This window comes from Rhinatrema bivittatum, chromosome 7 (assembly GCF_901001135.1).
Source record: "Rhinatrema bivittatum chromosome 7, aRhiBiv1.1, whole genome shotgun sequence".
NCBI classification, from domain to species: domain Eukaryota; kingdom Metazoa; phylum Chordata; class Amphibia; order Gymnophiona; family Rhinatrematidae; genus Rhinatrema; species Rhinatrema bivittatum.
Window position 1 is genome coordinate 214,931,017 of NC_042621.1, and position 118,209 is coordinate 215,049,225.

At 44.3% G+C, this 118,209-nt stretch overlaps 1 protein-coding gene across 3 annotated transcripts; it reads left to right on the plus strand.

The window, feature by feature from the left end:
- Nucleotides 1-1,270: 1,270 nt before the first annotated feature.
- PAPSS2 (3'-phosphoadenosine 5'-phosphosulfate synthase 2) lies at nucleotides 1,271-99,757 on the plus strand. Of its 3 annotated transcripts, XM_029609806.1 has the most exons (14): nucleotides 1,271-1,421; nucleotides 49,872-49,989; nucleotides 52,670-52,905; nucleotides 63,744-63,882; nucleotides 65,399-65,517; nucleotides 65,597-65,710; nucleotides 68,494-68,605; nucleotides 69,611-69,652; nucleotides 74,186-74,391; nucleotides 75,280-75,415; nucleotides 78,057-78,325; nucleotides 86,892-87,121; nucleotides 94,586-94,769; nucleotides 94,932-99,757. In XM_029609806.1, exons 1-13 carry the CDS (start codon nucleotides 1,389-1,391, stop codon nucleotides 94,725-94,727), a joined length of 1,896 nt encoding a protein of 631 aa, XP_029465666.1. In that variant the 5' UTR covers nucleotides 1,271-1,388; the 3' UTR covers nucleotides 94,728-94,769; nucleotides 94,932-99,757. The 3 variants fall into 3 exon arrangements, with proteins under 3 accessions (XP_029465666.1, XP_029465664.1, XP_029465667.1); XM_029609804.1 differs by having other exon boundaries at nucleotides 94,586-99,757; XM_029609807.1 differs by lacking the exon at nucleotides 69,611-69,652 and having other exon boundaries at nucleotides 94,586-99,757.
- The last annotated feature ends 18,452 nt before the right edge of the window (nucleotides 99,758-118,209 follow it).

The window sequence follows — 118,209 nt, forward strand, 5'->3', positions numbered from 1 at the left end:
AGTACAATGCGCTCCGGCTCCGGTGGAGCGCACTGTTAACCCGCGATTGGATGCGCGTTTTTGACGCGCTAGCTTTACCCCTTATTCAGTAAGGGGTAATAGCGCGTTGAAAACACGCATCTAACCCCCCCGAACCTATTAGCACCCGCAACATGCAAATGCATGTTGATGGCCCTATTAGGTATTCCCGCGCGATACAGTAAGTAGGCGGTAATTTCTGCCGGCGCCAGGGAAGTGCACAGAAAAGCAGTGCACTGTGCACCCTCCGACTTAATATCATGGCGATATTAAGTCGGAGGCCCCAAAAGTTAAAAAAAGTAAAAAATAATAAAAAAAAATTTTTAAATGGGCCCGCGGCTCGCAAACCGGATGCTCAATTTTGCCAGCGTCCGATTTCTGAACCCGTGGCTGTCAGCGGGCTCGAGAACCGACGCCAGCAAAATTGAGCGTCGGCTGTCAAATCCGCTGACAGCCGCTCCTCCTGTCCAAAAAGAGGCGCCCGGAGAAATTAATGCCTACCTTTGGGTTGGTGCTAATTTCTGAAAGTAAAGTGTGCGGCTTGGCTGCACATTTTGCTTTCTGAATCGCGCGGGAATACCTAATAGGGCCATCAACATGCATTTGCATGTTGCGGGCGCTATTAGGTTCGGGGGTTTGGACGCGCATTTTCAACACGCTATTACCCCTTACTGAATAAGGGGTAAAGCTAGCGGGTCGAAAATGCGTATGCGCACTGTACTGTATCGACCTGTTGGTTAGGTAATGTATTGGTAGCTGTGGCCTATATCTTCCATTGTTTTTTGGGTCTGTGGCAAAATCAGAGTAAAGGAGTTGGGTTATGTGTAATGAATACAATTTTGGAATTTGAACAGATGTCCCAGGGTTTACTGGGGAGGGAAAGAGGGTGGGGGTAGCTAAACGAATGGTGCGGAGTGCCTGGGTTATGTGCAGATCCTGAATCTGGTCCCTGTCCGGGCAGCCACTCTTGGCCTCACCTCACGGCAAGGCTTGGGCATCGCAACGTGCTATAAAGGTGAATCAAAGGGAAAGGGCTGAAGGTTTCACAGGCGGGGGGGGGGTGTGGAAGCTCCTCTGGCTGCTGTTGCACAATATTTATTTAGAAGGGGGGGGGGGAGCGCAGGGCCTGAGAGCGGGTGCTCCTGTCCCTCTGCTCGGCCTCTGGCGCCTCTCCCAGGCCTCTCCTCTCTCCGTATTCGCTGCTGGCCGTGGGGGGGAGGTGCCCCAGCTCCTTGCTACGTGTCGTGCCTAAGCCTTTAATATGTGCCTCATGGAGCGGAGCCGCCAGACGGGCTCCGAGCTCTCGCAGGTAGCTGCCCCTTCCCGAGCGCCTCCGCGACCAGGCAGAGCCCGGCCCAGCTCCCGGCAGCATGACTGACAAGCCCAGCGGGAACCACGGCACGGTAGCGACCTTTTCCTCCGCTCCTCAAGGGAGCCCTTCCTCTCTTCTTAAAACTAAAAGGAAAGGAGGCTCTCTTCAAAAATCGGCCAGTAGAATCAAGTGAAGAAAGCTTTTTCTTTTTCCTTTTTTTAAATCAGCATAAAATATATATATATATAAAAAAAAAAAGTAAGAGATACAAGGAACAGGATAGAAATGGAATCACAAGAGATGCACTCGGAAAAGTCCAGGCTGGCTGTCAGCCTGCCAGAGGATCTAATTCCGCAGATCGTGGCAGAGCAGCAAACCCCCCGAGCCTCGCGGTGCCGGAAGCCAGCTGTGCCCAGCTGCTCCTGGCTCCAGATGTGCGGACAGGAGGAGCCCGGAGCCGCGGAAGCCGTTTCTCCGGGCAGGGAAGCCTGCTGTGCCGAGGCTGCGGGATTAACGCCAGCCACCTTCTCTCTCCCTCTCCTGTCAGGAGCTGTGAAAGCTGCGAGGTCCCTTGGCCGAAACCTGCCCATCGCGGGGCTTAAGCTCTTTTTACTTTCCACTTGATTCTATTTTAATATTTTTGAGGAACGCCTCGTTTCGTTTTGCTTTTGTTTGTATTTTCTAAAGTCTGTAAGGACCGGTTTTGGGATTGCACTTCATCATATCAGCTGGTTGTTCATTCACTTCTCTCCTTCCCTTGGCTTCTCCTGTCTAATTGGTGTATAAAGTTTCCATTCATTCATTGCTGACTCTAAAGTTACAAGGAGAGTCACCCCCCACACGTGCCGTATAGCCATATTCTAACTTGTGGCTACTATGGAAGGGGACGCTAATAGAGTGGGGGGGGGGGGGGGCAGAAGGGTTATGGGCTTGGGTTTACCTAGAGAACCAGATATTTGGAGAAACCAGTGCACTATATTTGTTTAAGAAATGAATAATCTTTCCTTCAGGCTATAGTTTTCAAGTTATGATGTAAAAGGCAAAGTGCTTATAGTAATCAGGATTAATTTAATGTCAAAAGACAGCCCTGCATTCAGTTGATGTAAGGTCAAGCACATATAGATCAATATATTTGTGTAATGAACATAACATCTTCAGAAATGTAAGCATGTAGTGACTGAGCATGATGTGTGCCTGATTCATTAAGGACTTTGCTCACAGATACAGAATGAGAGCAAAGTGTTAGTGAATGAGGCCTGCATAATAGCTAAATATCTTAGAAACATGCATTGCCGTGATGGAATAGTTCAATAGTATTTTCACCCTGTTTATTGTTTAACCAAGTCAACAAAATAGCTATTTAACACAAAATATCTTGTTTTGCTTGTTGGCTGAGCCAGGAGTGGGGAGGGGTGGGGGTGGGAGTAAGACAAATAAAAAAAAAAAAAGTTAAATACTATTTTGCTTTCTACTTGAGGGAGAGAAAAATGTCCTTAGTATTACAGAAGTTTATTGAGATCCATGTACTTCCTCTTGGCTCACCCCATCCCTTTTTGTGACTGTAACTTGCCTCCACTTCTCCATACTCTCACCATTCCAGTGCATCCCCATTGACTGAGTGCTACAGAGTTTGCTGCTTTTATAGTTCCTCAGGCTGTGCACTGGTCTGCCTCAGTGAGAGCAACATTTACTTTTGCACAGAAAAAAAAGAAAGCGTTCTTCAAAGGGAATATCTGTGAGTGAATGGACGCTTTCAGCAAAAAGTTCCACCAGTAGCAATTTTGGAAGGCGAAACCTGTAACTGTACACTTAACCTTCTTTATTAGCTGAGATTTTTCCACAGTAGTTTCATTCATTGCTCTAGCTCATTGCTCTAGCTCATCGGGTGGGAGACGTTGCCGTGACAACTAGAAAAAGGCTGAGCCCGAAGGACGCAGGTCTCTTTCAGTCTGGAGCCCATCCAGACTCCGTTTCCTGGCTCATGTCTCCCTTCATAGATTTATTCACCGGAGACCGGCCAGACTGGCCAATGGCTGAGTCAGTGCAGGAAATGCAGTTTGTGGAAACAGCATTTGAACCTGCCACTCTGTGACTTTCTAACTTCCCAGCCTTGATTAAAAGTAGGAAGAACCATGAAGATACTTTTCCAGCCTTTCCTAAATGTGACAGTTTGCTTGACCTGGACATATCAGTTGAGTCGTAATCATGACTATAAATATTACGCAAGTAGTTTGCCCTTGCCGGTGAAGCAGTATACCTCTTGAAAGCTAGTCACAAATGCATTCAAATAGAGAGAAAGGTTCATTTATTTCATTTATCTCTAGCAGTTGGTTTCTTTGTGAACTCTAGTGCTCTCCAGCAGTAAGATCCACAACAAAATGCTCATGCCCGAGGGAGAAGACAACGTGAGAAACTTTCAGAAAAGACAAAGAATCGTCTTCTCATGTCCATCCACCAAAGTCAGATTTCTTTCCACTGATGAGCTCAGTTCAGTGCTTGTGAGCTGTACTCAACAAGACCCTGCATTACACAGGGGCCATCTTCAAGCACTGGGTGGCAGACAAAAAGATTGTGGATGGTCTACTTCTTGCCATAAATGCAGGTCTCAGGTTTTGTAGATTATCCCCATTTTGCCATAGCAGCTCTTGATCTGCCAATTTGGGTATGGAGATAGTTTAAGGGCCTTTCAGGTGGTCCAATCCTCCTGTACTCCTGGCAGGAAGCTGTTCAGTTGCTCTGATACCCATGCTAATCCCATGGCAAGTAAGCATGAGGTGATGGTATTTGAAGGTTGTAAGGTAGGAAAGTAGTGCAACAAGATAGAGGTCAGAACCAGAGAGAAGCTAGGATGCAGTGGAAAAGGTGTAACTGATAGAAACAATTAAGTGATGATGTTAGGTCATTGGTGAGAGCTATCTGGAGAATTGTGTCCAGCGCTCAAAACTATCTCTTGGGAAGCAGTATAGATAAGGTTTCTGATTCTAGAGTTTATAAAATGCAAATGTAGGGATTTGTCTTTCAGGTAATTAGATGTTTGATGGGTACCAAAAATGGGTGTTTAGCAGTGTTTTTGTGACAGGAATTAAAATTGTGGCACATTTTTAGATGGACTAAATTAAACAAGACATAAATCAGTTTATCTTAAAATGTTTACAGACTGTGTTGTGCAGTGTGCGTGTGCATGGTTGGGGTGGAGGTGGCAGGGTATGTGTGTGTTTGTGTGTGGCTAGGACAGGGTGGCAGGGTGTGAGTGCGTGTGTGTATGGCTGGAGGGGTTGGAATGGTGTGCGTGGCTGAGTGGATCCCTTCCCATTGTACTTTCCCACTCCTTTCATTCCCCCCCTCCCTTTTCCTCCCTCACACATTTCAGTCTCTCTTCCCCTCCCATTGTTCTTTCTCAGCCCCTTCCCCTTCTCTGCTCTTACCTCCTTCGACTGGCAGGGCTTGAACTCCCTACCACCCTATCCCTATTTATTTATTTATTTAATTATGTTCCGCCTTTTAGACACTTCAAAGCAGTTTACATTCAGGTACCCTATGTATTTCCTCATCTCCAGAGGACTCACAATCTAAAGTTGTACCTGAGTTAATGGAGGGTGAAGTGGCTTGCCCAAGATTATTTATTTATTTATTTAACATTTTTCTATACCGACCTTCATGGTTAAAATACCATATCAGGACGGTTTACATCGAACAGGGGTAAAATAACTAGATAAAGGAAAAAAACAAAGTTACATTAAAACGAGGACTGTGAACTTGGAAGCTTAGGAAGCTAGAAGAAAAATATAAAGTTAAGTTAAAGGGAGAGAAACAAATTCCACAACAGATTACAAAGAACGTCAGCTGCTTGCAGCAGCCAGATGATGTCTTTGGAGCACCTAAAGAAGGCTTATTTTGGGTTTCTTTGGTTTAAACTGAAAAACCCAATTTACCCATCAGGGGTGTTTTATGGGAGTTTTTCAGTTTTATCCAAAAATCAGAAACCCTAATTATAGACAGCATAAAGACACTGTGGAGAAGGGCTACTAAAATGGTGCAGCGTCTGCACCAAAACCTTTATGAGATAAAACTTATGGATTTAAATATGTGTATCTTAAGAAGGGAGGTATTCAAATACTTGAAAAGAATGAATGCACAAGAAATAAGCTTTTATCAATGGAAAGAGGATTCTAGAACAATGGATCATAGGTTCTAAGGGGCGGAGTCAGGAGCAAAGTAAGGAAATATTTTTTCCCACAAGGGGTGGTAGATTTGTGGAATGCCCTTCCAGAGCAGATGGTGGAGACTTAAATGGTAACAGACTTCAAGAATGTATAAGGTAATAGGGATGTGTATTCATTTGAAATGAAAATGGAATCCAAACCACAGAAACATAGAAACATGATGGCAGAAAAAGACCGTCTGGCTCATCCAGTCTGCCCACCCATCGAATTAATTTAGCATTATAATTCCCATCACTTTCTTAGAGATTCCCTGTATATTTCTAATGCTTTCTTGAATTCCGATACTGTTTTTGTCTCCCTACATCCACCACCCTCTCTGTAAAGAAATATTTCCTAAGATTACTCCTGAGTCTACTTACTTTCAACCTCGTCTCATGACCCCTCGTTCTAGAGCCTCCTCTATGCATGGAAACCTTTGATAAATTTGAATGTCTGTCTCATATCTCCACTATCTCGCCTTTCCTCTAGGGCATAGGCTCCCAAACCTGTCCTGGAGGACCCCCAGCCAGTCGGGTTTTCAAGATATCCACAATGAATATGCATGAGATAAAATTTGCATGCTATAGAGGCAAATATATCTCATGCATATTCATAGTAGATATCCTGGAAGACTGATTGGTTTGGGAACCACTGCTCTAGGGTATACATGTTACTGAAAAAGCCAATTTTTGGTTTGGTTCATTTTGTTTCAGAGTTTTGTGGTTAAACATGGGAAGGAAGGGGTTTTGGGCAGAGACTAAATGGGAAATCCTGCCTGCTGATCTGCACAAAATAGAGTACAATTGAGAAAGATGACAAAATCTATCTTAAATAGGGAGAGAGATCTTCCAAGTGGTCATACACTGTGGCTTAACAGGGTAGAAAGAAGTAACTGGACAGACTGATGGGTTAATTGGTCTTTTTCTGCCATCATCTACTATGCTACTGTTAATGTATTCTGAGGGAGAAAAGTGAAGAATCAAGACAGCTGAGATAAGCCATGCCCTTGTTTGCTTACTTGCTGAGCCCTGACAGACAGTTAAGAACTCCTTGTTCCCTCACACTGTGCCTCTCAAAAACAAGCAACATTTTCTCTGAAATTTGGTGGTGGAGGAGTCAGATTTCCAATGCCTCTTGTTCTTTCAAATTTTGGAAAAATCAGCTTAGCTGTTTTTTGAGATAGGTGAAGACCACAACTATAAAATACTATGACGTAGGGAGACATTGAAAAGATCTAGATACCTAACTTATGGCCGATACAGTACAGTGCGCTCCAACGGAGCGCACTGTTAACCCTTGATTGGACGCATGTTTTCGACATGCTAGCGTTACCCCTTATTCAGTAAGGGGTTGAAAACGTGTGTCCAACCCCCCCCTGAACCTAATAGCACCCGCAACATGAAAATGCACGTTGATGGCCCTATTAGGTATTCCCGCGCGATTCAGAAAGTAAAATGTGCGGCCAAGCCGCACATTTTACTTTAAGAAATTAGCGCCAACCCAAAGGTAGGCGCTAATTTCTGCCGGCGCCAGGGAAGTGCACAGAAAAGCAGTAAAAACTGCTTTTCTGTGCACCCTCCGACTTAATATCATGGCGATATTAAGTCGGAGGTCCCGAAGGGTAAAAAAAAAAGAAAAAAAAATTCTAAGTAGGCCCGCAGCTCGTGGGTTGAAAACCGGACGCTCAATTTTGCCAGCGTCCGGTTTCCGAACCCGTGGCTGTCAGCAGGCTCGAGAACCGATGCCGGCAAAATTGAGCGTCGGCTGTCAAACCCGCTGACAGCCGCCGCTCCACTAGCACGTCCCTAGCGCCGCTAAAGAGGCGCTAGGGACGTGCCATTGTCCCTAGCGCCTCTTTTTACCTGTTTCTACCGCCGGACCTAATTTGCATACTGTATCGCGCGCACAGGAGAGCGGGCGTTCGCCCACTCTCCCGCGGACTTTATTGTATCGGCCCGTTAAGGAGTTAAGCACCTAGATCTGTATAAATGGAAATCCCTCCCCTCCTCCCGCCCGCTGAGTTAAGTTTAGGTCCCTAAAAAAGTGGGCGGGGTCAGCTAGGGACAGGCCAGGTTGGGGGAAGTAAGTTACGTGCTTAGTGCTAATTTCATGTGCTGCCTACTTAATGTAGGCACCTAAAGATATGAACCTTTGTTGTAGGTGCTTTCAACTTATGTGCCAGCTGGGTTCTAAGTTTTCTTTGACTGTAGACCTCCACATTTTAAACTATAGCTAATTTTTTATTTTCCATCCTCATCTATCTCAGAAATGGCCAGCTGTTTTGAACCCGGATTTGGCATCCTGTCACAGGCTAAGGAATCTTTAGCATTTTTTAAATTAATAACACTAATGTACGGTATATTTATTTATGTAGACAGCTTATATACCGCCTATTCATGGCTCTAGGTGGTTTGCAAATAGGTTTACATTCATTAATATATAAAAAACTTTTAAAACATTGATAAAAATATAAAACACTCAGTAAAGAAGCAGTCAAACACGTTTTTGTAGTATTTTCACTGGTGTAATTAACAAGCACTTGGCTGACTCTGTTGTTTAAGAATCTTCATAACATCAATGCCAGGTTTCAAATAAATATAAATGAAGTTCTTGCAGGAGAAATCCATTAACTGCTATTAATCAAGTTGACTTAGCTAATAGCCACTGCTATTAATTGCATCAGTAGTATGGGATCTTCATGGTGTTTGGGTACTTGCCAGGATCTTGTGACCTGGTTTGGCCTCTGTTGAAATCAGGATGCTGGGCTTGATGGACCATTGGTCTGACCCAGCATGGCAATTTCTTATGTTCTTATGTTCTTAACCCTTGGACTTAGCAGATCATATTTAATCATTGGTCCAAAGTCCAATTATTAAATATGATCTGCTAAGTCTAAGAGCTTAGCTTTTCACACAAGACCGCAATAGGAATTTCCTAGTGTGTAGCAGATGGACTCAGGACCAATGGGTATAGTGAGCTCCTGATAGCAGTTGGAGACGGAGTCAGATTTCAATCTGACGTCAGCACTACATATACCCGTGCACGAGGCTCTGTTCTTCAGTTTTTTCCATCTCCATAGCAGTTCGGGACTTCACACACGCATGCACAGTGTTAGAAAACCAACTCCAAATTTAAAGAAGAAACAAAGAAAAACTTACCTCCAAATCGAGCCCCGTTCTCCTGCGGTGATACCTAAGGGTCCCTCCCCCAGTCGAGATTTCCTGAGGTGATTTCCGGGATCCCTCAGAGGTAAGCCTCGTTTCCGGTGGGAAAGGGAGCGGCTGAGAGGCAGCGGGTGCAGAACCAAGCGCAACGGTGAAGGTAATTCCCTCTCCCCCCACAGCCGGAGACCGCCCAGCAGAGGACCGGGAAGTGCCGAGACAAGGTAAGGTAGAAAACTTTTTATAAGTCTCCGAACTCTGAGGCTCGGACAGCCGCACAGATCGTCCCTCTGGGGTCTGTACATTCGGGTTGAGCAGCCCTGTCCGGGCTAGACCCTGATCCGGCAAGAGGGTCCTCCCACGTGGAGACCCCCTGGGCGGGCCACCATCTTACCGCGTGGTTGCCAGCACCTTCCCCCCCTGGTCGCCGCATCATCCGCACATCTGAGCCGTGTGCACAGCGGCCAGCCAGGCGCACAAAGTACTTGTGCACATAGTGGTGCGCGCATCTACGCCGGGCGCACAGCGGCATGCTCAGGGTTGCCAAGCGCACAACTAGGCCCGCGCGCACAGCCATGCACACATCTTCCGTTCCTACACGCACAACGTAGGTGCACCCAGAACGCATAACCAGGCCTCCCGGCACGCGCATCTGTACAGGATACATTTGGAGGAGGAATCAGAACTCCTGGAAGAGGGGGAACTCCCTCCAGGAATGGAACCGTATCGCACCATGATGTGCTTCTTCCCAAAAGACGAATAATCAGATCTCGTAGCCAGAAGTCTGAAGGCATTGGCCATCCCGGACACATGCAACACAGCAGAGTTCAAGGCGAGCCCCTTCCTGGCCAGGCTCTGCCAGACCTCATGCCATTTCCCTACGCTACAGGCCGTACAACAACTGATCAACCTGGAATGGGACGCTTCAGAGGCCACCTTTAAGGGAGGCTGAGCCCTAGAAGCTCTCTACCCCTTGGACCCTGCGACAAAGGAACTCCTGAGGTTTCCCAAGGTCGACGCCCTGGTCTGCGCCACCACAAAGCGCACTACCATACCTGTCGAGGGAGGAGCTTCACTCAAGGATGCCAATCAGAGACGGCAGGAATCCATCCTCAAGCAATCTTACGATGTATCAGCTATGATTCTACAGATCGCTGCTTGCTGCGCCATGGTATCACTGCCTGGCTATGGCCAGGGATGCAACTATGCCAATCGAAGCACTAGACCCGGCAATATCATTCCTTATGGATGCAACCTCAGACCTGGTACACACCTCAGCCAGGAGCCTCTTGTCCATAGTGGCAGCCAGAAGACAGCTCTGGCTCCAAAGCTGGTCAGCCGACGCGACCTCTAAGACGAGGTTCATGAGCATGCCCTTTAGTGGAACACTCCTTTTCGGAAGCGACCTGGATAAATTAGCCGACAAATGGGGTGAGTCCCCAGTACCCCGTCTATCAGAGGACAGGAGCAAGAGGAACCAACGCCCCTCTCCCCGGGCAGAGGATTCCAGCGTTATAAACCATACAAAAACACTTACCAAGCCCCCTGCCCCACCGGCAAGGGGCAGTCCTTTCAGAACAGACACAACAAAAGAGGAGCCGGCACGGGACCAGGCCCCAGCCCCAACATGCAATGAGAAGCAGCAGACCCATCTACAGGAAGAGATCATAGGGGGCAGGCTTGCCCTATTCTACCAAAGATGGGTCAAAATAATGTCGGACAATTGGGTCCTATCCATCATCCGAGAGGGATACTACCTGGACTTCCACAGCATCCCCCCCGGACAAGTTTGTGATTTCTCCGTGCCACGACCCCTCCAAGAGGAAGGCAGTGGAAATTACACTATCAAAACTACTCGCCCTAAAGGCAATAACACCGGTGCCTTTGAACCAACAAAATTCGGGGCACTATTCCATCTACTTCATCGTGCCCAAGAAAGAGGGAACATTCTGGTCCATACTGGACCACAAGACTGTCAATCACTACCTGAAGGTACCCTGCTTCTGCATGGAAACCCTGCGTTCGGTCATAAAGGCGGTACAACCGGGAGAATTCCTGACCTCCCTGGATCTGTCAGAAGCCTATCTCCACATACCGATCCATCGCATCCACCAGCATTTCCTACGCTTCGCGATATTGGGCCATCACTACCAGTTCCAGGCCCTACCGTTCGGGCTAGCTACGGCTCCCCGAACGTTCACCAAGATCATGGTGGTAGTAGCGGCGGGACTGAGGAAAGAAGGAATCCTCGTGCATCCATACCTGGATGATTGGCTGATCAGAGCGAAATTGCCAGAGGAACGCTATCAAGCAACCACCAGAATCAAGGAACTATTACAGAACCTCGGGTGGGTCTTCAGCACACCCAAGAGCCACCTGCAGCCCTCCCAATTCCTAGAATATCTGGGAGTCTGGTTCGACACCAAATGGAACAAAGTCACCCTTCCCCCTACAAGGAGCAGGAGATTGATGGAACAACTACGAGCATTGTTGAATTCCACTCTCCCCACGGCATGGGACTATCTCTAAGTCCTCAGACTCATGGCATCAACCATAGAAGTCGTCCTGTGGGCAAGGGCCCACATGTGGCCCCTACAGCATTCCCTACTATCATGATGGAACCCAATGTCTCAAAACTACTCCGCCCCCCCCCCCCCCCCCCTCTGGCTACTACAGGCGAAGGTTCAGAACCAACTACAATGGTGGCTATAAGAAGACCATCTGAGCGAGAGAACAAGCCTATCCCCACCGGAATGGACCTTGCTCACCATGGATGTGAGCCTGTAGGGGATGGGGAGCCCACTGCCAGGAGCTAATTGCTCAAGGGCAATGGGACAAAGAAGAGTCGGCATGGAACATAAACCGAATGGAAGCCTGAGCAGTCAGACTAGCCTGCCTACGGTTCAGACACAGACTCCAGGGCAAATCAGTCAGAGTCATGTCGGACAACACCACAATAGTGGCCTACATCAACCGCCAGGGGGGAACCAGAAGCCAGCAGGTGTCTCTGGAAATAGAGCCCCTAATGACATGGGCAGAATCAAACCTACAAGGGATATCAGCCGCCCACATCGCGGGAAAAGACAACGTCACTGCAGACTACCTCAGCAGAGAGAGTCTGGATCCAGGGGAATGGACACTGTCTACAGCGGATAGTAAACGACTGGGGAACCCCAGGGGAATGGACACTGTCTACAGCGGTTAGTAAACGACTGGGGAACCCTAGCCACGGATCTCCTGACAACCCGGTCCAACATCCGGGTTCCCAAGTTCTTCAGCCAAAAACGGGAACCGCTGGCCCAGGGAATCGATGCCCTCGTCCAGACCTGGCCTCAGGGGGACCTACTGTATGCCTTCCCTCCATCATCCGCAAGATAGAACACCACAGAGGGCTGGTACTTCTAGTGGCCCCAGACTGCCAAGAAGACCGTGGTACGCGGACATGTGAAGACTTCTGGTGGGAAACCCTCTACGCCTACCTCCACCCAGGGATCTACTCCAGCAAGGACCAATCCTCCACGAAGACCCAACGAGATTCTCGCTTACGGTCTGGCCATTGAGAGGTCTTGCCTGAAAAAGAGTGAATACTCAGGACCAGTGATTGACACACTGCTCCAAGCACGCAAGTTCTCCACTTCCTTAACATATATATGACTATGGAGAATATTCGAAGCCTGGTGTGAGGACCGCGACATCCTTCCATGGACAGTCAAAATCCCCATGATCCTGGAATTTCTGCAGGACGGCGTGAACAAAGGGTTGTCCCTCAACTCCATCAAGGTGCAACTGGCCACCCTGGCCAGTTCAGACCCAGGGTGGACGGCACCAGCCTAGCGGCCAACCCAGATGTCTCCCACTTCTTAAAAGGGGTCAAGCACATTCGGCCACCTCTAAAGTGGCTGATACCCTTATGGAATCTCAATCTAGTGTTAGACTTCCTAGCGGGAGCTTTGTTCAGACCAACTCGCGGTCTGTCCCTACAGCTCCCTACGGCGTTCCTCGTGGCAATCTGCTCAGCCCGTCGAATCTCCGAACTTCAAGCACTATCATGCCGGGAGCCGTTCCTCAGATTTACGGTGGGATCCATACAGCTGCGCACATACCCTCCTTCCTGCCAAAGGTGGTTTTTCACTTCCATCTAAACCAAACCATTTCGCTGCCATCTCCAGATGAGCATAAGGATTTGGAAAACTCATGCCTTCTTCGCCATCTGAATGTTGGCAGACTCCTAGTCCGATACCTGGAAAGATTGGAACCTGTACGAAAGACAGACCATCTGTTCGTTCTTCACAGCAGGAAGAAGCAAGGGAAAGCGGCCTTGCGGGCAACCATTGCCCGCTGGATCAAAGAAGTAATCAAGGCGGCCTACATAGAGGCAGGCAAGCCTCCACCTCTACAAGTCAAGGCCCATGCCACAAGGACCCAGGCAGAGTCCTGGGCAGAAACCAAGATGCTGTCACCTGCAGAGATCTGTCGGGCGGCAACGGGGTCCTCCATCCACACCTTCTCGAGATTCTATCGCCTGGATGTTCAGGCCAAGGAGGACACAACATTCACAAGGGCAGTACTAAATGGGCCATGGGCAGCCTCCCACCCGGTTCAGGAGTAGCTTTTGTACATCCCATTGGTCCTGAGTCCATCTGCTACACGCCAGGAAATGGAGAAATTACTTACCTGATAATTTAATTTTCCTTAGTGTAGACAGATGGACTCAGCATCCCACCCACGGCTGCCTCGCAATGTAGAATCCTCGGGGGAACCTCCTACCCCCCCCCCCCCCCCCGAGTGCAACACAAGCACGGGTAAGCCAACCCTTATCTCTAGTTCAGACATCCATATTACCAGGTGTCGGTGCTTCTCGGTTGAGTGCCCTGGTGGTCTCCAGCTAGAAACCATGTCAACCAGTCCGAGTACTCAATTATCAAGTTAACCAAATTAATCAAAATTATCCAAACACACATATATCCATAATTTCTTTTCGAGGAGAAAACTGAAGAACAGAGCCTCGTGCACAGGTATATGTAGTGCTGACATCAGATTGAAATCTGACTCCGTCTCCAACTGCTATCAGGAGCACACTATACCCATTGGTTCTGAGTCCATCTGTCTACACTAAGGAAAATGAAATTATCAGGTAAGTAATTTCTCCAGTACCCGATTCTGAAAGGTAAAAGAGGATGGTATTGTTAGCGTCCCACTTCTTTGAAACAACATGAGATCGGTTTTACTCAAATTTAACATTAACTTATTACAAGTCATCCATTGGTGGATGGCAGATAGGCAAATAGAGGCCAAAGCAAACGTCTCAGACCATGTTTTGGAAACTGATATAAAAAACTGAATATCATCTGCATACAGATATTTTGGTTTAAAAACTCAAGTTCTGAGCAGGCACAGTGCAAAACAGATGGCATCTTTGCACACCAACATATACAGGTAGAATTGTGCACGTGCAAAACAACTTCAGGGATAAAGCTGGTGCTTCACCCATGTGCCTGAAAATTAATTAGATAGAAAACAAGGTGGTGCTAATTTACAGTTGGTTTAGGCTCCTAACTTTAAGCACTTAGGCTCTTTAATTAGCCCTTTTGAAAATTTACCAGGGCTGAGTTCCTAAGTTTAGGCTCCTAGTTTCATTAAGATCCTAAAAAGTGGGTGAATTACAAGGCTGGAGTTAGGGCAGGGAAACAAAAAGGTCAATATTCAAAGCCATTTGGATGAATCACTCACAAGTTATCCATCTAATGTCAAGGTTTTAATTATAGAGCCACTTTTCCAGCTAGGGGGCATAAGATGGAGTTCTATAAAATCATGAGAGGACTAAAATGGGTTAAGGTAAATTGAATGTTTACTCTTTTAGATAATGCAAGGACTAGGGGGCACCCATGAAGTTAGCAAGTAGCATATTTAAAACAAATTGGAGAAATTTCTTTTTTCACTCAATGTATAATTAAGCTCTGGAATTCGTTTGCCAGAGGATGCAGTTAGCTTAAAAAGGTTTGGACAAATTCCTGGATAAGTCCATAAACTGCTATTAGTCAAGTTGACTTAGGAAATAGCCACAGCTTATTACCAGCATTAGTAGCATGGGATATATTTAATGCTTGGGTACTTGACAGATGCTTGTATCCTTGATTGGCCACTGCCGGACTTGATGCTGGACTTGATGGGCCCTCAGTCTGACCCAGTATGACAACTTCTTATGTTCTTAGAATTTAGCTGGATAAGTCATATGTCTCCTATGCAGTGAATCTCCTCTTCTTTTACCTTTGCTCTTACCTATATTTTTTTCCCTTTGTTATTCTGTGCTATTTATTGTATTCTCTCTCCTTTGTTTCTCATCCAGACTATTCTCTCTTGAAGCACCTGTCCTGTGTTTTTCTTTACCTCTGGTCTCTTGTGAGCTGTTCCCTTCTCTCCTTCTCTGGTAGGTCATTGTGCTTATGAAAAACATGTACATTTGTAAGATTAAATGAATGTGCTGCTGATTGTCACTTTATATTTGAAGCACGTCTCTTATCTAGTTAATAGCCACTCTTCAGAAATAATTGTGTAGTGCAAATAAGGTGCAGGCTAATATTGTTAATAATCACACTGTATTATGGGAATTATTTACTAAGGCGCAGGATGCAGATAACGCCTGCTGTTTACCATGGCTCCCATTTTTGTCAATGGGGCTTTTTCACTAATAACATGCATTAGTGTGTGCTGTAGTAAATAGATCTCTCTCTGTTATGAGAATAACTAATAAGTAGAAATTATATAAACAACCTTTATATATCTGTATGTAACATCATTACTTGAAACCTTTATTGTTGAAAATAGGGAGATCAATATGTAGAAGCATTTAGCCACATAGCTCAAAAGTTATCCGGCTAAATATCGACTTTTCAATATTTACGCCACTTATTTGGCTACATTTTAGATGATGACTCTATCCATCTACAATTTATCCAAATAACATAGGATTCTGGGTGCATTTTTGGGAAGAGTTAAGTTAGCTGGCCATTTTAGACAATTTTTATCTTTAACTGGCTAACAGCTAGATTCATCATTTTGGTATAAATATAGCAAAAATAGCGCCCACGATTAAAAAAAAAAAAAAAAAAAAAAAAAGGGGGGGGTGTGTTTAAGATAATGTGCTGCCAGAGGGAACAATTAGCTAAATAACGCTCATGGCGAAATTTCATCATACGCAGTGTTGCTTCAACACACGTGACGCTACAGCAATACATGCAGCGCTACGTCACCGCGTCGTGTGTTGCATCATCGTGCAGCATGTTATTTTTGCAGGTTATACATACAGCCTTCCTGCAACTGTCTCTTTGAGGGTGTCTGTAGGCGTGGTTTAGAGGAGAGGAGGTTAGTTGTTCTAGTGATAGGAAATAGTTGATAATTGTGATTGCTGAATGCGTTGTCCTGTGATTTTTCTGTGCTTCCTTTCGTTAACCTTTACTTTTGACTTTAGTCCCTCTGTGTGTGTGAAACTTTTGTGTTTGTTTGTGAAGTTTGTCCATTTGTCTTTTTCTGTAGTTCAGTGAGGAGGAGGTGTGTGAAGGAGTGGCGGAGGTGGTGTGTGGAAGCGTGAAAGAGGCGGAGAAGATGGAGCATGAGAGACGTTGGGAAAGAGATGAGGAGAGGCGTGAGGAGAAGAGGGGGAGAAGGGAGGATAGGAAGTGGAAGACGAGGGCAGGAGTGTTAGGGGAAGAAGGAGTAGGAAACGGAGTAGGGACAGGAGCAGAGAGAGACAGTATGGAAGGGATATATATTTGCAGCTTATACACTAAACCTAATATGATGTGTACTTGCTGAGTGTTGCTACACACAGCTGCCGGGTCACAAGTAGGGATGAAGAGTGAGTTAGTACCATATGCTCTACAATGTCCACGGCCAGCCACCAGAGGGCCTAGAGGGGTGCTGCTGGTGCTGGGGACCTGGATGACTTCTACACTATGGGGCGGATTTTAAATGCCCTGCGCACGTAAATCCGGCCGGATTTACGCGCGCAGGGCTCTCCCGTGCCGGCGCGCCTATTTTGCATAGGCCGCCGGCGCGCACAGAGCCCGGGACGCGCGAAAGTCCCAGGGCTTTCTAAAAGGGGCATGTCGTGGGCGCGTCTAAAATGATGCGGTGTTTCGGGGGCGTGACGCGGCATTGCGGGGGTGGGCCCGGGGGTGTGGCGCCGGCCCGGGGGCGTGGTCGAGGCCTCCGGACCAGCCCCTGGGTCGGGTAATGGCGCGCCAGCAGCCTGCTGGCGCGCGCAGATTTACATCTGCTTTTCGCAGGCGTAAATCGTGGAATAAAGGTAAAGGGGGGTTTAGATAGGGCCGGGGGGGTGGGTTAGGAAGGGGAACGGAGGGGAAGGTGGGGGGAGGGCGAAGGAAAGTTCCCTCCGAGCCGCTCCAAAATCGGAGCGGCCTTGGAGGATACAGGCAGCGCGCGCTGGGCTCGGCGTGTGCAGGTTGCACAAATGTGCACCCCCTTTCGTGCGCCGACCCCGGATTTTATAAGATACGCACGGCTACGCGCGTATCATATAAAATCCAGCGTACTTTTGTTTGCGCCTGGTGCGCGAACAAAAGTACGCGATCACGCAATTTTTTAAAATCTTCCCTTATGACTCCTATCCCTATACTGCCATGGCTTGGGGAGCTGTATAATACATGTAAGGTAAAGATGACCTTACACGTAGCATCCAGAACCCAAAGGCAGGCTACTACAGGAATGTCAGTCTGTGGAAGAAGAGCAGGTGCAAAGCACCAGCAGCACCACTGTACTTTGTGTACTCTGCTCCTGTGCAGATTGTTTACCACACACTACTCACTCATTCCGCCTTCCTACTTCTCACACAGCAGCTGACACTGTGTTCCAAGAGTCAGCAAGTACACAGCGTAGTGGAAGTGAACGTTTGGTTACTGTAGAAGTGAACCGCTTACAGTGTTTAGGAAACGATGGCCGTTCCCTTTGTAGGCAGATGTAGGTACATCCACATCTAGAATAGGTTAGTCCTACCATTCCACCGTGTACACAGCACAGAATGAGTGTAAAAAACTGGGGGCTGGGTTGGCAAACTCTATGTGAACTGTGCATATTATGAGCAACGTAGAGTTGTCAAATGAGAACCAGGAGACCAAAAAGGGACTAAGTAATAGGAGTTCTGCAACACCTTTGGCACATGGCTATCAAAGCACTACCAACTACACCCACACCCAAAACCATGCACCACGCTTCTCATTACATGTAGCATGTAAAGCAGCATGATGCTAATCACTCATCAGAATTGGCACTTATAGGCATATCATTACCTACTCCTTTACACTGCCTGTTCCATGCATCCCAGCATTCCCACATTCATTGGGCAGTCACTTAACCTTCACTTCCTCCCTCCATTATTTCCCAAGGCTCTGAGCCAGGCCTAGGTGTCGGTAGGTAGCTTACCCCATAATAACAGTACTGTTCAATATATTGCAAATAGCTGGTGCTAATACATCAGTGTGTGTGTGTGTGTGGGGGGGGGGGGGGAGGGTAGGGTAAGAGGCCAGGGTCATACAGTACAGTATACTGGATGTGTCACCATGCCCACCTGCACACCTCTGCGCCCCTCTGTGAACACTACATATTAACTGTGAGTGTACTTGTGGATAATGATCAGCACAAGGGACAGACCATTCTTATCGTTGTCCATATGTTGCCCTGTCAGAGACAAACCTTCCCCAGAGGGCAAACACTTGCCAAAGCTGTCTGTGCTCAATTTAGGTACACGCACTGCCTGCTAAGGGTTATTGGACTGCAGGGCCAAAGGAGCAACCTCCGAATGCAACAACACCCACTCACACCGACTGAACAAGCCACACCCAGCACGTCAATCACCGAGTCACACATTCAGTTATGTTAGCAGTAGGGACTTCATGCACCTACACGTGCAAGGCCTATGTTCCTGCAATGTTTGTCATAAAACAACATAGAGGTGTGTGGCAGCTTGCAGTTACTGCTAATGAGGTTGTATGAGTCCTTCCAATACAAACACTATCTATAGCTCCCCACAGGAAACACTTCTGACAGAGGCATATATCACCCCTACTTAGTGCAACGTTCTGACATGGGTCCTTGAAGGGCTTAGGTGGCACAAAATGCGTGTCTGTGAAGATAGCAACACATAAAAGGCTATCAACTATCATGGCAAGCACATGACATCTGTGTTAGCGGTAGGCCTATATATTCATGATTTTGTGGCGTTTACTATGGAGGTAGCTGGCAGGTTCATAACCCAGAATACAATACACAGAGGACTACATGGACTGTGCTGGACCATACCTCCCATGCTCACAACAAACAGTAGAAGTCTTTAACACCACTTACTGCTGAGCTATTCAGCAATCTACAGACATGGTCACATACATGCGCATCACCAATTGCATGCAACCATGAAAGCTTGGATATGTGTGCAGTGATGTTGGTAACAAAACTATATGAAAGTATTTTGGACAGGATTGCTCAGCCAGTGGGCTTTAATGGGGCTCACATATCACAGCTGCAGTGTAATACATAGTAGGTATAGGTTAAAGGTGAAGAATGTGCATATCTTTAGGGTACATACATATGTGCAGACTGCTGCACCACATGACTATGTGTGACACATAACACAGTATGACCTTGCAGTAACCTGACATCTCCAGATCAGAGTGAGTCTATGTGTGACAGGATGGTTGAAGGCAGGAGTTTCACACACTCGTAAACCCTTGGCCTGTATGATGTGAAAGCTTGACGAAGATCGATGTGGCTGTGGTAAGAGTGGTTAGAAACTATACTGTCACGGTAACGTGTCAGAGGTCAGAAGAAATTACAAGTGAAGGCAGGACAGTATCACATTCCCAATCCTGCCTTTACTGAGCTGGATGTGCATCCTCCTGTTGGGTCTGCGAGAAGGCAACACCACCTACATGACATCACAACGAGCAAGGCCCTCACCTTTTCCACATAAATATTTCTACATTGCCTAGCTTGGTGTAGTCGGGTGCAGGGCTGCATGCGACAACAAAGAGGAATGCTACCTTAGAAGGAACTGTGCACATACTCAAAACTGCACCAGGTAGCAAAGTTGCTTTCTGAAAGGCTGTAATGGAAGTTGTGATCAGCAGTCTTTTTGGCTCCAAAATGCAACATTTTCTTTCCAAGATATGTATTTCATTATGCAAATAATGAATCCATTGTGGTCAAACAGCTGCTAAAATATGTAGCATTTTGTTGTGTAACACCTACTATCCCCCAGGTCTAAAATAAAGCAGAAGAATTCAAAGCCAGATAGGATGAACTGCCTGGTAAAACTGATCAGGATAGTTTTATGCTACCTTTTGTTACTATTATTCCTCAGGCTAATACTAGCAGTAGTAGATTACTGGTAGGCCATGAGTGGTGACATAGTATTAATGGCTAATCTCCATTAGCTTTGTTTTATTTTAGTATTTATTGGGCACCGTAAAACAAATTATATAAAGCAACAATGAATCTTGCCCCAAAGAGTTTACTGTCTAAGCAGGCTAGCCAGTTTGGGTGACATGCCATGAACCGCTGAGTACATAAAGCTTCATTACCATGATGACAAATGAAGCTCAAGCTGTCAAGAATCCCTGCCCATCAACAGAGGATCAGTGAAGGCTGACAATGTCCGGTTTGACTGATTGAACCTGAGGAGTGCCTCATGTTCATCCTGAGGACTTGATGGCATAGGAAGCTTGGCTGGGGATCTGGACACTATTGCAAGTCCTGCCTGAGGAGAGAGAGCAGGTAAGACTTGTTAAAATCCCTGATAAGTGGAAACTATTTAAGATTCAAGATTCCCATCCTCTGAGCCAAAGGATCCTTTTCTTAACTCTTTTGGCCTTGACGGGATAGATTCTAATTAGTGCTGGAGCAGGTGCATAAGGAAGGGTGAGGGAAGATTGGCTGAACTGGGATGGGAGAATGGGTGTTGTAATGGGGGGGATGTTACAGAATAGTTTGGTGCAACCTCTACACCCTGAAGTTGGGAATACCTGTGGTGAGCATCCAAATAATCGTACCTGGGAATTTTTGAGTTGTGTCACCCTGAGATTGCTGTTGATTAGCGTGGAGGGGTGGAGAAAGAAGAATAATGGGCCAGATGTTAAAAACTACGTGCGCATGTTATAAAATCAGATGGCCGCATGCACATGCACACCAGGTGGTGTGCAGGGGGGGGCGGGGCACATTTTCGTAAAATACACACAGCGACACAATCGGGCCTTCCCCAGTTCCCTACCCCCTACCTACACTTCCTCCCTCTTCCCCTCTCCTCCCAACCCCCTAAACCTAACCTACCTTTCCCTAAATTTTCTATTTTATTACTTATTTTATTTATTTATCAGTTTTTCTATGCAGTTTTCAAAATTAAGTATCACATCGGTGTACAAATGAATCATGTCCTGTTATAGGCATTTAAAACATCAAATTAAAAGAAAATAGTATTCTGTCTTAAAAGTAGGCAAATAAAACAATAACATATCAGAAATACCACATTTTAACAAGATAACACACATTTCTAATAAAATTAAAGTCTAAAAGAAATTTAGCTAAGCAAAAAACTTCTGATCTCACCATCGAGCTGTTCTTAAGGAAAGGCCTGTAGAAAAAGCCAGGTTTTAATGCCTTTTCTAAAGGCTTGCATTTTTCACTCGAGTCGCAGCTCCTGTGGAAGAGAATTCCACAGCAGAGGGCCAGCAATAGATATTGCCTGTTCATGCACTGAATTTAAATGAGCCAGTTTAGGGGAAGGTACCGGTAAGAGGCCAGTATTAGCAGAAGCAAGTTAACACGCACTGGCCAGCTGCCGGCACACTTCCCCAGAATAGCAGCTAATGGCCGCTGTCCCAGTTGGCCTCCGTCCTACCCCGCCCAGACCATGCACCCCCCGGCCCGCCCTTTTTTCAGGGCCCGGCACTTGTACGCTTATCGGGACTTGCGTGTGTGGCCAGGCCCTTTTGAAAATGCACGCGTGTGCGCAGAGCCCAGCCACGTGCATAAGTCCCAATTTTTACGCGCGCGACCCTTTGAAAATTCACCCGATAGAATGTATGCAATTCTGCCCATCAGCCTCAATATCTCTTGTCAGTAAGTTGTTGTAAAGTTGATTTATGAACAATTCTCATTACTTAACAGATTGCAGTTCTTGAAAAATACTATAGGGTTTTGTTTTCAGCTGCAAAGAGTTCTGTTCCATTATGGCAGCTGGTCTCTTCCTGAATTTTGGAAGCTTTTTCTACATTACGGTGCTATAGTAGTTTACTAACCTACTACTGAAAGTGTTTATTGCTTACAAGAAATGAATAGTGATATAGTGAGTTTTTAAAATTACACATTCACTAATGAGCCTATAATAGAAATCTGTAATGTTAAGGTACAGGAAGACATCTACAATTCATAGCTAGAATAGTCCTAGTTACTTGTGCACTGGCTCCTATAGAAAAAGCAAAGTTTTGCATGGAACTGGAAATGATTATTCGCATCAAATTTGTGTATCCTGACAGCAATCAATAGGAAAATGATTTCTGTGAAATTTATATCCATTTTTATGTCTTCCTTCCTGTGCAGTTTTGTATTCCTTCTCTCAACTTTTTGTCAAGAATTTACCCCCACCCTCCTTTCCTCCTGCCACCAAAAAAACTCCAGAGGTTTTTGCTGCCCAGAACCTGGTCGTACCTATAGTATGGGCCAGTATACCACAGTATATGAGCCTTCACTATAAGCTGAGTCTGATCTTTCTTGACTTGCATCCTTACATTTTTTATTGAATTCACTTTCTCAGTTAATCAGAAGAAGCACGGTAGTGTACCTTAAATGATATGCTCCATTCAAAGATTTATGTAGCATTCAGGTTTTCAAGCTTCTATTAATGAGCCGTCTGGGTTCTTTTTTGCTACACAAACTATGCTGCGTGACAGTCTTTAGAAGCAACCCACTGTGCTGTGCTGTGCACATTGATAAATTTACCAGATATATGGACCATGTATCCCTTGTGAGAGTCCTACTGTAAAATTCTGTTTTGGCCCAAAGAGAAACCGTAAACAAAGAGAACCCATGCAAGGAAGGGCTGTAGCCTTCAGAGCTTGTGCACATGTGTAGCCCTAATTACATTTCAAATGCCACAACTATTGGCACAGTGATTGAGAGGAGGCTGAAAAGGCATACGTTATTTATTTATTTATTTTATTTAAAGACTTTTATATACCGGTATTAGTAGGGGACATCCTCTTAACATTTTTACCTTCATTCATTTACTCATTTCTCTGTCCATCGCTTCTGCTCTTCCTCCTCATTTAATAATTATCCAAGCATATGGATGCGCACAAGCTATTGAGGTCATAGAGGTCCATTCTTTGTATCTGAAAAGGAACTTGGATGGTCTCAAAATTCCTTGCACAGGGAGATTTTTGTGTAATTCTTAGGCTGGACCAGTGTGGCTACTAGAACTGTCTGCATTACAGAAATGTGCCTTCAAAGAAATATTGGCATTAAGAGCTTTGAACTAAGTCCAGGAAAAGGATCTGCCCCTCCTCCCCTTCCAAAACATTCCTGCAGTAGATTTACTGCTGATAGCCCCCTCCTCCAGGAAAAAAAAATGTTATCTATGGCTGCATCCTAGCCAGGGCCAGGCTGGGTGTTTGTTTTTATCTTCTCTAAACATGTCTGAAAGGCTGTGCTGGTGCCATTCTTAATTTATTCTGTTTCCATGTTATTTTATTGTATTTATACCAAAATAACCCTTTTAGTACTTTGGGCTAAAGAATGGAAATAAACATATAACTGAAAAGACAGATAGCTAATCTGGCAATTTATTCAACAACTGGCACAGAAAAATCCTTTTAGAATAAGGCCCCAGGAATCTTATAAACTGTGAAGTGGAAATAATAACTCAGAAATTCAGCTCTAGCTGATAAAAGAAAGAACTCTTCAGCGATAATCCATTCCTGACATGCACAGAGCCTGTAGAATGGGAGTCCTGGACAAGTGGATGGCACTGGTCAGTGACTGGGATTTCCTCTTCCAAGGGGTTACAAACATGGCCACTTTAGCATCTCCACTTTCTTCTATTTGACTCAAGAACAGGAACCAAATCTGGGGTTTTTTTGTATGGCTGCACACAGTGGTGCTGGTGGGCCATCCAGTCAACTTCCAAGTTGATATTTTCAAGAATCCAGCCACAATAGCCATATCTGAACTTGTAAAGAAGTTTTAAACCTTTGCAGGTTTAAAAATAAACCCTCAGGAACAGCTGATTAAGCTCAGAGTAAAACTGGAATGACCTAATCTGCTCTACAATGGGAGTCTCAAAATATTCCTTGGAGGTGGATACCCATTACAGTAGGGGCCCTTGAGGGCCACACACCGGTTTTCAGGCTACACTTAATAAATATGCATGAAAATATATTGGTAGACAATTGAGGAATATTCTGTTAATCCGACTGCTCTGTGGCTCTTGAGGACTGGACATTTCCCACACCTGCATTACAGAAAATGACCTCACCCTGTCCATGCAATGACCTCACCCTTGTCTATGCATAGCAAAAGTCATAAAGGGTTTTCCTTGCTCGAATCATCTCAGCTATAAGAAAGGCACATAGGGTTGTAAATGGTTTCTCAGACTAGACAAGCCCAAATTAGGTCTCAAGAATTGCATATAGAGGAAGTCTAACAGTAATATCCTTCAGTAAATTGGATGCAATATTATGTTATGTTATGTTATGTTTCTAGACCACCTTCCTTGTACCAAAGTACAACTCAAAATGGTTTACAAAGAAATAAATAGTACAATAAACATACATCAATACATGTTTAATTAAAAATACAACTGGATTCTCTGCAGACTCTTAGAGTATAATTTGTGATGTTAGGTATGTTCTTATTTTCATTCTTGCTCCAAATACATGTTCAAGCATGCCCAAGAGAGAGAGAGAGGTCATTTACAGTAACTGAACCTGGAAAAGATAAAGGACCATGGTGATTATATCCATATCACAATATGGGGCGGATTTTCAGAGCCCTGCTCGCCTAAATCCGCCTAAATCCGGGCGGATTTAGGCGAGCAGGGCCCTGCGCGCCGGTGCGCCTATGTTCAATAGGCCTACCGGCGCGCGCAGACCCCGGGACTCGCGTAAGTCCCGGGGTTTGGTGAGGGGGGGCGTGTCGGGGGCGGGCCCGGTTGGCGTGGTGTTTTGGTGGCATGTCGGCAGCGTTTTGGGGGCGGGCCCGGGGGCGTGGTTACGGCCCGGAGCGGTCCGGGGGCGTGGCCGTGCCCTCTGGACCCACCCCCAGGTCGCGTCCCGGCGCGCTAGCGGCCCGCTGGCGCGCGGGGATTTACGTCTCCCTCCGGGAGGCGTAAATCCCCCGACAAAGGTAAGGAGGGGGTTTAGACAGGGCCAGGTTGGTGGGTTAGGTAGAGGAAGGGAGGGGAAGGTGAGGGGAGGGCGTTAGAGAATTCCCTCCGAGGCCGCTTCGATTTCGGAGCGGCCTCGGAGGGAACGGGGGTAGGCTGCGCGGCTCGGCGCGCGCCGGCTATATGGAATCGATAGCCTTGCGCGCGCCGATCCAGGATTTTAGCGGATACGCGCGGCTACGCGCGTATATACTAAAATCCCGTGTACTTGTGCTTGCGCCTGATGCGCCAGCAAAAGTACGCCAATTCGTGCGGTTTGAAAATCTACCCCTATATGTTTTGGCAAAATAAAAACTTGAGGTTTCTCCCACATTGTGCTTTGGGAAAAATGTTTAGTACATTTGTCTCTTCACAATGCATGCTCCTCCAAAGCTATTGTCTGCTGATTTGTCACCCCTATTTGAATCTTTACTTCATTCTAAGGCTGATCTTAATAAGACGGTTATTCTTGGTTACTTCAACTTACAAGTTGATGCCATTCCCCGATCTAACCAATGTGCTTTATTCCTACACATCCTTCAGTTTATCAGCTGGGCACAAATTGTCCAATGCCCTACCCGCAGGCGTGGTCATACACTTGACCTCATCTTTGTTAATAACTCTATCTCTTCTCTCTGCATGCAATCTGTAAGCTCATTTCTTGTTCCTTGGTTGGACCATCATTGTATCAAATTTCTTTTACCAGTCAGGAATGATGGTATTTCCACTACATCTCCAGCTATTTCACAATTTCACCGTGGTCTTATAGATTACACTCAGCACACCGTCCAAATCGATTATTACACTGCCCCCTGTGTCCTCTTATGATATTGCTTAGCTTAGAGTCTTGCATATTGCAGACTTCTTTTTCCTGATTGATTATTGTTTAAATGTTTCTGAGCTTCCTATTGGATCTATTCCTGTTTTGCTCTGCCTCTCTGTCTGTGTTCTCTTGCCTCTTGACCAAAAGCAACCAAAAGCCTCACATTTCCTGTGGGGCTTTCTATTGGAAAAAGGCTCTTGGCAAACTAACAGTTCACCTGTGTCCTCTACAAGCCCCTAGAATCATCAATTTCTTACCTCTATTTCCCATCTGCTGCTAGTCTCTACTATTCACTAGAAGCCACAACTTCTACTTAAGCTGAAATTCATAACAGCTGACCCAGACTGCGGTCCATATGGCTATTCTTGATGCATTGCACAATGAGTGTTGAACAGTTTCTTCATTCTAATAAATATTGTTTGGCATTAAAGAACTGAGTTCTCTGATATTTGGACTTTGGGAGAAAGAAGCTAAAACTGATTGTTTAGTGATTCAAGCAATGGTAGATGAGTTGTGAGAACAGTATATTTGCTATTAATTTAATTTGTGATCCCCAAAGCAATTAAAGACCCAGTATACTTGCTGTTGATGTTCCTACAGGTTTTTGAGACGCTCAAAATATTATTAGGTAAATAATCTCAAACTGATTCTTCATGTTCCTGAAGATATTGACATAATTTTAGAATGTAGCAGGCACATTTTGAACTCCAAGGGCATCACCAGATATTCAAAATGACCAGATCGGTTCCAGAAGGGAGTTTTCAACCTGTCTCCTTCTCTTAATCGGAGCAGGCTATATGCTTCTCTCAAATCCAACTTTGTTAATGTATGGGCTTTTTGGAGTCATTCAGTTCATTGATCAGGGACAGCAAGTATTGGTTCTGTATTATGATGGCATTTAACACTTGATAATCCATACATGGATGTAAAGACTTTTTCTCCTTTGAAACAAAAATAATTGGAGCTCCTTCTAATGATGTAGATTGCCTGAAGTCCTTTTCTAAATTTTCTTTTGCCCAGAATGTTTTCAGTTCAGGCTCAGACAGAGAACAGATTCTACCAAATGGAATCTGGGCCTCTGGCTGTAGATCAATTGAGCAGTCACACATTCTGTGTGGAGGTAAAACATCTGTTGCTTTCTTAGCAAAGGCTTCTTAGAAATCCATTAATTTTTTTATGGAAGTTTCACATAATTGGTGTTGACTACTATGTATCCTTCCTCTATTTATGCCAAATTTTGAATTTATCTCTCCTCCTATTCAGGATTGATTAGATTTTTTGGCAAAACCTTAACAAAATCATGATTTGATATTCACTCCAGTGTATTTCTGGGTCACGATACTCTAACCATGATAATCCCAAGATAACCAGGAAATGAATTGCTTAGATTAGATCAAGCAGATAGTTTCTTGATGTTTCTTCATAATGGTCAATATCAGCAGAATCTGTCTGCATAGTTACAAGCCCTAAGGCCTAGTGGAGAATCATCACAATTTCAGTTGGAATTATGACCTTGATAATGTTTAACTGGGACCTGGTGTAGTCGGGTGAATACTATAGCCAAAAAACTGGTTGAGGCCCCACAGCCTACAAAGTTCACGTTCACTCCAGGAATGGGGATCACTGGATGCATAGAATGTGGTCTGTATAATGGGGGAGGGAAGATGGCTTTCCTTCCCAACCCTATACCTTCAACCCCCAAGGCTCATCCCTACCTTCCACCTTGTTCAACATTTATATGTTACCAGTCTGTCAGCTCCTAACTGACCTAGGCCTCATTCATTTCATTTATGCAGACGATGTCCAAATTCTTTCTCCTGTAATGGACTCCCTCCCTAATGCTTTAAAAAAGTGGGACAACTGCCTTGCATCAATCAATTCCCTCCTCACAACTCTCAATCTTGCCCTCAACACGGCAAAAACCGAGCTCCTTCTTATATCACACAATTCAACAACCAACTCCATTGCTAACACAATCGTTAACCCCAATGCATAGCAATTCTCTCAAAATGCACAAAACCTGGGAGTCATCATAGATAATCAGCTCAACTTAAAAAAATTCATCTACACCACCACCAAAGAATGTTTTTACAAACTTCATGTACTCAAGAAACTCCGACCCCCTACTCTACTACAATGACTTCCGCACGGTTCTCCAAGCTCTCATTTTCTCAAAAACCGACTACTGTAACTCCCTCCTGCTAGGCCTACCCAACTCATCCATCAAACCACTCCAAATGCTACAGAACGCTGCAGCCAGAATCCTCACCAATACACATAAAATTGACCACATCACTCCCATCCTAAGAGACCTCCACTGGCTCCCCATCTCGTTCAGAATCCTTTACAAAAGTCTCACCATCATTCACAAAACCCTTTACAACCATGACTTCAACTGGATGAATAATTCTCTCTTTTTTCACTCCTCTAACAGACCCACCAGATCCGCCTACAAAGGGACCATACATACACCTCCTTCCAAACTCACACACCTCGGCTCCACAAAAGATCGGGCGCTCTCCATTGCAGGACCCACAATTTGGAACTCAATGCCTCCCACTCTACGATTAGAACCAAACTCACATATGTTCAAAAAACGATTAAAGACCTGGCTGTTCCAACAGGCATTCAACTAGCTCCCCAGCTTTCCTCCATGTATACTGTAGTTCCTTCACTGTCTGTTTCATCTGTATTATATATCAGCTTTAGTTCTAGGTTAATTTACTAATTCCTCTATCCCTTCAAACTTGCATATTACATTTGCATCTCCAAGTTGTTGCTCCCTGTTTTATGTAACTGATTTCTCTATTCCCCCTGTTCGATGTAAACCGGCATGATGTCTCTGACGAATGTCAGTAAAGAAAAGCCTTAAATAAATAAATAATCTGGGATTGGGATTGATTGTTTCCCAACAGGCCCTGGCTGTGCCTCCTTTGCTTAATAGGGCAGAGTACAGTATAAGACAGCCTTTCTCACCAGTGTCTTTCCTTCTCTTCTGTGAATAATTTTCTCCTTATGCTATCCAAAATTGTTGGCTCTGGATGCAGTTATGTAATGTCTCCGGATTGTTCGCTCTCTCTGCACAGAAGGTACTCACTCTTCTTTTCCTGATGGAGTTCTGTGAGATATACATTGATGCAGGGTACATAACATTATGAGTGTTTCAGGACTCTGTGAGGTCTATGAATACTAGTTTATCTTTAATAGAATTTATCAGTCCTCCTCTGACGTGTGAGAATAGTGTTGACTCATTCCAGTCCAGATCTGCAGCCCATCTACAGAATTGAGCAGGATAATCAGTCATGGCCTGATATCCCTGCCATAGAGTCATAAGACTCATTTTAGAGCTCACTGAAAGTTTGTGACATTGCTGTTACACATTGTTCCAATTATCCAATAGTGAAAAGTGCTTCAGCAGGGTTGTGACCCAAATCAGGGCATCCTTAGTCAGCAGAATCACAATGAGTGCCACTGTAAGCGAGTTGGTATTATATGTATAAGAATGCAAACAGAACATTAATTGGTACTGGTTGAGAAACCCACAAAAGTTGTTATGGGTTCTACTGAACTTTCTGGCAGTTGCATCTGGGGTTCAGATGCTGGTGCACTAATGGTAAGAAGTGATTCAATTCTGACTATTGGTGGGCTCTGTGAGAGGTCCACTCATTGTCATGAATAGGACTGCATGGCTTGCATGGAAGCCATTAATTCCTTAACAAGCACCAGGGATACCGCAGATGTCTTCATCCTAGCCTACCTGTGGTATTTTGGGCTGCCTCAAGCTGTCAGGTAAGGTCAAGAATATGAATAACCAGCAAAAGAAAATAAGTTTAAATACCTGTTTTTGCACAGAGGCATCCAGGTCCCAAAGCCACAAGGGAACAGACAACATCTAATCCAGAATTTAGATAAAGTCCAGGTAACTCTTCTAGCAGATTAAGTCGAATCAAGAATCCAAGCAGGAACAATCCAGGAAGCAGGAATTCCTGTTGAGGCAGGAAATCCCCGGTTTATATTCCATTACCATTCATGAACCAATAAATAGGCTCCTCTAAAAGCTTCTGCATATTCCAAGGTTCCTAACTGATTTCCCTGTGTCTAGGTGCTCCTATAGCTCAGCTAGGAAGTAATCTCATCTCCAGGGCTGCTGGTTCTAACAATGTCTAATACAGGGCCCTCTTTATTAAGCATTTTCCCATAGACACAGAATGGGAGAAAACTTTTAGTAAAAAGGCCCCATAGTATGATAAAATGTTTTCCAAACTTTGAATTGAATATGTCTGACTTAATCCTCATGCAGGAAAGAGAAAGTGTTTGGCATTCTTCGGTGTTATTATTTCAGTGTTTGTTGTCCTGTTTTACAGGTGCTGTATCAAGCACAGAGTTATTGAAACAAAAAAGATGTGCTGCTTAATCAGCTCTTACTAGAATTTATGCTTGGATACCAGAATTACTGAAGTAGCTGAAAAGAAAACATGGATATTCTTTGGAAATTATTATTTATTGAGTGCCCAATTCTGCCCCTTCCTAATAGGGTTGATCCTTAGTAGAGTGGCAATGGTGGGTGGCCTCAACATGTCATCTTGCCAGTAGTATGTGGCAGAGTTTTCCATCAAAACCCTGCCCCTGTGTCGGAGTTCAGTGTACTATAGGAGTGTTATTGCAATGTACTACTCCCAATTAGAGGGGTTTCAGATTTAACAAAATTCCTGTACCCATGTGACACAGAGGGAATCAAGAACCAGCCTTAGCACAGGGTTGAATGGAGCAGGTGTTTGGCCTCACGAGGACACTTGATAGTAAATATCCCTCCACAGGGAAGGTCTGGGGAGAGGAGAACTTCAGGATTCCAGGAAGGGAAATTCCTGGGAGGCCAGTGTTTGGAAGAAGTGTTCCTGAGAAAGTTTAAGAGTCTGTAGGGCCCCTTAAAGAAAATAATTCCACAGAATCATGATGGATAAGTATAGCAAGGAATCCTAAGGGAGAACAGACTGCCTGGAAAGGTCCACAGAGTGTTGGCTGATAAAGCAAATCAGCCAGAAACTCTCCAGTGAGAAAATGGAGAGAGGTGATCCCCAGAGGCAGAGCTCCGGAATCTCAATGCGTGGATGAGACGATGGTGCAAGAAAGAGGGATTCAGTTTTGTAAGAAACTGGGGAACCTTTTGGGGAAAGGGGAGTCTTTTCCGAAGAGATGGGCTCCACCTTAAGCAAGGTGGAACCAGGCTGCTGATGCTAACCTTTAAAAAGAAAATGGAGCAACTTTTAAAAGTAGAACAAAGGGGAAAGCCAACAGTCGCTCAGCAGCACATGAATTGGAGGGAGGTATCTTCAAAGGAATTAGGGCATCCCGACAGTGAGGTTCCAATAATAAGAAAAGTAGTCCAAGTGCCTGTAATTAAAAACTCACCTGAGCTAAAAGATTCCAATTTATCCCTATCAATTAAAAAGCAGAACGAAAAAACAAACTAAAAACACACTTTGAAATGTTTGTATGCTAATGCCAGAAGTCTAAGAAATAAGATGGGAGAAATAGAATGTATAGCAGTGAATGATGACATAGATTTAATTGAAATCTCAGAGACATGGTGGAAGGAGGATAACCAATGGGACAGTGCTATACCAGGGTGCAAATTATATTGCAATGTCAGAGAGGAGCATCTGGGAGGCGGTGTGGCGCTTTATGTCTGGGATGGCATAGAGTCCAACAAGATAAAGATCCTGCATGAGTCAAAATGCACAATCGAATCTTTATGGGTAGGAATCCCTTGTGTGTTGGGGAGGAGTATAGTGATAGGAGTATACTACCGTCCACCTGGCCAAGATGGTGAGACAGACAGTGAAATGCTAAGAGAAATTAGGGAAGCTAATCAAATTGTTGTGTAGTAATAATGGGAGATTTAAATTACCTAGGAAAAAACGTTGTAACCCAAGTTTTAACTAAACAGGTATCAAGCATTCATATTTTTAGCTTAGGGACCTTCATACCATCCACAGTGCTGCAAGTTAATACTTGTGTTCTGCACTTTAATGGACCATGTTTAATCATAGATCCATGAGTCCATTCAATGAACAAAATCATTTTTGCATTTTTGATTAATATAAAAGCAACGAGGTTACTTCCCTCTTTATTTTCAGCTCAGCCGGAGTCAGGGGTCCGACATGCACGTTTCACGGTCCGCTGCTTCAGGGATGTTAATGGCTGACTTGTGTGGCTCGGCGTTCTTGGCCGCAAAGTTGCTGCGGGAACAAACTTCGTTTAAGTCATTCATAGAGGTCCCAGTCAATCATTTCTAAAAAGGTAAAATACTCACTAAATATTTCAAACGGGGTTTTGCAGAAAACTCAATCGCTAAAGCATTTAGAAAATGTGCACTTCACGGTCAGTGGGGAATGCCAGTACTTACCAGGCCTATCTTCACATACAGGTTCGGCATGTCAGCAACTATAAAGGTGAACTAACCTTACTTTTATAGGTAGGTTGCCTAATCACTACCGATGCAATGAATTGTCAGTGATTTCACCAGAAAATCATAGAAAATGGTGCCACTCAATCTCCTTATTGAGACCACCTGGAGTTACCGAGTTCAGCAGGAAAATCCACTTTTGCTCACATTGCCGTAGTAATAGGACCCTATCACCACCCCTCCACTGTGGTTTAACTATTTCCAAGATCGTCCACTTAATGTCCTCAAAGTCATGGTTATACTCCTTAAAGTGGGCAACCAAGGGTTCCTCTGTTCTATCGGTATTCAGGCAGGATTTATGTTCAGCAAGCCGAAGTCAAGTTGTTAATACATTTTGTTTGTTTGCTTATTTTGTTCACATCGCTCTGGGCGATTGTTTCAATCTGTAAAGCAATTCACAAATGCTGTTAAATAAATAAAGTTCGGTCCTGTCAGATAAATCTGATTGATTTTTTTTGATTGGGTGACTAAAGAATTGAATCAAGGAAGAGCATTTGATGTGATTTACTTGGATTTCAGCAAAGCTTTTGATACGGTCCCGCATGAGAGACCAATGAATAAAATGAGAAGCTTGCATGTGGGAGCCAAGATGGTGGAGTAGATTACTAACTGGTTGATTGACAGGAGACAAAATATAATGGTAAATGGAACCTGCTCTGATGAGAGGAAAGTGTTAAGTGGAGTGCCTCAGGGATCAGTTTTAGAACCGGTTCTGTTCAATACCTTTGTGAGTGACATTGCAGAGGGGTTAGAAGGAAAAGTTTGCCTTTTTGTGGATGATACTCTGATCTGCAACAGAGAGATCATGCCTGAATGAGTAGAGAGAATGAAAAGTGATTTAAGAAAACTTGAAGAGCGGTTGAAGATTTGGCAGCTGCTATTCACTGCCAAGAAGTGCAGAATTATGCACCTGGATTGCAGCAATCCAAAAGAGCTGTAAGTGATGGAGGGCAAAAGACTGATGTGTGCACAGACCAGGAGGGACCTTAGGGTGATTGTGTCTGACAATCTGGAGGCAGTGAAGCAATGTGATAAGGCGGTAGCTAAAGCCAGAAAGATGTTGGGTTGCATAGAGAGAGGTATAACTAGCAGGAAAAGAAGAGGTGTTAATGCCTTTGTACAGGTCTTTGGTGAGGCCTCACCTGGAGTACTGTGTTCAGTTCTGGAGACCATATCTCCAAAACGATAGAGACCAGTTTGAAGTGGTCCAGAGAAGGGTGACCAAAATGATGTGGGATCTGTATCAGAAGACCTATGGAGAGAGGCTGAAGGATGTAAATAAATATATCCTGTAGGAGAGGAGATGCAGGGGAGATATGATACATTCCTTCAGATATCTGACATGAAGAATTAACAATTCATAAACTTCAAACATTTTTTGTTGGAAAGGAAAAGGTGGAACTAGGAGTCATGATATGAAACTCCAGGGGGGGATGACTCGGAACCAATATCAGAACAGGGGGTGAAGACAAAACAGTAAATGAATTCAAAAGGGCATGGAACAAACATTGCACATCCATTCAGGCTTGAGGTTGAAAAAGAAGGGGGTAGTATGTAACATTTCTGCATGGGAGTAACCTGCATGGAGCAACAGTTTCCACCCTTAACAGAATTCATGGGAATAACCTGTATGGCATGGCAGTTACTACTGTAAGCAAATTGCTGGGCAGACTGGAATGACATTTGGTCTTTAGCTCCCATCATTACTGTGTTAATATGTTACTATGTAATATTAAGGTGACTGAAAATCATTAAACTACCACTGTTCTAGGAAGAAGGCCTTAGTAAATGGAAGCTGGTGCTTACCTGTCTGTCCCAGTTGAAATGCTGCTTGTTTCAGCTAACTAGAATGTTACCATCGGTCTGCTGAGAACTCTTCTTGTTATATTCTCGGAAGAAGATCCAGTGGTTGGGGATGGAGGGGGGCTAGATAAGCAGAAGAAACAAGTATAGAAAGCATGGCTATGCCATGATTGGAGGCTGCTTTGAAAAGCAATCCAGTTCAGCAGCTTGCTCCAAAATTAGGGAAACCCAGAATAAATACCTTGAAACGAACCCAGAATAAATACCTTGAAACGAAAATGACATGAAAAATAAAAATCAGTGCACATCCCTTTAAATAATCCTAACTTAATTACCATAGGCAGGTATCACTTGTGCAGGTCTGACAGGTCCCAGGATATTTGTGTTTGCTCTGTGGCATATCAACCTGCAGCTTGGGATATTGAGCATACAAAGGGCCGGATTTTAAAAGCCCTACGTGCGCCGGGCCTATTTTAAAAACGCCCGGTGACGCACGTAAAGCCCCGGGATGTGTGTAAGTCCCGGGGCTTTGCTAAAGGGGCGGTCCAAGGGCGGGGCCAGAGGCCTCCGACACAGCAGCCATTGTTGCTGTGTCAAAGGATCGCATGCCGGCAGGCTGCCAGCACTCGCAACTTGCGCCTGCCCAGAGGCAGAGGCTCCTGACTTGCCTGCCTACCTGCCTGCCGCCTGCCTCAAAGACCACAGCCTGTTCCTGACCTGCCTGCCTGTCTGCCGCTTGCCTCAAGACCTCAGCCTACCTTTGACCTCGTCTGACCTCTGGTACCTGACCTCTGCTTTGCTGACCACTCCTCAGACTGACCTCTGGACATTGACCTTTGCCTGCCTGACCTCATCTCCAGATTCTGGCTCTGTTTCCCCCCTTTGTCATCTCCAACCCCCGTTCTGGTTCTCCCTGTTCCAACCAGCAACCACCTTTGAACCCGATCACGCTCCCCCTGTCTCTGTGGGCACGCCGGACTTTCACTTTCTTAGGAGACCCTGCGAGGCCTAAGTCCACGCGGCCCGGGTCCCTACGGGCTCCTCCCCGGGACCTCGGGCTTCCAGTGGTGAAGCTCTTCCCAGCCTCTGTCTCCTCCAGTGCTCCACCCCCTAGGGGGCAGTTACCTCCTGTTCTCTTTTAGGAGGCGTTCCATCTCTGCCCCAGGACAAGGGTCCACCCCCAAGCGCAACAATTACTTTGCCAAGAACATTTAAGTTAAAAAAAACAACAACATGATATTGATGGGTGACAATACAAAATAGTCTTCTTTAGGGTGATTTTATGATCTTCATGAGACAGTAATGTCCTCAACCTTTGACTGAGCATTGTAATCCCTATCAACTATTTTTTCTACCTGCCAGTTAATTTTTTTCTAAGCAGGAGAGAAAGAGAGAATAGATTGGTTAGCAGGCAGGCAACTGTTACACACAACATCTGGATAAATCAATAAAAAATGTGCTGGTATTGTGTCAAAAAGTAGAAAACTGCATGTGGTGAAATAAAGATTTTATTTTCATGAATATGACTGCAGCTTTGTTTCCGGTTCCCCTCTCCTAAACTGCCTTGTTTTTATGTCTTGCATAGTATAAAATTAATATTTGCTCTGCTTCATTTTTGTCTCTACAAAAGAACTAGGACTTTATCCATCTCTGAATTATTTCTCATCTGTAAAGAATAAAAACTGAAAACAAGGAGTCTGTTTTCTTAGAGAAGATTCAAACAGAAGGTTCTTACAGAGGATAAGCCCTTTCCTGGTAGATTGTTTAAATCAGCAGCTTTGCCAAGGCTTGCTTTCTTGATGTTTGCTACTAGCACGATGCCAGTCTTAGCTTGTTTATAGCTGTAAATGTTCCACTTCTGATCTCCTTAATGAGTTTCAAGATTCACAGCCAGAGCAACATGGAAGACGTCAGCAGAGAAAGACCACTTGGTCCATCATTCTCTCCATTCATACCTGCTTACTGTGTTGCCACAGATCATACTTGATTTCTGGTCTTCTTCGTCCATTGTCCTCACAGTAAGATCCCTTTGAATCCATCCCAGGTCGGATTGAATTCTGTCAGTGTTTTGGCTCCTCCACCACCTCCACTTGACATCTGCTCCAGGTACCCATCGCCTCCTCAGTGAAAAAGTATTTTCTCGCATTGCTTTTGAGCTTGTTTCCCTTTCTTCTCACTTTCTATTAAAAAAAAATGCTTCTTTCTGGTACCTTGTCGAAGCCTGCTAGATATTTGAATGTGTGCATGTTTCTCCCCGCTCTTTCCTTTCTGCTAGGAAGTACCTATTTAGTTCTTCAGTTTCTCTGTGTGAGGCTTATAGTCAGCCATTTCCCGAAGAAAGGTCAAACCAGGTGAAGTCCTTTCAATCTTCTGGCCCAGTAGGTATATACTTTTTGGTTCTGTCTTTTCATAATGCTCTTGCACGAGCTTCTGTCTACGTGACTAAACAGCCATGGAGTAGCTACGCAATGCAGAGAGTGGGGGGAATGAATGACACTCTTATGGCTCTGTATTTCAATCCAGTACACTCTGTATGAGTGAATTAACAAAATGTGAAAAGAAAACCAAGCTCCCCTCCCTCTCAAATGCACACACCTAATAAAAATTTGTTAAGTGGTCAGATCCTAGACTACCTAGAAATTCTTATGTTCTGAACAAGTCTATCTGGGAAACCAGGTTTAGCAAAACAAATATTGTTCAGTAAAGTGGCTGCTTGGGGGTTGTTTTCCTGGAATAACAGCTGTAAAATGGCTGCTTTCCAAAAGTAGTCATTCAACAAATGGCTTACAGCTCACAAGCAAGCAGTGTGCTTATCTTGTTTGTCTGTACTTAAAAATGATCATTTGAACTTTGTACAAGTATTCTACGGCTCATGTCCTCTGGTTCCCTAGTGCAAATCTTTTAAAAAAAAAATCTTTAAAAAAAAAAGGAAGTTTTCACTTTTTTGCTTTTATTTTTCCCACCTGAAGCAGTTCTATGACCAGATGTGTGAGAGGTTCTTAACTTACTTTTTCCTTGAAGCTCATCAACTAGTGCTCATACCAGAACCTCAGAATGGGGAGTAAAAACTCCTCATTTACTGCCTTCCAACAGTGGCCAATCCAGGTCACAAGCAACTAGCAGGATCCCAAAAGATCAATAGATTCCTTACTGCTTATCCCAGGTTTCCCCAAGTCCACTTTAATAATGATTTATGGACTTTTCTTCCAGAAACTTATCCAAACCTTTTTTAAACCCAGCTACACTAACAGTTTTTACCACATCCTTTGGTAACAAATTCCAGAGTTTAATTATGAGTTGAGTAAAAAAAATATTTTCTCCTACTTGTCTAAAATTTATTACCTAGTAATTTCATTGTATGTCCCCTAATCTTTGTAGTTTTTTAAAGAGTAAACAACTGATTTGCATTTATCCATTCCACTCCACTCATTATTTTATTGACCTCTATCGAATCTCCCCTCAGTCATCTCTGCTCTAAGCTGAAGAGCCCTAACCTCTTTAGCCTTGCCTCATAGGGGAAATCGTCCCATCCCCTTTATCATTTTGATCTCCTTTCTCTGTACCTTTTCTAATTCCGCTATATTTTTTGGAGATGTGATGACCATAATTGCACGCAATATTGAGATGCGGCGACCAGAATTGTACACAGTATTCAAGGTGCAGTCTCACCATGGAGCGATACAGAGGCATTATGACATTTTCTGTTTTATTCACCATTCCCTTCCTAATAATTCCTAACATTAGTAAAGACCATAATATTTCATTTAATCTCTCTGCTATGGCTTTGTCTTCCTTAGTGCCCCTTTTATCCTTTGATCATCTAATGGACCGGCTGACTCCCTCACAGGCTTTTTGCTTCAAATGTACCTGAAAAAGGGTTTATTATGAATTTGTGCTTCCACAGCAAGTTTATTTTCAAATTCTGTCTTAGCTTTCCTTAACAATGCTTTGCATCTAACTTGCTAGTGCTTATGCTGTTTCCTGTTTTCTTCATCTGGATCCTTTTTCCATTTTTTGAAAGATGTTCTTTTGGCTAGAATAGCCTCTCTCACCTCACCTTTCAATCATGCTGGCAGTCATTTTGCCTTTCTTCCTTTCTAAATGCATGAGATACATCTGGTCTGGGCTTCCAAGATATTTTTAAACAATGTCCATGACTGATGTAAACTCTTAACCTTTCAATTTTTTTCCTAGCCATTTTCCTCATTTTATCATAATCACCCTTTTGAAAGTTAAATGCTATCACGATAGATTTCCTTAGTGTCCTCCCTCCAATTATCAAGTCAAATTTTATCATGTTATAATCACTATTGCCCATTGGCTCTAACACTGTTACCTCTAATACCAAATCCTGTGTCTAAAATAGCTCCCTCTCTTGTCGATTCTTGGACCAGCTGCTCCAAGAAATAATCTTCATTAGAGTTGTGTGTTTGTGTGTTGGGGGCAGTTTCATCCACTTCATCTCTTTAACCAGTGCCACCTGATGTAATAAAACACAGGTTAAAATCTGTGCAATCTGTAGCACAACTTTCACTGATTCACTAAAAAAGCAAATTAATATGGAGTTCAGTAATCAAATGGCATGCAAATGAAACACGAATTAAAACCCTCTGGTAAATTAAAAAAAATGTTAAAACATAAGTAAAGTTTAAAAACCATACTAAAATTTCAGTTATGTAGAAAAGTGTGGTAAAAATAGGAGCAAAGTGAAACAGGTGCTGGAAATAGTTGAAAAGTGTGACCAGCTGTAAGTGCCCATCCCAGAGAGCTTGTGCTTCAATTTTACTTGTCGTGCCTTATCATAATGGGCTTGCATGCAATTTTGTATCCAAAGTGGGATGCACAGCAGCAATCTCCCATTCAAGGCAATTTTGGCAAAGCATGGCGAGTAAAATCAAAGGGGCAGATTTTAAAACCTACGTGCGCGTCCTACATTTATGCGCGCTACCCGGCATGCACAAATGTACATCCGATTTTATAACATGCGCGCGCAACTGCTCACATGTTATAAAATCCAGGGTCGGTGCGCGCAAGGGGGTGCACACTAGTGCGCCGAGCCCTAGGGGAGTTCCGATGGCTTTCCCCGTTCCCTCCGAGGTCGCTCTGAAATCTGAGCTTACCCACACCCAGACGCAGAGATGCCCAGAGCTTTTATTATTATTATTATTTATTAATTTTCGTATACTGCTTGTACTCCCATAAGAAACCATGTGGTTTACATTATAATATACTAAAACATCCATACTAAATAATAACATAAAACAAAACTAAATAACATATAATCATAAACAAAAATCACTATCAGGCCATAAACAAAACAAAAAACCAACATGAATTAACTGAGACTCATCACATTAACTACAGTAGACAGCATTTAAATCAAAATTCAACAACTTGAAAGTAACTCTTAAAACATTAGAAGGTAATTTTCAAAAGAATTTATGCATGTAAAATTACTTTTGAAGATTGCTGTTTTTTATGCACGTAACTCATTTTAAAATTCATTCTGTAGGGCTGAATTTTCAAAAGATTTTACTTGCATCAATTGGCCTTTGAAAATTGCTACAATATGATTCTTTTACGCGGGTAACGCCTTTGAAAATTCACTCCTTTTGAATAACCAGGATTTCACTAGTTTCCAGAACTTCATAAAATTCCATTCTTTTCGAATGTCAAGAGACAAGACATGACATAGAAGCTTGATAACTAAATGAAGTACAACGAATTCCCTCAAGTCTAGTAACTGTAGGCGAGGGAATATGTAAGATTTCAAACAGAAAAGACCACATTGACCTAAGTGGCAAATAAGGAATCAACAATTTAGAACAATATTGAGGTTGGCCTTATGAACACCATGGAATACAAGGCATAAAATTTTAAAACTGGTGCAACATCATACTTTTGCAGAGCAGGGAAAATGTGATCACATTTTCTTAAACCCAAAATTACTCTAGCTGCTGTATTCTGCAAAAGCTGCAGACGCCTCATGTAAGACAAAAGTACACCAAGATAATGAATATTACAGTAAGTGATTCTTGAATGGATAAATGCATGAACCAACAATTGTAAATCACCAAAATCCAAATATGGCCTCAAGCATCTACCTTATAAATGGCCTGTGACCGACGGCCCGCAAATGCGCAGTAGAGACCAGCTCTACCGCGCATGTGCGGGCGAGCACGTCGCTCTGAGGGAGCTTCAGAAAGAAAAAAAAATGGCGGCGTCCAGTGGCAGCAGCGGGCGGCGGCGGTGGTACCGGCAGCGGGCGGCGACGGCGGTAGCGAGCGGCAGCGGTACCGGCAGCGGGCGGCGACGGCGGTAGCGAGCGGCGGCGGTAGCGACGGCGGTAGCGGCGACGGCGGTAGCGGGCGGTAGCGAGGGAGGGAGAAGAGAGAGAGAGAGGGAGGGACGGACGGAGTGGGAGGGAGGGACGGAGGGAGAGAGTGGGAGGGAGTGACTGAGTGAGAGGGAGGGACTGGAGTGGGAGGGAGGGATTGAGTGAGGGGGGGGACTGAGTGAGAGGGATGGAGTGGGACTGAGTGAGAGGGAGAGGGGGGGACTGAGGGAGGGAGTGGGACTGGGAGAGAGAGGGAGGGAGTGGGACTGAGGGAGAGTGAGTGGGACTGAGTGAGTGAGAGGGAGGGGGGAGGGAGTGACTGAGTGGGAGGGAGGGAGTGAGTGAGGGGGAGGGGACTGAGGTAGGGAGTGGGACCTGAGGGAGGAGAGAGGTAGGGAGGGAGTGGGACTGAGGGAGAGGACGGAGGGAGTGGGTACTGAGTGAGAGTGAGTGGGACTGAGTGAGTGGAGGGAGGGAGAGAGGGGGGAGGGAGTGAGTGAGACTGAGTGGGAGGGAGGGACTGAGTGATAGGAGAGGGAGGGTGGGGAGGAGTGGGTGAGGGAGGGGGTGGTGAAGAGTGAGGGGAGAGAGAGGGGGAGGTGAGAGACAGAGGGATGTAGCCCGTTTTAACGGGCTTAACGGCTTGTCTGATATATCTTAAAAAGAAAAAAATGACTGAACCACTGAAGAGATTGGAGGTACTATAGACAACTCTGAATCTAGCTTTAGACCTAAAGCTGAAACAACCTCTTTAAATGGAATCACAATTCCAGTCATCAATGGAATAATAGTGCTTCTGACTTGGCTGCGTTCACACTGAGTGGGTAGCCAATCAGCAATTTTATCTAAGCAGCTGTTGAATTTCAATATTTCTTCAGGGTGCCTAAGGTCGAAAAAAGCCGCTACCTGAATATCGTTTGCAAACAGATAAGGAGATTATCCATAGTCTTGAATAACAGTGGATAATGGAACTAAAAAGACAATAAAAAGTAATGGAGAGAGAACTGACCCCTATGGCACACCACAAAAAAGAGATTTTCCATCTGAAGGTTTAGTGTCCCATTCTACTCTACAAGACCAATCAGTCAAATAGTGGCTGAACCACATAAGAAAAGTACGAGAAAGACCATTCTCTGCCAACTGATGGATAAGAAGCTGATGGTCAACAATTTCCAAGGCCACGCTCATGTCAATAAAAACAATGAGCGTATTCTTTCTCCCATCAGCTCTTACTCTAATATCATTAATCAGAGCTGTTAGTGCAGTCTCAATGCTATGGTCCTTCTTAAAGCCAGTCTGATAAGGATGTAAAACATTTGCTTTAATAACATTTATTAAAACACTCAAAAAAAACAATTCTTCTTAAATTTTAGACAAAAATGGTAAACTCAACACTGGTCTATAAGAATAACAGGTGGGATCCAAAGATTCATTTTTAAGCAGAGAATAAACCCTTGCCTGTTTTAACAAAACAGGAATAAAGAGAGGCATGAATTATAGGAGCAATGAAACTTGCAAAGTACGCTTGGGAAGTCGGCTCTGCATGGTCCTAGGGAACTGAGCTAGCCTCCAGTTGTTTACCAAAGTATCTTAACCAGGGAAGTCCTGGTGTCTCAAGGAAAGAACTGAAAGTTATAAGTCTGAACACTGATGTCTGGAATAAATGTATTGTTACTGCAAGTGCCCTGGCTTTGAACAGTGTGGCTCAGAAATCTGTCAGCGGGTTGTGCAAGACTTAAGCCGTAACCTGTGTCATAATCCAAAGAACAAAACTGAAATCTAACAATTGGGATAAGTCTCTGACTTCCCTGAGTCAGCACTTGCAAGAAGCACCTTTGGCAGCAATACTGCTGTGAGTGTACTGGTCTTCAACAACTTTGCACACTGAGATTTTCAGTATTAGACCATTCTGTACAAAGCTGTTCTAGCGCTGTCAAGTTTCTTGGGGAGCATTGATGGACAGCAATTTTCAAGTTGTGGTCATACAAGTTTCAGAAACAGATTTTCTTCAAGGACTTTTCTTCATTCATTGTCCCTTCTGTCCTGACCAGTCCCTGCTAATGAAAAACATCCCCCACAATTTTCACGAACTGACCTGGTTTGCCTTTCGGAGAGGTAGGATATACACTTGTCCACTCCGATCTCCGTAGCAAGTTGTCCCCGGTTAGTACACTTGCAGGGCACATTCCATGTGGGTCCTGCAAAGTTTGTCCTCTTTCAGAGTCTTTCTCTGTTGGTTATCATCCTCATAAGAACAAACAATATCCCCTTTGCCACACTTCAGATTGCAACTCTTAACAGTGTTGTCTACATCATAACTTGTCCTTGCCCTTTGATCTATGTTGGTAGAACCATTAGGAAAATTAAAACAAGAATCTCTGAACATTGTTCCTGTATACATCTGTCTAAATGTGAAGCACCTCTTGTTTCACATTGGACTACTGCCCAACATCTTATTTCTGACTTGAGATTGTCATTGAAATCCTTCGACCTTTGCCACGTGGGGGTAATTTTTCTACTAGTCTGACATGTCGTGAGCAGCGATAGATTTTTTTAATTAGGTCCCCTCTATCCAGCTGGTCTCAATAAAGAGATTGCATGGTCTATTTTTTATTGACTTCCTACCACACCCAACAGCAGCTTTGTAGTCCAGTTTTTTCAAGTCATAACCCCCTTCCCCCCTTTTTTTTCCCTCTCATTATACTCCTTGGGGCGGATTTTTAAACCCCTGTGCGCCGGCGCGCCTATTTTGCATAGGCCGCCAGCGCGCGCAGAGCCCCGGGACGCGCGTAAGTCCCGGGGCTTCCTGTCGGGGGCGTGTCGGGATGACGCGGCGTTTCGGGGGCGGCAACGTGGGCATGGTTTCGGCCCAGGGGCGTTCCGGGGGCGTGGCCGCGGCCTCTGGAACAGCCCCCTGGACCGGACCACAGAGCAGGGCAGCTGGCCGACGCACGCAAAGGTAAGGGGGGGTTTAGATAGGGCCGGGGGGGGTGGATTAGGTAGGGGAAGGGAACAGGCAGCGTGTGCTGGGCTCGGCGCGCGCAGGTTGCACAAATGTGCACCCCCTTGCGCGCGCCAACCCCGGATTTTATAAGATACGCGCGGCTACGCGCGTATCTTATAAAATCCAGCGTACTTTTGTTCGCGCCTGCTGCGCAAAAAAAAGTACACGCTCACGCAAGTATTTAAAATCTGCCCCCTTCATTGTATTTTTTCACTTTGGGGCAGATTTTAAAACCCCTGCGCACCGGCGCGCCTATTTTGCATAGGCTGCCGGCGCGCGCAGAGCCCCGGGACGCGCGTAAGTCCCGGGGCTTCCTGTCGGGGGCGTGGCAGGGGCGTGGTGGGATGATGCGGCATTTAGGGACGGGGCGCGGCATTTCGGGGGCGGCGACGTGGGCGTGGTTTCGGCCCGGGGGCGATCTGGGGGCGTGGCCGCGGCCTCCGGAACAGCCCCCGGGACCGGACCACAGAGCGGGGCAGCTGGCCGATGCGCGCAAAGTTACGCCTGCTGAAAGCAGGCGTAACTTTGCCGACAAAGGTAAGGGGGGGTTTAGATAGGGCCGGGGGGGTGGGTTAGGTAGGGGAAGGGAGGGGAAGGTGGGGGGAGGGCGAAGGAAAGTTCCCTCTGAGGCCGCTCCGAGGCCGCTCCGAAATCGGAGCGGCCTCGGAGGGAACAGGCAGTGCGCGCTGGGCTCGGCGCGCGCAGGTTGCACAAATGTGCTCCCCCTTGCACGCGCCAACCCCGGATTTTATAAGATACGCGCGGCTATGCGCGTATCTTATAAAATCCAGCATACTTTTGTTCGCGCCTGCTGCGTGAACAAAAGTACGCGCTCGCGCAAGTATTTAAAATCTGCCCCTAAATGTATATGTTTTTCCAGTGTTCTAGCAATGTTTATTCTGTACTTATTGCTTTATTTGAATGTTTTTCCTTATTTGTATATTTAGCCTTTTGTTTACAATATTTTTACATTCCATTTTATTTTCACATTCAGTTTAAACTGAGGTTCGCCTCATTGTCACACCTATTTTTATTTATTGTTCTATTCTTCTTGCTGGTTTTTTTTTTTTTTATATTGTGCCATTTATATATTTATTTCTTTACTGTATGCTTGTTCACATTCCGGTTTTTGATTTACTGCAATCTTTATACTTCCTTTGTCAATAGGATGTTATTCATTCTTAATATTTTGTCCCATCATTTCTTTTGACAATCTCTACTTTGTATCCAGTTACCAATTTGTATCCTCCTTCCTAATTGGCTGTTTAGTTTTTTGTTTCTCTGTCACCGATTGAAAATAACAGTAATTATATGTTTACTTTTGTTTATCACCAGTTTTCATTGGAGTGGTTTACATGCATCACGTTGTAACCGGATAATCACATTTTTTGTATTTTTTGCAAATTATGTTGTGAGAAGTTGATATTTTATATGTTCTTTTATATGTTTTTTGTTTACAGAATGTAATCATTTGACATTGTTTCTTCGGCCCACCCCCTTATCCCGCTTCCCCCCTCTGCCTTCTGGGGTTTCCCTCAGTTACATTAACATAATCATAGAGATCGTGTGTCGTCACCCTTTTATGTCAGTACGCATGCTCTGGTCACTTCGTTTTGGTGCGCTTTGCATCGTATTTAACTTTCAGTTGGCAACCTTATGTCTCATCACTTGTTCCATAAGGTATGTCTGCTCGATCGTGTTTGCTTTTAGGTTAACTGTACTGTATTTCACGGCATTCCCTTTAGTTCTGCCTGTTTGATTTATCTCTTCTCTTTTTTACTTTGTTTACAGATTATTAAAAATTTGCCTGGGTTTTGACCAAAATGTTTAGAGGTTCTCCTGTTTTTCTAAGATCACTGCTCGTTTAGGTTGTTTCGCCTGATGCCCTGTTTTACCCACTGTCTTCGCGTTCCATGCACCACACAATTGGAGCCGTTCATCATTTTTTGGAGCAGTTCATTCATACAATTAATTAATCAAATTTATGGTAGTTTCCCGCTTCCTTGGTTGTTTGAAGCTGCATTATTTCTTTCATTTTTATTTTTAGCACTGATTTTATTTTTGGTAATATTGTGCTGATTTTTAGTTATCTTGTTTTAACTGTAAGCAGTTCATTCTTGTGCCATCACCTGGGACATTTTTCACAGATGGTTTTGCCATGTTTCTTGCATGCTGGTTTCACTTTTGCAGATTGCTATAGGTGTCACAAATGGTTATTGCAGGTTCTTGCCATTTATTCATCTACTTTCTTTTTTTTTTTTAATTTATTCTTTATTGCTTTTTATACAATTTACAAAGAAAAACTTTGCACAGAAATTCTGAAACATATTTTCTCCCAGCATTTATACATTCACGAAAGCATCATCCATAATTTAGACCACAATCTTATTTCAGGAAAATTAGAGGGAGGAGACAGAAAATCTTGGGAGTCTATTTAAAAAGAAAAATATTTCAATTGAAATAACTTAAGATGCTAGAAAATATTTATCCTCTTCATCATCAGCTTGATTTTAATTTTTAACCCGGTTCCTCATTTGGAGAGGAGGTTACAAAAGCCCTCTTTCTAGAGTCTATAAATACCCTAAGCTGTTCTGGGGCATAAAATATATAAACATCTCAATTTAAGGTAACAATCCCTTTACAGGGGTATCTTAAAAGAAACTTGGCCCCCATTGTATTTAACTCCTGCCTCATAGAAAGAAAGGCCTCCTCCTCTCCTGCGTTATCTTCGATAAGTCTGGGAATATTTGGATCCTTTGACCCATGAAACTCTCACTCATACGTTGAAAATAGAATTTCATTAACAAACTAACATCAGTTTCAGTAATTAAAGAAACCAGTAAGGTCGCTCTCTCATAAATTTCTATAGAGGATTCCAAGATATCGGTCAGATTACTCAGATCAAGCTGTGGCTGATTACCTTCCCTATTTCTATTAAATGGGAGGAAATAGACCTTATTTATAGCTGGAATCTGATCAGATGGTATTCTCAGTGTTTCTGTCATATATTTCCTCAATGTCACTCGGGGTTGTTCCCCGATTATTTTTGGAAAATTCAAGAGTCTTAAATTCAGTCTCCTCAGTCTGTTTTCAATGAGTTCCACTCTTCTATTAACCACTTGCTTATCCTGGGTTAAAGCATGACAAACATTCTGTGTCGACTTTACTGCTGTTTGTAATTCTGTAATCTTGTTTGTATTCTCACAAATCTTAACATCATGTTCCTGGGATACTCTGTCCAACTTCTCAGACATCGAATTTAATTGCCTCGTCAGCCCTTGAAAACGTGGGCCATAAGAGGCTACCAACTCCCATAGGGATTCCAGAGTCACCAAGCCCGGTTTTATAAGGTCTATAAACGCGGAACCACCCTGTGCCCCCAAAAGATCATCCTCTGCTGCGAGCCCCCCAGACTCCACTCGAAGTAACTCACCGCCTCCACTGAAGCTTGGCAGATTAGGTGACGCGGTGTTCAGCGTTTCTGACCTTCCCCGCTCTCATCTACTTTCTTCTGATATTTTACAGACATTACTGTTTTATTATTGTTGAAGGTCGTTTGATCTCCTGCTCTGTCCCTCCCGATGCAGCCGGTGCGAAACACGGCCCGTGTCTGGGGAGTCACAGTGTTATGATAATGAACTACCTATACTGCTTTAACCTGTAAGTTATGTCTGCCTGATAACTGACTCGATTGAATAAATTCTGTTGAGATCTCCGGTCGGCCTCTTTGTGCTGTAGATGCTTTACCTCTCTCACACATCTTTTGCCTGAGTGGATTTATCCTTTTGGTGTGTTCTTTGTCCTTCACTTTGCCTGAGGGTTTTAATGGTGCCATACACCTTCTACTTCTTATTAACCATCTTAACTGTGCTCCGAGGGATAATCAAGGCCTTCACCATTTTTTTTTTTTTTTTTTTTTTTTTTTTTTATGTTTAAACATTTTTATTAAGATTTCAACAACAGATTGAGAATTACAATTGTCTGGGCGCGGTTTATTCTGCCACCGCCCCCAGCCCCACTGACAACATCCATAGCAGTTGCAACCCGGAAAACCCCATTTTTTTATACTCCTCCTTAGACCTGTGCTTGACAACTCCTTGGAGTTTATGGTTGGGTTTTTTTCTTTGAAATGTACCACCCAGCAGAGAGAACCAAATAGGAACTTCTGAATCTATCTGTCATCATCTGAATCAGTACAATTTAATACAGGTAGGGCTAATTCACTTGATGTATGCTTTTGAAGGTGATTGGTTACACCAGAGCTTTAACTGTTTAGAATTGCTACAGATGTACATTGGGGGATAAACACTTATCAGGGCAATCTAGTTCATGTTTTTATTTCTACTTCATTTTCTAAGGAATACTGGAATATATTTTTCACTTTTGTCAATTATGGGGTAGGATATGTGGATAGAACGAACACGTTTTACTTCCAGGCTATTGGGTAACAATTGGTGAACATTTCAGAAGGAGGTGTAGACTTTCTATAAGCACTGTATGTATATATGTATGTATATATATTTCATAGTCACCACTCTTACATGTACGGTACTAATCAATACAGATCTGAATTTGGAGAAAATGTTTGCGCAATGACAAGCAGTCATGTTCTCCCAGTTTTTATTATGAGGTCTTGCCAGTTCTGTTCCACTCTGTGAAACACTTTTTGTTACCATAAAATCATTTTACAGTGGGTGCCTGAGAGCCCCACAGTGTAGAGATGTGCAAACAAGTCTCAGTCAAAATCAAAGCAGGCGCATTTCAGCCTAGTTCAAGTTCTTTTTTTGATTTTGCCCAGATTCACTGGTGAAATCCATCACATTTCCCCCAATGGGAGATGGATACAATTTTAAGAAAATCCAAAAAGCTTGAGGCAAATCTGAAAAATCCACTTCAGTTTGATAGAAAATCTGAAAAAGGAGAGAGACAAAAACTGCTTCAGGTTTTTGGATTTTTCAGGTTTTTCCTCCAAAAAAGGTTCTACAAACAATTCAACGAAACAGCAAAACCTTCTCCGACTTACATAGAAACATAGAAACATAGAAGTGACGGCAGAAGAAGACCAACGGCCCATCCAGTCTGCCCAGCAAGCTACGCAGTTTATCCATTTTAATTTCCCACTTTTTTCTCCCCCTTATCAAATTGTTTCATAAACCCAGTTTGAGTAATTTTGCACATCTCTCCAGTAGTCGCTAGTGACCAGATGAGAGTAAATGGTGATAAGAACAAACAGTGGCAAGAGGTGTAAGTTCAAAACAGACAGCTGGCTTGTTACGGCGGTTACTACCCCAAACCAAATGTGCCTGATACTTCACTTTCAATGCATATCCAGCATGGCTCTCTGCTTCTACAGCAGGGGAGAAGTAAAAAAAAAACAACAAGAGCTGTACAACATAGTCTAGGTAAAACAAATAAGCATGGGTGTAGCTTGCTTATCGCGGCAGTTACTGCCCCTACTACCCCTAACTAATCAAGCTAGATATTTCACTTGCATGCAGCTCCATCACTGCTCTCTACATTAATGGTGGGGGTGGAAGGGGAATAGAACAAGGAGCTAAGAGTAACAGATAAGAATGAGAGAAAAAATGTGTGAGGCTTGCTGGGCAGACTGGATGGGCCATTCGGTCTTCTTCTGCCGTCATTTCTATGTTTCTATGTTTCTATGACAAGAGTCAGAGCTAAATTGTTCTGTGGCTGCAGAGCATATTAAAAATATTCCTTCTGAGGGTCAGTCAGTTTATTTTGGCTCAGTAAATCAAGGAGAAAAGGGCAGGGTGATTTACTGGCAAATGAGATAAGATTCCTGGAACAGACTAATTTGGCTAGTGGAAGGTACATGAGATCTAGTGACTGACCTCTCCAATCATAAGTTCCCAAGCAGTCTATTGTATGGCATTCAGCATTTTGGTGATAAAGCGAGCTATAAATTCTCAATAAAGAAACACAGTTCATATTTGCTTTATAACAGTGCTCGTCCCCATCAGTTTGCCTGTGTCTTCTGTGTGCTCATAGCAGAAAGCAAAAGAAGTCTGTGGGTGACTGCAGGTTGTAATACGCACATTTCTGCATGCACAAAAAAATGCATCCCTATTGCAGATGTATGCACGCCGGAGAGTTAACTGTTTATATCCCAGTCTTGTCAGTCACTTCCGTCCGCTTTGAGGTGGTGAACTGCTAAACTTTGCACAATAGAAAATACTTGTATTCTAGGTGGGCTTTTCAGTTGTCATTACGGAGAAGGATTTTCTGGCTCACTCTCCTGAGAATATTGTTGTGTAAATTCAAGCAAAAGATTAAAAAAAAAATGTTTTTCCCTTAGAATCAACACCGAAGATCAACGAATGTTGTTTACCAGGCCCACCATGTGAGCAGGAGTAAAAGAGGTCAAGTTGTTGGTACAAGGGGAGGATTTCGAGGCTGCACCGTATGGCTTACAGGTATTTCATTTCTTCTGACAGCAGTTCTCGAGTGTGGCTTCATAAAAGCTGACAGCTAGACTTCAGTGTAACCTGAGCTGGCATGCAGATTAAGTCAGGGCGTGGGGGGCAACTCGGAATTATCTACACTTCAGTAAAACAGAGCCATTGATTTGCCTCAGCAAGAAGAGATAAAGGTGGTAATTAGAGGTTATAAAGGGTGGTGTTACTGTACTGCAATTACCAGTTTGTTGCTAAGTGAAACAAAAAACATTAAAGGTGCAGGGGCTTTGCGTTCACTTGCACTCCTTTCTTCTAGAGTCTGCACATTTTTCCTCTTTTTCTAAAACACTTTATCATTTTTTTAATCTGAATTACCCTTATGAAAACTCTCTCTCAACAGTCATATGATAGGAACAGTAAAGTCGTATTTGATAAGCTAAAGAATGAAGCCAGGCTTGGGATAAGTGGTTGAGAACATAGAGATTGTCTGGGCAACAGAAAATAAGCTTTCCTGAAACAACGAACAGTCACCACTGAAAACTGGGTTATAATTAGGGAATACGATCTAGTAATCATCAAAATTCAAAGTGACCTTTACAGCTCAATCACAGATACAAATGTGATTTTTTTAAAAATAAACTCTGTACCTCTCATGGAAACTTTTGTCATTGCTATTAATTTTCTAGGCACAGCTGAGGCCTGCCTGAGACCCATGCATGAGGGGAGGGCACACGCAGAGACAGCACAGGACCACCATGACGGTGGCTTCTGAATATTCTTTCCATATCTGCCTCCCTTCTCTGCTGTGTGGCTCAGGCCTCGGAACAGTGCTATATGGGTAGGAGAGCTCTAGGGCTCCATGTGAATCTCGGGGTCAGGTGGGCATGAGCAGTAATATCTTTGGAGCCTTACCAGAAGTGCTGATAAATGCAAGGAGCCAGTGCTTAGCACGTCCTCTCCCAGTCAGATGGCATTGATAGAGGGTCACACTAGAGCTTCTAATGCTCCATGGGGCTGCACATGGTTTCCTTTGTAATGCTTCAGCCCAGACCTTAGGAGTAGGAGTCAGGCATGAGAGGTGCATCTGGGCTTCCTGATTAGTAATACATGCCATTATCACTGGACCATTAGGCTGGCCCCATGGTAACATTTTTATATCAAAGACTGGCAGGTTACTGGCATTGATCATTTTTGCATTAAGCATAACATATGGTATATTGCACCACTGATATCACAACACAGATTTACTGCGCCACGCATCCATTACGATATCAAGGCCAGTCTGGTATCCTGCAGAGAACCTGGCTTTGATTTCTGGGTCAGGCCTTCCTCTTCCTAAACTGGCCAGGGCTGGGGATGCTGTGGAGAGAGTCCCAGTCATCACTCAACGGTGACAGTGAGTGGTCAGATGTAGGAACAATGATTGCAGGGTTCTAGGAGGAACCCTGATTGCTTAGCCACCAGCTGAGCAATGACTGAGCCAGGTGAGTTGGAAGAGGATTATAAAACAGGAGGGAAACCCCTGGGTAGCTGCGAATGAAGGCTCCTGGGGCCATTGCCCTAGGAGAGGCTGCTTCCACTTGAGCTGGAAGTCCCAAAGAGCAGGAGGAAACTGCTGGGCCCAAACATACAAATAATGATGTCAGTGGCTGTCAGTGTACTGTGTTGTGGAATACTTGCATCTGGTAAATATTGGCTGAGGCTGGTGGTTTTATTTATTTATTTTATTTATTTATTTATTTTTTGTATACCGACATTCATGGGTACATATCATGTCAGTTTACAGGGTTTCGCAAATAACAGTTAAGATATTTGCAAATCAAAATTAACAGTCTAAAATATATCAATACATCATTTCAAATCATTATAAAATACCTTAAAGTGCAACTAAAAACAATAGTTACAAATAGTCATAAACATAAATATATAAATACATCATTTCAAATCATTATAAAATACCTTAAAGTGCAACTAAAAACAATAGTTAAAAATAGTCATAAACATAAAATCTAAAATTAACATAAATATAAAAAAATATAAAAGATAGTTATACTACTGAAAAGCTTGGTTAAACAGCCATGTTTCAATTCCTTTTTTAAAGGCTTTAATGTCAGATTCCATCCTTAGCTGTGAGGGTAGGGTGTTCCATATGTTCGGTCCGGCGATTGACAGTGCTCTTTCACGTACTGTGTTCAGATGAGCAGCTTTCAGTGAAGGTATTGGGAGGAGTCCAGTATTGGCTGATCGTGTTAATCGAGATGGTGTATGAAAATGTAGGGCTGTGTTGAGCCACTCAACCTACTCATTGTAAAGTGATTTATGAATTAAAGAAAGTGCCTTGTGCTGAAGTCTATAACTAATAGGTAGCCAATGTAGGTCTTTCAATATAGGCGTGATATGATCAGATCTTTTAGAGTTAGTTAGTAGTCACGCTGCTGAATTCTGAAGAAGTTGTAGCGGTCTTATCGTAATGGCGGGGAGCCCAAGAGAAGTGTATTACAATAGTCCAATTTCGTAAAAATAAGGGCCTGTAAAACTGTTCTAAAATCAGTTGGGTATAAAAGGGGTTTAAGTCTTTTTAAGATGTTCAATTTTAATGACTCTCCTAGCCAGGCAGTTTTTTTTTTCAGGTTTTCTCTTTGATCTCTGACTGTTATATGGCCTGGGCATACTTCATTCTTGTTTGCCTGTGTAACAGGTCTTTCTGGCGCTGGGAAGACCACCATTGGTTTTGCTCTGGAAGAATACCTGGTGTCTCACGGCATTCCGTGTTACTCACTCGATGGAGATAACATTCGCCACGGCCTGAACAAAAACCTTGGCTTCACCTCGGAAGACCGAGAGGAAAACATTCGTCGAATTGCCGAGGTGGCAAAACTGTTTGCTGATGCTGGTCTCGTGTGCATCACTAGTTTCATCTCCCCTTATGAAAAGGTAAGACCATCTGAAAGGATGCCGCTTTCTTCACAGTGCCTCAGCCTGATGCTTCAGCTTGGGTCTTGGAGTCTGAACTTGCATTTCCTGACCCCAAACTAAAGACTCTCATCACCACTGATGTACAGCAGCGACCCCATTGACAGGTCGATACAGTTATGCCGCGTTAGAAAGAGTGAGGCAGTGCCAGGCGCACCCTCATTTCCCGCATGCACAGTTCTCTTCACCTACCGCTCGATAGTCTCTTCAAATTGCATGCAAATGCATGCCGCGTCTGCGAAGCGTTAGGCGAAGGTTAGGCCCGTGCAACCCATTTTACTGTATAGAGCGCCTATACAGTATCCTGGGTGCGCGGGCCTAACGCTTCACGACCACGCTGGTATCTGTCATTTCAAATGACATTTGAAATGACAGGTACCAGGAAGTGGACAGTTATGTTCTCCGATGCTCGGCAAACTTTCCCCCAGCTCCCGCTCACCTGCCCTGGCCGCGTCCGGTCTCCGGTGCAGCCCCAGTCCTGTCCCCTCCTCCCGAAGCAAAAAAAAAAACCGAAAAAGTAGCAAGAGAGCGAGGGGAGAGACGGGCAATCCTAGGCTCGGGCCTGCTAGTCCCTTCTCCTCTCCTCCCGAAGCAGGGTGCGAAAAGCAGCCTTGCTCCGGGAGGAGGGGGGGCAGTTTAAAGCGACGAAGCGACTTACTTTTGCAGCCCCCCCCTCCGGACATCGGCGACGACCGTGGCTCCAGCCTCCAGCTGTCAGACAGACGCATCGCACGTGGGAAAGCGGCCCCTATGCGTGCAATTGGCTGCTCAAGACGTGACGTCACGACGTTTGGCGTCACGGCATGTGACGTCACGTCTTGAGCAGCCAATTGCACGCATAGGGGCCGCTTTCCCACGTGCGATGCGTCTGTCTGACAGCTGGAGGCTGGAGCCACGGTCGTCGCCGATGTCCGGAGGGGGGGGCTGCAAAAGTAAGTCGCTTCGTCGCTTTAAACTGCCCCCCCCTCCTCCCGGAGCAAGGCTGCTTTTCGCGCCCTCCTTCGGGAGGAGAGAACAAGGGACTGGCAGGCCCAAGCGTAGGATTGCCCGTCTCTCCCCTCACTCTCTTGCTACTTTTTTTTCGGGATTTTTTTTTTGCTTCGGGAGGAGGGGACAGGACTGGGGCTGCACCGGAGACCGGACGCGGCCAGGGCAGGTGAGCGGGGGCTGGGGGAAAGTTTTCTGTCTACCCTTACCCCTGCCTCTAACGCTGGGGTAAGGGTAGGCGGTAAGTTAGCAGGGTAAACGCGCGGCAAAACGGCAGGGTAAAAAAGCGATAGTCGGGGCGTGCGTTACTGTATGGGAGGGAATAGCTAATTCGCTCGTTTACATTTAATATACATGCCGCGGGCGGAAGGGGTCACCCGGGGATTTTAAGAGGCGGTAGGGATGAGATAAAGGGGATAGTGTATCGCGGGAAGGGCTAACGCGGCCGGAAAGTGAATAGAAGGCGAGTTAGGAGCAGGGTAACCGCGGTTGCACTTTACTGTATCGATCTGTGAGTTAGGAGAAGAATCATTTCCACTTAAGCCTGTTTGCTCATTTCCCTTTACCTGCTTTATGCAGTGTACACCATAGTAAAAAAAACCCAACAAAAAACGGGTTTATAAAGAATAATATCTATAAAAGCAGTAAACATATGACTTCAGTCTATTAGTTCCTCTGTCACACTGCCATAAAAATGTCTTCTTGCCCAAGGAGTTCATTTTCATTCACTGCTGAAGTACAATTCTTTGAAACGATCTCTTTTTATTGGCAGGGCAGTTTCCTCCTGCTCTTTTTGAGCAACAAGCTCAATTGGAAGCAGTCTCTACTGAGACTACGGTACCGTGAACCTTTCTTCACAACTACTCAGGAGTTTTCCCCATTTGTAGCCCTCTCCTGCCTCTCTTCTAGCCCAGCCATAGCAGAGACAGTCCTCAGCCAGGGGCAACAGGCTGCAGCTAACTCCTGAATCCAGAATGTGTGCACCCCGAGTCTGGCCACAGGGTGTCACTATTGTGCCATACCGGGACTCCCCTTTCTCCAGCCCACCCATTGCAGTACTGCCAGCCCTGACCTGGCCGGCCTCGAACATCAGTGAACACCCCCACCTCCTCAGCCAGGGATCATCTTCCCAGCCATGGAGAGCACTGGATACACTCAACCAGGGTGGGGAAAAGGTTTTCCGAGTTCCATGGAATGGGGGCCGGAAATGCCTGCAAGACCAAACTGGGCAGAGGTTACCTTAAAAAAATAAAACAGTGTCCACACAGAGGTTAGTGCTCTAAAAGGAAGAAAGTTTACTTAGAAAAATAACCAGGTTTCAGCAGATACAAAACAAAATACATAGTGAAAATAGTAGAAAGTCCAAAATCCAAAAGTCCTCAACAGTCACTCTCCAAAACAAGATCTTAAACACTATAAGTCACTTCAGGTTTAGCCCTCTGCTCCTTCTTCCAGGTTCTTTTCTCTGTTTCCTCCAGAAACAGATTACAGAGTCTCTCTAGTTCTTGTTTACAGTTCTCACAACTCAGAAGCTGACCCACAAACTCCTACCATTCTCTCCCAGTGGTCAGGCATTTCAGGTCTAAAATTCTGGACTATCCAGCGAAAGGTACTTTTCCTTCCAAAGACCATCCAAGAGCTAACTAGTCAGGCTAGGACAACTCCTTGTTGTGCCTCCCTTCCTCCCAGTTCTTTTCTCTCAACAGCTTCTGTCTCTCTCACAAAACCTCTTTAGAACCTCCTCTAGACTCCTCCTGCAGAACTCCTCCCTGTGCCTCTTGGGCAGCATGTTTTATATTCCCTTCTAATGTCCCATTCCCTTAGAGGGAAGAACCACCCTGTCACTCCCATAGCACACCTACACCCTTTGAACTCCCTTTGAACCTCCTGAAACTAGAAACACTCTGAGCACCTCTGAATGCTTAGTGAACCCTCTGCTACAGGAGGGGGTGTGCATTACAAAATGTTTCGTTTAGTTTTATTTTAATTTCTATTTTTAATTTTGTTTTGGGTTCCTTTTTTGTTTCATTTAGAATAATTTTTTTTGTAAAATTCAAATGTCATTTCCAGTATTCTCTTAACTCAAAGCAGTGCTCCCTAAATAGTGTGCACTAAATCCAATCAGTGTACACTAGCTCAAATAACACCCCCTGTTTGGAGTGGGGGAGTAGCCTAGTGGTTAGATCAGCAGGTAACAAGCCAGGGAGACCAGAGTTCAAATCCCACTGCCATTTGTTGTGACTCTGGGCAAGTCATTTCACCCTCCATTGCCTCCCATACAGACTCAGATTGTTCCCTTTCAGGGATAGGGCAATACCTCCAGTTCCTAAATGCAATCCACTTTGAAGTAACAAAAAACCAGAATATAAAATAGTTAAATAAATACTGTTCTCTAATTGGATTTAGTGCATACTAAAAAAAAGATAAAATCCAGAATTTGTTTCATGCTGTCTTTTTTATTTTAAATAAAACAACATGAAATGATATAAACAATGTCATTGACATTGTTTATGTCCTTAGAAATGAAAGTATATCACTAATATTAAGACATAGGCACTACAATATACTGCTAGCGGCCAAGTAGGGGGCCACGGCAGAATTTAGGATGAAACCAAACTTGAATCTTCCTCCTGTAGCACTGGCACAGAGCCATCTGACCAACCCCATCCAAAACACACATTTTAAAATCATTTTAGTGTATCCTCTGCTTCAACTTCTCCTGGCATGCAGGGCTCACATGGGAGTTCATGGGCCAGTACTGGATCCCTGCCCCCGGGTGCTCCTTGCACAGAGGAGAAAGAGTCAGTCTTTCAGGATCCTTAAGGTTTTTCTCCCCTGGATTTATTCTGTAGTCCAGCAAGGAAGTAAAACCACACTGTAGCTATTTATTGTTCAAAAATACAATCCTTTAATGGTCACTGATTGCAGGAGAAACAAAATCCACAGGCAACATACTATAGCCTACTGCACCATTCAGTACAGAAAATAAGTTCATTGGCCAAAAAAAAAAAAAACCAGTCTCATACAGTAGTAAACACTGCACACCCTGGGCAGATATGCTTACCTTCTAGGAAAGGAATCCTGTCCTCTGGGAAACTTCCCCTGCTATCTTTATCTCTGGAGATAGCTCTCCTTCTTTCTATCTCTTTTTAATTCTCTGCAGATTCCTTTTTTCAATCAGCAACTCTTAGGACCTTCCTTTCAGGCCGATTCAGTAAAAGTTGCGGGAGAGCCCGCTCTCCTGTGCACGCGATTCAGTATTTAAATTAGGGCCCTAGCACCTCTTTTTGGACAGGAGCGGCGGCTGTCAGTGGGTTTGACAGCCGACGATCAATTTTGCCGGCGTCGATTCTCAAACCCTCTGACAGCCATGGGTTCGGAAACTGGACACCACCAAAATTGAGCGTCCGGTTTTTAACTCGCGGGCTGATTAAAATTTTTTTTTTTTTATTATTTTTTACTTTGGGACCTCCGACTTAATATCGCCATGATATTAAGTCGGAGGGTGTACAGAAAAGCAGTTTTTACTGCTTTTCTGTACACTTTCCCGGTGCCAGCAGAAATTAATGCCCATCTTTCGGTAGGCGCTAATTTCTGAAAGTAAAATGTGCGGCTTGGCTGCACATTTTACTTAGTGAATCGCGCGGGAATAACCAATAGGGCCATCAACATGCATTTGCATGTTGCGGGCACTATTAGTTTTGGGGGGGGGGTTGGATGCGCGTTTTCGATGCGCTATTACCCCACCGGAGCGCACTGCACTGTATCGGCCTGTTTGCTAGGCTGCCTTTTCTCCGAATTCCCACAAAGGCCAATCCTTTTTCTCCAACTTCTGAAACGGATCTTCCGGATGCTTAGAAATCCTCAGCAAAAATCACTCTTGGACCCCAGGACACCACCTCCCTCATCCCAAAGACCTGGGCACCCCGAACTTGGGCCTCAAGCACCTTCTCAGCATAGGAAGCAGCCTTCAGTAGCTCTCTATTGAGAGAGGTACCCCAGCAACACGACCTCTCCCCTTGGAGGGAGAGACCCAAAGAATCTTGAACAAAGGGTTTTGTTAAATTTGTAACCCCTCCCACTGGGGAGTGTCAAACATCTTCTAAACACTCCTACTCTACCTGGACGTCACTCACTGCATGCAGAGTCTGTTCAGAGCACTGACGCAGTCTACTAAGGGGTAGTTTGGGACCTCCTTACATTAGTTAGTTCTATACATTTTAAACAGTAGCTATTTTTTCTATGGGCTTTTCATCCTCACTGTGAAACTGAAGTAATAAGCTGTGCGGTAAGCCTGCATGCTGAAATTCAGTGCACCGTTTCTTAACACACGCCCTCAAAAAAAAAATGTAACTCCTGGGGCAGTAAGCACAAAAATGTGCGCACGAACCCCAGTTAAAAAGCGTTCACCCTTTTGCATAGGCTGAGCGCACATTTTCATTTGGGCAGGATAAAGGCGTTGCTCTGATTTATGGACATGAAAGGTCTTTTATGTGCACAAAACATGATTTGTGCTTGTCTGTGTGTGCATAAATTGTGAGGCAGGACAGGTAAGAGCGAAGCCTGGAGGCGGGAGACTGCAGGGGAGGCAGTGAGAAGACGCACGACTCAAGCCCCTGCAGGGCGGCCGTCTCCTTCCCTTCTGTTGAAAACATTGCAGGCGGACAGTGACGTGAGGACTGGGGATTCCCCATCCCAAAAAGGACAAGCTCTGAGGGATCCCCCTCCCCATCCAAAAAAAAAGGGACTTGTCCTTTTCTGAAAAGACCATGGCACTGCCATTTTGGGGAGGAAGCTGCTGCCGGCAGTGTCCTGAAGGTGGGAGGGAAGGAGAAGCAGCCCCATGAGCGCTGAAACTATTTGGAGGGAGGGGGGGTGTAGAGAAGAAAAGAATCACCCCATGGGGCCATTTTAAAAACATTTTCAAGAAGGGGGGGGGGGAGAAAAGGAAGGGAATTTTTTGGCGTACAAATCACCTTTTGTGTGCAGAAATCAGGAATGCAGACCTTCAGCACCACTGGACGCCCGATCGGCCCCATACACGAGCACTAGCGCCAGAAAATGTCCTCCTCTGCTGACCATGTCCTCCTCTGCTGACCAGGCGTAAGCTTTGCAGCGCACAGAGCGCATGAGTTAAGCCAGCGCACCTCTCTGCACTGGGGGAGGAGGGGGGTAAATGCCACTGCCTTCAATTCCACTGGGTTGACATAGGCGAGCACTGACCCCTAGCCTCACTGTTGTGCACAAAACCCCTTGCTGCCTGGGGAGTACAGCGTGCACACAAAAGATGTGCACACAGCCGAGTAAAGCTCTGGGCTCTGCTGAGCGCACCTCCGTTCCTCGGCCTTTTCTCTCTTTTCGCAGGGCATTACCAATACAGTACAGTCACCCTGACATTTTCCATGCCCCTCGAGCTCAGACTGGAAGTCTGCACAAAAAAATTCAAAAAAGGTTTGAGGACTTGGCTCTTCAATCAAACCTACCCAGATCTGAACCCCTCCCCCCTCCCCTGTGTTCCACTCTCACTCTGCCTCCATAGGCTCCCCATTCCTCCGCTAGCCCCCTCCTTCTGCCCCCTGTTCCAACTCCATCACCCCCGCATTTATTACGCACCCTGCCCCCCTCACCCTCCCTTCCCACCCTCCCCTCTCAGAGCCCTCACCCCTTATCCTCAGTGCTAACTCCGTACTTTGTTTGTTCCTGCATTTTTGCTACAAAATAGTCAGTTGAATAACATGCTTCCTGTTTGATGCTTACTGTTACCTTGTGGATAATGCCTTTTATTAGTCCTTTGGACAACTGTTCATTTGTCTTGCGCTGTCCTTTTTTCCTCCCTTCTCTTTTCAGAGTTTTTCACTTCCTCACTGTCCTCTTTCCTCTTCCCTGTTTATTAAATTTCTCCTCAGTTTTATGAAAACTGCTATGATGTCTATTCGAATAACGGTATAGAAATCTATTAAATAAATAAATAACGTTTCCCTTCATGACTGTTGGATGACTGAAGATACATAATCCCTTTTTAAAGAGGGAGAGAAACAGTCAAACTAATGTGGCAGTGATCCTCAGACCCTCTTTAGCTCCTCTTCATTGTTTTTGCTGAACAGTGGTGAAAGTTACCACTGCAGTGACGCAACAGATTCCTGGAATGTGGAAAGCAAACCCCAGAGACATAATTTCCTTCTTCCATACTTTGAGCCTGGGCTGTGTTCCTCCTCCCTCACGCAAAGTTTCACTCTTTGCTTTCCCAGAAAATGTCACAGTCAGGGTCTGTGGCATAAAGCAATGATTTCTTTAAGCAAGGAAGATCATATAAAAAAAACAAACAAACCCCCAGCATTATTACCACTTGCACTGCTTGTGTGTCTACGGGGAGCCATACCTCGTAAATATGTTGCATGAGCAACCTGTGAAAAAAACAAGCATAAAATCCCCAAACCAAAGCAAGGCCTAAGACCTCTTTAACTACAGCAGTCACAAAAAACCAGAAAATCTTGGGGTATCTCCCAATCCCTTTGCCTTGCCCTCTCTGTCACATCGGTCCTCGCCTCTTCCCCACATAACCACTGCCAGCAACTGAGCTCTGAAGTGCCCTGTGCAATGTTCCCCTTTATTTCAAAAGGAAACAAAATCTTATCATCTTCAAAATTGCTTTCGTTCAAATGGCTACTTTATTTTTATTCCTTTTATGCAACAGTATATATATATTGCCAGGCCGTTCTTTGTATTTATGTATATTTTAAGCTTGCCCTCACATGTGCAGAAAATGTTAATGTTGCTGTAGGTTATGGGTCTTGTTTATTTAAAGCATGAGTGCTCCTCTGTAGATAATTATCAGTATTCACCCTTTACATGAAAAACAAAACCCACAATACTTGGAACTAGCCTTTGTTTCCATGTGCTTAGATTCTCTCTCCTCCCATGCTGTATTTATCAGAAATCAGCTCAGGGTAGGCCTGAGGGAGGACGGGTATTCTGCCAGTGAGCAAGGGGGAGACAAAGGGTTTCTGACTTGCAAATTATGTAGGAACCCACATTTTGATAAAAAATCATTTTCTCTTGCTGGAGGTGTGTAGTGCTACTTTTTATTACTATGGATTATTTTAATAAACCATGTTCATATCAACTATGATTGCATGGTACTTTAGCTAAATACAGCTTGGAGAACTGACCAGAATTAAGTGAAAGATAACAGAGAACATCTGTTATGGATTTTAAAGGAACTAGGAAATAAACTCTGTTCTCTCTGAGGCACGGCAACCTCCTAAAACTGAAATTTGAGCTTGTGAAATATAGGCCAAAAGATGTGAACTTTGGCAAATCCTAGCCCAGATTTCCTGTGCCTAGAAATCCCGAAAGACACACACTCTGCCAAATTTAACTTTGAGACATGTTTGAAAGATGTCAGAATAGAGAGACTGTTTTGGGATGCAAGCTCATATGAGATTTAGGCTAGATGCGTTGCGTTGACTTCAGGCTATTTGAAGTCGAGTTTTGTCTAGGTTTGGGAGTGTAGTCCATATTTGTTTTATAGATTGTTGTTGAACTGCTGTAGCCAGAACTGCCTTCAGAACTAGTAAGAGTCTGGTTTGTACAGTTTACTCATGAAATAATACGTCTGCTGATTAAAATGTTAAAACGATTACATATTAAGTAGACAATATAAAGTTTCCAGGGGCTGTTAAATAAATGCAGCTTGTAGATGAGATAGGACAAAACGGCAATCCATGGCAGTAACTACAGCAAGCTGCATGGAAACATTTGATTCCCCAGGTTTTCACTGAGGAATGGAAAAGAATCTCCCTAGCAGTGACACAAACTGTAGGGGTGCATTTTTTTTGGAACGGTGTAAACCCTTGCAGAATTAACCAGGAGGAGGAACACTGTGGAGCAGTGAAGAAAGCTGGCGGGGGCTCTGCAGATTATCTTTGGCATAATAAATGTACCTTCTACTACCAAAAACAATGACTGCGGTGATTGACACTTCTTATAAACACTAGTGGCCCAAAAGCAACTAAAGGCAGGGAAAAACAGAAGCAAGTATTGCATCGGTGATGTGAGGAGTACCGACTGGACACGGATTCTAGGGTTCTAATGTAGTCTGTGTTTCATCAGATGTTGTAGTGGACCAGGGAATGAAGCATTTAGAGAATAATTTTCATTAGTGTGCATAACTCCACACAGACACGCATAAACTTAATGCCTAAAGTTAACGCCTGTATTTTCTGAACTGTGCAGCGAGAGCCACACAGTTCATAGAATACCACATATCACCTCCCCCAAAATACACATAGCACCTCCCCAGTAGTGTGTTTTAGTACATGCCTTTTTTTTAATGGCAGGGATCTACAAAGTTTATGCACCTGTTTTATAAAAATATACATGCAAATACAAATATCTGACTCCCTCTCAGTACCCAGTGTGGCAAAGATATTTACTCACAGCCCTCAGCTGCTGACATCAGCAGGGTGTGCCTGGAAGAAGGACATCCAGCCTAGGAGTCTAGTGAGTTACTGGAATTTTCCATGCTAGTCTGGTGAGATGTTTACTTTCCAATTCCCTTCCTGCAAATTAAAACCTGTAAGAGTCTCTAAAGATATAGAAAGGGGTCACAGAATTTAGTTTGCAAGGGCTTCCACATAAAGGGTTCCATAATTCAAGGGCTTATGTCACTTTAGTAACAATGACTCAATGTCCTTCCAGTACCAGGCTCTTTGGAGTAACACAGAACCCTGCAAAAAAGTCACTTAGAACCTGGATAGCAAACCTGCCATACTAAACAGTATTAGCTTCCAGAATGCAAACAGTAACAAACCTGTATGAAAAGACAACACTGCAAATATTCTACCAGTTCCTAAAACACCAATACACCTGCTATTGAGAAAACAGAACAAGCCAGACTGTTACCGATCCATACACAGAACGTTCGTGCTAGCAGAATACCTCACCTTGGTCACAAACATAGAAGATAGACCCTCACCAAATACAGAATAAGGGATAACAAATTAGAAATAGAAATATACAAACAAAACTGAATTCTTTTTTGTTCTGTTATCCACTCCAGCTTCACCCCCACTCCCATTTCCTGTTCCTTAATGATGGGTGGGGGGAGAGGGGGGCAAGAGGAGAGGAGGAGCTGGATTAGGGAGCAGAAGGCTCCTGTTTTGCATGGTCTTCTATCTGCTCCAGGCTCACTCCTTCTCTCCTGGGAGGGGAAGGGCTGGATCAGGCAGCAGCCTGAGATCAGGGTAGGGACTTCCCAGACCTGTCCTGGGGACCTCACAGCCAGTCAAGTTTTCAGGATATTCACAATGAATAAGTATAAAATAAATTTGCATATACAAAGTCTCCCATGATATGCAAACTTATCTCATGCATGTTCATTGTGGATATCCTGAAAACCTGACTATCAATGGGGTCTCCAGAACAGGTCTGGGAAGCCCTGAATTAGGGGAACTGCCCAGTAGTCATCGCACAGAGTCATGTGTGCTCATGCAGTGTGCCCCCTGCTGTGCCCACAGGTAAAAGCAGCTCTGCTGATGATGACCCCTTGAGCCTGCTAAAATTGCAAAATGTTAAAGGTAAAGATGATCAAGTATAGAGCAGAAACTAGAGGGGAAAGCAGAACAATTTTAGACAGTGCTGCTCTTTGGTTGAAGAGTATACATAAACACAGGTTATGGAGGCACCAAAGCTCAGGAGGGAGAAAGAGGGGGTCAAGTTCTCTGAGCTGGTTGACACAGTTTATGCCATCATAAGTACTGTTAGCATTGTATTGTAACACTGATTGCATCTTGTCACTCTTCTCCATACAGGATCGTAAGAAGGCGCACAAAATTCACGACAATGCTGGACTCCCATTCTATGAAATATTTGTGGATGCTCCCCTGGATATTTGTGAAAAGAGAGATGTGAAAGGGCTTTATAAAAAAGCCAGGGCTGGAGAAATCAAGGGTACAGTAGTCAATGTCTTACCTGTGAACTCATCTTCATGTTTTCCTGCTCCTAAATTGAAAAGGTGTGCTGCTGCTCACGAACTGGTATGCATTGCCTGCGGAGCAAAATGGTGCCATTAAGCAAATCACAAAAGAGCCAGGCTGCATTATACACTTAGCACAATTCTATCCATTGTACATTGCGTACGGTACAGGCATTTCTGTGATGGCTAACTTTATTCATGGTGCTGCATAAGCAGGAGATGAACTACCATGACTATTTCCAAGCATTGTGGCATAGCTTGAAAGGCAGGTAAAACACAGGGCACAGATGGGGTTGGGGTGCAGGAATGAAATTCTGTAATGCCTATGCATTATGAATTGGTCTAAAGTGGGTGCAAGTACCTAAAGACATTGCACTCGTTGAAGGGTGGTGGTTGGAGAAAGTGTGGGTGGTGATAGTTACAGGTGACTGAGATCTGATGTAAGAACATCAACTGCAAAGGTTCCAGTCCATCTGAATATTGGGTTATGCCTTCAAGTTCTGAACAGGAATTGGTGATTTCACTGACAGCTTCCAGTGAAGAGACCAATCGGTGGCCAGCCAGTCAAGCTAATAAATTGGCATTAAATACTGGTAGAACTCAGAGCTTTACTGGTATTGACAGCAGCCCCCACAGGAGGAGGTAAGGTATTCTCCTCCAGTCGGGGTTCCCTAGGAGTTCAGAGGGGTGGGGAGAGTTGAGAATTTAAGTGCCCTGATGGAGGATTCAGCCACTACTTAATTTTTTTTATTTATCTCGGGTGGGAGAGAGGGGTTCTGCCTGTTCAGCTCGGCTATTTTTTTTGAGCTTGGGAGGGAGAGGGATCATGTCCCACTGCCCCACATCACAGGACAGGACTCAGCACAGCCTTATGCACAGGCTCACTACCACAGGAAGTCCAGCTCCTTGTCTGGCTGCAGCTCTAGTTTTTCTCCTGTTTCTTGTACTCCATTTTTTTTATACTGTGGATTTGCAGTTCAATGGCTTGCAAATGGCCTGGGAATAGAAAGAGCACGCTTTTTATGTTTAGTGCACTTGTTTTATTCATGGTGCATCTGCATGCTTACTGCATCTCTCAAAGCAACGGGTTTCTACTGCGTGAGTAAAACAAAACCCACAATAAAATTTAGCTCCAGTTGTAATGTGGGCTTTGTCACATTGGCCCCAAGAATTGTGTGGAACACAGGACTGTTCATCTGCACACTGTGTGCAGCTACTCAGGTATACAAGGGGTCCGCACTTGGGCTGGTGGGCAATTTGGATGGAAAGATGGTAGGCTGCAAATTGAAAAAAGTTATTTTCTGCTCAGTGCACTAAAATGATCCGCCCCATTCACCTGCGTAAGATAAAACAGTGGCAGAATGGATACTTCTCATTTGAGTCAGCTAGTTGGCTGAATATCATCAGATGAAATGATACACTGATCATGCTTTTCTGCTCAGTATCTTTTATTGGTACATTGTCCCCTAATCTGGGTTTATTTGTGTGCAGGATTCACTGGAATTGACTCCAAGTATGAGAAACCTGAATTGCCAGAACTAGTATTGAAAACAAATGTTTACACTGTCAATGAATGCATCCAACAAGTGGTGGAGCTACTGCAGCGAGAGGTAGGATTGTTCGTAGCTTTCTGCTTACATTCACTTGATCTGCAGTCATGGACTAACCAAGCGTGTGTGCTCTTGCCAGGCCATAGTCCCCCCTGCTGCTACAAAGGATATTCAGGAGCTCTTTGTACCGGAAAATCAGCTGGACCTAGTACGAGCAGAAGCGGAGACATTGCCCACTGTGCAGATCACCAAGGTAAGATAGGAAGCAACCTGGAAAGAAAAAAGGGTGCGACAGCGTTCACCAATAAATTGTGAAAGATTTTCCTTTTTCCATCTGCTGCAGTAAAAGCAATAAATAAGATTTCTGCGTAAAGCCACGAAGGACTGCATGACCTCTCTCATGTCCCACTGTAAGCCCTTAAGTGCCATTAGGAAGGCAGCCTGGAGCCTGCTACTCCCACTAGTGATATCTATAGTGCTACTGATATATGCAGTCCCGTTCAGATCCATAGAGGAGCCAGTCCCTGCTCCTTGGAGCTCACAGTTAGTCAAGAGGCTTCAGGAAATGTATTCATTATAGTAAACGTGGACTTAGGGAGAGCCATGGTTTAAGTTTAAAAATAAACCTTTACACATGAATATTGTCACTAGATTATCAGTTGTATTCATCTCAGAAGGGGATGATGCTAGGGTGTGCGAGCACAGAGAGGTGCACAGTTTTTGAAAATGTGTTGGAAAATGGAATCTGCTGAATTCACACAACATTCGTCCACTTGTAAATGAGTTGGGGAGTTTATTTATGTTTGTAAAAAGTGTTGCAGTTCAGTGGAAAATCTGCAGTAGATCTGTGGATGCTTACTGGGGATGCTGGAAAAATCTGCAGCCAAAAATCCTACCGACTTTTTTTTTTTTTTTTTGTGAAGGATCTTGGTAAGCATCCAGGCTTACTGAGGAACTGACAGCCAATGGCAAGGGACAGTCTCAAAAGTCCCCTCCCCCCAAATAACAATACTGAGGACATTTAAAAATAATAATAAATTGGTTAACTTATCCAACTAAACTTAGCCTGAAAAGTTATAAGAGGTATTCATCAGGATAAAATGTCCTGTTGAATATTCTTGAATAAAGTTATCTGGATATGCTTGCTCAGCTAACTTTGAAATCTAACTGGCTATGTTTGAATATCACCGGTAAGGTTTCAAAGTTATTTGGGTATATGAACTTGGATAACGTTAACCTTGACTGGCAGATAAAGGATATATCTGGTTAATTAGCGATGCCAAGTTACAAAAAAAAAATAAGAGCGAGCCTGCTGGCCAAGTCCCCGACCCCCACACACCAGACACTTTGTGGCCAGTTCCCCATCCTCCAAAGCCCTTCAAAAGAATAACAGAACAACATCCCTTTTCCTTTCCCAAGTTGGCCAAATATTAAAGAAAACCTGAAGGGCCTCTCCAGAAGGCCCTCCTCCCCTACCTGCCCGTCAACCCAACCCAATGCTTCCAGCCCCACCTGGAACGCTGCCAGACCTCTTACTTTGCCGGAGCTTGCAACAATCGTCCAGCTCCCGGCGCATCCAGCATGCTCTAACAGCAACAGAGCGGAGGATCCAAGGCAGGAGAAGGGAGGGCTGAGAGAACACTGGGGGAAGCGATGTTTTCCCAGGGTTTATCCTATAAATGCCTATTTTATTTTTTGTATTTGGGGTTGTTTTATGAGTGTTTATTGGTGAACACAAAATCAGGAGCCCTAGTTATAATCCTTGTTTATCATGGACCCAGGTTGGATGCAGGCATAGGCAACTGCCTAGGGCTCCAGATTCTGAAGCTGCCAAAATATCCAGATCCAAGAGGAGGCTGTTTCTGCTTGCTTTAAGGCCATGTGCCAGCACAGCTTCAAGGGGGTGATGCCGTGGCATTCTGCCTTTACGCCAGAATCTTAAATCCAGCCGTTATGGACCCAACACCAGTGATTCGGCAACTCCTGCCTGTTTCAGGGGTCGGTGTTGCTGCAGATTGTGCCATGTCCAGCTTAAGAGATGCAGTCCACAAATGTTTAAACTGTTAACATGCATCTGTTACGTGCATTCTTTCCATGGAGATGCAGAATTGCCAGCGTTGGGCCTGTACATGTCACTGATTGATTGTAATCTGTATTTAGGGACCTTCATTTTCTGTTTTATTTTATTTTTCCTGGGAATTTCAGTATTATAACAAAATAAATCAATGGAAAAATTACTTTTCCACTGATTTTTCTCCTGTGTGTTATAACAAAGTTGTTTTCCACTGATTTTTTTTTTTTTTGTTATAACATTGAAATTCCTAGGAAAAATTAGATAATAATTGAAAATGAAGGCCCTTATCTATATTCATGCCAGACTGGTTTATAGACCTTCAGGTGAAATGCAGTATTTTCAGAGAAGTTACATAAGCTTCCTCTGGTGTATGATTAGACTGAGTGCTACAGTCCATAGCACATTTATATGATACCACATAAGTATTCACAATTTTGTCTGTATGCGTATGAAACATGTTTAAAATTTAGTAGAAGCACGTTGCTGAGGGATTGAGCCAGGCTGAAATGTGCCTTATTTGATTGCGAGTCAACCTAATTGACATGTCCTTAACTGGGGAAAACTCAGCACCGCAGATACCTGACCTGCTTCATCGTTACAAAAGACGGAAAATTCAAATTAATAAACTTGCATTTGCAAGTGACGAGGTCAGTTTCAGCTGGTAAGAAATGATGATGCGTCTAATGAGGTCAGCAGCAAGTGTTCAACAGTACTGGGGGAAGAGCAAAGCTTCAGGGAGGGGCAGATTGAAGTTACCACTGCTGGACGAGGTAAACATAAAGGGTATGGTCCAGATTGGGCCTTGAGTGTACCAGACGTTCTTGTATGTGTAATAGTTGGGTGCCGTGTCACCTGCTGTAGTTAACATGACCCGTTTTGTTTAGAGCCAGTATAGACCAAAGAATAAATAAAAAGCTGGTGGAAAAGCAGCTCTCAGTGAACATGATAATTACATTTTTCAGGTGGATCTGCAGTGGGTTCAGATTTTGAGTGAAGGCTGGGCCACGCCGCTCAAGGGCTTTATGCGTGAGAGAGAATACCTGCAGGTTATCCATTTCAACACCCTCCTTGATGGTATGATTTGTTCACATCTTGAAGTTTCCTTAAAGTTTTCCAAATGGCATTTAAAAAAAAAAAAAAAAAAGACAGCAGGAAAATATGAATTAAAACATTCCACATGGTGGATTGCTTGTTGGGAGATTATACAGGGTGGCCCATGGAAGAGTAGCCCGCCTCCAATACCAGTGCCACGCAGGCAGGCTACCTTTCCATGGGCCACCCTGTATTATGTCAAAGGGTAACGACCTGAAGAAGAAACACCCAGGCACCACTAAAAGTTTACTTTGTATGTTGCACATTGTTCTTAATTCAAGAAAAAGATTTAAATATAAAACATGCCACATTTAAAATCTAGGGGGCTTCCCAAAGCTCCCTGGAAAGTTCCATTTGGTGTTTGCTCCTTAGACATGCAGATATCAGGCTGGCCCACCCCGCTAAATAAATAGCAAAGAGAGCATGGAAAGTGTTTCTTGAAGTATCAGTATCCTGGAAAGGTTCCAGAATTATTTCATGTAAAATTCTAAAAGGGCACCCAGCATGCTCAGCATTTCAACACCGTACCTTCTTTGGAAATTCCTGAGTAAGATGCTGCCATGAAAGCTGGATCCATGGGGTACATTATATCGTTCTGGGACTGATTTGCTCTTTTCCCATTGTGTTTCTGAGAAAATAAAAAAAAAAAAGTCATGGCAAACCAGGCCCGTTATCTGCCATGGGTGCTGATGCAACTTATCTAATGGCGTATCCCAAATTGGCAATATTAGAAAAGAACTGTCCGGAATGACTTCTTAGATTGTGATCTGTTGTAGTGTGAGGGGCAGGTCTGCTGCTGTGTGGTGAGGCTTCCTTCCGTGCATAGCATCAAGAGGCATTCCTCAAAAGTGGCTCACTAGGAACAAGCCTGAGGAAGAACTAGCCTTCCAAAGATTTCCAAGTGAATTCATTCGTTTCTTTAGTCATATTGTCAAAATCTTTACAAGTTACTCAATTTCTGTGTTTCCATGATACCCTTTTTCTCAGATGGGCTGGGTAACTCAGATACTCCACTCCAAACATCTCTTGGTGAGTGCACCTTACCTTTCCAAAAGAATGATACAATAAAACAAATTATCTGTCCTACTTTTCTTTATATGTTCCTTTCTCTGTCATTTATATCCAGTTAAATTACTTGGCAATTATTTCCATGGACTTCGAATGAGAGAACGCTAGTATTTAATTAGGTTTCTTACGTGTATATGTTTTTACATTGCTACCTGACATCCTCTTGAATATCCTCTTTCACAAGCTGTTCCAAAGTCATTATGTATCTACTGTGATAACCTACTTTCTAAGCCTTCCTTTAATTAAATTTATTTAGTGAGTGCAAAATCATGAAGCCAAGCAACAACCTCGTTACATACTGTTAGACTGCCCCTAAATTTGTTAAGAGGGCAGTCCTTAATGTAGGTGACTTAGTCTGAATTTCACCACAGCTGCATAAAGGGCTTGCACACAAGCCAGGCAGGTGAAGATAGGCAGCACATGATCCTTGGCCCTCGACTGAATCTATTCAGCAAGGTCCATCCTCGACATGGGAAATCCAACCCTTGGGGTGATGGGTGGGGTTAGTCACAAGGGATTTATTCTTCACTTCCACTTTTATTAAAGCAACATCCCACAGAGGAATATGCAACAAAATGTTAATGGACTATTAATATTAGCTGCTCACGATGTTCCAGCTTGCTAGTTCCACTTTGAAAAACAACCTTTTTTTCTTTTTCTCCTCTTTGCAAAACCTCCATCCATGATTCTTTCCATCTGGCTGTCACCAGAATGTCATTCAGTACAGCCTACACCACAATGTCCTTCCTGTGTACTGTCTTACTCTTCAGCCAGTGAATGCCATTCTACAGGCTTCCCCCTTGGCCTGGCCGTTTTCTATCCTGATGATCCTAGTGCTTACTTAGAATGCCCAGGTATTTGTTTTTAGCATTATGGCAGAGCCCTAGCCATTGAAAATTAGGCTGCTTCAGGGACTCAGTTTTAAATTAGTTTGTTCTACGGGATAGTTCTTGTTTACCATTCTTGCCTTCATGAATTTGAAATATAAGTTTAAAATACAACATGAACTGTCTTCATCCCGCTGACTTCAAAGGCATTGTGAGAAAGTTAAATGAGAATCATCCTATAATTATTCGAGATGATGCTTGTGTGATTTAATTGTCCAAACACATAATAAAACAGTTAGGGGTGTATGTGCTAAACTGTGTTAGGCCTGCTGCAGAGCCCCGGGTTAGTCCATGTTACTTCACATTAGCACTAATTTAGATGTAATGTGGACGAATGAGAAAAACATGAAAATGAGCTGCTGAGCCAGCTACCACAAATTGTGTGAAAAAGCAATGTAATTTGTGCTACCTCGCAGGCAACGCTAAAACTTTACTATGCCTCGGGGAGATGGACTTAAGTTTTAACATTACTCCCACTGGTAATGCGAGTCGCGATCCACCCTCATTCCTGTCAGAAGCATCATGATGTCTTGGTGCCCTAGTCTGCTCTCCTCGCTCCTTCCTTCCCTCCCCCTGCCAGTTGACGTTCTTCCCCCCTCCAACTATCCATTCTGAAGTCCTCAATTGAAAGATGGGGACAAGAAAGAGTATGATTGTCTCTTGCCCCACTGCCGAATTCAAGATGGCAACAACTGACCTTATATGGTACTTTGCCTCATACATTTACACACTGTAGTACACCAATCGTTAAAATTGCTGCTAAAGCCTGTGCTAAACTTTGGTGCGATAACAAACAGTTTTAACATGGTTTAGTACCTAGACCCCTTAATCATCATTCATATCATTTGACACCATTCCAGCACTTATAATCCTACACGGTTGAATAGCAAAGCACAATCAATGAAATCTCTGTATCTAATTCTCTAACTTATTCTCATTATATCAGTGAGTAATTCAACAAAATTGAAATCTATACTCTTGACAACATAATGATGCGGTTACCTATGCATTTAATATTGAAAAAGCATATTTTGCACTTAAGTTGAAAAATAAACCAGTTTTTAATTTTCTTTGGGTCTGCTCTACTGCTTAAGTTGGGTTGTATCTGAATTCAAGAAAGCATGGGACAGACACGGGGATCTCTGAGAGACTGGTAAGGATTATAGAGCTGAGCAGTTGTGTGGGTGGACAGACTAGAGAGGCCGTAATGGTCTTTTCTGCTAGCAGGGATGCTGGCAAAACGGGAGCACATGGTAATGTTCTGAAGCATTGGTAAGGCTGCCTTGGCACTGGCCAGTGACTGTATATTAAAGGACTTTGATATTTGAATGCAGGATGTTGTCTAATTAATCATCACCGTGTTTGATATTTTTCCCAGCGACATTATCCAGTCAACTCTAAACAAGTATTAACCGTGTTCTTCTCAATCTCAAAAGGATATCAGATGCGTTTGGAACCATAAACCTCATACCCGTTAATCACTATGACACACCCAAGGGCTTATTATGTGCATCACTTTTGGTATGAGCCTGGGTCATTTGTTCATAGGTTTCAAAACAGCTATTTAAACAGATTTCTTCACCCACACAATTGTGTTAAATTGTGAACTTATCTTGCTGTGCCAGAAGGTGCTTTCCCCACAACGTGGAACTTCAGAAGGAGCCCCCGATGCTGCGGGACCACGTTTCGAAGTGTCTGTCTTCTTCAGGTGGCAGTGCGCACTGAGGTGCATCAAGAGCGTTCACTAAAAAAAACCAAAAAAAAAAACACGCTTATCGTCGTGAGTGGATCAAGTGGTTCATAAATCATTTTCATTCTGTTACTAAAAGGAATGTGGCATCCACAGAGACCTCATGCAGGAATTTTTCCCCACCAGCACCGAAGGGAATGGCAGTGGCTGTTTACTTCAGTGTGAGAGCCTTCCTTCCCTATCGAGGGTGCCCAGAATGGCTTAGCTCATGACCTAGGCATACACTGGAAGTGGAGTAGATAAAGAATACACATAAATACAATAATCAAAAAGAGGAATGTGTGAAAGAAAGTTCAGCTTGTTCTATTTACTCAAACCAGAGTCTTCTCGCATTACCGCTGAATTTATTCCAAAGCTTTGTGTACAGATTTTACTCTCTCCCAGGGGACTTTTTGATTACCTCCCGACCTGACATTTTCACCACTGCATGTTCATGTTAGGGTCTGTTCTGTGGAATTTCTATTGAAAAATTCTTATTAAATATTTGCTTGCCCTTTTTTACAGCTAGATTTTCTGTACAAGGAGATGAGTGAACATTTCAAGCTGCCTGGTTTCCTTCTTTGGTTCAGAGATTTGCATTTGGTTGTTAGGGGCATGCATACCGATTCTTTTTATTTTGGGGATTTCTGGGGGGAGTTTGTTTTATTTCATTTCATTTTCTGCACTTGTGCCCACAAATTGCAAACAGCATGCACAAAACTCATTTTTCGCACACAGGGGTAGATTTACAAATAGGGCACCCTCGCGTACTTTTGTAGGCGCATCAGGCGCAAACAAAAGTACGCGGGATTTTAGTAGATACGCGCGTAGCCGCTAAAATCCTGGATCGGCGCGCGCAAGGCTACCGATTTCGTGTAGCCGGCGTGCGCCAAGCCGCGCAGCCTACCTCCGAGGCCGCTCCGAAATCGGAGCGGCCTCGGAGGGAATTCGCTAACGCCCTCCCCTCACCTTCCCCTCTCTTCCTCTACCTAACCCACCCCCCGGCCCTGTCTAAACCCCCCCCCCCCTACCTTTGTTGGGGGATTTACGCCTCCCAGAGGGAGAAGTAAATCCCTGCGCTCCAGCAGGCCGCTGGCGTGCCTAGACGTGACCCAGGGGCGGTTCCGGAGGGCGCGGCCACGCCCCCGGGCCGAAACCACGCCCCCGGGCCCGCCCCCGAAATGCCGCATCCCGCCCCGAAAACGGCGCGCCGCTCGGCCCCGCCCCCGACACGTTTTCCACTGAGTGTACCGCTCATCCCCTCCGCCTCTATTTTGCTTAAAATGTTTTGATGACATCACAGTGCACTCTAACCTACCTGAGATTTCAGCTGAACTGGCCTGTATCCTTATAGGAAATAAAATGAAGGATTCTAAGTGTTGGGAGGCATTGAGGGCACATGAAAATTGTGAGCTGAGGGGGATGTTGCTGAGCACGTTGCTGCCTGTGGCACATATTGGAATAAAATTGGATGAATGATTCAGAAGTTATTAGGGGTGGGGGAACCAAACAGAAGTATTTAGGAGGGGGGGGGGGTGACAGACACACAGACATGATGATCTTATAGGGCCAATTTCTCCATAGAAAACAAAGCTAAAATTGCTTGTGCCTTGATACACTTTTTGTGGGTTTTACATCCATGTCATAGGAAAGTACGAGCACGTCAGATTATTCGTTTATTGACCTCTTATAAATTGGTTCAGCATATAAAAACAAAGAGAGAGCAGCTCCTATCGATACCTGCTTATAAATATGCATCTTTGCTGAACCATCTAATGCTTGGAACATTGCAGCTGCAGTGCAGTTACAGTGCGCCTACGTTGCTGATCGGTGGGCTGCATTTCTAAAGCCTGTAATGTGGCGGGGTTGTTCCTCCAGGTGGCATCATTAATCAGAGCATCCCCATCGTGCTGCCCATTTCTGCGGATGACAAGGAGCGCCTGGAGGACTGCACTGCTCTTGCACTGGTGTACAAGGGAAAGAGGGTGGCCATCCTCAGTAGCCCGGAGATCTACGAGCATAGGAAGGAGGAGCGCTGTGGTCGCGTGTGGGGCACCACATGCACCAAACATCCCCACGTAAAGGTAGGTGTCCTAACTCAGGTGAAATCAACTTCACTATGAGCGAAGCAAGCAAAACCCGTTTCCTTCACTGTGAAATATGCCACTGCTGTTTGCATTATTAGAAACTTAAGCTACAGAGAACGAGGAATAGGTGGTGTTAGCATTTTATTTCTTTGTATATCGTACCTTCCTGTGACACCCTCGTAGGAAGATCATTGCTCTCCTCTCCACAAAAGCTTCAATATTATCACCCTCTTAAATGGCAGCAGCTCAGTCAATTGAGGGATATGTTATTTTGGGCTATTGCCATATCAAATGGTGTGTAATGCAAGATAAATAACATTCTATAAGGCCCTTGCCTAAAGGTGTTTATGGTTTGTTCAACCTTTTGACCTCGGTGATATTAACTTTCCAGAGGTCACACAGTGAGTGGTGGGAATAGAATCCAAACCTTGGTCTCCAGACAAGGCTTTAAGGTCAAACACCTTGGCTGCATTGTCAGATCATGACATAACAAGATGTTAACCGGAGTCAGAAGCAACACAGAAATCTAATCTGTGGCATAATAAGCTAAGGATCAATGTCAAAAATGTGCAAATGCATGTAGAGATATTTCCAGGTTCATATTCTCAGCCATGCTGATAAAGCACATGTTTGTGCCATAAAACATTTTTTAATGGAGGATAGCAATAATTTTAATTTTTTATCTCTTTTAGAGGAATATTGTTAAAGCAAATAAGTAAATCGAAAACAGCTCTTTTTGCCCTGACAGCAGTGGCATACATAGACTGCAGACCTCTAAAGGCCTTTAGTATCTAATGCTGCCAGGCTAGTTACTTGCACGAGGCTCCTTCTGCACAAACTAGGACTGAAATAGATTTAAACTGCCTGATATGATGTGTGTTTCAGATGGTGATGGAAAGCGGGGATTGGCTGGTTGGTGGAGACCTTCATGTGCTGGAGAGGATTAGGTGGAATGACGGTTTGGATCAGTACCGGCTGACACCCCTAGAGCTGAAAGAGAAGTTTAAAGAACTGAATGCCGGTGAGCATGTCACATCATCACATAAAGCACCATTGTTCCCATGTAGGAAGCACTGAGCATGCTGGGGCCCAGGAAGGAACCAGATGGGGATTGTCTGGTTGGTGCTGTAGTCTTCAGCCAGTGATGGATTGAGACTTGGGGAGCCTCTGCTGCCATAGGTTGACTGTTTTATAGGCCTGTGCCTACCGTACCTGCTAGGTAATCTGGCACTACCTTTAGCTTGCATCTCATTCTGAAAGAATAGTCATTGTTCTGAAGCAGCTCTGCTAGTAATAAGGTAAATGTGGCTAGTACATATTAGGCTTCATCTAACTAGTTGAAGTGTGATAGCTAACTGCAAACTATCTTTCTTGCATCCAATGGTTGTTTTGGTTTTTTTTAAAAGCATTCTACAACAAGCATGTTTATGTGATTTATGTGATTTATATTCTGCTTTTTCAGGCTCTTCAAAGCACATTACGTTCAGGTATTGTAGATATTTCCCTGTCCACAGAGGGCTCACAATCTAGTATTACTATATATATATTACTAGTAATCTACATACTACTAGAAAGTGTGATCCAGAAAGGAAGATCCTCTAAATATTCATATTTAATAATTAGTCTGTTAGATACTTGAAATGGTGCAGCTGCCATGACTTTAAAATCTTGTTTTGCAATGAGACCTTGTATAACACTGTTTCTTTTCAGAAACAAAGAAAAGGAAAGAGATGCTAGTTTTGGCAATGCCTACCTACGGTAGTTTCCACATTTGGATACCCAGCTTTCGGTCTTTCCTAAAGCCTGGTTCTTTCCTGGACCCCAGCAAACTCGGTGCTTGCTACATGTGAAAACATCTCCATGGAAGGGAGCAAAATACTTTACTAGCCAAGCAGTGTAGTGCAAGTTAATCCATGGTAGATGAAAAGCACTGGTGCCACTGACAGATGAATTTATAAGGGACACTGGCAAGACAACAGTAAGATTATTCTAATAGCTTGAGATGCCGTGGCTTGTTTTACTGTTCTTCATACAGTGCTCACAACTTTTAAGTGTATGCTTCTATGGCAGGTGTATTTTCATGGCAAGTGTTCCTACCCAAGATATTTAATGCAGTGCAGGGTGACACTAATACAATCATTGCCCAGTGGATTTGAAGGTAACCCTGTGGTGCTGGGAGCCAAGGCTGGTTGATCTACTTTAGAACAATGGCTGGTATGTAGGTGCAGTGGTGGGATCATATCACTGAAAATAACTTCAGAGACCGGGGGAGAAAATCAGCTCTGCCCAGTACAGCCACAGGAGCTCTCTCTGAGGAGCACTCATTCAGCATCTCTGTCTTTGAAGAAGGAAGGAAAGGAGAAGGGGACATGGCAAGTGGACCATGGTAGTCCACTGACCAATAGAGTCATGCTGAGATTGGAGAACCTAGATATGTCCTCCTTAGTTGCTTCAACCCATGATGTAAGGCTGAGAAGGCAGTTCACAGTAGGAGAGGAGTCCCTGCCTCCTGCAAATCCAGAGAGTGGAAGAGTAGCCTAGTGGCTAGAGCAGTGGGCTACAAACCAGGGTTCAAAAAGAAGCCGGGACGTACGCACGTATATACCTGTGCATGCATCATAACATCTGTATCGTGGAAATGTTCCTATGCTTCCATACCATTTCAAATGGGTCATATATAATCATTGGTCTGCCAGATTGCACTATCAGTGGCTTATTGTTTCTGAAGTTTTCATATATATTGCAAATATTATTAGTCTGAAGCACACATTTAATAAAGGAATGACTTCTCTTTTGTAAATTCGCCTGACCTAGTACTGTGTTTTGAGGAGCTCTGCTTCAGGGACTAAAGCTGCACCCAGAATCTTCATTTTCTCTTCATGCTGACTGTTTAATCTGTGAAACTCAGCATACACCACGGGATTAAAACAAGTATATTATATATTGTAACACAAGTCTTGCATTGCCACAGCTGGCAAAAAACGATTGTACAAACATTCCCAGATCACGATTTCCTTCTTCACTTAGCGTTCCTAAGATGTGCCATATTGGGTCAGACCAATGGTTCATTGAGCCCAGTATCCTTTCTTCAGCAATGGCCAATCTGGGTCATTTGGAAGTACCCGGCAGACCTAATGGGGAGATTCATTCCCTGTTGCTCATTCCCAGAAGAGGTAGTGAATTGCAAGCCTATCTGGGTAATAATAGTTAATGGACCGGCCCTCCAAGAATTTGTTCAAACTTTTCTAAAGTCAGTTATACTATTAGTCTTGATCACTCAGATGGAGGATCTGAACCGATGAGACTGAAGGAACATTATACTACATCTTAAACAAAACTTTTATTTTAATACCTACTGTTGTTTTTTTCTTGTTGGAACCGTGCATACTTTCAGAGATCCAAAGAATATGAGAAATGCTTCTAAAGTACGAACTGTGGTGCATTACTATACCATTACTGTCAGCTAGACATATATGAAGAACTCCAATTTAAACATGTTATTCTGTTGAGTTTTTTTGGTCACAATATCTATAATCTTTCTCAAAAGACCCTAAAAATAAAAGGATTCCTTGATCGGTTGCTCAGTGTAGGCCTGATTCCTGTAAGCAAGGTATAGTATGGTGTTATATTACTGAAGTTCCTTTTGTTTATTTCTTCTCTAGATGCTGTTTTTGCATTCCAGCTGCGTAATCCTGTCCACAATGGCCATGCTTTGCTGATGCAGGACACCAGGCGGCGTCTCCTGGAGAGGGGCTACAAATATCCTGTCCTCCTTCTTCACCCACTGGGCGGCTGGACCAAAGACGATGACGTGCCATTGGAATGGCGCATGAAGCAGCACGCGGCAGTGCTTGAGGAGGGGGTCTTAGACCCAAAGACCACTGTGGTCGCCATCTTCCCATCTCCAATGCTGTATGCTGGGCCAACAGAGGTAGCGCACCTTCTCAAAAATGAACTCAGAATGTGGTGACTTAGGGACCAGGGCTGTTCTGGAAAGTAGCTAAGGCTTCCTAAAGTCATAAGAATATAAGACATTCCCTTACTGGGTCAGACCCGAGGGTCCATCAAGGCCAGCATCCTGTTTCCAACAGTGGCCATTCCAAGTTACAGTACCTGGCAGGTAGCCAAACTTCACCACAAGTACCCAAAAGCACCCTAAATATTCAGAAGATAACTCACTTCTGTTTGCTAGCACAGCAATAGGTAAAGCTCTGAATTTCTTCAGCCTTGTGATACAAATATTTGGAAAATCAAGTCTAGCTACAATGCAGCAGTAATAGAAAATTGTTATCATCCTTGGATGCTTTTTAGAGTGCAGTAAAGTACAGCACAGAACTACACATATTTCTAGGCAGAGAAACGTGGTAGAATGGAGAGGGAGGGCGTTCTGCTCTTAGTGTTTGCACGGTGCTGCGTATATCCTGCAGCGCTATAGAAAGGTTGAGTAGTAGTGTTAGGAATTGTGGACCCTTGACCCGAGGTGATGTTAACGCTACCTGAGGGGATGGGCCCCGCAGGTCCCCACCTTCGGGAGGTGAGGCTGGCTGGGAACATGATAGAGGTCTTTAAGATCATGAGAGGTCTTGAATGAGTAGATGTGAATCGGTTATTTACACTTTCGGATAATAGAAGGACTAGGGGCACTCCATGAAGTTAGCATGTGGCACATTTGAGACTAATCAGAGAAAATTCTTTTTCACTCAATGCACAATTAAGCTCTGGAATTTGTTGCCAGAGGATGTGGTTAGTGCAGTTAGTATAGCTGGGTTCAAAAAAGGTTTGGATGGGTTCTTGGAGGAGAAATCCATTAACTGCTATTAATCAAGTTGACTTAGGGAATGCCCACTGCTATTACTGGCATCAGTAGCATGGGATCTTCTTGGTGTTTGGGTAATTGCCAGGTTCTTGTGGCCTGGTTTGGCCTCTGTTGGAAACAGGATGCTGGGCTGGATGGACCCTTGGTCTGACCCAGCATGGCAATTTCTTATGTTCTTATGTTCTTACCAAAGGCAAACAGGAACTTCGCCAGTACCAGCCCTCGTTCCCTGCAGGTTGAGCCCTTGGGTGCCGGGGCCAGCTGGTCTTAGGCGCACCTCTGTATGGCTGGTCCCAGAGAGAGGAGGTGGCTGGAGGAAAGGAGTGTCAGTAAGGTTAGGTATAGTCCAAGACCAAGGTACTCTTGGAGGGAAAGGGAGAGAAGGCCTCACGGGTTGAAAGGCCAGTGCAGTTCCGAGGACAATGGGGCAGGACCACGTGGGAGTGCCCCTGAGGAGAGGGGGTGCAGAAGCAGAGGCTTGTACTCTGATATGCTGAAGTAGGGCTAGAGCGGGGGATCCACTGTAGCAGGTATGAGTAGAGTAGTAGCGCAGAGGCACTGCCTGAGACTCAGCAGTGCAATAGCAAGACCTTGCAATGTGGAAGCGCTGAGGGGTGCCCCGAGGAGCAGAGAAACAGAGACAGACCAGTAATGTCACAGCACTGAGCCAGGTCTTGAAGAGAGAAAGCACTGAAGCAGGAACTCTGATGTAGAAATGCTGAGCCAGGTCCCGAGGAGCGGTAAGCGCAGTGACTGGGTCCCAGGTGAGGTAGCGCTGAGCCAGGCCCCGAGGAGCAGGAAGCGCAGAGACTGGGTCCCAGGTGAGGTAGCGCTGAGCCAGGTCCTGAGGAGCAGGAAAGCGCAGAGACAGGATACCAACGTGAAGCACAGGGATCCAGAGAGCAGGAACAACAGATCCGAAGTACTGGAGCAAGCACCAGAAAGGAACCAGGGAACTCGTTGCCAAGTCGGTTAGTGGTGGCTGTTATGTCATCAGCCGGGGACGAGCCTGAAGTTCCTACCATTGGCCCTTTAAAGGGAGGACAGATGGCGGGCTCCCTGTGCTCCACGCTGGTCGGCGGTGTCCCAGCCGCCACGTGGAGCACAGGGAGCCAGGAGGAACGTGGCGGCAGCAGCTGGCCACAGCCGCGAGTGTACCGGCAGTAGAGAGCCAAGCATGACATGATGTGATTTGAACCGGCTGCGGTGGCCGCGGCTGGCAGCTATAACAAGTAGTAGTAGTATTTGCCAACATCTGCTCCATTACTAAGTTATGCAATGATGTAAAAGACAACCCTCTGTTTGTGTGATGCCTTGGTTTATGAGCGGAGATGGATTTAGGGTTTTGCCACCCCTAGGCGCTGTAGCTGCTGTTGCGCCCCAGACCCCTCTCCCCCCACCTGTAAGATCTAAGGCACGGCCCCCACCGTGTGGCAAAAATTGGAACATTCTGAACCACATTTAGTAATTTTCCAACCTTGCTTGTATCTGTATAATTTAAAGTTTCTATTGGGTAAGGAAAAGGGAGCTTAAGTATCAGTACAGGGATGAGATCTCAGGGATGGGCAGAAGAAAAGGGGAGGGTGAGAGGACCAGAGGTGGGGAGAGGAAAAGAGGAGGACCAGTGATGGTGGTGAGGAGAAAGTAAAAGGAATGGGCATAGGAGGGAGGAGGAGGAGAAGGAAAGAGGACTGTGGATGGAGGAGGAGAAGTGGAATGGACAGGGAAGGGGGAGGATGGGAGATGGGGAAGATCGAGGAAAGGGGGAAATCAGAAATCTGGGATGGGAGAGGAAGGGAGGCTCTGGGATTGAGGAAGGGGGGAAGGGAGCAGGATATGTTAGGGGGTGGATTCCAAGATCTGGAGAGAAGAGAGAGGAAGGAAGGGAGATTCCAGGATCTGGGGAATTAGAATCTGAGATCAAAGGAGAGGGAACCTGAATTGCAGTGTGCGGGTGGGAAGAGAGAAGGCAGGTATTCCTACTATGCTCTGGTCCTGCTCCCCCCTTACATTCCCTCTCTAACCTCTCAATCTGGCACACAAACATACACCAGCACCACTTCTCTCTCACACACACACACAAACATGCCTCATCCCTCCAGCTGATCCATTCTCATCCCCAGCCTCTCATCTTACCCCCCAATGATTCTTGTTCAGCCGCTCCTGACCTTACCAAAATAATCCCCTTTGTTCTGTGTGCTCCCCTCCCATCCTGTTCCCTTGATGTTGCCTGGAAAGGGAGAGACTGGATCAGGAAGCAGAGGGTTATTCTCTGCTGAGTGAGATTCAGCAAAAATGAAAGGCAGTAAATCATAAGAACATAAGACATGCCATACTGGGTCAGACGGGGTCTATCAAGCCCGACATCCTGTTTCCAACGATGGCCAATCCAAGTCACATGTACCTGGCAAGTACCCAACATTCGATAGATACCAAGCTACTATTCCTTATTGATTAATAGCAGGTTATGGACTTCTCCTCTAGGAACTTATCCAAACCTTTTTTAAACCCAGTTACACTAACTGTGGTAACCACATTCTCTGGCAATGAATTTCAGAACTTAATTATGCGTTGAATGAAAAATAATTTTCTCCAGTTTGTTTTAAATGAGCTACTTGCTAACTTCATGGAGTGCCGTCTAGTTCTTTTATTGTCTGAGAGAGTAAATAACCGATTTATATTTACCTGTTCAAGTCCTTTCATGATTTTGTAGATCTCTGCATATGCCCCCTCAGCCATCTTTTCTCCAAGCTGAATAGTCCTAACCTTTTTAGCCTTTCCTCATAGGGGAGTTGTTCCATTCCCTTTATCATTTTGGTTCCCCTTCTCTGTACCTTCTCCATCACAATTATATCTTTTTTGAGATGCGGCGACCAGAATTGTACACAGTATTCAAGGTGCGGTCTCACCATGGAGCGATATAGAGGCATTATGACATTTTTCGTTTTATTAACCATTCCCTTCCTAATAATTCCCAACATTCTGTTTGCTTTTTTGACTGCTGCAGCACACTGAGATGATGATTTTAAAGTACTATCCACTATGATGCCTAGATCTCTTTCCTGGGTGGTAACTCCTCATGTGGAACCTAACATCGTGTAACTATAGCATGGGTTATTTTTTCCTATATGCATCACCTTGCATTTATTCACATGAAATTTCATCTGCCATTTGAAAGCCCAATCTTCCAGCCTCACTAGGTCCTCCTGCAGTTTATCACAATCTGCTTGAGATTCAACTACTCTGCATAATTTTGTGTCATCCACAAATTTGATCTCCTCACTCGTCGTACCCCTTTCCAGATCATTTATAAATATATTGAAAAGCACCAGCCAACCTGCTGCCCACCAGATTTTTGCCACCTTAGGCACAGGCCTAGAGGCCTATTGAGTTTGGATATATTACTTTGCTCCTGACATCCTGCACTTCTTTATGCTCCTGGCTTGCTGTTTCTGTCTGCTCTTGACATCCTGTTGTAATCTGCTTCTTCCACTGGTCACCTTCAGTAACAGCAGAGGAGGTGAGTTACACCTCTGCAACCCTGGAAGAGTTCACAGCACTGGGTTCATCCAATGGGGCCCAGATAACTTCTGAGAGGTCCAAGGGCAGACTTATCTAAACAAAGGGTCTGCACTTCTGCTATAGTTCCAAAACATAATTTATTCCAAAGAACAAATTAATGTCAAGTTTCAAAAGGCATAAAAATCAGTTTTGTCAAGATGCACAGAAGAACAAAACACAAAAATCTTGAAGGAAGAACAGTGTTCAAAAAAGGCAAGCAGTCACTTACAGCTGCAGCACAGCCTCCATGCACAACACAAGCTTCTCCTCAATTGTTACTTCAAGCTCTCAGAAGTCAACCCCAATGTCTTTATGTAAACTTCACATGACCATTCCTATAGGCCTTCCACAGCCCAGCTCACTGTTCTTCTCTCAAGAATTGGGATCTTTTTAGGAGGACTCCAACTGCCGTGTACAGACGTTCCTCCAAGTCCGCTTCTTTACCCCTAGGAGGGTGTGAACAGTTATATTCTCTCTCTCTCTCTCTCTCTGCAACACTCACTGGCTTACTTTAAACCTGCTTGGTGAGGAATCTCCTCTCCTTTCTCTACCATAACTTCACACCTCAACCCAGCACTCCTTAGCTCCTGGCAGGAAGCACTATTTATACTCCACCCCTGCCCATCCTGCAAAGGGAAGGAAAGAAAAAAAGCTTGCATCTTGTAGAGCCATTGTTTACCCACAGCTCTGTTACTCCTATTGAACTTTCTTAAGACAGAGGGAACACTCCAGACCTCTCGCCTCTCTTTAGAAACCCTAGGCAGGGTTAAGTTCTGCTGCTCTGTGCTCCTGACTTCCTCTTTCTCTGTTCAAGGTGTCCTGCGCTACTTGGTGCTCCCGATTTCCTCCACTTCTCTATGCTTCTTTGTCAGGATCTAAAAGACAATGCAATAGTTGCAAAGTGATGTCTAATGCAAGATGACAAAAGATAAAAAACAAAATGTGTTCCCACACTTACAGATTGCAGGAAAACAAGCAAAGTAATCCAAAAGATGCAGTCTTCCTTATTGGGTACTCTGAGGAAAGAGACTCGATTCAGCTCACTATATTTCGGCGCAGCCTTATTCAGTCCCCACAATAAGGGCTCAGGAGATGTTCTGCCATCACAAAACTCTCTGCTGGTTACTGCTTAAGAACAGATGAGTGAACAGCGTGGGCTTACCTATAGCCATTTGGGATCATTGCTGGACATAACCCAGCCCAAAGTACCAGGGAAGATAACATCACTACAGCTTCCCCAATTCCTCATCAGTTGCAGAGCGCCCGTCTACCACTTCCACTGCCAATGGTTCAAAACCCCAACTGACCTAACATCCTGCTGTGCTCCTGATGTTCTGTTTCTCTCTGCTCCTAATCTCCTGTACTCCTCACAGGCTGCACTTCTCTGTGTTTCTGGCGTCCAAATTCTCTCTGCTCCTGATCTCCTGTACTCCTCACAGGCTGCATTTCTCTGTGTTTCTGGCGTCCAAATTCTCTCTGCTCCTGATGTCCTGTACTTCTCACAGGCTGCACTTCCCTGTGTTTCTGGCACCCAGTTTCTCTTTGCTCCTGATGCCCTTTGCTATTGACTTCTTGTGCTCCTCTTATGTTATGGGGAGGTGTGGCTCCTCTTGAATTTTTTTGTTTTGCTGGAATTCATGTTCACTCTGGCAGCATTTTACATGGAAGTCTGGAATGCTAATATATGGGCCGATACAGTAAAGCACGGCCCGGCTTGCGCGCTTTTTAACGTGAATTGGACGCGCGTTTTAGACGCGTAAGACGGACGCGCGAGTCAGTATATGCTCTACCGCGTCCTAAGCACGTGCTATAATTCAACATTGTGTGCTTTCTGTGCTACGTTACAACAACCAGATAATTTTGGGGTTAATAAAAATGAAGCAGGAGGGCATCCAGAGACCCCGCTTTCCCCATTGGGTTCCAAATGAAATCTGTATGGTCAGTGTTTCCTTCTCCTTCCTGCTCCTCTCTTCATTTCAATTAGTCCTACTGATGAAGCAGAACTGGAGGAAGCATTGTATTTAATATTTCAGTTAGAAATGATAAGAAAATCATTAAGGTCTCTCTTTCTTATTATGAACTATCTGTCATTTTTGAGGAGATATTTGTTTAGAAAGAGCCTTCTTCATACCACAGCCACCATTATGACCTGGATTGCCAATTGTCAGTAAATTTACAGACAGTCAGTAAGAAATAAACAAAAATGGCATGTTAGTAAAAACGTGTCTTGGTGCACAGAGGGATGAATCTCGGCATAGTAAGTCCAGCAGTGCACAAAATGGTAATGGTAAAACATGTATCAGTAAAAATCTAGCACACTGTCAGTAAAAATCTAGCACACTGTCAGTAAAAAAACATTTTCATGATTTGGTAACCCTGATTATGACTTAAAGCAGCAGCACTAGCCAGAGGTGTTGCTGGGTAATTAAAAGACTCGGGGCATGTGCCTTTGGAACTCCAGCCCATATGGTCTCCCCCTGTGATTCTGATAATTGAATTCAACAATCACAATCAGCCTCTATCCTCTACCATCCTGAGAACATTTTAAGAAATTGGCACCAGCCTCACTGGAAGAAACAAAAGGATGCACGGTACTGCCCGATTCTTACACCATCAGTGATGTCCTGCCAGGTTTTTTTTATCAGTGGGCTCTCATCATTTCTGTTCCACTTGGTGAGGCACTCCTTGTTTTCACAAAATTATTTAACTCTCCACATAGGGCATACAGTAACTTACCGCCGAAAATTACATTCTTATATGGGATTCTAACCTTTTACTGGATCAGCGTCTAAAAACATTGTACATGAGCTTTTGAAACCTTCTTCAGATGTCACATCAATGACATTATACACATCTGAAGAGGAGCCCTATGTGGTCTCGCTAGCTCATGTGTAACATTTATGGTAACACATCCATCCAATAAAACCGATCACAGCCTGCAGAGAATGCAGTGTGCTCGAGGAGTTGTACAACTGCTAGATCACTGCATTACAAATTCCTGTCACCAAACTGAAAATAAAATGCTTCTTACTACCTAGGCTATCTGGGTGGGGTTTCTTGCATTGGTCTCTGTCTCTTTTTCCTGATGTCCTCGTCTGTCTTTTCTTAACTCCTTTTTCAGGCTCTCCTTTCCATTTTAGTTTTTTTCTCTTTCTTGTGCCTTCATTAGTTCCTCCTCATCTCTGAAATCTATCTTTCCTTCATTTGTCTCTTCTTTGTTCTAAATCTCTCCCTTATATTAGCATTACTTCACTCTCCCCGTCCTCACAAACCTGGATCTCATCCCTCTTTTTCCCTTTCTCATGTCCTTCATCTCTCACACACCAGTTCTCCCCATCCCAACACTTCATTTCTCCAGCTCTCCTTTCCATACTACTCTCGTCCTCCATTTTCCCATAATTGGGTTGGAGGAGGATGAGGTGAGGGAGATCCATATCAGAGATTGGAAGGAGGAAGGCTTTAAGAGAGAGAAAGAGGAGTGATAGTGCTATGTGAGAGCCATAAGAGGTGATGGAGCATGCATAATAGAAAACCAGACAGGATATTGGGAGTGGGAGGGGAGATTATGCAAGGAGTTGACTGAGGTAAGAGTGACAGAATATGGTTTGGCAGAGTATCAGAGAGGTTAATTGGGGGGGGGGGGGGAATGAATCAGAGTGGGGATAATGGGAAGAGGGATTCAAACTGGAGGGGATAGGAGAATGTGAGAGGAGGTAAAATGGATGGTTGAGAGAGAGTGAGAAAATCAATGTGGGGATGTTGTGGAACGGTATGAGAAGGGGAAAGAAGGGAGCCAGATAGCAGGAGATTGATGGAGATATATATAGACAGCACTGGTGGAAAAGGGTTGAGAGATTGGGTGAAAAACAAGAAGATGACAGAGTTGGTATTGAGTTGCATATGGGAATATGTATGTTCTTATTCCCAAATTGGAAGAATCTCAGCTAGACAGATTAGATGTGCCAATTCGGTCTTCTTCTGCCATCATCTACTCTGTAATAACTTCCATTTAGATGGATCCTTTACATAAATCTGAATTTTCCTTCTTGTGCAGTCTGGTATAAATTACTCAGTATGTAACCCACTGCTAACAGTGATTTGTACGACTCTTTTTTTGCAGGTCCAGTGGCACTGCAGGGCTCGAATGATTGCTGGTGCTAATTTCTACATTGTTGGACGAGACCCTGCAGGCATGCCTCACCCGGAAACCAAGCAAGACTTATATGAGCCCACCCAGGGGGCAAAGGTCCTGAGCATGGCACCAGGTCTGACCTCTGTAGAAATCATTCCATTCAGAGTTGCCGCGTACAATAAAGTAAAGAAGGCCATGGATTTCTATGACTCAGACAGGTAACACTTGAAGGAAACTGGTTTAGGTTTTGGAAGGGGTGGTTGCATTCTTTGGATTCTACCTACTTCTGTTACTGTTTTGCTCACATGTGAGCCTGGGATAGATGGCTGCATTACAAGCCGGGTGTCTGCTTCTTGTCATGGCATGGAGCTTGTCATTATGCATTTCTTTATAGCTGGTGAATGGGGGGTATCTGTTCTGCCTTCTACGGAGAGAACCATGTGAAAAACATATGTGAATCCAGCAGGCGATGGAGGCTAGGGGATGAATTTTAAAAGAGTTGCTCACGTTAAAAGGCCCATACATGCAAGTATATGGGCCAAGCGCAAGCAACTTGTATTTTAAAAGCCACAAATTACGTGCATATATTGCACGTGTGCGAGTAAAAAAAAAAAAAGCAGAGTTGGGACGTGTCAGGGTATTTCGGGGAGGGGGGGGGGCACCAATTTACGCGCAAAAATCTGTATTTTAAATCCAGGGCCCACAGCATGCAGCAGGCTGTTAGCCACACATATTTACTTCTGCTCTTAATGAGGTTTAAGTCTGCATAAATCTCTGTTTAGGCCTAAAATGACATGGTGAGGGGGTCTGGGTCAATGGGGGGGTGCATGCTGAAGAACCAGAGGGGTCCGGGTGACCTCGGGATGGAATGAGCAAACTGGTGGACTAACTGGTCAAACTGGGAATGCCCTTCATGCGAGCATGATCTAAAATCTGCTTACCTGCACGTGTTAAAAGCCACAAAGTCCTAAGGAAGAAATGAGAAATATGTTTGCTCAAGTAACGGCTTAAAATTAGGAGCACCCATGCATGTGGTAGGCGTATTTCAAATCATACGCGCACAACTGTACATATGATTTAAAATTCCAGCGTGTGTCTGCTCCTGCTCCCATACATATGTCTATGGGTGCCCACGCGCTCGTTGTAAAGTTACCGTCCCTAAGCGCACATTCTTGTAATAGGGGAATATCTATAATGTGGATTTTGTAAAGTGAGGAAAGCAAAACTATAAATATAGTTAAAGAAACAGAACAGATATGAGTCTGTACTAGACTATAGAAATGACTGATCTTCCTTATAACCAGAAAATTATAAGCGGGAAATCATTTTTCTCTGTTACTTTACAGAACCGTTACAGTGATATAAAACAAGTGAGCACGTACATTCAAAGTGTAACACATGGGAGATACATTTCAGCATGTTAAGCTCTTGCTACTCTGGTTTCTGTGCTTGTCAGAAATCACTACTGATCTCACTCTCTGGGCACCTCAGAGGTCCTAGCAAGGGGCGGATTGGCCTATTGGGGGATCGGGCATTCCCCAGTGGGCCGGTCGCTCCCATCACGTGATTTTTTTTTTTTTTTTAAACTTCCCGGCCAAAGACAAGAAGAGGGCGCTGCGGCCTGAAGAGAAATCTGCGGGCAGGGCCGGTGGAAGCACTAGGTCTGGGGCGCCGCGAGTAGTGGTATCCCAAGGAGAGCCAATGCCCCCAGGTGCAGGGAAGCTAATGCAGCGCTGCGACAGGCAAATCGGCAGGGCCATGGTGGAGCTCACGTCACCACGGCATGAAGAAAAAGATCGCGTTTAAACGCGCTGATGCTCCTCCTCTTTCCTGCCTGTGCGGCCCCGGAAGTAAACGTTGCTGGAGCCACGTGGACAGGAAGGAGGAGGAGCATCAGCGCGTGCAGAAGAGGAGCAGTGCTTATGGGCCACCGTGAATCCCAAGTCGCAGTGGCCCGAGAAGAGGAAGAAGCCCAGTATCAGGGCCGCTGCAGAGCCCATCCTGCGGCAACCCGCGAAGAGGAGGCCCAGAGGTTAGAGAGAGGCTGAGGGTCTGTAGAGGGTGTGTGTGTGCGTGTATGAGATGAGTTGAGAGACTGTGTGTGGGAGTGAGGACCTGAATGTTTGCAGAGACAGCATGTGAGAGCCTCTGGGTGTGTGAGAGAGACTGGATGTGACAGTGAGAGCCTGTGTGTGTGTATATGAATGATTGTATGAGAGAGAGCATGTGACAGGGAGAGCCTGTGCTTGAGCAAGACAGCATGTGGGAGTTAGAGAGAGCCTGTGTGTGTGAGAGTCAGACAGCATGTGCAAGAGAGAGACTGTGTATGAATGATTGTATGAGAGAAAGCATGTGAGAGTGAGAGCCTGACTGTGTGTTTGAGGGAAGAAGATAGATGGAGAGAAAAGAAATAGAAAAAAAGACAATATGAAAGGAATTGGCAAAAAATAAGAAAGGGAAGGTGGAAAAAAAAAAGCCTGTCACCAACCAATTAGAAAACTAAGATCAGACAGTAAAGGTAAAAAAAAAAAATTACTTTTTAGTGACTGGCATATGTAATCTTTGAGAATGTGCAGGAATAGCACCTTCTCAATGTGGATCTTACAATGTACGAGATCAGCATGGAGAAAGTGGAAGCCCACAGGGCCTGCGTAGAGGAGGCAGCAGAATGGGCTTCAGTGTCAGTAGCAGCAATCGGCACCTCCCCAATAGCCATGTGGCAGCAGAGGAATGAGAGAGGTTCCAAGGTTGTTGGCAAAAGAGAGGGGGTCTGCCTTTAGTGTGTGCATGTGTATGAATGGGACTCTGCCTGGGGGTGTACGTGTGTGAATGCATGGGTGCCTGCCTGGGGGTCTGTGTGTGTGAGAATGAATGTGTGCATGCCTGGGGGATCGGGAGGGAGTGGTGTGAAAATGAATGGGAGCCTGCCTGGGGGTCAGTGTGTGTGTGTGTGTGAGCCAGTGAGTGTGAGAGCATGAGTGTGTATGAGAAAATACAAGGGAGTAAGAGTTTGTGTGTGGAGGGGGAGGGAGTGTCTTAGAGCTGAGAGTGTGTCAGTGTCAGTGAGAGCGAGAGGTTATGGTGGATATAAGAGCATGAATGTGTATGTATGTGACAGTGTATGTATGAGAGAGAATGGACATGTGAGTATGTGTGAAAGATAGAGGATAACCTCCTAATCCTCGACAATATCAGGGTGACTGGAAATCAAGAGCTCCCACAGAAGGGGACAGCAGGGGCTTTTTAAAATCCTTCTTAGTTTTAATTATTGAATATTATTTGATGTCTGCTCTTTTTGAAATATTTTATTGGTGTTATATACACATTTTTGAAAATTTCCCTGAGTTAAATTACTGGAGGTTCTATTCATCAGTAGTTTTGAAATATATTTATTTATTTATTTATTTATTGTTTTTGTTATACCGAGTTTCATGATAGGCATCACATCAACCCGGTTTACAAATAACAAGGAGTGTAAAGCATAACGTTACGTAAAAAACAATATTTTCAATAAGAACCTTGAACTTTAAATAAAGAGAATCAGATAAAGGGAGAGAGAAAGTTACAATAAAACAAGGAAAATAAACTTGGAACTGGATGGGGATAAATTGAACAGCATAATATTTACATTTCAGCCTATTGATACATTAGAATAGCAAGTGAAAAAATAAGACTATGAAACGGTACATAGGTAACTAAATGAATAAATATGACACAGATGTGAATGGTAATGGTATGATATATATTCAGCAGGAATTAATGAGAGGGTGTTTGAGGTTGGTTGATTCGTGTTTATATATTTTTAGTATGATTTTCCTATTGTGATGTTTTATAGTTCTTGATTTTATTATTTGATGTTTTATGAGGAATGATGGTATGTTCAGTTTTTCCATTCCTGCATTACATACAGTCTAACTTGTTGTGATTTCCAGTTCAGTTTGTCTGTGCATATTTTATGGTCCCTTTATTCTGTATTTGGTGACTCACCAAATTGTATGTGTAATTGGGTACTCATGGGCCAGTATGGAGAAAAATCCCCCGGGCCACTATTTTCCCACAATCCGCCCCTGGTCCTAGCTCCTGACAGTTTTCACTGAAATTTGGCAAAAGTATTAACAAATTAGTAATTTCAGTAAAGTCAGTCAATGAAGAAGCCCCCTGCAATGTGTGTATGGACAGACGGACAGATGTACCTTCAAAAATAGGCATTCTTGATCTGGTAAAAGGCATCTAAAGAATAGCAACCAATGCTGATCCTATAAGATCATAAGAAATGCCATACTGGGTCAGACCAAGGGTCCATCAAGCCCAGCATTCTGTTTTCAATAGAGGCCAATCCAAGTCACAAGTACCTGACAAGTATTCAAACAATAAATAGATCTCAAGCTACTATTCCTTATTGATTAATAGCAGTTTATGGATTTTTTTCTCTAGGAGCTTATCCAAACCTTTTTTAAACCCAGTTACACTAACTGCCATAACCATATCCTCTCGCAGTGAATTCCAGAGCTTAATTAGGCGCTGAGTGAAAAAAAATGTTCTTTGATTTGTTTTAAATGAGCTATATGCTAACTTCCCTTTAATGTCTGCAGCATTCTAACAACAATTAGCTATACAGTCATAAGGTTGTAGCAAATAATGAGGCTTCAGCAGTACACAAGTATTTTGAGGGTCACACAGAAAGCAGTAAAATATATTATGTCCCTACCATCATAGCTGAGGAGAAACCATATCCCATATATACTTGTGTATAAGTCGAGAAATTGATGCCAAAAAATCGGCATAAATTAGCTGGCTCGACATATACTCGTGTACTATATGCGGGTTCTGCACAGCCCCCCCCCCCAAAAAAAAAACTCACCGAAAGTCCGTGGTGGTCCAGCAGGAGGCCCAGGAGGGATCGGCTGCCAGTAAATCCTTCCTTCCCTCTCCCATGGCTGCCGTCCCTGTTCAATCTCTCCCTCCCTCCCGAACCCCCTGGTGGTCCAGTGGATCTCCCACTCCCAGGCCCTCGGCTGCCAGCAATCAAAATGGCGGCGGCAGCCCTTTGCCTTTACCATGTGACAGGGGCTACCGGTGTCTTTAGCCAACCCCTGTCACATGGTAGGGGCCGTCCATTGCTTTTCACTGGTTCTTAGCACTCCCTCTATCTTTCGCTCTCCATTCCGCTCTCCCTGACCGACTCTCCATCTCCCCCTCTGGCTCCCTCTCCTTGGCTCTCCTGCACCTCCCCAACCTCCATCTCCCTTTCTCTAGCCTGCCCCCAAAATAAACACACACATGCCAGCATGTATCTGTCTTCTCCTCTCTTGTTCTTTCTCTCCCTGCCCGTCACCTCACTATCACTCCTGTTTGTTCTCCCCAGCTCCAAATTCCCATTTCCCTTCTTAGTGTAATTCCCCTGTGCTTGAGGTTCAACCTTCCCAGACATGGAGAGTACAGGATCCACTCTGCCAAGATGGGGTGTACATTCTCTGGGGCCGTAGGCTGGGAGTAGGTTTCCCTGCAGGGCCAAACTGGGCCGAGGACCTCTCAAAAGAACTGTAGTGTCCTCTCTGCTCTTGTGCTCCAAAAAATGAACATTCATTGTAAAACTCAAAAAAACAGTAGTAGCAGAATAATCAGGTTTCAATAGCAGTTCCAGTTCACAGTCCATTTTCTTAACAAGTGGATCATTTTTCCTAATAAACTCATAGTTGCCAAAAGAAGTTCTTCTCCCGAATTCTTTCACACTGTTAGGCTACTTCCAGGTCTCAAAGGCCCCTGTTCACCTCCCCTACACTTTTACCCTTCTAGATCACTGCCAGAGCCTCCAGGCCCCGGTTCACCTCCCCACAGTCTCTGTTCACACTTCTCCACAGGGGCAGTCTCCTTCCCGTGCCTCACAACAATGCTTCTCCATGCACTCTGTCTCTCTAAACCCTAAGGGGGTCCTGATTTTGATCTCTCACTTCTGAAGCAGTTTAAAATCCAGGAATTACACTCCAGGAGTAGCTGCAGAGACTGTGCACTTCTGCTGGGCCAGTGTTGAAATAACCAACTGGTACCTCTACCTCTAGGTCCAGCCAGGGCTCTTCCCCATCTCAACCCCCAATACCATTTCCAGACACACAAATGACTTCACTGTATTCACACACTGCACAGCTCTTTCCATCTCTCTCTCTGGTGAAAACAGCTGGGAGCTTTCAGTTGAATTCTTTGTACTCTCAGACCAACAAGCTTGTAATCCACCAATTTTCTTTCCTCTCACATTGGTAATCCACACTACAGACTGTTATAGCACGTTATGATGAAGCGCCAGATGCTTCTCCTCCAATTCCCTTTGGCATAGACCCTCCAGAGCCTCTTGTCCCCACCGCATCATCAGGTGACCAGCCCTTTGACCCTATGCAAACCCTCCTTTTATACTGCACCATACTCACGCAGCCACTGACTAGCACCAGACAAGCCATTCACACCACTTACTCACTTCTAGTGGGGCTGTCCCTTGAACCAAACATTGAAACCTTCCCCATATTAATGAATGAGATAAACTTTTAACCTTAACAACCACCCTCCCAGAGGGCAAGGGCTACAACAATCCTTGTCCCCTAGAAGCCACTCATTTCTTGTAACCTCAGCCATGATGTTCTTACTATAAAATATAGCACAAACTTTGACCATGAGCCCTTACATGCCATACAGTGGCACCTGGGCCCCATTAGCTTTTCCCACCCTTTCAAATAATACTAGGACTAGGGGTCACAATATGATACCAGCAGGTAGTAGATTTAAAACAAATTGGAGAAATTTTTTTTTCACCCAACACACAATTAAGCTATGGAATTTGCTGCCGGAATGCAGTCAAGATATCTAGCATAGCTGGGTTTAAAAAGGGTTTCCACAAGCTCCTGGAGGAAAAGTCCATAAACAATTCTTAGCAAGGTGGACTTGGCAAAATCCACTGCTTATCCCTGGATGGCAGCAATAAGGAATTGGATCTACTCTTTGGGATCTGTCGGGTATTTCCTAATGACCTGGACTGGCCATTGTTGGAGTCTAGATGCTGGGCTGCAGGGACCTTTGGTCTGATCCAGCAGGGCAATTCTTATTTTCTTATGTTCTTCCTGCGCTTCCTGTCCCTATAGCTGTCTCCTTTTCCTTTTACCCCTGTGCAAGCTTCATTTCTAATCAGGAAGCCCATGCATTAGGAAGACAGGAGGAGGAGGAGGACACAGTGGCCATGGGGCAGGAAGAGCAGCACATTCTTTGTCCCCTGTGGTGCCTGCTGCTTCTGCTTCCGTTCCACCGCTGGCTGCCTCTCCTGCTCCTCAGCTGCCCTGAGACGGGGAAATACTGCAGTTCATCTGCGAGGAAGCAGTGATTGCTGCTGGCAGTGGATCACCAAGAGAAATGAAGTTGGCTGTTCCTGCAGCAGTGGTGAGTGGTTGTCTCAGCTTGGGCCTTCTCTCTTACTGCTGCAGTGATCTGGCTTCCAAGTTGCCCCTAGTTGAGAAACCACCAAGATAACAGATGCCAAGCACACACAGAAGCAGGTTCAGAAAAACAGAAAAAAATGCATGCCCTGAATATTTTCAGAACCAAGGTCTTGCAAGTTAATTGTGAGAACAGAAAACAGATTTCATTTTGACACATTTTTGGGAAATTTAGCTGATTCAATACATTTTTCCTCTGTTTACTAGGCACAGTGAATTTGACTTCATCTCTGGAACTCGAATGAGGAAGCTTGCTCGAGAAGGACAGAATCCACCTGATGGGTTCATGGCTCCAAAAGCTTGGAAGGTCTTAACTGACTATTATTGCTCTCTGGAAAAAAATAGCTAATTATACTTTTACTCCAGAACACTGTTATTCACAGCAGGGCTTCCCAAACCTGTCCTGGGGACCCCACAGCCAGTCGGGTTTTCAGGTTATCCTCAATGAATATGCATGAGATACATTTGCATAAGACAGAGACTCAGTATATGCAAATTTTCTCTCATGCATATTTGTTGTGGATATCCTGAAAACCCGACTGGCTGTGGGGTCCCCAGGATAGGTTTGGGAAGCCCTGGTTCACAGTGATCTTTGATGAATTGTTTTTACTATGTCATTGGTCAGTGCCATTGGATTCTTTTACAAATCAGTTATTGGGCAGCGTACATATGTTCTATACTCTTAAAGCAACAGTACCACATATTGGTGGCACTTTTCACAGGGATTTCCACAGGTAAATGTGTTTACCTGTAGAAAGAGTCCTCTGAAAGCTCACCTCCCCCCCCCCCCCCCCCCCACAGTGTGGGGGGAAAAGGTGAGGCACCAGGGATGCGGTTTAGGCTGACAGGAAAAAATAAGCACTAGGGTTTAATTTCAAAATTCCCACACTTGCTTTATTGCACGTGCTTTGCAAAGTGCAAAGTACATGGACGTAAAGATCCTGTGGCACTGGCCCACTACAGATTTTCAAAGAGAAACTCCATGGAGAGTTTCCCTTCCAAAATCGGTGTGCAAGCACCTCAGGGAGGCAGAGCACTTGGCCTCTAATTATTGAGTTTTTTTTGCATTTGGGTAGGCCATGCTGCTTGCTCTGCCAAACTGATGAGACTTCCTAGGAATGACTTTTTTTAAGTTCTGCACTACCGTGTGGAAGAGCCAGGTTTGATTCCGAGGCTGACTCCAGCTGTCTGGGCTGGGTTAGCTGTGGAGATGGGCCCCAGATGTCCTTAGGAGTGTCACCCGTCACCTAGCCAGAGAGCCCACTCACACCTGGCCTTAGGGGGGAGCCATAGTCCATTGCCCTGCTCCAGCAGTTTATTGCTGTTGAAGCTTCAGCTAGAGCAGGGCTTCTCACAGCTGTCTTGGTGACCCCCCACAGCCAGTCGGGTTTCAGGATGTCCAGGATGAAGAGGCGGGAGGTAAATGTCCTTACACTGGGCCTCCAGTGCATGCAGATTTTGTCTCCTCCCTTTTCCTTGCGGATATCCTGAAAATCCGACTGGCTGTGGAGTCATCAGAACCCATTTGGAAATGCCAGAGCTGGACGGCTGGGCCCTCTGTGTCTCCTCATGACTGTAACTGAGAGCAAGGTCGAAGCAGGTTCTGATTAGATCCCGGAGTGGCAAGAGACTACCTGGCCAACAGAAGCAGTGGAGCTCCTGAGCCTGCAGGCAAAGCTAGAAACGACCATTTCAAAGTGAAAAAGAATCCCTTTTAGAGGAAAACTGCCCTTTTCGCAGCCTGCACTTTATGCATGTAACGTAATGCAGTGGCAGCCTGGCTGGGCAGCACGTTTACAGTTATTTTCCACGTTTATGATTTTGTATTTCATTTCATTGTGTCCAATCCTTTTGATGTGGAGAGAGCCGCTCTGCTCCAGGCTAATGGCACACGTTACACCTTACTTCAGTACAGGTCAGTTGAGGTAGCAGAGTGTTAACTTTTCTCTCTTGCTCATATTACCTCCTTGGCATTGTGTGTGTGTGTGTGTGTGTGTGTGTGTGTGCGTGTGTGCGTACACATTGTACAAGCAGATCAGAAAAACATAATTAAAATAGTGCAAATTCAGTGTGTCCATACTAAAATGAATTTTATCCCTGCTAAAGCACTGACTCCTCCTGAGTGAGCCGGATCATATATTGATGCAGCAGTGCTAATGTTCCCACTCAAGAGCGCTCATTTGCCTGGAACTATGGCCTGGGAGAAAGAGCGGCTTAGTGGTCAGAGTAATGAGCTGAGAACCAGCGCAGCCGCAATTCAAATTCCACTGCCTTGGCCTAGTTGCTTTACCTTTCATCACCTCAGGTACCCACGCAAGCTCTTTGGGACGTGTATTTATTGTTCTTAAATACTTATAACCATTCTACAGTGCTGGGTAAGCCCAGGAGCACTATAAAAATGATAAATATGATTGCCTCTTTCTTAGCTCAGTTACTCCATGTTAATCTTAGGCTTCTTTTGGTTTTTGCCCACAGATGCTTTATTTCTCATGTTTCAACATTCTTTTGGAAAAAAGAAACATAAAAACATAGGAATATAACAGCAGAAAAAGATCATAATTCCTACTTAGTCTGACATGAACCTATTATTAGGACTTCTCTTGCCATTTTGCAATAGCTCTTCTGCTGAGTTCATTCTGCAGCTGTTCACTGCTCTCATGTTTTGTTTTGGTTTTTTTTAATTGATTTGGGTTTTCAGCCAGACCACCACTTCAATTTTGGCACATTCAGAATCTGCCCTAACCCCACTCACCACCATTAATGATGGAGAAATCCAAAGCTGTAGGGCCGTCAGCTCTTATTTATGGCTTCCTGGGTGGTGGTGGGGTATGTGTGTGTGGTGGGATGATTCCTCTCTATTTTTAATCCTTTTCTAGCCTGGTGATTGCAGCTACAGTCCTTCCGATGGAGGGACACAGACTGTGATCCCTTCTGGAATCCAGCGCAGATGCATCCTCAAAGCAGTCAGTAGTTGTCGCTGTTGAGCAATGGCTAGGACACTTCGTGTCAGTGAACTGTAATTACGCCCTCTGCAGCATCCCCTGCCAGTCCGATAAGCAGGGTATGAGAATCAAACTGGGTCATCGATCAGCCATACTACTCATATTTGATATGTGGTGAGGTGGCATTTCTAGCACACTTTTCAAATGGTAATTTGGATGGAGGCTTCGTAATCTATGTAGGTCTCTAGGAGTGGGGATGGCTTGGTGGGAGATGTGCACAGAAAGTTTAAGCTTTTGTTTTTCTTTAGAAATAAAGTACATGCAGAGAGGGACGTGAATATCTGGATGCTCTGGCTTGTTCTCAGTACTTGCCAGATTTTCTAAGCTTTCTTTGGTAATGCTGCACTGCTCATGCACAGTATTACATCAAACTCTGAGGAGAATAATCTTAACTTCAAGGCAGTTATGTTTTTATTGCTTTAAAAAAGGACACGGTTAGCATCTTTCTTGCATGAATACAATGGTACGGTGCAGAGCCTTGTGAGGAATAGAAAGGGGAAAAATAATTAAGGCTTGACTATCTGAAGCAAACAAAACAAAAACAAGACCGTATGTTGTGGAATGAAGTTCGTTTATTAATATTATTAAATAAATTGCCCGACTCTGGCAGAGTTTCATCTATTCGGCTGCATCAGGGGCTTAATTGTCTTTTATATTGTATTTAATATTACACAATTGATCTTGTGTGTGCCAGTGCATCAAAAGAAAGAAAAATACAGAAAATCTGAACTTATCGAACACCTTTATCCTTAGAACCTATGAACCGGCCTAGCAATGGATACTACCGCTCGAAATTCACTGGCACACACAAGATCAAGTGTGTAATATTAAATACAATGTAAGAGACAATTAAGCCCATGATGCAGCCGAATAGGCGAAACTCTGCCAGAGTCGGGCAATTTATTTAATAATATTAATAAACTAACTTCATTCCACGACATACGGTCTTGTTTTTGTTTTGTTTTTCCTTAGCTATGCTTGACCGTCTTCTGTTTTGTTTTGTTGGACCTTGACTATCTGAAGGCAGAGGGTCTGGAGGTGCTCTCATTTTAACGAATGTTTTAATTATATCCTAAACATGTTTGTTTTAGAAGACTGGTCTTTATTTTATCAACTTGTGTAGTAACAGTCTTTTTTTTTTTTAAAGAAACGATTGGGGATTAGTGCATTCAGTTCTTTTAGGGACATGCAATTGTGCCTTAGGTAAACTGAGCCAAATGCGAACCTTGTAGCGAAACTTTCCAAGAACCGATGGGAGGTCACTCTGAGCACAATTCTGTATCTGCTGGGTTTTTTTTGTGTCTCCTTACCTATAGCCTTCCCCTTGCAGACTCAAGGGTCAACCCAGAATCAACAGGGACATCACCCGCCTGACTTGGGGGCTCCAGGGACCTGCTTTCCTTCTCTTGCTAGCCACTGCCCACTAGAGCAATTATTACAATCATACCTTGAGGCCAGCAACGCAGGGCACAGATCCCGGGTGGGCTTGACTGGCGTCTTTCTTCGGTGGCCCCCAGTCTCCCAGCTGCAGTTGAACTAAGCAGAAAAAGCTGAAGCTGGGAGTGAGACCCCGATATTATGTGCACGAAGCACATAATATTGCTGAAAGCCAGCCCAAACAGTCCTTTTCATTCCCAGAACTAATGTGAGGTGATAAATTTACAAGCTGCAAATGTTTGAGTCTTACGGATTTAGGAGACAAACTGAAAACTGATAGCTGATACATTATTGTAAGTGAATCGGAGGAGGCCTGCCAGCAAAACTTGGTGTTTCCTCAAAATGTTCAAAAGTGAAACATGGTTAACTCAGTATGCACCTGAGGAAATACCTGTTTACTTTAGTATATTTTGCCAAGCTTTAACTCTTTCTTGCTGTGACAATTGTAATGAATATGGGTAACTTTAGAAATCATTTTTTAATAAAATAAATATATATCTTTCAAAATGTTTCCAAATTTTCTATGCCTTTTATGAAAATGTATGTAGCAGGACCAAAAGAATAATTTACAAGAGGACTGAGTACATGCTGTGTTAGTTCAAGAGCAAAGGAAATTGTGCTTGTGTCTGACCACTCACACCCTCTGCAAGGAGCCTCCACAGTCAAATCTGTTCCTGCTTTGTGCCTTCCTGATGCTGTATTTGTATATTAAAAATGAAGGATCTGCAATGTGTGCATCAAGTTGCACTAAATCCCTTCTAAATCATATTTTAATTGGCCTATATGTTTATTTTAATCAGAAGTAGTGTTTTTAAAGTGTATTTATTACAGACAGCCAGGAGCCAGAGACTTTCTGAATATACCTCCTGATTTTTAATATATTCAGAATGCTAATCTGTACCAACAGTACTCGTACTGCAAATAAATATTTCTCTGTATATCCTTGGGCATTGTTTGCTTTAATTCCTTAGGCTTGAAAGCCAGTCTAGTATCTTATCTTTCTTTTATTCAGGTAAGACATTCTTGTAACTCAAGTACCAGTGTTTTCATAATGAAATTAAATGACACGTATAATTAAAGAACTCAACCTTTTAAAAATTACATTTCCAGGAATGAGAAACTTTTTAAGACCATAATACTATGATATTGGTCTTCGTCAGGAGTGGCCAACTCCGATCCTCAAGAGCTACAAACATACCTGGTTCTCAGAATATCTGCAATGAATATGCATGAGATAGATTTGCATGCACTGCTTCCACTATATGCAAATAGCTCTCATACATATTCTTTGTAGATATTCTGACAACTAGATCTGTTTGTGGCTCTTGAGGACTGGAGTTGGCCACCCCTGGTCTATAGTATATATTATAGTGGCTGGTGAAAGCATTGGTTACTAAGCTATTGTCTCTTCAGGGGGTCTTATGGACACAAAGTATTCTGAAGTTATCATCTCCTCTGTATTTTCATTTTATTTAACAGAGAGAAAAACACACTGAAAGCAGACAAGTTCTAGCCATAGTTAGTACCAATTTCAAACTGCCAACACTGCTAGAAGTCTGTGAATACTTTGTTCCTGCATTCTTTATACCAGTTTTTCAAAGGAAAAGTTTCTGCAAACTTTTCCTTTTAAAACTGCCCCAAGGAAGAGTATCTGCAAAGATTTGTACCTCCTTTTTCTGAGGATACTTATTCCAACCAAAGCCACACACAGATCTGAAAATCCAAAACTATGTGCACTGTTTTCTCCCCCACCGACCACACCCAGCCCCGGAAATACCCTCATTACAATCAGGCCGATACAGTACAGTGTGCTCTGGCAGAGAGCACTGTTAGCCTGCATTTGACCGCGCATTTGACGCGCTATTTTTACCCCTTATACAGAAAGGGGTAATAGCGCGTCGAAAATGCGCGGCCAACCCCCCCGAAACTAATAGCGCCCGCAACATGCAAATGCGTGTTGATGGCCCTATTAGTTATTCCTGCACGATACAGAAAGTAACGCCTGCCCAAAGGCTGGCATTAATTTCGGCCAGCACCGGGAAAGTGTACAGAAAAGCAGACAGGACCCCTCTCTTACACATACTTAGGTTCCTTGTCTCATTCACACACGCACTCTTACAGAGGCTCCCTCCTACTTAATATCATAGCGATATTAAGTCGGAGGCCCCAAAAGTAAAAAAAAAAATGTAAAATCTGCCCGCAGCCCACGGGTCGGAAGACGGATGCTCAATTTTGCCGGCGTCCGTTTTCCGAACCCGTAGCCGTCAGCGGGTTCGAGAACCGACACCGGTAAAATTGAGTGTCGGCTGTCAAACCTGCTGACAATCGCCGCTTCTGTCAAAAAGGAGGCGCTAGGGACGCACTAGTGTCCCTAGCACCTCCTTTTACTGCAGGCTCTCATTTGCATGTTGTTCCCTCCTGAATCGTGCGCACAGGAGAGTGGCCTGTGCATGCATCTGGAGAGCGGGCGCTCACTGGCTCTCCCGCGACTTTTACTGAATCGGCCTGAAAGCAAGTAAAAGTACAGAGGTTGGGTGAGCAATATTCAGAAAACCAATTTACACTTTTTATCCATGAAAATCCCTTTAGTCTTTGTAGTTTAATTGGTGCTGTCTTCTTTCCATCAGAGGGGTATCAGCAGGGCCACTTCAAGAGGTATTAGGTGCCCTAGGCGAGCCTTCTGCCTTGCGTCCCACCCCCGGTCCAGGCCCCAGCTCCGGCCCCAACCTCTTTCACGCAGACAGGACCCCTCTCTTACACATACTTAGGTTCCTTGTCTCATTCACACACGCACTCTTACAGAGGCTCCCTCCCTCTCTCTCACTAACACCATTGCTCTCTCGAACATACACAATCCCACTCACTTACACACACACAGGCCCTCTGATACTCTGCTTCTCTTGACCACGAGCAGGATTCGCGATGCTCACAGCCCACCAAGCATCTTCATTTCTGAGCTGAGCCATGAGCAGGATAGGTGCTGCTCGCAGCCCACCGAGTCTCTACTCCTTTCGGCCGCGAGCGGGATAGACTCCACTCACGGTCTACCAAGTCTCTATTCCTCTCAGCTGTGAGTGGGATGGGCTCCGCTCATGGTCCCACATGGCTGCTCTTTGCCGCCCGCTAATGGCTGACAACCTAGGCGACCACCTAGTTTGCCTATTGGGACGCACCGGCCATGGGTGTCAGAATACAAACAGAAACGATTCAGATCACAAGCAAACACACAATTGTGTAGGGATAATTCATATTGATGCAGATTAGTCTTCTAAAACATTGGTTCACAACCCTGTCTAGAGGCACATCTAACAAGAGATAGATTTACTAACATTGGAGACCCAATATATGCAAAGCAATCTCATGCATATTCATTGTGGCTTTCCAGAAAATCCAACTGGTTAGGTGTGCCTCCAGGACTGGAATGGGAAGTACAGTGCTAATGCAGGGAACTCCTATATAAATATCTTTTAGATGCCTGTCTGACAACACCACAGGACCTAATCTTAGCCTTATAAAATGAGGCATGCATAGGATATCAATATATCTAAACTGTTATCTATTGCACTTTAACAAATGCCTTTAGCCAACAAAACACGGTTTGTAAGCTTACTTATATAGTAACAGTACTACAATTTAATCCAATGGATTGCTAGAGGTTCATATTCAGCACTATCTGGCTGAACAAGTTAGCTGAATAAACACATCCAGCTAATTTATTCTGGATATTCAACGGCAAGGCCGTGCTGCTGAATATACCCAGATAACTAACAGCAGTATAAGATTATCCAGCTAACCTGGTCAATAGCAGGTCTAGCTTATCTGGCCAATTTAGCTGGTTAAGTATGAATATTGTTCACAAGACAAAGCTTTTCCCAAAGATAACCACGTAAATGGATATAGAAAATTACAATGTAATGATTCACCTCGTCAAGCAAACATAGTATTAAATATTGAATAGACCATACTAGATGTCATCAGAGGAAATGTTGGCAACACATTATACTTTCTTCTGCCTTACATATAATCATCGGTCTAAATTAGTGCACCAAATAATTTTTGTTTTTTTTGTATGCAAATAAAATCACTCATAATGACAGGATACAACCAAAGTAATAATTCAAAAACTTATCTTATAATTTTATCACATGTTGAAAGTGGTAAGAACGCCAAAATAGCCACCAAGAAGATAATTTTCTCAAAGCACGCCCATTGAATCTCTTGCCCGACACTGGACCGTGTTTCAAACTAAGCAGTTCTTCAACAGGGTGCTATGTTATATACCAGTCTACAAGATAAACATAAAAATGTTAAAAATTGTGCTTGTAAGTACATTCTTACATCATTAAATACAAACTTACTTGCATAATGGTGTCTGCTGGAAATGGTAACAATCCCCAAATCCCACTATGTCAGTACGTCTGAGTATGTCTTGCACGTCAGTCAAAAGACGTAACTGAAATAGTGACATTTTCCGGAAATGATGTCAGCCCCCAGGTGCCATAATGGTTACTTATATGGGAATGTCATATATGTCGATCAAATGATGTTGCTACCACATAAAAACCAGAATGTGTTGCTACAACAGAATTAATTGTCATCTATTTATATACCATACCCATTGAGGCATCACAACAAGACTCACCGGTAATAGATTGTCCACATACCGAGCATCCTTTACATGTCCAATGCCTTTTGGTGAGTCTTGGTGTGATGCCTCAATGGGTATGGTATATGAAATAGATGATCACACAGCTTGCACTACTCCTAATGTGATGTATATGATTGTTTGCCCCATGGAAAGAAATATATCGGTAGAACTGCCCGTTCTATACGTAAATGTCTTGTTGATCTTCATAGCTGCATATAAACTGGAAAATTACAAGCCCCTATGGTGCAGCACTGTACTGAATATGCTCTTCAATTTCAAGATCTTAAGTGGCGAGTGATTGAGCACCTACATAAATACGAGCAAGGTGGTAATTCAGTATATATGCTCAACTATAAGGAACAGTATTGGATTTTCCACCTTAATAATGTTCAACTGACTGGTCTCACCAATGAAATTGATTGGTATTCTTTGATATAGTACATCTAGGACTTTTAATTCTATTGCAACAACACATTCCGGTTTTTATGTGGTAGCAACGTCATTTGATTGACGTATATGACATTCCCAGATAAGTCACCATAATGGCACCTGGGGCTGACAAAGTTTCCGGAAGACGTCACTATTTCAGTTATGTCTTTTGACTGACGTGCAAGATATACTCAGACGCGCTGACCTAGTGGGATTTGGGAATGTTAGCATTTCCGGAAAATACATTATGCAAGTGAGTTTGTATTTAACGATGTAAGAGTGTACTTACAAGCATAATTTTTAAAATGTTTATATTTATCTTTTAGGTAGGTATATAACATAGCACTCTGAAGAAGAACTGTTTAGTTCGAAACACGGTCCTGTGTTGGGCATTCTTTGAGAAAATAATTTTCAAGGTGGCTATTAGTTGTATCCTGTTATTACGAGTAATTTTATTTGCATACAAAAAAACAAAAGGCCCGATTTTTAATGGCCCACGCATGCAAAAAACAGGGGTTATGTGCATAGCTGGGCCTTGCATGCGCTGGACGCATTTTAAAAGGGGCCCGGCTACGCATATAACCCCTGTTATGCGCACAAGAGCCAGGCATCAGCAGAGGGACAGTCCAGGGGTCGGGGCGGGACTAGAGGTACCCGGTACAGTGGCCATTTGCTGCTGTGCTGGGGGATCGTGCCAGCAGGGTCCAGCACGCCCAACTTACTACAGCTCTTTTGCAGGAGCAAAAGGTAAAAAAAAAAAATCAGGGTACTTAGGGTAGCGATAGGGGGCGGATAGGGGAAGGGAGGTGAGGGTAGGGGGTAGGTGAGGGAACTGGGGAAGCTGGACAATGTGTTGCCACACAATTTTTGCCTATGTCTGCCCCCATTTGTGCACGCCACCCGCGATTTTAGAACATGCATGCACCGGCTTCAGCATGTTATAAAATCGTGCGTGCCGGGTAGCGTGCACACATGAACATGGGTGCCTTTTTTTAAATCTACCCCAAAATGTATCTGGTGCACTCATGTTTTTATTTATTTAGATTTTATATTCTGCTTTTTGGACTTTTTTTCAGCACTTCAAAATGGATTACATTCAGGTACTGTAGGTATTTCCCTATCACCAGAGGGTTTACATGCCTAGTATGAAGGTCTATTCAATATTTAATATTATGTTTGCTTGACGAGGTGGAACATCATTACATTGTAAGTATGAATCCAGCCAGGTGGTAGCTGCTGAACATGGCTGAATATTCAGACAGCACCATTTAGCCGGATAAGTCTGAACTTATCCGGTTAAGTGGTGCAGAATATCAACCTCCTAGTGTAAAGTTCCCAAACTCATTCCCTTTGGAAACTCACAACCAGGTCTGGTTGCCAAGGTACTTAAAATGAATATTCATGACGTGCGTGTGTGTGTATGTGATCTATGAACTGGGTTAATTTACATAGTTTGGTTATCCTGAAATTAAGAACTGATTGAAAGTGTTAAGAATCAAATTTGGGAGCCACTGCTCTAAAGTAGCCACCGTATATTTTGCATAGAGTGCAATTTTCAAAAAGCCATTTTTACCCAGTTAAAATGGTATTTTGACATACAGCCACCTATCATCATGCATGAGCAAGACAGGCACCCACCTGGGACACCAGGCTAAGGTGCTGAGGAGGTAAAAAAATTGGGCACGCCACATGCTGTCAGTCCACTTCTGTCTCCTTCCCACCCACCCACTCCAGAACATCCCAGACTACCTCAAAATAGGGACAGAAGCTACGCAACCAGCATGGATAGCCTTCTATCTTGTGTCCTCCCTCCTTCTCCTCCTCCACCCCCTCACATTCCTGGATGTTAGCATGTGTTCCCTGGGCTAACCAATGGCCCAACTTTCCCCAACAGGGTAGAGGGAGCTGTGCAACCAGCTGGGGAGAGCAGAGTTAAGTGCCCATGTGCAGAGCTAATGCTTGAGGAAGGGGGGCTCAGGCACCGATTACGACTGTTGCCTGGGGTACCCTGCTGCCGGACAATGGTCCTGTCCACCGTAGGGAATGCAAACAATGTGTGCAGTTTCAAAGCTATGGGGGTGTGTAATAAGTTGGAAAAATATTGGCAATTATTTTGTCATAGATTTCTTAACAATCAACATGCAAAAATGTAATTCTATGGCAAAAATCCTGGTCGTGAGTGCCAAATGAAAAAGGGGGGGGGGGGGGGTGGCTGACTGGTCGTTTATATGTCACAGAATACACACCACACTTATTTACAAGTATAGAAGTTTACTTATAAGTCTGAAAATAAGCAATCAAAGCATAGAGTTTCAATTAAAGAATATATATACACAAAGGGGCGGATTTTTCCCCAGATATCTGTACAGTTAGCATTCTGAGTAACTGCTCTTTCAATATATCTGATCTCAGGACTTGTTTTTTGTTACAAGCAGGCTAAGGAAAATGTCATATTTATTCTCAGAACTTATAGGCCTTATATCAAATAATTACACTAATATCAGTGATTCTCTGCTTCATTACTTCTATCATGGTACAATATTCTTCCACAAGCTAACTTCCTCCTTAAAATAATTTCCCACATTCCACCTGCCAGATCTTGAAGCAGAGTAATCACTAATAATAGTTGTTTATATGTACTTCTATCTTATGCAGAGGAAGGGTAAGCACATGAGTAATAGCTTTCATAATACATATCAAACTAAATCTAAGTATAATAGCAAGGCTAAAGCAAACATAAATCAGTATTTTCTTTCCCATGTCTTAATATGATCCCACCATACATATATGCTAATAGCCTAATCAGGTTATTTGGCCCATCTTGGGGAAGATTATAATGTTCAATTAATCATTAATTCTGTTTAGTATCTGTGGGGTATGATCAATAATCTCTGTGCGACAGTGGGTACTGAGTTCATCATTTAATATTTGGCAAACACTCTATTTTTTGCCAGGATTAAATTTAATGCCATGTGATTATCCATATAACATACCTAAAATATGAAAACTTGCCACTCCGTAGGTTAATAGCTACTCAAGAAAACAAACAAAAACCTACTCCCTCTGTTAAATTAATGGTGGAACCAAACTATTCAAAAAAATGTTTTAAATATATATTTTTAAAATAAATATATGTACTATTTTAAGGTAGCATCCCGGTTACCAAAATAGTATCACTTTTATAATCATAAACTCACCACCAACCACCCTGTGAATATATGTGAATAGTACCACCAATAAAAATCTTTTTCTTATTTTATTTATATCATGGAAAAAACTTGTATTGCCACCAAAAATTCAAACTGTAAAATGGTGCTATATCCACAACTCGCCATATTTGATTGCACTGTAATAAAAATCTTTTAATCCAAAAATGTTTTAAACTGAATTGTACTTAGCTGCTTGATGTTCCCAACATGGCCAAGTTTCAGACAACATCCTTCATCAGGGGCCACAGCACAATCAATAATTTGCTCTTGTGTTATCCTTAATGTAGCGGTGCTCAACAATAGTCATTTAAAGATGGTGGACAAGTTTTTTATTACGGTGCAATCAAATACAGCAAGTTGTGGATATAGCATCATTTTATAATTTGAATTTTTGGCGGCAATACAAGTTTTTCTCATGTTATAAATAAAATAAGAAAATGATTTTTATTGGTGACACTATTCACATATATATTCACAGGGCTGTTGGTGGTGAGTTTATGATAATAAAAGCGATACTATTTTGGTAACCGGGATGGTACTATTCTGCCCCCAGCAGTGGGTTCATGTTTGTGTCTGTATGTACTGTACTTAATGGAAACACCTTTTTGTAACCCACAATAAAAACCTGTGAGCCTTGCCTTTAAGGGAGCTTGCCCTTAAGAGAAGTTCCCTTCATCCTTTGCTTTCTCTCACTTGGGAGAGGTCTGTATGCCCTTTCAATCTAGCTTGAGTCTTCTTAAGTGCCTTATTGGCTCAAGAGACTGCCCTTCATGTTCCCTCCTGGGTCACATGGATTCTAGGCTCGCTACCATTGGATCTCGCCCTCTAGCCCCAGCTTGTGGGGATATTTCCTGTAATCACTCTCCAAGACTGTTAGTCAGTCTCAACCATACTGCCTCAAAGCTAGAGGTGCCTGCCACCTCTGTGATACAATTAGCTTTTTTACATCTCTTCCTCTCGCTTTAATTCTAAAGATTAAATCAGCTTCAGAACCCTTTGTCTTCTTACCCTGAATCCCAAGAAGCTCCATTCTCCTCCCTCCTACCTACTCCAGCTACAAGATCTCTGCCTGGGGCTACATGTTTGGAATGCAACAATTGTAAGTAATGGAAAATTATCTGTACAATAAATAATTTCAAACTTAAAAGATCTTGCCTGAAGACTGATTGGGAAGGAAAGTTAGCTGTCTGGAAGAGGGAAACCCGGGTATTTCTTACTGAGCCAACACAGGTACCTTAAAATAGTACATATCTGAAACTACCACCTTCTTCTCATTAAATTTAAATTTATTTAAAAAAAAAATGATTATCCATGGCATAACAATGAGTTTCAGCCAATTGATGTGCTAGAGCATGGAGATTATCCTGGTTAGCATTCTTAAGGGTTTCTTCTAAGGCTTGTAAGCACAAAACAGCAGTAAAAAAAGAGGGCCAATGGCATGTATGCTGGAAAATGTGAACCATGCAGAACCTGAGGTGTTCCTCAACAGTAATGGATATAAATTGTAAGGCATTCTGACTGTATCAAAGAAATTCAGGGAGGGGAGTTCTTCTAAGGTTTGTTATTTATGATGGGACTTGTATATCTATTTGTGCTGGGGAAAGCAGAAATAGGTAAAGAAGCATACATACGCAGGGGTACATTTTTCAGTGAAATCAAAAGGGAGAGTAGCTTGAATTTTATATCCCCTTGACAAGAGAAATACACAAGAGTTGAAACATGATTAGGATGGGAAATAGGCTATAAGGACTGAATGTCCAAAATAATCATTTTAATAATAAGAATCCACTCTTCCCACAAATGCAAACATGAGGCATTGTTATGGGATGGGCATCTAGTATGATTCACTGATATTGAAGTTATCTCACTGACTATTTGGTACCACTAGAATATCTGGTTATGATATTGCATGGCACCAGCAAAATATATTAGCAGTTGCAGCTTGTCATGAAAGGGATGAAGTATTCTTAAATAAAACTGTCGGCTAAATCATGGGTTTGGGATTGAGTGGTTACTATTGAGGGTTCAGAAGAAACAAAGTATAACTGAGTAAGAAAGAGAGACATATTAGGAATGAAAGCTATCATTAACTATTAGGGATGTGAATCGGGCTTCGGACGATTGAAAATATCATCGATATTTTATTTATTTATTTATTTATTTAACAGTTTTTATATACCGGAATTTAGCAGGTTGCCTTCATTCCGGTTTACAGATATAACAACTTTACAGATATAACAAATTTTCAAAATCGTCAGAAATCGGGGGCTCCCCCAAAACGATAGGAAAACCCCACGATATTGATCGTGGGGGTTCCCTTATCATTTTGGGGGAGGGCGGGAAAAATGGCACACAAAAATAACCCCTAAACCCACCCCGACCCTTTAAAAGTAACCCCTTAGCTTTCCCCACCCTCCCGACCCCCCCAAAACTTTTTACAGGTACCTGGTGGTCCAGAGGGGGTCCCGGGAGCGATCTCCCACGATCTCCCACTCCGGGCCGTCCTCCCGCTCCCGGGCCGTCGGCTGCCACTAATCAAAATGGCGCCGATGGCCCTTTGCCCTTACCATGTGACAGGGTATCCGTGCCATTGGCCGGATCCAGTCACATGGTAGGAGCACTGGATGGCCGGCACCATCTTGTGCTCCTACCATGTGACGGGGGCTGACCAATGGCACCGGTAGCCCCTGTGACATAGTAAGGGCAAAGGCTATCGGCGCCATTTTGATTACTGGCAGCTGATGGCCCGAGTGCAGGAAATCGCTCCCGGACTCCCGCTGGACCACCAGGGCTTTTGGCAAGTCTTGGGGGACCCTCCTGATCCCCACAAGACTTGCTAAAAGTCCAGCGGGGGTCCGGGAGCAACCTCCTGCACTCGGACCGTTGGCTGCCAGTATTCAAAATGGCGTAGGTAGCCTTTGCCCTTACTATGTCACAGGGGCTACCGGTGCCATTGGTCAGCCCCTGTCACATGGTAGGAGCACAAGATGGCGCCGGCCATCCAGTGCTCCTACCATGTGACAGGATCAGGCCAATGGCACGGATACCCTGTCACATGGTAAGGGCAAAGGGCCATCGGCGCCATTTTGATTAGTGGCAGCCAATGGCCTGGGAGTGGGAGGATGGCCCGGAGTGGGAGATCGCGGGAGATCGCTCCTGGGACCCCTACTGGACCACCAGGTACCTGTAAAAAGTTTTTTGGGGGGGTCGGGAGGGTAGGGGAAGCTAAGGTGTTACTTTTAAAGGGTCGGGGTGGGTTTTTTGTTTATCGGCTGGGGCGCAGCCGATAAACAAAACCGTGATCGGGCCCGATTGAAAAAACCCCACATGTGAATCGGAACCGGAATCCGAACCGATTCCGGTTCCGATTCACATCTCTATTAACTATAGGTCTAGCTTAGGGGCACAAAACAAAGAATATGGGATTATTATTACTATGTATACAATTAGCCATTATGGCTAATGGTATGGGGGCATTCTATGATATATACAAAATGTGATGGTAAAATTAGAAATATTAAGAAAGACAATTATATCTCCAAAGCTAAATTCTGAAGAATTACTATGTCATGCTTGTGGCATATGTTACCATAATTATCATGTGCTGCAATCGTTACCAGTAGTACCTACTTTTTTTTTATATAAAAAACCATCAACTAGATGCCTAATATTTAATTGACCTTCATACTAGGCTTCATCGTGGAGTAGTAAAACTTTTTGACTCAGCCTTTTAAATGATCATTGGTCAATGGTGTGAACAGATATTTTTTTGGAAATTTTTTTGATGCAATCAAATTGATTTAGAAAGATCAATTTCAACTTATCTTTAAATATAAACGCTGCTGTTTTTTCATAGACGTTGAAGCCTTTCAATCGAAAAAAGCCCGACATGGGACCATGTTTCAAACGAATGTTCTTTTTCAAGGACACTGTGTACAGTGTCTACAAAACAAAATTTCTGAAGTAATATTTATATATTTATTTATTGATTTAGGTTTTTTTATATACCGGCATTCATGATACAATCAGATCATGCTGGTTTACAGTTGAACAGGGGTGCATAATAACTTCAAACTTTAACTAAAGTGCGGAGAAAAGCAGTTACAAATAACAAGGAAGATTGAACTGGGCGAAGAGAGAAATAAAAGGAAAGGATAACGTCCGTAAAGATAATTATACATTACAGCGTAATGTATAATTATTGTATATATATAATTATTGTAATGTATAATGATTGACAGCGTGACTACTATATAACTATTTGGTAAGCATTTCCGGTATTGCAGCCGGAAAAAGAATGCTCGAGCATCATGATAAACATCAGAAGAACTGATCCATAGTAAGTTACCCCAGTGTATTAAATCTGTTGCAGTAACAATGTTGAAATACTAAATTTGAAACAATGATGTTTTAAGCTCACATTCATTTTTAAATTTTGATATTACTTCAGAAATTTTGTTTTGTAGATGCTGTACACAATGCCCTTGAAAAAGAACATTGATTCGAAACATGGTCCCATGTTGGGCTTTTTTCGATTGAAAGGCTTCAACGTCTATGAAAAAACAGCAGCGTTTATATTTAAAGATAAGTTGAAATTGATCTTTCTAAATCAATTTGACTGCATCAAAAAAATTTAAAAAAATATATCTGTTCACAATATTGACCAATGATCATTTAAAAGGCTGAGTCAAAAGGTTTTACTACTCCACGATGAAGCCTAGTATGAAGGTCAATTAATAAGGCGTATAGTTGATGGTGTATTTTATTAAAAAAACGTAGGCACTACTGGTAACGATTGCAGCACATTGGGTTTATACCATAGTCCTTACGCTTTAATTGAAGGGTTTATGTGATTTCATAAGTTGACCATAATTATCATAACATGTGCTATTAATGAATGATTCTAATGTTAAGCATGTAAAATGCAACATAAAAAAAAAGCATCTAACAAACATAAAAAGGTTAAAGAAAACAAACCAAAAACAGTCTTCTGTATAAAGTGTTCATTTATTTATTTTTATTTATTTAAAATTTTTTCTATACCGTCGTTAAGTTAAATACCATCACAACGGTTTACAGAAGGGCACAATAAAGAGAAATATGGGTGGTATAGATTACAAATTACTCGTGTGCCATCATAGTACGGTAACAATGTAAAATAATAAACTAGGTGTGTAAATTAAACCTGATTGTTAGGAACAAATTAGGCAGTTTGATTTTAACATTAATATGCTTATGTAGGTTCATAACTGTAACCATGGAGTAGAGAAAAATATGCGCCATGGATGGTCTTTTTTTTCTCTGGGCGTGCATCGGAACTTGTGGAGAAACATTCATTCTGATGACAAAACAGGCAAGCATATCAGTGTGTGTCCCATTATCTTTCAGCAGTGACTCTTGCAACATGCTGCAGTATGAATAAAAGTACAGGTGAAAAAATCCAGTCTTTACCATTAACAGTTTCTTTGTCCATGGTACTGCTCTCCATGTATTCAATATTCTAAGAACATGCTCTAAACCTTTTTCAACATAACTATTATCAGACTAATTTATTCCTCCACCACTTATCCAATAATTAAGGCAGCTCCATATGGCTAAACTTATAAAGTCTCTCTTTCTCTGTGGCTTTATAGGCAAATATCCTGCATCTTATTACAACATCATGCTATAACATCAGGTTAAAACAGTAATAAGAAGAAACGTATGAACACAATGGGTCTTGTGTAGCAGATGTTCAGGTCTGATGGAGAAATTTGCTGTAGTTGATCAGAACCATGCACTTTCAAACTTGTCTCCCATTTCTTGCAGCAAGATCTCAGCATTAATTAGACATTCAGACTAATAAGCCACTGAGACTTATCCATGGCGCATATTTTTCTCTACTCCATGGTTACAGTTATGAACCTAAACGTTAAAGTTAATGTTACTGTTACTTCTCTCTATTCTATTGTTGTTACCCCCTCCCAGTTTTGATTCCCCTGTTAAAATGTAATTTCCAAACTTAACCAGTTTTTGATGTAAACCGGCATGATGTCCACAACTAATGCCGGTATATAAAAATGTTTAAATAAATAAAATAAATAAATAATAAGCACATCTGCCTGATGCAGAAATGAAAAAAGAAAGGATAGGCAAAAAAAAAGGGTCAACAAAACATATTATATAATATATATATATATATATATATCTATGCAAAGAAGGCTGCTCTCTATATTTCTGTTAAGTGCTTCTCACATTCCTTAAGGCAAGTTTGGTCTAATCAGCATAATCGTAACCCATCTTTTGAAGTAAGCAGCGGTTATATGGTCTAACATCCATCCAACAGGATAGCACGCTATAAAAATACATAGAAGGGCTAAGAGTTGTATGGCTAAAATACTATCAGGTAAAGAATCCCTGAAGAGCATCTTTGAAAGAAAGGAGCCCTCATTAAGTTACAGTTTCTGTAAAAACTCTATAAAAGCCATTGGGGGGGGGGGGCATATCTCCCTCCTTGTCACTTTGACAAATTGCAGATCTCAATTTTGGCTAAGCAGAGCTTTAAGTACATAGGAAATTCACTAAATTCGGTTCATCTGCAGTAAAGATCACCTTAACGTTCCCACATTCTTAACTCTTTGCCTATCTGTTTATAACTTTTAAACAGAAAAGCAAAATCTGTGCTAGAGAAACCTATTTTTTCTTCGGTTTGTATTTGTGTAGGAAAGGCACAGTCAGATTTGCATATCTCCCACTGTCCTTCTTCCTCCCTAACTCCATTCCCCTTATCAGTAAACTCAGTTAGCTCTTCGTTTCCTTGTATCTTTTCATGTTCTAAAGCACTGGTAATCAACTCTACAGTAAGACAAGCCGTGCTGTGCTTACGGCACGGCGGCCATAACATGGGAAAAGCGTGCGAGGGAGGGACTGCAAGGCGGAATGGGGGATGGGAAGGTTAGGTAAGGCAAGGCGGGAAGAGTGAACAGAGAAAAGGAAAGGGAGGGGGGATTAGGAGAAATAAGTCGGGAGGAAATTCAAATACGTAGCACTGATTGGATAGTAGCTCGGTGACGTCAGGGCAGGCAGGCAGCAGTTGCAGAGGGAGCGAGCGGAGAAAGGAGCACCTGAATTTTGTGTCCCTCAGGAGACTTTAAAACAAGTGGTTCATTGAAGTATTTCTGTAGCGATCATGAGGAGGAGCGGTGATAGAGGTAGCAGGTCGGGTCCCATCAGGCGGGCAATTAGAAAACGGGGCCAACGGGACTCAGTGGCAGTGAGATTTGTCAGGACGCCGTGGGTAAGAGACAGCCCACCTCCCCCCCCCCCCCCCCGCACCCGGAGCATGGCTGGAGGAGCGGGGTCCGATGGCCCGGGAGGGGCCTGTTGCAGGCCGGGGGGGTGCAGCGTGGAGCGTGAATGGCGGGGAGTTGGGGATGCGGGATTCCCTTGTTTTCCCGCCCGGCACAGCGGGTTCCCTTTCCCCTCGAGGCTCCAGTGGGGGTAGGGGTCGGTCTGGGGACTTTGTTCCTCGGTCTGGGCCTGGTTCGGGGCGCGGGGAGTCGGGGGCGGGAGCCGCGGCTCCTGTTCTTGGTCCTGGACGGGCGGCGGGTGTGGTCGGGGAGCTTGGGCTGGTCTCTCCTGTCCCTGTTTGTGTTCCTCAGCAGGACTTGACGGGTGCGGAGTGGGAAGCGCCTGGGTCGTCGAGGCAGGAGGCTTGGCGGAATGCGCCACCCGGTGAGGAGGGACGGGCGCCTAGGCCTTTGGCTGCAGCGCCAGGCTTGCTTGCAGTGGATCGGAGGACGCCGGGTGAGTTGGTCTTCTTTCCCACCGCAGGTGTTCGCGAGGGATCTGAGGAGGGACACCCCGGGGGGGATGGGGTTGAAGCGGACGTCGGTGGGGGGGTTCGGCAGCCCATGGATGGCGAGGTTGACCCGAAGGATGGGGGGGGTCGGGCGAGGAAGGTTCGTGCGAAGAAGTCCAAGTCAAAACGGCGGCGCGCACGGGATAGTTCGTCGGGGTCTTCGTCTTCTTCTTCGTCGTCCTCGACCTCCTCGTCTGACTCTGCGGGGTCGGTGAAGGCGGCTTCTAGGTCCGGGGGGGCGGTGCGGGGTACCCCGGCCTTGGTCGCGCTTACGGAATTATGGGAAGAGGTGCCCCGGGCGGTCCGGAAGAAGATACGGCGCCGTAGGTTCGTTGATATTTTTAAGCTGCTGGAGGGGCGTCGGGGGAGGAGGAAGGACAAGAAGACACGGGACAAAAGTGGGCGCTTTCCCGGGTCGCGGGTGCCGATTGCGCGGAATATCCATAACTGGATGCGTTCGTTTTTGAGGCTGGCGAGCGTGATTGGTCACTATGACCCATCGCAGTATGGGCCTCTGTTGGCATACGGGGATGCGATTTTGGCTGCTAGTAAGACCTGTGAAGGCTGGTCGTGGCTAAACTACGACGAGCGCTTCCGGGACCGGATGGAAGAAAACCAGTTTATGTCCTGGGGTACGCAGGATGTCGGCTTGTGGTTGACGCAAATGGCCTCCAAAGTCCCCGGGGGGGGTTTGGGGGTGGGTGCGTCGCAGGGGGTAGCTTCTTTTCGGCCATTTCGTCCGGGGTTCCCCGCGGCTAGTGCGGGGAAGGCTGGTGCGGGGGGCAGTGACGTCTGTTGGCGGTTCAACAGATCCCAATGCATGTTTACGGACTGCAAATTCCGGCACGCGTGCGCGTCTTGTGGTGGAGGGCACCCCGCGTTCAAATGTGTTAGGAAGCCGGGAGATGGCTCGGGGCCCGCTCCTGGGCCGAAAGGGGCAGGTAAGTAACCGTTTCGGTAGGGCGGCCACTCCTGTCCGCATAGAAGCGATGCGTCCGTGGTTGCAGGGGTACCCGATGGCAGGGATGGCGGAAGTGTTGTTGCGGGGTTTTACACGGGGGTTTCGGATCCCGTGTTCGGGGGGGGGACCAGTGGGTGGGGGGTTGCGTTGTCCTTCGGTGACCCGTTTGTCTCACGTGGTGCGGGCTAAATTGCAGGCGGAGATTGATTTGGGTCGTATCGCGGGTCCTTTTGCGGAGCCCCCGTTTCCGGACTTGGTGCTTTCACCATTGGCGGTGGTGCCTAAACGGGAGCCGGGTAAGTATCGTTTGATTCATAACTTGTCCTTTCCTGAAGGGGGCTCTGTGAACGACGCTATTCCCAAGGAATTGTGCGGGGTGCGTTATGCTTCATTCGATTCGGCCGTCCGGGTGATTTTCCGTTGTGGCCAGGGTGCGCTGCTGGCAAAGGTTGACATCGAGGCGGCTTTCCGATTGTTGCCCGTAGATCCTGAGAATTTTCGTTTGTTGGGTTTTCGTTTCCAGCGGGGCTTTTATTTTGATATGTGCATGCCAATGGGTTGCTCCATAGCGTGCGCTTATTTTGAGGCGTTTAGCTCCTTTTTGCATTGGGTGGTGGAGTGCCGCTCGGGGTCTTCAAACATCGTTCATTATTTAGATGATTTTCTGCTGGTGGGTGCTGCGGACACGGACGCATGTGCGGAGTTGTTGCACTGTTTCCAGGCGGTCGCTCTGGAATTTGGGATTCCTCTTGCGGGGGACAAGACGGAAGGGCCTTGCACTACTTTGGTGTTTTTGGGGATTGAGGTGGACTCGGTCGCGATGGAGTCGCGTTTGCCCCTGGAGAAGGTTGAGCGTTTGCGGGGTCTGGTGAGCTCCGCGTTGCGTCGGCCCAAGTTAATGCTTGTCGAGCTGCAATCGCTGGTGGGGAGTCTCAATTTTGCGTGTCGGGTGATTCCGATGGGTCGGGTTTTTCTGAGACGGTTGACTAGGGCCACGGCGGGGGTGGGGAAGAAGCATTACAGGGTTCGTGTGACCAGCTCGATGAAGGAAGATTTGCTGGTGTGGGATCGGTTTTTGGTTGGGTTTAACGGGATTGCGTTCTGGCAGGAGGATCCGCTGTCCAACCACGACCTGGAGTTGTTTACGGACGCGGCGGGCTCTTTCGGTTTTGGTGCCTACTTTCATGGGGCGTGGTGCGCGGCGGCGTGGCCGGAGGATTGGGTGGTGTCTGGTACTACAAGGAATATTACGTTCCTTGAGCTTTTCCCGATTGTGGTTGCCTTGCACATTTGGGGGGATAGTTTGAGAGACAAGAGGGTTGTGTTTTGGTGTGATAACATGGGAGTGGTGGAGGTTATCAATCGGCGGGCTGCTAGGTGCCTCCGGGTGTCTGACTTGTTGAGGGAGTTGGTGCTGCGTTGTATGTCGTGCAATGTGACAGTTTGGGCCCGTCATGTGCCGGGGGTTGCTAACGGTGTGGCTGACTCTCTTTCTCGTTTCCAGTGGGAGCGATTTCGAGAGTTGGCCCCGGATGCGGATCCTTCCGGAGCAGTGGTACCGTCTTTCCTCTGGAGCTTGGGTTCCCCGAAGCCTGGAGAATGCTGCGGGCTTCACTAGCCCCTTCAACGTGGGCAAGTTACGTGGGAGGTGCTCGGAAGGTTTCGGTTGTGTTGTCTGCGGCGGGATGGGGTGGGGGCCCTGTTTCGGATGTTGCCCTTCTTCGCTTCCTGGAGCACAGTAAGGCGGCCGGCTTCTCTAGAGCGGCGGTGGCTCGGCAGTTGTCTGGTTTTTCCTTCTTTATGAGGGCGCATGGCTGGGGTTTTCCTTCGGGAAGGTTTGTGGTTCGGCGTGTGTTGGCCGGTTGGGCTAAGGCGGTGGGCAGGAGAGTAGACACACGTCTCCCAATCACGCATGATATTTTGTTGCGATTGCTGGCTGCGTTGCCGAGTATATGTTTTTCTTGTTACGAAACGGGTCTTTTCCGAGTGGCGTTTGTTTTTGCCTTTTTCGGGGCTTTTCGGATTAGCGAGTTGGTGGCTCGGTCCGCAACCAGTGCGGATTTTCCGGGTTTATTGGCCAGGCATGTGACGGTTACTAATCGTTCGGTGTCCATTTGTATCCCGCGGTCCAAGACGGATCAGCAGGGTAAGGGGTTGTCTGTGGTGTTGTGTGCTGTGCCGGGATTGCCATCGTGCCTGGTGAACAACGCGGTGCATTATTGCCGGGGGCGGGCGTCGGGGCCGGCGCAGTTTTTGATTCATGAGAACCTGCGCCCGCTGACTAAGTATCAGTTTGAGGTGGTTC

What these genes read in the sequence shown, in the direction of transcription:
- PAPSS2 (XM_029609804.1), top strand. Translation starts at nt 1,389, where the DNA reads ATGACTGACAAGCCCAGCGGGAACCACGGCACG. An exon ending in CTGCACCGTATGGCTTACAG is followed by an intron (nt 49,990 to 52,669) that starts GTATTTCATTTC and finishes CCTGTGTAACAG; the next exon opens with GTCTTTCTGGCGCTGGGAAG. An exon ending in TGTATGCTGGGCCAACAGAG is followed by an intron (nt 78,326 to 86,891) that starts GTAGCGCACCTT and finishes CTTTTTTTGCAG; the next exon opens with GTCCAGTGGCACTGCAGGGC.